The sequence below is a fragment of the Archocentrus centrarchus genome, chromosome 16, assembly GCF_007364275.1.
Source record: "Archocentrus centrarchus isolate MPI-CPG fArcCen1 chromosome 16, fArcCen1, whole genome shotgun sequence".
Classification (NCBI taxonomy): domain Eukaryota; kingdom Metazoa; phylum Chordata; class Actinopteri; order Cichliformes; family Cichlidae; genus Archocentrus; species Archocentrus centrarchus.
Window position 1 is genome coordinate 25,243,304 of NC_044361.1, and position 141,690 is coordinate 25,384,993.

At 40.6% G+C, this 141,690-nt stretch overlaps 9 protein-coding genes across 14 annotated transcripts in view; 6 read left to right on the forward strand and 3 right to left on the reverse strand.

The window, feature by feature from the left end:
• Positions 1–281: 281 nt before the first annotated feature.
• On the reverse strand, positions 282–11,150 carry khdc4 (KH domain containing 4, pre-mRNA splicing factor). Its single transcript, XM_030749290.1, has 12 exons — positions 11,088–11,150; positions 9,345–9,473; positions 9,252–9,255; positions 8,763–8,933; positions 7,228–7,423; positions 4,098–4,158; positions 3,204–3,255; positions 2,734–3,038; positions 2,143–2,289; positions 1,650–1,759; positions 1,469–1,554; positions 282–529 (listed from the first exon to the last, which is right to left on the reverse strand). The coding sequence occupies exons 1-12, from the start codon at positions 11,148–11,150 to the stop codon at positions 282–284; spliced, it is 1,572 nt and encodes a 523-aa protein (XP_030605150.1).
• An 8,589-nt stretch (positions 11,151–19,739) lies between these two features.
• On the reverse strand, positions 19,740–22,619 carry uts2r3 (urotensin-2 receptor 3). The gene is made up of 2 exons (XM_030750605.1): positions 22,400–22,619; positions 19,740–21,076 (listed from the first exon to the last, which is right to left on the reverse strand). Exon 2 carries the CDS (start codon positions 21,039–21,041, stop codon positions 19,902–19,904), a length of 1,140 nt encoding a protein of 379 aa, XP_030606465.1. The 5' UTR covers positions 21,042–21,076; positions 22,400–22,619; the 3' UTR covers positions 19,740–19,901.
• Positions 22,620–29,538: 6,919 nt separating this feature from the next.
• On the forward strand, positions 29,539–50,470 carry kcnj14 (potassium inwardly rectifying channel subfamily J member 14). The gene is made up of 8 exons (XM_030749693.1): positions 29,539–29,672; positions 42,101–42,198; positions 42,368–42,857; positions 43,116–43,228; positions 43,349–43,389; positions 43,795–45,623; positions 46,532–46,849; positions 48,742–50,470. The coding sequence occupies exons 6-8, from the start codon at positions 44,562–44,564 to the stop codon at positions 49,009–49,011; spliced, it is 1,650 nt and encodes a 549-aa protein (XP_030605553.1). The 5' UTR covers positions 29,539–29,672; positions 42,101–42,198; positions 42,368–42,857; positions 43,116–43,228; positions 43,349–43,389; positions 43,795–44,561; the 3' UTR covers positions 49,012–50,470.
• Positions 50,471–52,417: 1,947 nt separating this feature from the next.
• On the forward strand, positions 52,418–85,766 carry myh14 (myosin, heavy chain 14, non-muscle). Of its 5 annotated transcripts, XM_030749835.1 has the most exons (45): positions 52,418–52,783; positions 56,368–56,551; positions 58,562–58,768; positions 59,729–59,885; positions 60,861–60,888; positions 61,560–61,674; positions 62,650–62,697; positions 64,171–64,263; positions 64,372–64,435; positions 64,929–65,027; positions 65,166–65,309; positions 65,403–65,617; positions 65,713–65,865; positions 66,152–66,325; positions 66,591–66,764; positions 66,896–67,010; positions 67,343–67,411; positions 68,563–68,768; positions 68,870–68,991; positions 69,272–69,341; positions 69,421–69,581; positions 70,352–70,460; positions 70,689–70,820; positions 70,936–71,142; positions 71,259–71,396; positions 71,494–71,617; positions 73,074–73,245; positions 73,333–73,545; positions 73,627–73,771; positions 73,857–74,063; positions 74,184–74,288; positions 74,489–74,641; positions 75,915–76,163; positions 76,248–76,361; positions 76,445–76,543; positions 76,648–76,860; positions 76,956–77,117; positions 77,204–77,332; positions 77,440–77,528; positions 77,626–77,749; positions 77,834–78,042; positions 79,654–79,762; positions 80,289–80,461; positions 80,640–80,663; positions 81,048–85,766. In XM_030749835.1, the coding sequence occupies exons 2-45, from the start codon at positions 56,381–56,383 to the stop codon at positions 81,235–81,237; spliced, it is 6,174 nt and encodes a 2,057-aa protein (XP_030605695.1). In that variant the 5' UTR covers positions 52,418–52,783; positions 56,368–56,380; the 3' UTR covers positions 81,238–85,766. The 5 variants fall into 5 exon arrangements, with proteins under 5 accessions (XP_030605695.1, XP_030605696.1, XP_030605697.1 ...); XM_030749836.1 differs by lacking the exon at positions 67,343–67,411; XM_030749837.1 differs by lacking the exons at positions 67,343–67,411; positions 80,640–80,663.
• A 2,344-nt stretch (positions 85,767–88,110) lies between these two features.
• On the reverse strand, positions 88,111–90,059 carry c16h19orf85 (chromosome 16 C19orf85 homolog). The gene is made up of 2 exons (XM_030749291.1): positions 89,872–90,059; positions 88,111–89,436 (listed from the first exon to the last, which is right to left on the reverse strand). Exons 1-2 carry the CDS (start codon positions 90,057–90,059, stop codon positions 88,209–88,211), a joined length of 1,416 nt encoding a protein of 471 aa, XP_030605151.1. The 3' UTR covers positions 88,111–88,208.
• A 3,971-nt stretch (positions 90,060–94,030) lies between these two features.
• On the forward strand, positions 94,031–97,760 carry LOC115794897 (mpv17-like protein). The gene is made up of 6 exons (XM_030750592.1): positions 94,031–94,166; positions 94,346–94,537; positions 94,736–95,143; positions 97,033–97,103; positions 97,197–97,226; positions 97,329–97,760. Exons 3-6 carry the CDS (start codon positions 94,768–94,770, stop codon positions 97,452–97,454), a joined length of 603 nt encoding a protein of 200 aa, XP_030606452.1. The 5' UTR covers positions 94,031–94,166; positions 94,346–94,537; positions 94,736–94,767; the 3' UTR covers positions 97,455–97,760.
• A 5,013-nt stretch (positions 97,761–102,773) lies between these two features.
• rpl18 (ribosomal protein L18) lies at positions 102,774–108,463 on the forward strand. Its single transcript, XM_030749915.1, has 7 exons — positions 102,774–102,903; positions 103,493–103,579; positions 103,707–103,814; positions 104,975–105,073; positions 105,199–105,322; positions 107,140–107,209; positions 108,337–108,463. Exons 1-7 carry the CDS (start codon positions 102,901–102,903, stop codon positions 108,410–108,412), a joined length of 567 nt encoding a protein of 188 aa, XP_030605775.1. The 5' UTR covers positions 102,774–102,900; the 3' UTR covers positions 108,413–108,463.
• A 234-nt stretch (positions 108,464–108,697) lies between these two features.
• sphk2 (sphingosine kinase 2) lies at positions 108,698–121,874 on the forward strand. 2 transcript variants are annotated; one of them, XM_030750065.1, is made up of 8 exons: positions 108,698–108,845; positions 112,470–114,082; positions 115,715–115,864; positions 115,950–116,044; positions 116,155–116,270; positions 117,170–117,373; positions 117,504–119,112; positions 119,554–121,874. In XM_030750065.1, exons 2-8 carry the CDS (start codon positions 113,620–113,622, stop codon positions 119,614–119,616), a joined length of 2,700 nt encoding a protein of 899 aa, XP_030605925.1. In that variant the 5' UTR covers positions 108,698–108,845; positions 112,470–113,619; the 3' UTR covers positions 119,617–121,874. The 2 variants fall into 2 exon arrangements, with proteins under 2 accessions (XP_030605925.1, XP_030605926.1); XM_030750066.1 differs by lacking the exon at positions 108,698–108,845 and having other exon boundaries at positions 112,379–114,082.
• Positions 121,875–125,526: 3,652 nt separating this feature from the next.
• cyth2 (cytohesin 2) overlaps positions 125,527–141,690 on the forward strand; it is an 18,138-nt gene continuing 1,974 nt past the window's right edge. Inside the window, exons 1-12 of the mRNA XM_030749492.1 lie at positions 125,527–125,704; positions 131,128–131,278; positions 133,635–133,701; positions 133,787–133,905; positions 133,990–134,070; positions 134,288–134,400; positions 135,170–135,318; positions 135,406–135,517; positions 136,476–136,552; positions 138,352–138,423; positions 138,513–138,667; positions 138,831–141,690. The exon at positions 138,831–141,690 is cut by the window's right edge and continues 1,974 nt beyond it. Coding sequence (XP_030605352.1) covers positions 125,638–125,704; positions 131,128–131,278; positions 133,635–133,701; positions 133,787–133,905; positions 133,990–134,070; positions 134,288–134,400; positions 135,170–135,318; positions 135,406–135,517; positions 136,476–136,552; positions 138,352–138,423; positions 138,513–138,667; positions 138,831–138,918 — 1,251 coding nt within the window. The 5' untranslated portion in view covers positions 125,527–125,637 and the 3' untranslated portion in view covers positions 138,919–141,690. The remainder of the gene's footprint in view (positions 125,705–131,127; positions 131,279–133,634; positions 133,702–133,786; positions 133,906–133,989; positions 134,071–134,287; positions 134,401–135,169; positions 135,319–135,405; positions 135,518–136,475; positions 136,553–138,351; positions 138,424–138,512; positions 138,668–138,830) is intronic.

A 141,690-nucleotide genomic window follows, 5' to 3' on the forward strand; every position in this document is an offset into this window, starting at 1 on the left:
TGTAGGCAGAATATTGCTCAACTGGCCATCTACACATCCAGACAGAAGTGTTAGTCCTGCAAAAGTCCATCTTTAAACTATAATGTTTGCACAGAAAAACAAACAGGAGTCTTCACAAAACTTTAATTTGTCCATTTGGACCAAAGAACTAAAATAATGCTGAAACCAACACAGAGCTGTTAAAGAATCATCCTTGCGATGAACAGATGGGCTCGGTTTGGGTGAATATCCTGTAAGACTTAGCAGAAAGCACTCAGTGAGTTCAGATTCTTTTTTCTGTATTAGGGTGCCATCCAGAAAGGTATAGACTGCTGTTGTGGCTGTGTTTTAGCTCGAGGGGGTGGTGGAGGAGGGCAGCGATAACCCTGTGCCCAACCTGAGGTGGTGGTGGTTGTGGAGGTGGTAGGGGGAACTGCCCCAGGGTTACCTGGCCCTGATGTGGCTTTTGAGGTGGGATGGTCTTCGTCTTCATCAGAAGAGTCACCGGTGTATGCCACCAAACCTGTTTTCAGTCTTTTTACTGCAGGCTCTGAAAGAGCAAGAGGGCGACAAACAGAGGAAAAAAAACAAAAACAAAAAAACAGAGACAGGCAGCATATGTAGAGAAGAGAAAGAGAGAGAAAACATACACAAAAGCACCCAGTAGCAACACATTTTAGATACAAGTCAAAGGTAATTATTCCAAACACATTTTGGGAGAAACAAATAGTTAATAGATTTGATATAAATCAAAGTTTATGTCAGCCGGTTTGAGGAGGGGGGGCGACCATTTGAAAGCAGCCATTGGTTAGTGAGGAGCGACAGTGTCAGGGCCGTCCAATCGAGCGGCAAGATGGTGTCATGGGACGAGTCGTGCCCCACCCCCAACCGGTATCCACCATCACACCAGATACATGGAAGAGAAGAAAAACACAGAGAAAAAGAGAAAAAACACAAAAACAGGAGAGATTCTCATTAGTGAGGAAGAAAAACGAACTTCGGACAATCCAGACTGATGATGTCGTCACAACGCGACGGTGAGGTGGACTCAACATAATCACACTTCATTATAAAAAGGACTGAAAAATGCACAACAGCTGTCGAGTCATAGCTCCACCTCACTATCTTGAGATGCTCTAGTCACAGCAACAGAATCTTGGGAGTCCATCTGAGGCTTAACGTGGCTGAGTGTGCAAATGCTGCATTTATCTCTGCCACAACAACATGAGCGGCTTTATTATTAAATCTAAAAAACAAAACAAGAACAACCAAACCTGTTTTTGGGGTCAGCTGGGGGTTTATGTAACAGATATATCGCTTCAATGAACTGAAATTTAGACAGTCCAGTGGGCAGGGAGAGGATTTACATTTTCCTCTTTACAGCTCTACATTAAGACTGAATAAAATCAAGGCCAGGCTTATAAGAGGGTCACAGTCCATGATTTGGATTTGGGCAGGGATTTGTCAATCCACAGGATAACACCCTTACCCACGGGGCCTTGCAGTGCCTTTCTCTCTTCCATCTTGGGTCTCACTCCATTCACAGGCAATGGCGGTGGAGGCATTAGCTGCTTACTGGAGAACACAAAGAGAGAGTGTGAATGAACTCTGCTTACTGGCCCGTGCATGTTATTAACATGAATAACATCCTGTATAAAAAATCTGCATACCTGTCCCTCTCACTCGACAGGCTGGAGGAACTCTGTGGTTGGGATCCTGGATTCTCGGGACTGCCCACGGAGAAGCCTGCACCTAAATTAGTCATATGAATGGGTCCATGCTATGAGCAGAAAAACACACAGGCACGATTAGGAGACATCCTCAACTAAGCCCTGCCCTGACACTAAAACATAAAGCAAACTTGTTTACAACACCAAAGTGGAAAAAAAACAACAACAAAAAAAAAAAAAACTAGCTTACCACAAGCCTGTGATTATAATGATATTTTCCCATCCACTATGAAAGATACTTATAAAAGCTGGCCAAGCTATCTCAACCAAGGTACATGAGATATTTGAAGAGAGGAAAGATGAAATGTTAGGAGACAGAAATCAGAAAGGTATAAGGGCTTCCTTCACATGAAAGTGACTGATGGGGGGGGGGGGGGGGGGGGGGGGGGCACCTGAGAATGATGAGAGGCTGTAAATGTGAAACATTTATCACCTGGTATCCAAGCAAGCCACTGTCAGCCTCGTCTGGTACCTCCTCTGTGAAGCGTCTTTTCTGTGGTGGGTTGGCTGGGACAGCAGGAGGTGAAACTTTGGGTGGTGCTGCAGTAGAGGGTGGTAAACGTACAGGCGGAGGAAGTGCCTGCACAAAAGACGAAAACAACAGCAATATCTTGTTACTGATTTGCATCCATGCCAAGGGTTTCAGAATTCATAAAAGTAAAATTAAACAACTGATGATTTTTATACACAATCCAAAGATCAACAAGAAGACCACAGAGTCCTGAAAGACATGGAGTGGAGCCACGACCTCAATCTAAAGGAGTCAGTCTACAATTGCATAAAGAGATAGACAACAGGCTAAATCCACATCATGCGCGCCAAGATGCTGGAAAGAACATGCCTGCCAAGACACGGGTTAAGTGGACATAAGAAAAATGGGTCTGTTTTAAAGGCAAAGGGCTTCACACATTATTCACACTCTTTATTTATGGCATTATTTCTGAATGTATGGTTTAGTTTTAATGCCTAAAACCACTCTTTACATTTTTAAACATATTACAATTAAGAGTTCATTGAATCCTACCTGTGGCAGTGTCTCTGGAGCAGGAGTGGGTACTGGTACAAGTGAGGGTGTAGGAGCTACAGTGGCAACAGGAACAGGAAGAGGGGCAGGAGCAGGGGCTAGGGCCAGGGCTGGGCGGAGAGGGTACTGAGAGGGAACACCTGCAGTGACCACAGGAGGTACAGGAGGTGGGACAGTGTAAGGTGTAGGGACAGTCTGAGGCTGAGGTGGAGGTACAGGCATGGGGTAGCTTGGCTGATAACCAGCAGGGGTGTAGTAAGGAGGCTGAGGAGGCATCCCATTCACTACAGGAGGCTGTCCAAAGCCTGGAAGAGACACAAAAACAAAACAGATCAAGTGAGGCTCTCACAGTGACTTCTATAAACAGATACGTTAGACTGAGAATGTTACAGCTGCTAGTTAAAGAAAATGAGCAATGGCACAACAAGTGAGAAATCGAAACTATAGAAAAACTACCAGCTATTGAGTACCTTGTGGCGTTGGCATCATTTGATTAATAAAGTGAGAATACTCTGCATGGACCTAGAAAAGAGGAACATTTAACCATTAGCAAGATTATGTGCAAAGAACAAAATTTACTTTTAATGTATTCTTATAAAGACTTAAGTTCAACATAACCATTATAAAAGAAAAAAAAATTAAAACCTGCTATAAAAAAACTAGACCTCTTAGTTTTCAGTGCAAATAATGCTTTTGAACATGCACTGGTAACAGTATGAACCCCCTTTGGGCCTCTACCTATAAAAAAACAAACAAAAAAAAAAAAAAAAACAGCTGTGTTTGCAGAAATACTTGTGGTATGGCACACAGATAATCCTTCACTATCTACAGTTATGTAACTGATGTGCGCATCTGCAGAAGCAGAGATCAGTGATCCCTTAAACCACAAGGAAGTTCATGCATCTTTGCTTTGTTTAACACAGCGAATAAATGTCAAGAACAGCAATTTTAAAGAGTTAACACAGTTTTGAATCATCAGTGTCACTGATCTTGATAAATTAAGGCTTATCAGTCACAAGTATGCATCAATAATGTTTTCAGTTGGTAGACTGAAAAAAATAACCAACTGATCTGTCAGGACCACTAAATATTATTTATTAATGCTCAGGGACTGCCTAGTTTACACAGTTGCCTAACAAGCATATGATCTCCAGTTTTATTCCGTGAGGACACACAAATCCCTTTGAGATTGCATCAGGAAAGGTGTCTAATGTAAATATCTACCAAAACAAGCATGCGAGCTGTGGCAACCCCTTGAGCAGCTGAAAGAAGCATTTAATGCTCAAGGACTGTCTGTTGAAGCTGGAATGGGGAAACAGACACTTGGATAAAGCATCACTTCATAGTAACAAAAGACTACTCACTGTCTGAAGCAGGTTCTCACACAAAGTCTTTGCTGCTGCAAGTCCTTCAGGTTTAGAATGACTGGAGAAGAAAACAGATGCATTTAGTTCTAGTGAGCAAAAATACTTGATATTCGCTGAAAACTATTATTTGAAGTTCTCCACTAACCCACTGTTCTCAAATAACTGTACATGTGACCCACTTTACACTGGACTTCACTTTCTTGCTTTTCCAAAGGAATTTCACACAAAACCTTTTGACAGATTAACTAGTTTTTGACCTTTGGCACTTCTCATGTTTGTACAGTAGTCAGGGTTCGTACACCTTTTCCAGGATCAAATTCGAGCACCTTTTAAGCACTTCCAAGGTCAATTTTCAAGATTTTCCAGCACATTAAGGGGTCATTCACAATTATCAACATTTTCCAAAGTTTACTCTTTTTCAGACCCCCTCCCCAAAAGTGTACAAAGAAAATGTTGATATTTTTTCATGACATTTAATTTCTCCTGGTTTGGTGGTATTTTAATGTAATAGGAAGTATTAAAAACACATCCCGGTGTTGAAAAATTCTGGATATCTTGGTATTAAGTATACTCTTGCCTATCCATTAAAACATTGTATTGCACTGCATGTACGCAAAATGTACATGGTTTAGGGGAAGAATCCAAAAAGCTCTCTCAGAGATTTCAGCTGTCAGTTTCCACTGTGAGGAACATAGTGAGGAAATGGAAGACCACAGGCACAGTTCTAGTTTAGGCCCGAAGTGGCAGGCCAAGAAAAATCTCATATAGGCAGAGGCGAAGGATGGTGAGAACAGTCATAGTCAACCCACAGAGCAGCTCCAAAGACCTACAACATCATCTTGCTGCAGATGGTGTCACTGTGCATCGTTCATCTATTCAGCGCACTTTGCACAAGGAGAGGCTGTATGGGACAGTAATGCAGAAGAAGCCTTTTCTGCACACACACCACAAACAGAGTCGCTAAAGCATATTTGGACAAGCCAGCTTCATTTTGGAATAAGGTGCCGTGGACTCATGAAAGTAAACTGAGTTATTTGGACATAACAAGGGGCGGTATGCATGGTGGAAAAAGAACACAGCATTCCAAGACAAACACTTGGTACCCACAGTAAAATTTGGTGGTGGTTCCATCATGCTGTGGGGCCAGTGCAGGTACTGGGAATCTTGTTAAAGTTGAGGGTCGCATGGATTCCAGTCAATATCAGCAGATTCTTGAGAACAATGTTCAAGAATCAGTGACAGAGTTGAAGTTGTGCCGGGGCTGGATACTTCAACAAGACAATGACCCTAAACACTGCTCAAAATCTGAGGCATTCATGCAGAGGAACAAGTCCAACGTTCTGGAACGGCCATCTCAGTCCCAGACCTGAATACTGTTGAAAATCTGTGGTGTGATTTAAAGCGGGCTGTCCGTGCTGAGAAACCATCAAACCTGACTGAACTGGAAATGTTTTGGAGAGAAGAATGGTCCAAAATACCTTCTACCAGAATCCAGACTCTCATTGGAAGCTATAGGAAGCATTTAGAGGCTGTTATTTCTGCAAAAGGAGGATCTACTAAATATTGATGAAATTTTTCTGTTGGGGTGCCCAAAATTATGCACCTCCCTAATTTTGTTTAAATAATTATTGCACACTTTCTGTAAATCCTATAAACTTTATTTCACTTCTCAAATATCACTGTGTTCATCTGCTATATGATAGATTTAACTGAAACTGCTGATCCGAACAACCAATGATTTATAAAGGAAAATCATGACAATTATCAGGGGTGGCCAAACATTTGCATACCACTGTATCATCTGAATAGCAGGTCTTGTGCCAAAAAATTATTTCCAGTATTTTCCAAAAAAATGATTGCTGGTATTTATATAGTTGTAAATTACTTGCTGACGTATGGTCTGTCAAGCATATCTCGAATATTATCTCTCATGAATGATGTCAACTCATTTTGAGTCATAAATAACACTCCTGTCACATGGTAGAAGCTGCAATTTTTGGCAACACCAGCCGATAGTGTTGCCAACTTAGTTACTTTGTCACTTGGACTTTTCATAAAATCCATCATGGTTTTCTGCGGTTTCCTGCGTACAGCTTACATTTTTGATTCAGCTTTTTGGAACACTACTTCCCCTTCCTTGTTGAATTTATCTTCGGCGGTTTTGGCTGCTTTCCACACCTGCTGCGCCACACTCACAGCTTATTCCTGTCCAATATCGTTATTGAGTCTTTCTGTGAATCGATGATGGCCTATTTTAGAAAATTCAATGAAGCCTTTGAATTGATCCGCCAGCTCGGAGGCCATATCGCTGCCGACCACGCAATTACTGGTGTACAAGTGAACGAGAGCGCCTCCGTGGATGCGCTGAGTTCTACGCTGTTGAATTTACTCGCGAGGAATGACATTTGCGGGGATTATGTTTGTTTTTTTCTTGCGCCTAACTTTTGACTTAAAAGTATTCCATATTCCTCTGATCCATAATTGGAATTTGCAGTTTTCCAGTTAACACTCATTAAAACGGCCACTCTCTGTCTTCGGGGGGAGGGGCGTGGTCACAAACAGACTGACAGATCACATGCAGACGGGCAGGCCAGACCCATGCGGAGAAATTTTCATTTTAGACTTTACGACTCATTTTATTTCTCCGTTTCATAAGCGAACTGTTCAAACCAGATAGTTATATTTTTATTTACAAAAAAAAGCGGTTACAATTTCAAGCACTTCAAGCACTATACCAAAAGTCAAGCACTTTTCAAACCTTGAGAGGACAATATAAATTCAGTATTTTCAGGATTTCCAGCACCGTACGAACCCTGAGTAGTAGCTCATCTCACCATCTTATCATTCTAACACTTCTGGTTCTAAGCGTCTAATTTTGATGGTTTAATAGAGGCTGTCACCTGGTTTTTGGGTGCATTACCACCACCTTCTGGCCATTGTAGTGAATTGCATCTTAACCAGGCACTAGCACAAGTAGTAGTCGCATATACGTATACTTTTTTCTTAAGTAAAAACATTTCTGACTCTACTGCAAAAAAAAATTACAGAGTGTGGCAGTACTGTGAGTGTTACCTCACAACACTGCATTAGTAGGTGTCTCCTATAATGGGCAAAGACTGACACCCACCTGATGTAAATGTACATGGGTTCAAAGGCCTCTCGGCCAGAGGCAGGCTCTAAACAGCCAGATCCTTTTCCTCTGAGGAAGACTTTGGCCCCAGTCTCAGCCTGGATGTGCTGCAGGTAGGAACAGCCAGGGCCCTCGACACGCTCTTTGACCACAAACCCCGGGACAGCGTGGTCCAGGCCCACAAAGATCTTATCTTGAACAAAATGCATCTGAGGAATGAAAGGAAATATGAGAGCTTGCATATAACTGACTAAATGTCCATTTTGGAAAGTAGTTACACAGAAACATTTTTCAATTGATGAACGTGTGTCTTCTGTTTTCCAAGCAAAGATTGTGTTAAACTGACTACCACTGAAGTATGGAAATGATTCAAATTCATGAAATTGGCCATCAAATATCTTTTTCATTTAAATGATTGTAGTAGGGATGTTCCTGGCGACTAATTTCTTAGTCGACTAAACAAGGGAAAAAAAATTTGACTAACCGACGAAGAAACACTCAGATATCAAATTAAATTTTATGCCTGTTTAATGGACAATGTCAAAAACTGTCTAAACAAAGGCTCTGAAACCATTAATCGCATTCTTCGAGATGAATCGCACTTTAAATGCTGGCTAACTGTGCGACACCATGCATTATGAATGCTGGCATGTTATAAGCCAAACAACGAAGAATAAAAACAGAAAAAAAATCAACTGACTTCAAATATATGAAAACACATTACTGCAAACGATGTTCGGCATCACTGAATGAGAAAACATCAGATAACTAATAAACACGACTTAACAGTGGGGCGCATTGTGCCGCGCATTATGAACAATGCTGGTTGTTCTACAACTGACACACAAAACAGAACAACACAAACATCCCATTTTCTTCCACTTATCCAGGCTCAGGTTGCGCTGGGCCCAGACTTCCCTCTCCCCTAGCCGCCACCCTCCGCCAGCTTACCCTTGATTCAGATTTCAGCTGCTATGACGTAACCTACTTAAGTGGCTGATGTTGTTGCGGCATTTATCCTGTGCAGGTGCATTGTGTGTGTTAATTACACTTTGGTCGTGTACTGATGTTTTACATACAGTGTCGGCGGACAGAAACAAAATCGGCCCTTTTTTCCCCCTCCTGGGTCCTACTCCGGCTGTGGTCTTTTTTTGTTTGTTTTATATACGACGTAAATGCATTTGTCCCTCTAGTTTTTTCGCTTCTTTGTACAACCTGGAGGAATAGCCGGAAATGCAGGGAAGGTAGGCTGTTTCTCAGGAGGTGCGCTTAGGTTTCATTATGGACGATTAGTCGTCTAGTTAGTTCGTGCACATCCCTAGATTGTAGCTTTGTTAGTGTGCAACAGATTTTGAAGTCGTCCAACTCATAATGTATAAAAAATTTATTTACTATTATTTTGAAGACATCCAGGACTGCTAGTATCTATTATTAAATATGAGTCCCACCCAAACCTTCCTAAAAGCAGTGCTTGAAAATTAGATGAAAACACAGTATGACCTGCATCCATTCGAGAAGTGCCTACCCCTGACGAAAGGCGGCGTTTGGGTGGGTGACAGGTGGCAGTGAGGGGGGAGGCGGGTTGGGTGCTGCTGGTAAACTGTGACTGAAGCCCCAGTAGAGGAGAAAGTTGGAGAGGATGATGAAGCAGTAGGCCTTTACCACACCATTGGTGATGATCTCCTTGATTCTATTAACTGCTCCTGGAGAAGGGAGAAGAGAAACCATCAGCTGAATTAGGAGCTACATAAAGACAAATATTTACGACTGACTAGGTTAAGAGTACTTACTGTCAACGAGCGCTCTTGTCTGTCTTGGACATGTAGATACAGAGGTCGTCTCGCTGATTGGAATGAGAAGAAACAAGACTGAGTTCTTCTAAAAACGTCAAACACCAGGTCTACTAGTTTTTATGATCAGTTAGTGAAAATGAGACAGTCACCCCCGTCAGTGCTTGGCCTCTCCTCTCTCTGGCGTCATGTAACGGCCTCGGTTGACACTGCAGCACACCGCTCACTTACTGATCTGCGGACACACCATATTATCACTTACAAAACACATCAAGGAATAACATACAAGCTCATGGAAATATCCTCGTCCTTCTTGTTGCTGACCTCATCTTGCGTTTGCCCACGCGTCAGTAGATTTCGACAGTTGATTGGGACGTCATTGATCTCAACTTCAGCCACCACCAGGTCATCTTTGGCTTTTGCCGGTGCTGGAGGCTTTCCAACACCGAGGACCTGAGAGGAACAGCAACAAGGAACATGTGTCAGTTCAAGGGAGAGTTCATATTATTTATACTGAGAATTAAAAGTATAAATGGCGACATGACCGACAAAAAATATCCCATATATGCAAGCACCAGTATCTGCCTTTATGTAGGACCAGGTAATGATACATGATTGATTCGGCAGAGTTTTTAGCGCCAGATGTCGTTCCTGTTGCAACCCCAAAGTCACTGAGTCTCCTCCTGGCATTGAACCAGGCAGCTTTCACTTGTTAGGTGACTGTGTAAACCAGCACATTCTGGAGCCACTGTATATCTGAATTAATGACTTAAATAATTCTGATTTGATATTCAGTGCAATTACATGTGCAATGCAAAAACAAAATGCACTGGTTTTACTTTACTCTGTTCAGTTTGATCTCAGATTAGCTTCTCCCTCATTAAGAATAAAGTATATCTTATTTTATATTGGATACTGAAGTCTAAAAAGCAGGACTGGGAGAGAAAGATTGTTGAAATACAGTTAAACTGTAGAGCAAATGACAATAAGAAATAATATTCACCAGAACTGTGGGTTTAATAGAAGTTTGGTTATTATTGTTAGTAATTGAATGTCCTGTTATAAGGTTTTTTTGTTGTTGTCTATGAATTCAGTAATATCTGTATAGAAGATCTTGCATAGGTCTGTGTTGATCACATGCATGCATATGTATGAATGTATGGAGGAGCCCAGAAAGAATAGGTAAGGCTGATGGTAATTACACTGGGCTTCAGTCAAATTCACGAGTGAAAGTATGTGCATGGCAGCCACAAAGCTGCTTGAAATCTCCAAATAATAAAAAGGTGCTTCAGCGCTTTTGTTCATCTCCTTTAGTTCATCGGACAACCCTTTATGAAAGGAGAGAAGATAACACCATCCCACGAGTCCTCACGTTTATGAAAACAAATGATCACATGACTGAAACTGACATGGATCATGTAAATGGTTAAGTAACAGTGCCATCTTTTTTTAAACCATAACCTGCTGACATGTTTTGAACCTTCAGCAGCAGGCTGTTAAACCCACAGGTGAACACAGCACTGCTTGTGATAAAATAGGAAGTTGCTCAAATTGTGTGATGAACAAAAATTTATATATAAAATCTCTCTCTACATATATAATGATTATGAGCTACATGAAAATGAGCAGTGGGGTTTAATGTTTGTTGTTTTGGAGCCTATAGATTATCATTCATTAAGCTGATTCTGGTACAGAAAACCTAATAAAAAAGGCAAAAAGTACACTGATCGCTCTCTGAACATAGGAGCCAACAGGATGGCAACAATGCTAATATGACTAGTGTTTAGTTAAATGCACATTTGTTCTGTTTTATATGACCTGCAGAAAACAACATGGTAAGAACGTGTTGGCAAAGTATTTTGTAGTCCATCTTAAGAAATATTGTAGGTTAAACAATGTCAACAACATCCACCTGCACACGATTAAGCAGCCTTGTATAAGTGCATGTGAGTACCAAGCTTCCTTTTCCTAATTCAATAATTTATAAAATCTCCTCAAAATGATTAGGAAAAGGATTTTTTTTTTTGTTTGTGTGTTTGTTTGGACTGCATCCATGCTGCTCATTACCTTATCAGGCGGTCCAGGGTTGCCTATTTGTGAGGGTTTGAGTTTGCCTTTGGCCACTAGCATAGCATGAATCTTGGCAGCCACGGCAGCTGCAGCATCCACAGAGCCCCGGTGGGCGCAGCTTCAGCCTCCCCCATCCCACAGAGCCAGCCCGGGCCCAGGTGGTCCCATTTGCTGCGGCGGCTGAAGCACAGAGAAACAAAATTTAATCTAGTGAAATAAATCTGTAGACCCCCCACAAAAAATAAAATAAAAAATCCCTGCTTACGAATAAACACCCGACACTGTTTGTTGACGTTTTGGTAACTGAAACTGTGGGCTTGCGGCTTTTTCCTTGTACTAAATTGACCTAATGTGCTCAACAATCACGGGCACGCTGCTACCTGCATAAATTATTTAGAATATTTTGGATTTGCGTAGCTACAGGAAACAATCACAGCCATTGCCAGCAGCAGCCGACAACACGGCCATGATTATATAGGTGGCTAACATTGGCTAGCTAGCCGGCTATCTGAAAGCATGAAAGCGGCGGCTAAATATTACGAAAAAAAATACAAAAACAGTCTGGGTTGAAACGCTTACCCGCTGCTGTGAGTCCCACAGAATGACATCAATGTTCCGTCAAACGAAATTTTCCTCTTTAAAGTGAAACCCTCTGTAGACTTGTGCACCGCTCGCCAGTCAGTTGTTGTTAATGACTAGCCACTTCGTGCTACAAAAAAACAAAACAAAACAAACAACAAAAAAAACAACAAAACAACAAACAACAAAACAACTTCCCCTCCGTCCGTCCTTCCTTTCCCGCCTCCGGTTAATGCCGTTTGCGCGCAATGACGCCACAGAGGGCGTCAGATACCAGCACGTGTTCAAAAAAAGGGGGAAAAAAAAGGTTCAGGTGGGATGCTTCTTCCTCACCTGTCCTGCCACCCTTGGCCAGTGTCTCTTGAGGCGATATCACAGTTTCCAGTGGAGAGAAAAGCCTTGAACCGCCAGGTGAGTTTTAGCAGGTGTACTTGTGCTTAAACTACGTGAAGACCTCACAAATAGAAGGACACAGGTTGGTGCATTGATTTGTGTTGGTATTGCTGTTGTTTTGGACAACAAATTTGAAAAGTCAAACGCATTTAGTCAGATTATGTTTAAATGCACAGTAATTTGGCAGTTAAGATTTGACAGTAAGTCAAATAATAATTTTCTTCAGTAAATGCATGTGTGGCTAGATCAGTGTAAGCAACAAAAGAATTATGAAGAATTATGAGGAATGGTACCTAAACTTTATCAGCATTTTGACTTCAAATACAAACTAAAGACGATCAAATAGTGGATTTTGTGTGGTTTTCTAATTTTCTAATTTGGATTCATGTTGAATTATTTTGTTTAGGTTTGTTTTATTGATGCTCAGGTGTTTGAAGTTTTTCAAGTATCTGCTGAGTTTTTGGCCTTCCAAGTATTTCCATGTCTGTGCCTCCCTCTGTTTCCTCTGTCTTTCTGTGTGTGTGTGTGTGTGTGTGTGTGTGTGTGTGTGTGTGTGTGTGTGTGTGTGTGTGTGTGTGTGTGTGTGTTCTGGCCTCACCTATGTCCTATTGTGGAATTAGCCCCTTGCTTATAAACACTCTCCTGCCACTTCATTAGGTACACATGTTCAAATGCTTGTTAACACAAGTATCAAATTAGCCAATCACATGGCAGCAATTCAATCCCTTTAAGCCTGTAGACTTGATCAACACAACCTGCTGAAGTATTTCAGAATCTACTGATCTACTGGGATTTTCCCACACAACCATCTCTAGAGTTTTCTGATGTCTTGATTTCTGTTTCTGATGGTTGCATCCAGCAGGATCACACATATCACAAAGCTGAAATCATCTCAAACTGGTTTCTAGAACATGACAATGACTTCACTGTACTCAAATGTGCTCCATAGTCACCAGATCTTGATCCAATAGAGCATCTTTGGGGATGTGGTGGGAGGGGAGATTCACATCATAGAAGTGAAGCCGACAAATCTGCAGCATCAGTGTGATATGGACCAAAATATCTGAGGAATCAGTCTGTGCCGTGGAGAATTAGAGCAGTTCTGAAGGCAAAAGTGGGTCCAACCTGGTAATAGCCAGGTGTACCTAACTGAGAAGCTGGTGAGCATCATATCATCAGTTTGTGTTCCTGGATTTGCTGCCTTGCTTTTACATTACTTCCTGTATCCTCGTGTTTTTTCTAGCTCCTTGTGTTTTGGGATTTCTGTTTCTGTTACCATGGAAGCTATTAAAGCTCACCTCTTTTTAAGTTATTCAGCATCCATTGTCCTGCACTTGGGACCTCTCCAGCATATCCTGCTCCAAACAGGAACCAGTTCATCAGTTTAATGAGCTGCTGGCTTTAATTGCCTTTGAACTGTTTAGAAAGCTGAAGCCTCTTTTGTATTAAGACTTCAAATTAAATCTTTCTAAACTGAACCAAGCTGAAGGTTGTAGCTGTAGACCCCCAGTCTGCACTGTGAAGAAAGTCAGACCCGATCCTACATAGACTCCAGCTGGTCCTACAGGCTGAGCCAGGCCATAGCATTATACCTACTGGCTCTTAAGTTGTGCTGATGTACTGGTTTGCTGCCACTCTGGCAGGTACAGGTATTCAGTTACTGACCACCCAGGAGCTCAGAGACAGGGCCAGGAGGTGCAGATTTCTGTGGAAGGTGAGAACACCATGTGGGGGGGCAACATGAAATCACATATTGAACAACCAGTAGCCTTGCTTTGTATTTCTTTTGTTCTATGGTGCAGGTGCTAAAAATGGTCTGCTAAACTCTGCTTTCTTCAGTCTGTGCCGTGTTTTCATATGAGGAAATGACAGATTTTAAAGGCTCAGTATTAGTCTCTTGTTGTAGCTGTGATTTGTTTGCATTTATCTATTGTGACTGAAGTTATTTCATATTTTTAAGAGTAGAGGTAGTGGATCGTGTGGTAGTGGTCATTTTATAGTAATTAGCATGTTTGCAATAGTGCTTTTTAAGGTTTGTAGATTTTTGTTACTATATATTTAACTTGTTTGTATTTAACTGTAGAATATTTTTTTAATGCAAAGTTACGTATATATATGACACACTTCAAATCAAATCACTGCTTGAATTCATCATTAAGCAATCAAGTCAAACCTTAAATCTTGGAAAGCAATCATATTTCTTTACCAGGTGAACAGAGCTTGTTCTGTAGGGTTGGGCCATCAGGACAGGTGGTGTCCTTCCAGCTAGGGACTTGGTTACTGAGGTGGGTCAGTTACTGAGCCACCTGAGCTGGAAGTTCAGTCAGCGCAAAGACAGACGGGTGGAAGAATATATTGTGTAACATGGTGCAGACATCTTTAAGCTATTACTTGTGCATGGCATTGTGTCTGCATCCTGACGTTTGTACAGACATGACGGATGTTTGGTGTACAATGAGCAAATCTATGCTGAGCTTTCTTCAAGTACATGACTGTCCATTGTGATGGTCCATTATTGCCACTGGAGAAAAAAGATAAGTTTTATTAATGAGTTGTGCTTTGATTTTAGGTATACTCTCTTTATTTGTGCCTTTTCGTGTTCAATTTCTGGCACAAAGCTCTTTATATCTGAAAGTAAGTGTCTTCTTTCACTATGATCATCTACTGCCCCACTATACCCAGTATACTGTAAGATAAATAAGGATTATTTGATGAACTGTGATTCATTCAAAGCAATCCAAATCAATATACAGAGTAGGAAATGAGCGTATAGGTCTACTGTAATGCAGTTAAAATCCATGGACCTCTTTCTGAACAATTGATAATTTTCAACCCCTGAAAAAATGGACTGAGGCATCTTCTCCAAAGTGAGGCAACTAGGCCGAGGGTGGCCAGGTGTCCCACTTTATGAGGGATTGAACGCCAGTTTTATTCCTTGTCTCCCTGCCCCACATATTGAGAGAATGTCCCACTTTGGTTGGCTCTTAAGTCAGTGCATGTGAGTCTCACAAGAATCATGCAACTCAAAAAAGAGGATCATCTCATCAGTGAATCATCTGCCTCCATCTCACCCTGTCCTTAGCATCCTCCTCTGTCACACCAACCCTCCCCCTTTCCTCTTACTTTGTCTTCGGCCCACTATAGCACAGTTTCCACCGGCACTCTGTTGGCCAACAGCGCCGGAGGCGGTCATTGTTAACCTGGGACCCTGCTGATCCAGTATGGAAATCTCATTCTTGATGAGCCGAATGTTTGATTCTACGCTGGCTTGGGATCTGACCTAAGCGATAACTTTAATGCCTTCAGTCTAATTTCTTCTTTCACTTCACCTCCAGGTGGCACTCTAATACTAACAATGACAGACCAACCTTAGTTGCTCAGTTTTTCAAGCAGATAGTAATCCTGGTGCTATTTTTTTAACCTGTTGATCCAAATGAATTTACAATCAGTGCTTTAACTTCACAAGCTTGACCTTTAGATTTAATGCTGCTGAAAGCAAGTGACTCTAAAGGTAGTGTTTTGTAAATAAATGTGCAATAATGTGTAATAGCTGCCACTCTCATTATTGATTCATTAATTCTGCATTACTTAATGAATCAGTCTTTTGGTCTTAAAATTAAATTTTTCTTATGCCTTCCTGTTCTTAGTGCTATATCTTCTTGCCTTTTCTGACCAGATCCAAAACCTGAGAATGTGCCATTTCTGGCCACACAAGACTAATAAAAGCACTTTAAGTAGGTATCATTCGACTTAAATAGATTGCAGATGATTTTTCTCTTAAATAACTAATCAAAAATCAACTACTCATTTCATCTGCAAAGCAAACAGGTCATTCCAGTTTTTTTGTGTAATATATGTAGAAATGCAAAAAATCAGTTCCTTTAAGGTTCACACCGTCAGGAGGCCAGAGGTCAGCCGAGTCTTGACGCCTGACTTGACTGTTTACAGGCAGTATGCTGTGAGAGGAGAAGCCAGGCGAGCAAGAGACACAGGGAAAACAGAGGGAGCAGGAGCGAGAAGGGCAGCCATGTCATATTTACTGTCTTTCCTAGTAAGAGGCAAAGTGTGAACTGTAATGTGCATGTTGGTTGATTTAACCTCCGGCCTTCAACGGAAAGCAAGCCTGGGTCTCGCCTGATCCTGGTGGCTGACACCTAGATGCGAAATCAGGGGACGTGATGAGGAGGAGGGGCGCCTCACGGTGGGGTGCAGTGGGTTGAACAAAGAGATACTGTTAGTACCTAGGTTTCAGTTTGCTGTCAAACCAGCAATTACAAGCAATTTTTTTAATCTTGTGGTTGCGTGTATCATAAGTAGGTTATTGTAAACTTGAGTTTGATATCTGCTGGATTTCTTTTAAGTTGATAATGTGTCATAATACCAAAGCTTTTTGTTATAAATTAAAAATAAAGTATAATGATTAACATCATATGAGGTGAGACCATGCAGAGGAATGGAAAGTGTAGGCAAAGGAGAGTGTAAAGGGACGAAAAGCGATTAAGTAAAGGAAAACAGATGGGCAGATTGAATTTTAGAGGAGGTGGAGTGCAAAGGGAATCTTTCTTGTGTATGTCTGGAGAGAACGGGAGCCTCTTATACATCTCACAGCGTGAATTTGGCCCGGGCTGTGGCCTCGTCTCGTCTACACAGCGGGTTGCTTTCCTGAACGGGCTGCCCAGGGGAGGGGCACCTGCAGCAGCCTCAGACACTGGTGAAGAACAGAGCCTGATGGGAGGGGGTGAGGGGTGCTGAAATGGAAAGATGCTTGGTGATTCCAGGAAACTGACATGTGCTGGATTTATTACATCTTCAGGTAGAACAGAGCGATGCCCCCTGATGAAAATATGTCATGTTTCCCCTGTGGCCTTGAGAGGATGAACACCTTCTGCAGTCTCAGGATGAAATCAAAAGCTTCAGTTGCACAAGAGGACAAAAGTTATGACTGGAGCGAGTCAGCCACTGGTTGCAACTACCAACACAAAGTTTAAGGGTTGGCCAGCCTGCCAACTGACACAATATTTTCCATCTGTTTGGTTGGGTTGACCAAACACTGTGTATGTGAAGTTTATCAAACACTCAGTCATCCCTGCAGACCTGCGGGAGGACTTAATCATCTGATATATGGAGTTTTAGAATACACTGACACCCCAAATCTGCCTATCTGACTATGCAGAGTCAGGAAATTGAACGACAAGCCCTGTGTGCTTTAATATCCACACTCCCGAGGACTGTCTTTTTGGATAACTTTCATCTTTACACAAGCTACACCCTCCATCTTCTGTCATTTTGGTATGACCCAGGGGGTCCAAAAAGCACTAAGTCTCATATTAAGGCACCTTATTTCAAATGTATACTGAGCTGGCTCTTTGTCTGCAAGAAATACCATTTCAGTGGACCAATGTGGGTTTCGGGTCTCAGTTGTCTGTGAAGGGTGGATGGATATTGCATTAACTTCACAACAGAAGCACCCCCGTTGTGTGACCGCACAGGGCTCTGAATAATAACTGCAGTGGGAACGTTGTGCTCAGAAGTAGCCGGGCCAGGTAAATAAAAACACATGCTAGGCAGCATGAACTACAGGAGAGCCCTACAGCCTCAGAAATAATGGCATCACAGCGCAGAGAAACACACTCCCTTGACAAATGCTTTTGGTATGTGTCTCTTCAACCTGTTGCTGTTAATGCAGTAATGGGACACATGGCTTCAGAGCTTCTTGTGCAGTCCTGAGGTATTTTTGTGCCTCAGTTAATATTCTTGAACATATCTACTTCATGTGCAGATGAATAAACCCCAAATTTAAGTTTGAGTTTCATTTTAAATTGCATTTTAACATTAAATCTTCTTTCAGCTGCTCCCTTTAGGGGCACCACAGCAAATCATCTGATTATTAAATGGCAAGTAAAAAAAATGTCAGCCATAGTTGGGTGGTCTTAATGGTACTTCTGTGTGTTTCCAATGGACAAAGAAATACCTTTTCTTTTATAACTTGTGGTTTTTAACAAACAGCAGTGAAATTAAAAAAAAAACTTTTGGATCTAACCTCACCTTCTCTTTTTTTATGTGAATTAATTCATTGTGCATTTTCTAGCTTTATAGCTCCTGAAGTATTTTTCTAATATGTTGTCTCAGATTTTTACTGAGCATCAAATTGAAAATTTATTGAATTATTTCTATGAGGAGCTGTGTCCTCTTGAAGGGGGAAGTTAACCACCAACAGCACAGATGCAGGCATACTGTAAACTTTAGAATTAAAAGAGATGTATTAGTTACACTGAGCCAGTTAGGATTTCTGCGAGATCTGATTAATTAGTTTACAAAAGACTGTCCTGATATCTGATCTTGGGGCTTGTGTCTATATTTTGGTTAAATCTTCCTCAAGTCTTCCAGTGTTTTCTGAACCCACTGCTGTGCCTACAGACAGGAGATAAGTGGACAAAGATTGGAGATGGCATGTATCAATAGTCTCCTGCCAGACTTGAATCAGGTACCATATAATCACATAGTAACTTAAAACCCCTTGACATCACAGATAAGGCCTATCCAAAAAGCAGTGTTTCTGACTGGTACCACTCTGCCCCTTTTGTCCTATTATCCCATCCCCATCCTTACTACTCTCTGTCAAACAGTAATATTTGCTCATCTGCGTCAAAGAGCAGCAGGGTCTGCAACACAGTACAGAGCAGCCTTTGAATCAGGCAGACGGAGACAGACCCTTGTAAACGAGGAAGACCTTTGGGAGTCTCAGACATGCTGACACAGACACACAAACAAAAGTATGAACGCAAGTCGAGGACTTCTTGACACTGAGAGCTTTTGGAGTATTGAGCCTTTTCCTTAGCACTCTGCATGTTTTATACCTGAACTTTCCAGCCTCCTGCTGCCTTCACCTTTGTTATTTCTTTATTTTTTCCACATTTATAAAGGTCTTGATTAGCATCGTACTATTTTCTGTAGTGAAAAGATCCAGAGACACAGTGAATTACAGAAAGCGTACTCTTTATTCAAGACTATATATTATGCAATATATAAACATCAGTTACAGTAAACATCAGTTGAGAGCATGCAAAGCATCGTGTGGGTCATAATAAGTACATTTTCGAGCCCAGCATGCAGGTCAAGATCATAAAAAAATCTTTTTTTTCCTTCTTTTTTTTAAAGCTGTGTCAGGGTTCAGGAAAAAAACACAAAAGACAGTTGACCCACTAATACAGAATTCATTATGTCAAAAAACGTCAAAAAGAAAAATGTCCCAATGAGGTCCCGTGCAGACACAACAGGTTATTCAAAAACAAGAATTTCATACCTGATGCATGAGCAGAAGTTCATCAGGTTTTTACTGTGTGTGCATAATGCAGCATGTGGTATAAAGCCTGGTCTGCTAATTATTAATGCATTCTGTTACTAAATAACCCAATGTTTTTGTTGCAGGGTTAAACAACCCCACACGTTATCACTGTAGTATCCACAAGAGACATTGTATAAGTTTGCCAATGTTCCAGAAACATTTTAAAACCAAATCACAACTGCATTATATGATAAGAATATATTATCAAAAGTAACAGTGGAATATTTTGCAGTTATGGCTTGATTAGGTGACAGATCTTAAAGAGATTGTCATTTTGCACAGTAAAACTCAGACACTGTCATTTTACAAAGCATTTTTTTCAAAGTGCTGTCATTTGGTTAATGTTATTCTACTTCCTTAGTTTGCAGGCTAAGAGGAAGCGTATGATCTTTGGTGTCTATTATAGAACTTATGAAGCATTCATATACAGTACCTCTATGTGTGCATGTACTTGCACACACTCGCATTATTGTCTCTTACTTTAGTGGAATAGACTACTGCAGAGGGCTGCTCTTGCGGCAGAGCTGATTTGCTGATGTCAGCGGCTGCCGCTTACGTTTTTGTTTTCCAGTCAATAATGTGTAAAAGAATGGATTCACACAAGAGTTTCCATAGGTCAGACCTGTGAGGATACGATTGACTGTCACCTGTGTCCCCACTGGGACTGTTCGCAGCATGTCAGGCTTGTAGAGAGGCAGCAGCTGCCAGATCCAAAAGGGAAGAAAACAGGCCCAAAAGGCCAGGACAATCCCCAGGATGAGGAGCAGGACTTTTGGTTTGGGAGCACGAGGAGAGCAAGCATTGTTGTTGTCAGTGGCCCAGGCTGGCCGTGTCTGTGACACCCAGTAAAGGCGGCCCAGTGTGGCATAAAGTGCTCCAATGGCCAGCCCGGGACCGAGAATGCTAGTGCAGAAAAGTATACTCAGATAAGCCTTAGAGCTCTCCTCATCCCATGCTGGGACACACAGCTGGCCCTCTTGATCATCCCCATCTTCTAGGTGCAGTGTGATCATCATGGGCAGGCTGAGAGCCACTGCCAACCCCCAGGCTAGGCCTACACGTAACAGGCCAGAGGAGTTGGAGGATGAGGTGTGTAGAGGATCGGCCACAGCCCTGTAGCGGTCCAAACTCATGGCGGTGAGAGTAAAGATGGAGGCATGCATGGTGAGGAGGTCCAGGCTCAGCAGGAGGCGGCATCCCATCTCGCCAAAGGCCCAGCCAGATGCCAGGCTGTCGTACACAATGAATGGTGTGGTGAAAAGATACAGCAGGTCAGCGAGAGCAAGACTCAGCACCTGGAGGTGAAGAGAGGAGGTGGAAGAAGAAGAGATGGAGGGGGAGGAAGGGGAAGTGGAGCTGGCAAGGCATGATGGTACGGGTAGTCTTGTCAGGCAGCAGGCTGGTCCTGCTCCACATCTTCTCCTACTTCTCCTGCGCCTCAGAAGGAGGACCAAAGTGTAAAGGTTTCCCGTGATGCCCAGCAAGGAGAGGAGAGAGAGGAAGGAGCAGAAGAGAACTGTGGATGCCAAGCTGGGTGATGGAGAGATGGAAGGAGAGGAGGAAGGCACAGAGAAATTGGGGATAATAGGGAAGGTGTATGGAGAGGGTGGTGGCAAAGAACCCGAAAAGTCCATGATGTTAGTGAAAATCAGTGAAATGTCAGCAAATGCTGAGTGAAGTTCCAACAGAGGCAGAGGGGGGATAGACGGGGTGGGGAAAAGGTAGACACAGGTGGAGAAGAGAGAAAAACAATATATTAGTTTATATATATATATATATCACTAGTTTCCTCTTATTTGTGTTCTCTGGTTTTAGATTTTATTTGCTCTACACATGGGTTAAGAAAAACAAAGTTTGGGTTTAGATTTCTGATGGTGCCGCAGTGTGATTTATGCATATTTAAATCATGACATGACAAAGTAAATAAAGTCATATAAACATGTATAAATGAAAATGTCAGCTAAACCAGAATGGTTTATTTCTGCAGAAACCCTCTCTGCTTGGCACTGATTTTATAGTTTTATAGGTTCACACTGGGTTGAGTGGGACTGTTGTGGTTTTAGTAAAATAATTGGATTTTCAGAGCAAGAGGGCTCCAAATGAAGACAATAAATCTTGGCTGAAACCTCCCGTTCCTTCTCAAGGTCAGGAGTTGGTCAATAATTTAGAGATGAGTTGGTTCAGTAAACTCAGCTCTAAATTATTGCATTTTTTCCCCCCCATGCATTGCGAATGTGGAATATGTCCTAATTTTATTTTCGAGGATATAATAACATTCCTGACAGTAGTTTTGTCAGACAAACCAAAACAAGTTTATCTGACTGGCGATTATCTGGAGAAATGTAATGCGCACCGACATCAAAGCAGACGCTGGGAGCCTGACAAAAACGGGCTGCGTGAACCTCGGTGACCCGTGCGACACCAGGGTTAAGAGCTACCATTGAACTCTGGTGGAGCGACTAAACCCCTGCGGTGCTGCGTGACTCCACAGGTTACTGGCTCCCTTTAAATAACAGCGATATTAATGACAGGGCCTCCCATGTTGGAAATTTTCCACAATTTTAGATCTTTTAAGATCAATTCCTTTTGGAAGCCGCAACATTTGTAATTGTGCAAAGTTGCGCAAGGTATTTTTTCAGTATGCCAGTAACCCAAAAGCAAAACATTTCAGTGAGAATTTCACATGGATTTGATGTGTTTGAAGATTGCACTGTTACCACTAAACAGCATTTAATGTATGGTGTTTAAAACATTTAACCAAACTTTTAGAAGATGAAATTTGTTGAAGAAACGTCATTTAGCGAGTCTTTTAAAAAAAAAAAAAAATTCTACTGTAAGTCTAAAGGTTTATAGTATTGCATAAAAAGTCTTTAAAATGCTTTTGAAAGCAGTCAAGCTGTGATCAATGTTTAATCCACACAGTATTTATCTCTATTTATGTATTAATCAGGAAATTATTGATGTTTATTTGTTGATTTAGTTCTAAACTTACTTCAGTTTAGATCAGTTTAGTCCCAGACGCTGACAAATAATATTCCTTTACTTGGTGAAAAAACGCAGTTCCCATTTTGAAAACTCCCTCTTCTCATATGTGGTCTTGAAATCCCCGCTGACTTCTTCAGCTATAAATGTACATTTTCTTCAGCATGGATGGATCATTAAATGGAGTTATATGGCGATAATCTTCATCCAAAGCCTGTGATCTGATCTCTGCTGTGTGTCCTCAGCTCCGTCACTGATGTGTCTGAGTCAACCAGAAGAGTGTGTGTGAGTGGAAAAGGGGGTGGGATGGGATGCTAAATGAAGGGGGTTTACCCTATATACTGAATATTAATACTGAATTGTCCTGGTCCAGGGACCCCCCCCATAGATTGAATTAAAACTTATTTTCCTCTCATTAGAAGTATAACAACCACAGAATATAGAGCAGTAATTTTCCCAATCACAGATTTGACTTAATAATTCAATCAGTAGTGAGAGTTCATAGTGAAAGGGAAGCTATTTGAACTCCTTATTTAGCCTGTGGTAGAAATCAATTTGAAAACTTTGATAGCTTCTTTCTAAGACACATTAATTTTAGGTTAATAACAGTTTTCCTCTTTCAAATGCTTTGAATTATGACTGAAAATGTATCCTGTGTAAGCCAACACGCAGCGGTGCTGAGTAAGGATGTAAGAATTTAAAACAAAGATAAAGTTATTATTAGTGCCTGTTTTAGAGTCTTATAGTTTATAGCTGCATTTAGGGGGGGTTTACCATAAGTATGATGACTCTCTAATGGTTTCAGTACCTTTAAACCAAGCATAAATCTCAGAGTGGACTCAGTGAAATGTCTTTCCATCAGAGTTAAGAGACTGACCATAAATGGTATCCTAACATCATATTTTGGCAAATAATCACGTGCTGTATAATTCAAGCTTTGAATGCCTCCATTTTATTGCAAAAGACCCATGAAACATGAATATTTTATATCATAAAGAAACAGGTTACGCTATCTTGAGGAGTAGCATTGTTGATTTACTTTAATAAGGCAGTCTAAATGGTATTCCTATTTTTACTGACCAACATTTTTTCTGTTTTTTTTTTTTTTTTTTAAACTCTCAGTAAAACGTGTGACAGTGGTGTGGTGTCAGTGGTATACAAATCAAAATGGTCTTCAGTGAGGCTCTCTTTGTGAATAGATCTTCTCTTCTCCTTCATACCTGGAAAATGTTTTAATACATAAAAAACAGACCCTTAAAATTGAGTTAAAATTCTCTGTGGGAATTACAGAGAGAGAGACTGACAGACCAGGGGTATTAGTTGTCATTTCATGACACACTGCAATAACTAATGCACTTCAACTTAGACCCAAAGTCAATACCACAGCAGGTCGTGTTCCAGCATGCAGCGTCTCACACCCCCACGGGGGATTTATATGATGATTTGGTGTTTAAATTATAGAGGAAATTAATTACCCAGTATACTCGCCTGTATCAACATTTTTCCATGTCAGAGCAAAGCTGAACTGGTAGAGGCTCTGACAACATTGCTGAATAAACGGGTCTTTCAGAAGTTATCAAAAGCAACTTACAGTTGCCTGTTATCCACGGAGTTGTTTTTGGCTCAGCAGTTGTCGAACCCACAGCTGTGGTTTGCCAGCTTCTAGGGGTTAAGCAACTTGGAAATGATTTAGTTGTGACTAGCCAGTAAAGTGTGTAGGCTGTATGCCTCGTGCTGGTGGCGGGGAGTCCATGTTGGCTGTTTCATACATGTGAGGGCATACATAAGATAGACAGAGACAGGCAGTAAAGACGAAAGGGGGATGGTTGGGGGGGCATACCTATCCCGACGGGGTGTGAGGAATTTGAACAAATACCTGGCACAGGCATGCCAAAATGGGGGGGCATGGAGGCATGTGAACACCAGGCTTCTTCATACAAGGAGATGGACAGGTATAAAGGCGTGCAGGATGGAAATAAGTGCCAAGGTGGCAAGAAAGTTTTATTAAAGGGATATCAGGTGGCCTGCTCATATCAGATGTGCACAGCAATGCCAGATGAATATGAACGATGAAACCAGGCATTTGGGTGCAGATGTTACTCATATTTAACATGGAAAGCAGGGAAAAGCAGACTGAGAGAGTCTCAGTACTGCGCTGTTTATTTGTCTTTGTCAAAATACATCAATCAGTCTGTGCAGACACATTATACACTTTCTAATTAAATTTACCTGAGCTATGGGCTTTTTTCCTATACTTTGACCTAGAGATCCATTATTTAGTCTCCTTTAATATTTGGTATACAGATATGGAAGGTGTGAAGTTAAGAGATGATTTGCTTTTGTATGCTGTTACCGCAAATGAGGCAATCAAGTCATTATAGCTGCAAACAAAGGACAGAGCTATATTTATTATTATACTTATATTTTGTGAATGATAATTACTTTTATTTTCCACATCTAACTCTATAACTATGTTACAGTATTTATTTGCTTTTTTGCCAGTTATTATATATATAAAATTGCTTGTCTAACTGATAGCATTTGGTAAGCTGTAATGGGAATCTTTTGACGAAAACAATAAGACACTGGTAAAAATTGCTGCAAATTATTTATGTACTGATAAATTAATGTATTAAATGATTTAGCTCAATGTGATAACAGCATCTTAATAAATTAAGTAATTTAATAACTGTCTCGTTAATGGAAATAGAAACTTCAGGGCAGACAGACTGACAGTGAATGGATAAAATATGGGAGTCTATCCACTGCGCTAACCTGACATAGTTCATTATACTAATTGTGTGGCTGTCGCATAGAAACATTCACTACCACCTATAATACTCCCGGGTTTCTGCAGGACTGAGATATCATTAGAGCTAACTGTCCCTGGGGTGTTGCTGTCTAGAGGGGTTTCATTGGGGTTTTAAAACAAAAGGAAGCTTGATTTATTTTTTTATTATTCTGTATATCTTTATCTTTACAGGACACCCAAATGAAGGGGCTGTAACACTATCCAATCAGTCCCTAGTCACAAAATGACAAATACCCTACAGCGCCCTAACATTTTCTTGGCTGTCCTTGCTTTCCTCACTCATTTCATTAATTAGGCGGACCATTTCTGAGCAAACTGACTAAGAAATTGCCTGCCGGTGGACAGTCCTCATCTTGTAGCCTTGATTAAATGGGCGGACATTTGCATGTATGACAAATAGTTGTTGGACTGGGCTGATTCACAACTTGTGATGAGTTATTGATCCCCAGTGTGCACCCCCAGCCCCCTGCCTGTTTCTTCTGTTCCCTCAATACGAAACCCAGGGGTGGCTGTGAGCTCGGATAAGCCTGCTTTTTAACACATAATTTCCTACTTGTGAATTTTTAATAAATAAATACATGTACATAGATGTTCTAGTTTATGCAAGGCTTTATAAATTAAAAGAAATACCAGAAATGGACAGAACACACAACCCAGTATGATAAAACAAACATGATAAGCTTTACTTCAACACAACCACTTGGGAAACAACATTATTATTGAGGAACTGCAGACTTTAGCAGACAAATGTGTTTTTGTATCTTTGAAGGAGAACCCTGTGATTGTGCTCAGTGGTCAAAAGAATTATTTGAATGTAGAAAATGTTCTTGAACCTGTGGATCCACTTTGCACTCACACAGAAATGGAAGTCCATCCATCCATCCATCCATTCGCACATCCTGTTAAGGGTCGCGGGGGGGCTGGAGCCTATCCCAGCTGTCATAGGGCGAGAGGCAGGGTACACCCTGAACAGGTCGCCAGCCTGTTGCAGGGCCAACACGGAGTGACAGACAACCTTTCACACTCACGCACTCAGTCACACCTATGGTATGGGCAATTTAGATTAGCCAATTAACCTAACCCCAGTAAGTGCATGTCTTTGGAATGTGGGAGGAAACCGGAGTACCCGGAGGAAACGCAAGCATGGGGAGAACATGCAAACTCCACACAGAGAGAGGGAGAGGCCTGGGCCAAGGTGGAATCAAACCCAGGCCTTCCAGATGTTATTCTAACTGTGAGGCAGCAGTGCTAACCACTGCACCACCGTGCTGCCCACCACTGCACCACCGTGCTGCCCACCCCAGAAATCAGGTCAAGTAATATAATGTTTTGATTATCTCCCAAAGATTTTTTTGTTATTATATAAATATATTGTTTTAAATAAGAAACACAATGTGTGTTTTAAAACAAATGAATTTAAACTAGATACATTTATGTAAACTATATAAACATCAAAAATTTCACTTTTTATGTTCTTACATTTATTTTTAGTCATATTAATTAAGAAGAATTAAACAATTCTTGATTGTTTAAATGATATAGAGCTGAAATTAACTGTTGATGGGCAGAAATGCTTTTGTAAAACTTGAAACCTTTTTATATTAAAAGGGAAAAATTGCAATAAATCACTTTTTCCATGCATTTTTTTTAAAATAGTTTTTATGATGACAAGCTGAATATCTTTTGGTTTTAGAGTGCAGAAGATCTGTCTTCCGTGTCAGCTGCTGAATTAAGTCTGCAGAGGGCAGACACCACACATTGAACAAGTATGTGCCTACTCCTTGAGTCACAGAGCATTAGATTTGGACCTTGTGCGACCATGACAAAATCTGGAACTTGTTACACAACACTGAGCCGGAGTTTGCTGCTCCATCTGCAGAAATCAGATCAGCCTTTCACAGGCCCATGTGGAACGTTATCGTAGCAGCCAGCCGGGAACTGGACTGTTGCTTAGCAAGCAGGATTGTTTAACAATGTCATCACATGAGATGCTGTACATGTTAAAATAAATAAATGAAGTAAACTCTTTTTTTCCAATTGAAAACCCTCCATAACAGTCCACATGTTACAAACAGTAACCCTTTAAAAGCGTTTCTATGAAACTACATGTGTAAATAGGGATAATGTCCCTCTGTCTACCTTCTTTCAAGTCAGAAAACACCTAAGGTGTGAAGTTCTCCTTTAGCATCTGTACAGCTCTTGATTTGTAATCCTTCTCTGTAATTAGACTCCCAGAAACCAGGTGTGCGTTGCAACTGGTCAGTTTGCTGCCCTGCAGTCGGATTAGCTAATCATCAGTTTAGGGTGTAAAACTTTCAAGTACTTTAAACTGCAGGCTTGCTGATGGAAGCAAAAATTGTTTTAATCTGCCCACTGGTGGCTTAGATTCAGTACTGCAGCCCTATGTATTCATCCAATAATAATAACAGTCTAATTATGCAACGATTCAGTGAGGACAAACCAGTGTCTGCCAACACAGTATTTGCCTGAACCTCAGATATGTGGTTGATCTCCTCCTCACACTGCCAGCCTGCTGCAGATATTTCCCTCTAAACTATAAAAACCAAAGTCAAGCAAGCACCACATCACCTTTCCAAATTACTGTTGTACAATAAATATTAGTCTCTGAAGGTAAGCCATATTTAAAGCTAAACAGTGGAAATGTTGGCTCACTGGTTAGCAGTTAGAAATGAGCACTGCTGGTGGTTTTATGCATCATTACTTGCCAAACAAGTAAAAGGGAAAGTTTTGTTCCAGATGTACATATTTCTCACTGTTTGTTTTAAGCCACAGCAGCTGCAACAATTTAGCAGCATCATATCAGTTAAATACACAACACAAAAAGGTCCAGCTACAGAAGACAGTTGGGCATGTTTTTAACTATTTTCAGGTTTTATTTTAATTACTTTTATGTGGAAATAGGAGGGAGTTGAGAGAGGCCACCATAACACCCATAACCAGCAGCGCTTATTTGATTTAGCTTTCAGAGGTATGTGCTTTTTTTAAACATAAAGGCCAAAAAGGCAACCCCAGTAACCATGTTCAAAGGAGACAAATTATAAAGAAACACCTTGAAATTGATTTTGAAACCTGCTGTTCTGTTGCCTTAATGAAAATCTGCTGTTTCTTTGTAAACCTCTTGTGTTTCTGATTGTTCACAAAGCCTGACAATCACCATGCCATCAAACGTCACTCTCTTTTTGCGTGACTCTGCCCCTCCTCCCGGACAGTTTTCCATCAGTCAATTACAGTTACAACAGTGTTTTTACACCAACACTTATCCTATTTTTAAATAGGCACACTGTCTCTTTGTATATCTAATGGGAAACTATATATATAACATTGATTAAACATTTTCACTTGTCAGGACATTTTGATTTTCCATGGTATGTTTGTCTCGTGACAGCTTCAGCATTCTCTGTGTGAAACAGATAAATGCACAGCGTTAGGTTTAAACATCCAAAGGTGTATGGGTTCCCATCGTTGGATGCAGCTGATTGTTGTGACGGCTGCATCGCAATCTGATCCCTGTTTCCATAGAATGACTGAGCTTATGACATGGGTCATTTCTTGGCCTCCTTAACTGAGATTAAATCAGATTAGTAAACACAAACACCCACCCACACGTACGCACGCACGCATGCACGCACACACACACACAAACAAACTAGTCAACTCAATGCTCTGGTTATATAGTTGCTGTCTGATGCGCTCTGTCTGTCCCTAAAATTTACTTTTAGATATTTATTTTGGTTTGTTGTTATGGCTAAAAGTAAAGACAGTAGGCACTTTTAATGTAAACCTTTGCGTAAAAAATTATAATAACATAAATATTAATTAATATGGCCTACAAATTGTTCTTTGTAATAACTGGATAATGGTCACATATTTGACTTAATTTATAGTAAATTTAATTTCAAATAAAAATGTGCTACACAGGAAAGGTGAAAAGAGAGCTCACAAATATTAATTATTATTCATTTTATTTTATTTTATCAGGATCCACGAGCGACACCAGTGGGGCAGCTAATTGAGTTTATTATGTGCAAATTAAAAAAAATAATAATAATCTTCCTTGTTTAATTGGCTATTCTTATAATATTTTTGACTCCTTTAATGAACACTAAAAACGACTTGAATTAATAAAATAATCGGTGTTTCAGTTCAATATACAAGTTTGCAGATTACCCATGTAAACTGTAATTCAGAGGCTGGTGTGACAAGGTCACGCTGGCATCTCGGTGAGGCGCGTACTTGTGTCTTGTTGGGAACAGACAGCATGGCAGCGTGGACGCGCCCATCAGCGACCCGAGGGCTCGCGGACAGATCGTCAGCACGGGTCAGCTCGCGCGGTACTTTTTCATTAAAAAAAATAAATAAATAAAATAAAAGACAAATAAGATGAGTTTAATAAGGAAATCAAAAAAAGTGACGTCGTTGATTTTTAATGGAAGGACGCTATTAGCGGAGGGTAAGTGCTGACTGAATTTCACCGCGCATGAAGTTCTCAAACACTAATTATGTTTACAGGGTAGCCTGTGATTGTAATTATTCATATTGTAATTATTTTGTACTTTATCTTGTACATATAGTAGCTTCATGTCAGTAAGCAGCCTATAAAGCTGTAGTGGAATATAAAACTAGGTGATATTTTACTGTAATACCCGATCTAAAAAGCATCATCAGTTCTGCAGCTTGGGTGTTGTTAACTAGAGTGCAGCTGTCAGGTCATGTGTTACAGGCAAATTTATTCGCCTTAAATGTCTCCTTGCAGACATTTTAAGTGATGTATTTTTACCTTAATGCATAGTTTAGTGTGCAGAACCAGAGGATTACTGGATGAACAAATTAAGAAGTCAGAATAATGTCAGAGAGAGAAGGTAGCCAGAGAGCTTGGTGCACCCAAACTTTAATCCTTTTCTGCCTTTGTGAGTCATGACCTGATAGGAAACACAGCTCTATTTTGAAAAGGGTCTTTAAATGAGGCAATACTTAACAACAAATGAGTAAAAATGTGAACACACATGTAGTCTCTCGTAATTTCTTAGCAGGTTTCTCTGCAGGTAGCACAGGTAGCACTGATAGATACAGCGACTTTAAATCAAATGACATGGCATGGCTCAGGATTTTTCAGGGAGGCACGTGGTCGGACCAGAGGTTGGACCAAAGTACAGGATTATGAGATAACATTTTCTTCACCCAGCTGATTGCATTTTAACATTTGATCTGTTTATATATGGAGTCTAAATCAATTCAACAGGCAGTTTTTAAACAGCATAAATAGCCTTAAAATGACTGTAAAGCAAAATAAGGTAAATTGTCAGTGCGTAAATAGTTAACACTGACCATGAGCAGAAGAAAGTTGACAGTTTGTTCTTATAGCTAAAGATATTAATGGATAGATAGTTCAGCAACATCCATAAAGTTAGGAGACATGGAGTGACATGGGAAAGAAAAAAGGAACACAATCAGAGGTTAACATCCCCAGTATTTGTGCTCATTATGGAGCTAACTCCAAAAATCATGGATCTGTCACCCATAATACACTTTGATGGCATATTTTGGTAAAAACCCCTTGCTGGTAAACTCACACACCTGTTTTTATGTTGCATTTCATGTTTTGATTCTAGATGTAGATTAAAGTATATCATAAAGACACTGATTAGCAAAAATAACTTTTTTTTTTTCATTTTACAGTCAAGTTTGGGGTTTTCAAAAGAGATAGATGAATTAATGTCAGCATTTATTGAAACAGGTTGTGAAATGTATTCATATGCTTGTGATGCACATTTTTAAAATTGATATTATACCCATACCTTCTCCATCTGTTATGCTGTTTGTATCACAATGTTATTTTTGTCACATATTGTTTCATCTAGAGATACCCTGTAATTTTACTCCCCGTAGTTAATTTTTATATCGTCAGTCTTGAAGGGTCTTGAAATTAAACCAGCGCTCACATTTGCCCCTTCCTGGGTTGCATTTTTTGTATTTTTCAGGGGGAGATGAAATAGAGGTGCTAACTGAGACTGTTTTGCAAGTGTTCCACAGTTTCTGAAAGCTGAAGAGGATTATTTTAGTTTATTTGCTAAAAAAAAAAAAAAAGAAAGAACATCTCAATTTTTTTTAAGTTGCAGCTGGGCCTTTCATTCATAATATGTACATAGTAAAGTATCCCCTTTATTGCACATGGCCTCACTGATCTTTGTTGTTTTTGCGTTGAACAGATTGAGTGAAAGCTGTGGGTATTCATTGCATGTAGATGCAGTGGGCTTGTGCAGTGGTATGTCTAGTATATCTCTGGGGACGTGTATTAGGAGTGGCAGGGGACGCCAGACATTTTGGATTTTCCCTTCAGTATGGGTCAGTTATTTGCTTGTTTTTAACAGAATAAATATGAGATAAAATAGGGGTGAGTATAAGTGGAATTAGCAACAGTGTAAACATATTGATTTTGGGCCGAATATTATCTTGTCTTGTCTGCGTGCTTTTCAGAGTTCTGAGTATTTTCTTAATTGGAAAAGTGCTGTGTTGTGTTTTAACTGCCACATTGCTTCATGCGCCGTCTTAATTCCAAGATTAACATTCGGTTGTCATCACACAATGACCTCTGTCACCGCACGCAGCTGAGGGAGGACCAGCAGCGGTAAAGTTTCAATTAGATGGAATAAGGCTGAATGCCAGGATGATGACATACTTGTGCTTATGATCACATGCTGTTATAAGAGTGTGCGTATTGGTTCTCAGAAAATCTGTAACTACTTAACCCTCACCATGCACTTGGAAAACAGTTCAAAATGGGAAAGGTCTTTATCTCTTGGCATATATTTCAAATTCATTAGCAGCTACTAGCAGTAGATTCTCCAGTGTTAGTCTAACTGCATTGTAGGTAAGGTAGGATCCAGGAAAAAGTATGCGTTATGAACCCTTATGACCTCTTTTAAATTTTGTTGTGAGTCAAGCATTGTTCTTACTCAGAAGTTAATATGGGCTGGGGTCCCACAGTGTATATTCACAGCACGTTCACTCTTCCGTATCATCAGGAAATGCTCAACCTCACCACATCCTTCTTCATCATTGTGAATGGTAATCAGCCAGCACCTGTCTAATATTGTGTATGTCCCTGTTGTTCCACTGAAATACATCTGATCCATTAGTGCATGGAGAAAGGACATTTCCTGAGGTGTTTGATAGTGGGATCTTGGTAGCGGGGCCTCTGGGACTGCTCATTTGCTGGGTAGGCTAGGGCTTCTGTGTGCTTTCACCCATACCACTGGGTGTAAAAACTGCCTAATAATTGCAGCTGTAAGGTACTGTACATAAATTATGGCTACTTGCATTTGCAAGCAGCTATAATAAATATCAAAATATTAAATATGATCATATCATTTGTCTAAATTACTTTCTCTAACAAACATCTTTCAGATGAACCCCCATTTTTAGTCAGATAGCACAGATGGCATTAATCAATCGATGGATCTAATATTCTACTTAAATAATAAATGGGTCAGGTTTTAGTATTTTTTTAAAGATACTTGTTAACATATACTAGCTGGCAAGCCTAAGTTCAGATTAAACTGTGGAGCTAGCTAGTGTAATTTCAGCTGAATATCAGAGCAAATTCATGGCTAGTTAATGCAAAGTTATAGCATCATGTATTAAGCCCATGCTAAGTCATATGATTTTGTTTATACGAACAGAAATACTTTTACTACTGATAGTAGCTGTTTGTTTTGCAACAATTGTCACACTTAAAGCAGACAGAGTTGATATACAGTCTGTCAAATCATATTTATCATAAGTCTACCTCCAAGTCTTCCAAGCTCAGGTCCTCTACCAGAGGCCTGAGAGCTTAAGGGCCTGCGCAGTATCTTAGCTGTTCCCAGGACTGTTCTCTTCTAGATAGAGCTCTCGATGTCATACCTGGAATCTGCTGGAGCCATTCTCCCAGTTTGGGGGTCACTGCCAATTGTGTTCTGATTACCACTGGGACCACTGTTACCGTCACCTTCTACATCCTCTCCAGCTCTTCTCTCAACCCTTGGTATTTCTCAAGCTTCTCACGTTCCTTCTTCTTGATGTTGCTACGTCTATCACTACGGCTTTCTTCCACTGTTTGTTCACCGCTATTATGAACGGTTAGTTAGACATCACCAGTTTGTCTGTCTGTATCTGAAAGTCCCACAGGATCTTGGCTCAGCCATTTTCTATCACCCTTGGTGGCGTATCCTATTTTGACCTCAGGACTTCCAAGTCATGTTCCTGTATACTATGCCAGCCACTTGGTAATGGCATTCCATGTATGCCCTGCCTGCTAGCATCTTGCACCCTTCTGTTATGTGCTGGATTGTCTCAGAGGTATCTCTGCATAGCCTGCACCTGGGGTCTTGCCTTGTGTGGTAGACCCCAGCTCTATCGATCTTGTGCTTACAGCTTGTTCCTGTGCTTCAATGTTTAGTGCCTCTGTGCTGTCTGTCAGTCCAGCTTTGTCCAGCCATTGGTAGAATTTTTCAATATCAGCCCCTTCTTCTTTCTGCCGGAAGTACATGCCATGCAGGGGCCTGTCCTTCCATGATGGTTCCTGTTCTTTCTCCTCTTCTTTCTTGGGTTTCTGCTGCCTGAGGTATTCACTAAGTATGTGATCATTTGTGGCCATCTTCCTGATGTATTCATGGACCTTTGTTGTTTTATCTAGATCCGCCTTTCTTCTGCTTAGTGTACAGTCTCAGGATGCTGGATTTAGGGTGAAACCCTCCATGCACAGTAAGGAGCTTTCTTGTCTTGACATCAGTGGCTTTTATCTCCTCCTTTGGCCAGCTTATTATCCCAGCAGGGTATCTGACAACTGGCAGGGCGTAGGTGTTGCTTGCCCGGATTGTGTTCTTCCCATTCAGCTGACAACTTGGCGGTTGCATCTTTCCTAGTGGCCTCTTCATGATTCCCGTTTGCCTGTGGGATTCCAAGGTACTTGTAACTGTCCTCAATGTCTGCAATGTTGCCTTCTGTTAGTCCATTCCCCTCAGTTCTGACTTCCTTCCCTATCTTTGTTACCATCTGGCTACACTTCTTAAGTCCAAATGACGTTCCAATGTCATTGCTGTAGATCCGTATGGTGTGGATCAGTGAATCAATGCCTTGTTCACTCCTGCCATACAGCTTGATGTCATCCATGCAGTGTAGGTGGCTGATGTTTGCTCCATTCCATAGTCGGTATCTGAAGCCAGTCTTGTTGATGATCTGGCTGAGGGGGTTCAGGCCTATGCAGAGCATCTCCTTTGTAAATTCCGCACTTGATGGTGAGTTGTGCATTTGGTTTGAAGTTGACCTCTAATGTTGTTCTCCACATTCCCATTGAGTTCCTGATGAAGGTTCTTAGGGTCCTCTTGTATAGTTCTGTTCATTCCAGGAGCCATGTGTGTGTGGCATTAAGTCATAGGCTTTCTTGTAATCAATCCAGTCAGTGCACAGGTTGGTCAGTCTAGTCTTACAGGCTCAAGTGACTGCTCCATCTACCAGTAGCTGGTGTTTTGCTCCCCTGGTATCTCAGCCAATTTCTTTCTGGGCCCCGCTCATGAGTTTCCATTTCTTTTTTTTTTTTTTAAATTCCAAAGTCGGTCTTTCTCCAGGTTTTTTTCTACAGCAAAGAAATTTTGGCTCCCTCAAAGATGCTTTAGTGATAGGAAAATCACATTTAGATTACCATATATAACAAGGAAGTGCAGAAATATCTCTATAAATGATTTGTGTGCATGTTGAATTTGCCTTTTATTGCTGCTGTTGACCGCTTATAACCACAGAGCGTCCCCTCATTATAAATCCAAGTTTTTAAAAACCCAATTCTTATTCAATTATAATATTATTTAATATTGTGATGTAACTTCTGTTACTGTTTGGTAATGTGATCACCTGCCAACTGCAGCTATCGTAACATAACCTATTGATCAGAGCTGGGAAAAAAGGTCACAGCACTGTTGATGCATTTACTGCTTCTTATATTTTAAGGTTTTAGTTTTAGAGTTTCTGCAAAAGCATCTTTGTGAATATAGAACATGATTTAGATCAGCCTTGTGAAGTAAAGTTGAATAGATTAATTTATAAACCTGAAATAAAAGACATGGAGAGAAATTGGCTTGACATTGAGCCAAGGGACACTGAGAGAGAGAGAGACAAAGACCCAATCTGTGTCCTGGTTTCTGACCTCCATTGATCAATATGACTTATTGATGTCTCTCTATATTACTGTGGCTTCACAATGTAGAGCCTCGCTTAGGTTTTGTGTTGTATATTGCATTCACAGTGCTGCTTAAAATCTAAATAGTTAACAGAGCAAACATAAGATGTGAAAATATCTGGCTCAGATTGTGTTCTTGAACAAAAAAGGAAACAGGACAGCTTGGCCATGTACCAGAAGAGGCAAGAAAAGTGATGAGAGTGCAATGTGAAGTTTATTCAGTGCATCTTTCAATGACAGTGGAATCATATTCTTTGCAAACCTAATCTGGCCACATAACACTTTAATATGCCCAGATAATCTGGATAGAAAAATGACAGGGGAGGTGCAATAGAGAGGCAAAATAAATCATAAGAGACCCAGTGTGAAGGAAAGCACAGGAAAGTAGGTGGTGAGAGTGGATTAGTGTGGTCCTGCATGGGAACGATAAATGCAGTCATTAAAGCACCTGTTTTATCAAGTCATTGGGTTAATGTGGTGCTTAAAGTTATTCCAAGCATTAAGAGATGTGATGCAATTAGATTGGCCTTAACAACCTGTGGTTATGCTCATTGATTATATTAATACAATCTAAAAGGCCCAAATTAAGAAGCACATAAACAGTGATACATTTATACAGCAGTTATTGGGTTACAATTACATACACTGGTATTTCTGTAAGTTTACACTTTATTTAAAAAAGTTCATATCATAGGATGATCATTATTTTTTTCTCAATTATCTTTATTGAATTTTTTGTTACATTATTTGTTACAGCAAATGACCCCACCCAACACAAAACCTGTTCTGTATAAAAAAATAAAAATATGAAAATGTTACGAGAGAAACAAAATAAGTAAATGTAAAGCGAGTAGTACACAGCAAAGGCTTGTAGCAAAGACAACAAAAGATAAAACAATCGAGCAGTGACAGATGCGGCCAGTAGTGACCTTATTGCAAATATGCACCAAAGGTTTTCAGTCGCTGATGAGATTTGAAAGCACCAAAGTAACCAAAGTGTTAGTGAAACAAAGATATGGATTTTCATAAATTCTCATATTTGAGGATTGAAGCAAGCAAGTCAAAAATTCCAGAGAAAGCATTCTATAAGAATTTTGTGTCAGGCTGTAAATAGTGGAAGGTTTGTCATTTTATCCAGGACATAAAAATGTTTTTCTTGCAGCATATGTAAGAATATCATAAAGTCTATTCAAGCTGGTATCAGCAATATTGTCCTGACTTGGATGTCCCAAAAGCAGAGATAAATGGTCCATTTTCAAAGACACTCCCAGTATCCTTTCCATATCCTGCAAAATGTCTAATGGGATTGATTTTTTTGCTATGACCAAACACAGTGTGTATACTGTAGGTTCCTACTGAGGTCTTGCCCTTTAAGCATAGAGGTGAAAACTGATGATCATCTGGTGTTGGTTAATGGGAGAGATTTGCACACAGCACAGAATTTTAAATTGCAGCAGTCTTGTATACCTATGTCTACACTGATATTTACACCAAGTTCATTTTGCCACATCTGTGCTACACTATGAATATTTATTACATTCAACACATCAGTTTGATTCAACACATTGTAAAAATGAGATCTGGCTTTTTTGGCTGGGGCTAGGAGTACTTTTTCCACTGGTAATATCATTCTATTAGTATTGAAAGTATTTTTTTTTTTTGGTTATGAAGTCCTGAACCTGAAGGTATCTGAAAATGTGATGTTTAGGGAGATTAAATTTATTTTGTATTTGTTCAAAGTATAGCCTTAATTGTCCAAACATCATATCCTTCATCTCACAAACCTGGAGGAAAATAAGGGTTTCCTGGATAATTATTTTTTTTATTATGGGCTACAGTGATGAGGATGCTGAAACAGTGTCCTGTGGTGAAGAGAGAACCGAGTGTCAAGGTAAACATATTGTTTACTGGTTGATCATCGCTCCTCCCCTAAACTATGGCCATGAGCTGTGATCGCGGAGCCAAAGGACATGAGCTTTCTCTAAAGCGTGTCTAGGTTTACTCTGAGATGTGGGGTGAGGAGTTCAGTCATTTGGGAAGGGTTTATAGTAGAACTGCTACTCCTCCTTCAAAAGGAGCCAGTTGAGGTGATCAGGCAGAGGAGAGGGGTTTCGGGCATGTCACACTGGGAGGAGACCATGGGACAGACCCAGGATTATGTCTCTCAGCTGACTCCCCTAGAAAAGCTGGAGGAGGTAGCTGGGGCAAGAAGGTCTGCGCATCTCTGCTTAGATTGTTGGCCCCAAACCCTAACCTGGATAAGTGGCAGAAAAATGGCTGGATGACTTTTACCCTTAAGGCATTAACCTCAGCTATCTACTAGCCGTCCTCACCACAGTCTTATAGAGTAATCAAGTATAAACATGTCCTATTTTCATAAAGACTTTTCCTGTTACACTGTTAGTCCATCAATAGACCGTACACACTGAACTTTAATATGTTTTAGTGTTCAGTGAACTCCAAATATAGAATGGTTCAGGGCTGCAATTTGTCAAAATTATCAGTATCTAATAACCACCCAGTTATGGGGCCTCCTGCGATAGTCTCTGCTTCGCGCTACCTGGTGGGACTTGCTCTGTAAGTTTGACCGTGCCGTGCTGCGACTCCCAATGTTTCTTCAAATTTGACGTAGTGTTTTTGAAGCTAGAGTGTACAACTAACCTTGATATTGTCATCTTTAGCTGACACAAACTCAAAATAGTGCCTGTATTTCCAAGTAGAAAATGTGCATCTCTCCTCCCTCCATTGTTTAGGTTTGTGTCCCTGTGTGGTATTATTGTCCTCATGCTGAAAACGGGATTTCTCACATTGGCCAGACGTCACTCTCCGAGTTGGAAGAAGAAAGCAGAAATATATCTTTTTACTAAGGAAAATTACAAAAATAGTCACACAAAGTGACTTGGATAAGTTACGTTAATCTGATTACTGGATTGCAAGTAGTAACGTGTTAGGTTACCAAAAAAAAGTAGTCAGATTAGAGTAACGCATTACTGACATCATTGTTGACTGCTCAAAGATCTCACATCCACATTCAGTTTGCATCCACATGTATGTCTTTAGACTGTGGGAGGATACCCACACAGGTACAGAGAACATGCAGACTCTTAATAGAAAAGCTCCAGGAAGTTTTGAACCCACAAACTTCTTGCTGTGAGGTGGATTAGTGATTATGCGATACTTTATATTGTAGGTCTGTAAATGGAAAACTGTGAAAAATTGTCAACCCAAATATATTTAGTAAAATGTACAACACAGCTACACTATATTGCCAGAAGTATTCACTCACCCATCCAAATCATTGAATTCAGGTGTTCCAGTCACTTCCATGGCCACCGGTGTATAAAATCAAGCACCTAGGCATGCAGACTGCTTCTACATGGGTCGCTCTCAGGAGCTCAGTGAATTTCAGCGTGGTACCGTGATAGCATGCCACCTATGCAACAAGTCCAGTCATGGAATTTCCTCGCTGCTAAATATTCCACAGTCAACTGTTAGTGGTATTATAACAAAGTGGAAGCGATTGGGACCAACAACAACAAGGAAAACATAGAATTCCGCACACCAGAGCGTTTGCAACTGTGCAAAATAACATATAGAACAAATACACAACTGTGAACTGCAAACTTATTCACATGTAAAACAAAACTCCAGGGTCATTTCTTTTAGCTTGCTGGATTCTGCTCAGTTTGAATACCCTTTATGATACCCTTTATGTTTGGCCAAAGGACTGACAAACATGAATAGTCTGATTGTTGCCCAGCTTTCATCATATAAGGCAGAACTGTGGATCAGATGCTTGTCTGGAAGCGACAACTTCACACGTACAGTTTTCCCACATCATTTGAGATATTTGCCACTTCACCATGACAAGGTTAGACAACACAATCGTGCATGCACTCTCATATCAGCCACACACACATGCTTCTCTCGTCACTTCCTCAAGCTAATGTTGTCAGCTGTCAAGTGACAAGTCAGCCCAGAGATAGCTGATGTGAGAGCTTGTTCTTTTGGTAGCTCATTGGCAGGAGCTACAGTAGAAGAACCAAGGTCAGGACTGACTGCTACATTAACAGAGTACTGGGCACCATAATCACGTAAATTATAAATCACACAATCATAAAGTCAGTCCACAGTTTGGTGGAAATTAGGACCTTAAAAGCCTTTATGGATCAGTTTGATTTCAGTCTATTGTTCCAACATTTGCAACAACAATTTGCACAGTGTTGCAGTCACAATATTGATACATTGTAGGATTTTGTATATCAGTTTCTACATGAAGCTGTGCCAGCAGTATAAAACAGCATTTGCATGCAGGTTAATCAAAGCAGTGGACACTCATATTGATCCATACTGTTATATTAGTATATTTTGTGCACCTCTAGTGTTCCTTTATGTTGTCAGCAGAAGTCTGTCTGTGTTTTACCCAATTATTAAGTTTAACATAAACGCTAATATGCGTAATCTGTCATCAGTTTAAGGGCAGAGATATTAATCTGTGCACACTGTGGATTCATCTAAAGCTGATCATAAAATTCCTACAGCCTCTGTGACTCTGAGGACATTCAGGCATCTGGAAGGTTGTCAACAAGTTTCTCTGTGGTCAAATATTTACTCTACACCACTTTTTAAATAAAGCATATCTATATGAGGTTTAGATAAAGAACTGAACAAGAAAAACCACCAGTCGCATTGTGACTGGTTGCACTGATGAAATATTTTTGTCATAGTCGAGGTGAATATTTCTCAGTGAGAATCATTGTGCTGCAGGTGAAATGACTTTAAATTCGGAACGTGGACTCCATGTAGGTTAAAGTGAGTTTTTAAAGGCTGCAGATTGTCTGTTCAGATGGCATTTTATGGTGAAATATCTGTGTACAATATATGTCTAAAAAATTATAGTAAGTTTACTTTGTCTTAACTGATCGATATTTTTACCTTAAGCTGCTGTCACCGGTAGGTTACAGCTAAATTTCTATAATAAAAATAAAAAACAATATTACAGTTCTAGCCAGATTCCAGCTTTTTCATTCATTAAGAAAAATTGTGGTGAATTATGAAAGAGTCGGCATTGCTGAATCTTTATACCTGTTTTTTACTCTTAGAACACTAACGTCCAGTTTTGTCATTAAAATGGAGGCTTTGCTCTTTTTGTTTAAGCATCACAACAGTAAATCATAGCATCAGAGCTCAACTGATGATACTGGCTTTTTGTTTTGTTTTTTTATTATTTATGCATGTGCTTAACCTATAGTCAACATACCAATATACCCTCATCTGCCACTTCATTGGTTACACCTTGCTAGTTGGACCCCTTTTGTCTTCAGAACTTCCTTAATTCTTTGTGGTATTGATTCAATAAGGTGCTGGAAACATTCCTCAGATATTTTATTCATATTGACATGATAGCATCACACAGTTACTGCAGATTTGTCGGTTGCATATCCATGATGTAATTAAGAAAATGGGTACACTATGTTCATAAAGGGATGACATGGTAAGCAACAATACCGAGCTAGGCTATGGCAATTAAATGGTTCTTGATTGGTACTAAATGTCCCAAAGTGTGCTGAGAAAATATGCCCCAAAGCCTTACACCACCAGCAGCAGCCTGAACAACTGATACAAGACAAGATGGGTCCATGTTTTCATGTAGTTTATGCCAAATTCTGACCCTACCACTGCAGCAGAAATTGAGAATCATCAGACCAGGCAAAGTTTTTCCAATCTTTCAGTTGTAAATTGTCCAATTTTGGTGAGTCCGTGTGAACTGTAGCCTCAGTTTCCCGCTCATAGGTGTGACACCCAGTGTGGTCTTCTGCTGCTGTAGTCCATCTGCTTCAGGCTTTGGTGTGCATTCAGAGATGCTCTTCTGAATACTTTGGTTGTAACAAGTGGTTATTTGAGTTACTGTTGTCTTCCTGTCAGCTTGAAGAATTCTCCTCTGACGTCAACGAGGTATTTTCACCCAGAGAACTGGATATTTTCTCTTTTTCAGACCATTCTCTATAAACCCTAGCAATGGGTGTGTGGGGAAAATCCCAGCAGATAAGTGTTTTCTGAAATACTGAAATAGACCAGCCTATCTGGCACAAACAACCATGCCATGTTCAAGTTGCTTGATTGGCTGACTAGATTTGTTAATAATTAGTTCCCATCTCAGTGCTAATCAAATCAGGCTTTAAGGTTAGGCTAAGAGTTTCCAATGGACTGATAATTTGCAAGACCTCTGAGGATTAGCAAAACCTTTGGTAGGATTACCATAATCATAAGTGCCACCCCCCCAACCAAACAAGAGTGTGGTCCTTCATCTGAGCTACAATTCTCTTTCCCCAAGAGACCTCCCACCCCCTCTTTTCCAGTCCATTGGCTTTAATCCACCATTTATCAATGATTACTCATTCTGTACCACTTGGTATCCTGACCTAAAAAGAGGTTGCCCCCATATAGAACTGGAATTCATCAGTGGCTTCTTCATGATAGGATAACCTGTGAGGCCACTCAGTTACCTCCTTAAAGTATTAACAAACAACCTATTTTTAGCCATTAAAGTGTTTTAGAACTATTTAACAGTAGACACATTTGATGGTCTTTATGCAACATAACATACAAATATAAACACACATTTTTTTTTCTCTCTGTTTCTCTTCTCATTTTCTCTGACTTCACAGGTACATCTGGGTAAAGTCATAACAAGGTCTGGTTTTTCATCTTAGGACTGTCCACAAGAAGAAGGCAATTCATGAACTGCATTTGGTAAACAAAAAAGGTGAGTGTCTGATCAACAACCTTTTTAGATATTTGTCATAACCCAGATTTTAGCAGTTTAATTTCTCATTCCCTATTTTCTGTGTTGACATGGCAACATGATAATTACACTAGTGCTGATACTTACTTCACATTTATGTTCCTTTTGTTTGTTTTAATTTCTTTTAAAGTCTGCTGTGGGTTAGGCATGAAGGTCCTAACATAAAGGGATACAGAACAGGCATCGAAACCTCAGTAAAGGGAACGCAGCAACCAGCAGACTTTCATTGCCTTCCTCTGTGGCTCTTCCCTTCTCTCAGATCAACAAAGCTCAGTGCTCTTACTGAATATGTGTCAAAAAAGGAGGTCAACACACAAGCAAAGATGAACCCCTATGTTACTTCTCACTTCAGGAGGGATCTCTTCCCCCATTTTCATTTGTTGTAGCCTTTTTTGTTTACCCTGCTTTTACTGGTTGGATGAAATGACTTACCCTGTATTTGCAAAGTTATAGCAGTAGCTCTTGCTTCTTGCTTTGCTGTTCTCTCTGTACCTTCAGCGGTGCATGGTTATGGTTGAGAAACTAATTCTGTCCACTGGCTCCCAAATGATTATGAGTTGCATGATTTTTACACTTTGTCAGGATTCATTTGTAAGCTCTTCTGGGAATGGTTCGGAAAGGTAAATGCTAACATTACAAGCACATCCTTTTCATTACCAGATGTATTTGCATGTTTTCCTTTAAACATTTAATAGTCATTTATATATATATTGATGGATAATTTATTGTCATGCATGTTCATTAGATGGTCGTTTATGGTTCGCTTTAAAGATTCTCTGGCATGTTTTTTTTTGTGTTTTTTTTTATATCTGCAAATAACTGACTTCTTGTTTGAGGAATCTCTGTGATGCTCAAATAGCCTTTTGTGGTTCAAACAGGAATGCCGAATAAGAGTCAACAAGCCACAAAACCTGTTACAATCTTCCTCTGTGACATACACCTGACCTGTCAACTCTGGAGCTTGACCTCTGTAGAAAATCGATCAAATCAGGTGATTGTGTACTCACCCTTTTCCTCCAATTAAATCTTCCACTTAAAGCTTAGTCACCTTAGAGGTAGTCCAAATAATCCTTCTCTGTTGTTCTCTTCCTTTCTTCTAATCTATTGTCAGGCATAGGTGATTTCTCAGCCGTAATGCTGAGCTGTATTGAGGTATGTCTTCTTTGAGGCTGTAAATTTACAGTTATTGCTGTTATTGCTAATAGCAGCATATTTCAACTTAATATTGTCCAGGAGTCAGTGCACAAAATACTTCTTCAAGAATCTGACAATGGCCATTAAACAGTTTTGCAGACACTTAAAAAGAAAATGTGAAATTGTTAAAGCTGTGACATGATTGGAAAACAAATGGCAAACAAAACACTTTTTTTTCTCAGTTGGGTCCTTAGTGTTGGAAAAAAATGGCATTTACTTGATCTGTGACAACAACACCAAGTGATGAGACTATTTTAAGCCAGCTGAATTAAGATATCTTGTTACTGAATTATGAATGATATATATAATAACAGTAGACATTTGATGGTATTGTATTCTCTGTTTCCTCATGCCCATCCCAAGTGATTGTAAAACTTGGAGACACGTTTGATCGTAAGAATTGGCATGTTTCTTTCTTTTTCACCTGCATGTCGGAAATTATTGTACCATTTGACCTGAATGTAGTTTTGTTTTCTGTGCTTACTTTGCATCTCTTCACAGTATTAGGCTAATATGGTACTATCCCATTGTCCTGCTCCATTGCATTATCAGTTTATAGTTTTTTTAGTGTTAATCAAATGATCCTTGCTCAAGCACAAAATCTCAAGACTTTCCTTTTACTGTTTTGAACTGAATAGAACCAATCCTGCATGCTTTTCTGGTGTATGCCGAGGTCAGCCAGCTCTACCACTCCCTGTCAAATGAAATTTTGCAGACTGGGGGGATCACGGAGGTGGATTCTTCTGGCTACTACTATAATCATTCTTTTCAGCTCACCTTCTTTCACTAAAGTGACTGTGATTTAAGTTTTTTTTGTGAATGCACTTGAACCTAAAAGAAAGCCCACTTGCTTGCTGGAGGATCTATTACTGAAAGGACAACCTGTACAGAGAAACTGAATTAAAGGGTGTGGAAAGGATATTGAAGTAAGTGACTGATCAGTGGCCTTGGAGGGTATTATCTGCTGGTTACCACTGGGCACTATGGACCTACAATTATCTCTTTATTAAAAGAGATTGAAAGACCAACTGCATTGTTAGCACCACACATAATTTCACTGACAGTATCAGGGTGCTTATTCGCCATATATTAATCAAGCCACACTGAGAAATACAGAAAACTAATAGCAGATGATGGGAGCGGCACGTGTGAAACGACGCTTCAGTGCTGTGGTGGATGGGCCAGTGGAGGAGGAGGAGGTCATGAGGTTAGCACAGAGTGCTGCAGATACATCTGGCGGAGGGGGGAGCCCAGCAGGGTCAGGGACCCCAACCAGCCCTTCTCCAAACCATGCCCTCAATGGCAAAGCTCTACCTCTTCAGAGCAACACCAACAATGCACGGAGGCAGGGTGCCTTTGGAGAGTCAGCTGGAGGAGATGCAGGAGGAGAAAGTGGGTTGAGAGCAGGAAGAATGTGTTCAGGGCCAAAGAGTGGAAGAGGCGGTAGTGTAGGAGGGAGAGGGGAAGACCGTTCTTCATCAGACCAGGATTCACTCTCTTCCCCCTCCACTACCAGCCGCCGGCGCAACAGGCGCTCAAGCCGCCGGCCCCGACAACGCTTTGTGGGCAAGGACGGACGCTGCAACGTCACCTTTGTCAACATGAGCGAGAGGGGCCAGCGGTACCTCAGCGACCTTTTTACCACTTGTGTGGACATCCGCTGGCGATGGATGCTGGTCATCTTCACTCTCTCCTTCGTTCTCTCCTGGCTGCTCTTTGGATTTGCCTTCTGGCTCATTGCCTCCGCACATGGGGACCTCTCCATTCGGCTTATCCCCAGCTCAGGTTCATCTCCGGGATCAGGAGATGCCGGCTCTGGAGGAGAGTCTGATAGGGAGGCAGTGGTTGAGGAGCCATGCTTCTTCCAGGTGAACAGCTTCATGGCAGCCTTTCTGTTCTCCTTGGAGACGCAGACATCCATCGGTTATGGCTTCAGAAGTGTGACCGAAGAATGTCCCCTGGCGGTGGTGGCGGTCGTTTTGCAGTGCATTGTGGGCTGCATAATTGACGCCTTCATCATCGGGGCAGTCATGGCAAAGATTGCCAAGCCCAAGAAGCGCAACGAAACACTGGTATTCTCCAACACAGCTGTGGTAGCGCTGAGAGATGGAAAACTCTGCATGATGTGGAGGGTTGGAAACCTACGCAAGAGCCACCTGGTAGAAGCACATGTCAGAGCACAACTACTGAAGGTAAGTGGAAGAAATATAAAATCATACTCATGAAAAAGGAGGGCAGAAAGCAAGCATAACATGAAAAAGTTCAAAGAAGTTATTTGGTGATCGTAACAGAGACAGGGAAAAGTCAGAAAATGCACCAAATAATAGAAGTTGCTACTGTGATAGAGCAGTAAAGGAAAAAAAGGTTAGGGTAGAGAGAAAGAGAGAGCGCTGAGACCATCTGGCCCATATTCTGTGGACCGTAGTTAATGAGAGCTTGTTTTATTTTCCCTCAGGGGTTAGGAAGATTTACCATGGATTAACTTGCCCACAATTCTTTAACTGAGGACCATTGTCCTTCGTCATCTCATTTCCTCTTGTATACTGTATCTCTGTGGGTTAGGTGATTGTTCTCTATGACAACTGAAATTTACCATAATGTTTGTCCTTATCTTGGTAGTTTGCATGCATGTTCCATCTAGATTTTCTGTAGGATCAAAATCTGTGGTGCATTTAGGCTACAGCACAGAGAATTTGATCTCTCTTAATAGCATGACCATATCAAAGTTTAGACAGGACAGATGGGATTAAATTTGTGAGGATAAAAGCAATACAATTCTCAGTGCTAAAACTGGATATTGTTCCATAGTAAGGGTTGGGTGAGTGATAAGCCTATGGACTGGCAAGGTGACTAAAGAATTGCATAGTCAAATTCAGCTGAATATAATAACCAAATGCTAGAAAATTCGGTCAGGATAAGATTATTAATTTACAATTCTTCTGTCAGATTACCTTTTGAAATTGTCCAATATAGCCTTCAAGGTGATATCATGGTGTAACTGATTAACCTACTGTTGGTTTTTGTTTGTTGCTGTAATAAAATATTTTTTATGGACCAAATAATGACTTCACTTTACTTTCTGTTTCCAACCTGCTCTCAGTCAAGGGTGACATCAGAGGGAGAGTACCTCCCACTGGACAACGTGGACATCAACGTGGGGTTTGACACTGGTACTGACCGCATCTTTTTGGTCTCGCCTGTAACAATTGTCCATGAAATCAATGAAGAGTCACCTTTCTTTGAGATGGACCAAAAAACACTGGAGAACGACCCTGACATGGAGGTGGTGGTCATACTCGAAGGCATGGTGGAAGCCACAGCCATGACTACGCAGTGCCGTAGCTCCTATCTGGCTACTGAAATCCTCTGGGGACACCGCTTTGAACCAGTGCTCTTTGAGAGGAAAGATGGCTACCAGGTGAGAACAGGAGTACAGATAGAGAGCCTCGTATCAGATGGAACCACACTTGGTAAACTCTTTCCATCTTTATCTGGGTTTTAAGAGGGAAGCTAAGCAAGCTAAAGATAGTTCAGTATGTTTCTCCATTTACCATTCAGTAGCCAAGCCTCAGTGGTGCCAAGAACAAGAGAGAGATAGATGTTTAAAAGTCTGACAGTACTTGACAAATTTACTTAATCCCGTTCAAGGTGCTGAACTTGTTAACGGTACTCGTTAGTCCTCCTGCAACATTCTGTGTTACCAGTCAAATCAATATAGGGGATAAATTCAAAGGGCTCCACAAAGACCATATCCTTCAGAAGATGGATATGAATTATATCTTCCCTTGAGTCTACTGTCATACACTTAGATCGCATGCATTCATACTTACACTTGGTGTTTTCAGTGTGTTCACATTAACAAGTATGCAGTGCACTACCAGCACCCTGATAATGTACTCACAACAACCATGAAGTTAGGTTTTCATATAATAGTTGCCATGTGTCAGGGTGTTATTTAGTGTTTATGTGTGTTAATTGCTATCTTCAAAGTAGAAGCTTGATATGTGCCTAGAGGCTTGACAAGATATGCAAAGCAGCATGCGAAAATTGTGCCAAAAATGCTGACAGAGAATCCCGGCTGTGCATGACAAAAACCAAGCAATGATGCAATCACGAACAACTATAATTTTCAATATTTACAGTATTTGTTAATCTTAATTTCACTATTTGCAAATATCTATCAAAATTATGTGTGTAAATGTAGCTTATTAAACAGTTTCTGATACATAGGCTGTAAAGAAACAGCACCCCAAATCCTCGACTATGAGAAGAAAACCCCCCGCTCAGAGCAGCTACACAGGCGGGGTGGGGGGTGGGGGTGGGGTGCAACCTGGCCAATTAGCCAGAGAAATTTCTCCTCTAGGATGCTGGTGACCTTTCCATCTTTGACCTGTGTTGATAACTCTGTGTATATTGAGACTGACGGTTTCTTGTCAACCTAGTGGCTTTTTTAAAAAATCAGAACTTAATTTATTATTATTTATCTGTTTGTATTGTTACAAAACCACACTAATTTAAAGAACACAGTTTGACATCTTAAAGTTAAAAATTCATAGAAAATTAACAAAGATAGATAAATGAAATTGTTTTTGCATGTTAATCTAGAAGTTTTTAAATTTAAAGAAACATTAAAAGATAAAAAAATTCACATGCTGTGCTAAAAATTATGTGTAAGTGTACTACATGGAATTACATTAATGTAACTATCCAGATGTATGTTGACTAGTCCAACATTTTGCTAAAAGAAGCTCTAATTTGAATCTTGAATTTGGTGATCTCCTGATTTCTAATAGTGTCTTTAGGAGGTCCATAGTTTTAGATAAGCCCCTGTGTATAATTCAGGATGTCTGCATCCAGTGTATGAATTGCCACAGCCATGATTCCCAGACAACGGGCCAAATGGACAATGGTCCCAAACATCCGAAATTTAACATATCCAGTACACTGATTTTAAAACTAAGCATCAGTAAAAATAACATTCTGTCAACCATAATTGTACATTACATAACACAATGTAGCGGTTTAGACATTTGCCTAACAAGCGAAAGATCCCCAGTTTGATCCTGGAAGGAGACACAAATCCCTTTAGATTTGCGTCAAAAAGGGCATCCGCCATTTAAAAAAAAAATCTGCCAAATAAAACATACAAACCTGCCTGCTGTGGCAACCAGTCTTCAATAAGGAAGCAGCCAAAATAAACCTGTTCTACATGGCAGCAAGCATTCTTCAATTAAACAGCAGCAGGATAGCAACATCATTTTGAGCATGTTAGCATTTAATTAAAAGTCACTGTTCTACGCTTTTTTCCAGGTGGACTACTCATTTTTCCATCGGACCTACGAAATCCCAAACACACCTATCTGCAGTGCTAAAGAGCTGGCTGAACAGAAGTACATTCAGAGTTCACGGTCATCTTTTTGTTATGAGAATGAGGTGGCTCTGCAGCTCGCCTCCCCTGATGGTGAGCCAGGTCAAGACATTGAGTTTGCCTCCCCACTGAACCCGAGGCAGTCCCTGGCAGAAAATCTCCACTACAACGGAACCAGTGGGATAGGGAAAGGGATGGAAAACTGTCTTTAGAGGAAGAACAAATATGGTGATGGGAGGCCGACTGGCAGAGAGAGCCTTGAATAAAGCAGTGTATAATGAAGGATAGGAAAGGACGCTATTTACAGTGATTAGAAGAGAAAGAAAGATTTAGTAGGAACAGTAGCAAGTTTGGGATTAAGTCTTTTAGGGAGCTGACCTAGTTGTCTAACTGGTCCTGGCAATCTTTCAAAATCATTGAAAACTGCTAAGTCTCACATCTGGCCCATCACTACCACAGCACACTCATCTGACTCCAATTCCTGACTGGCAAGGGCATGCAACAGCACCCTATAGTGGCTGCAACATGCAACTACCCCTCCATGTTTATGACTGGGAAAGTTTTTGACTTCTGTTGGGGGTAGTGTATTAGCTTCTGAGGAATGTATTCCACTAAGATGTTGACTTATCACTTTATTATTTTATTTTCTTATGGTAAGTATTGATACAGCACTTTTTGTGATACTCCAACACTGGAAGACTGAGAATGTAGTTGAGATTAGCCAAAGAAAAGCAACAATAACATGGAGAAACAGCTAAAAACTAGCAGCGGTTTTGAGAAGTTTCTGCCATGTAAATGTACTTACTCTGTTGTTTTTTATTTGGCTTTTTTCCATGTATGATGCAAAGAAAAAAAATGTTCACTCATTGTAAACCTTGCTTGATTTAATGTAACATTTTGTTTTGAGTGAAATAGCATAGTGATGATACATCAGGGCAGATTTTGGCTGTATCCAGATGTGATAATCACCATGGATTCTTTTATGGCACTACTATCAAAGTATCCTGTCAGTTTTTAAGTCACTAAAAGCAGCCTCGCTATTGTTTTGCTGTGATACTTTTGCATTCATGTACACAGTTACTGAGCTATGATACTGTAATCTTTTAAGTGTCCTGACATTTGGATGGATGTTGATAGTACAGACTGAATATAAGTTAATAGCAATGGAGACTTACACTCAGATGCAGCATCTTTCCATTTCTGCAACTCTGCAAGAAGGGGACGAGGATCTGACTGGAAACTACATCACATTCACAGAAAATTAAATCAGTATTTCTCTACTCAAAAAATTCATGTAACTCCCTTATAATTGTAATGTATTACAGTTGGTTTCTCTCAACATGAGAACAGGGTAGTAGGTGGTGCCTTCATAGCAGAGCAGAGATTTTGCAAAAGGCCCTTCATCTGCAGCTGCATGATGTGTAAAATGAGCTTGAATTGTATTTTTTTATCGTGCATTTGCAACACAACCACTTTTATTGTGCGGTATGTTCTGAGACAGAAAAGAACTGAGTAATCCCCATAAAAATGTGCATTGATGAATGAATCTTTTAGCTGTAATATACTGTAGGCTACGTGATAGTTGCATTTTCTAGTTATATTACAAAGCACCTGAAATATTTCTGTTTATTTTAACCATAATATTTTACAGTAAATGATGCCACTTCAGTATTTAAGTGTTTGATTACAGAATGTGTTGGCAACGTGTGAGGGGGGCAATGTGATATTGAGTGTTGACCAATAATCAGCCTGTCCGACGCACAACCTAGAAACTTGTTTGTACTTTGCACTAAATGTGGAGACTAATATCACTGATGAAACACTACAAAAGCACAGTAGTGTTGCAGGAACAGCACAGGTTAACCTCAATGCATCAGGTGCAGTCTTTTGATTGATAACATATTTGTTACAAATAGTGCTAATGCTGTTCCATGTCTGTGTCTTCCCTTTCACTTCTCTATTATGGCTACCATTTTCTATTTATAGTCTGCACAGGAGGTCATGTCATTTTCACCCTGCATCCACTTCCATGAAATGTAACTTGAACTTAACAGCACCATCACTTTACTATGATAGGGCTTTTTTAAACACACCAGAAAGAAACAGACTGATTGTTTGGTTTGGATTGACTGTTGACATTATTTTACATTTTATATGTAGTATAAAACACATAGTAGAATACTGTAATACCTCTTTTAAAAAGAAATAGTGAGATGAAAGCAACAAAAGCTGCCATTCTGGATTTTTGTTGTTTTTAGTTTTGTTTTTGTGAAGAGAAAGAGAAAAAGGTTTCTGCTCCAGCAGACTGCAGATACATCATTTCAAGGCTGCCTCAGGCACAGAGCACGTCCAGAAGATAGAGAACTGTGATATAGAAGAAATAAAACATGGGGATTCAGTTGTAATCATTGGTTGTGTCATTATTTTTTCTCCTTGCACTTTTTGCAGTTCACCTTGCAAGCCTATAGACTAAAGAAGATCTTTATCTTTAGCAGTTTACACGAGAAATTTTATTATATTTTCAGTGATTATTACAGCTGATGACAGAAACTGTGACCAAACAATGAGGTATTTATAGAGAAAAAAACACTTTATGTTAAGTAAAGTAAAACAATAAGTAAAACTGTAAGTATCTTTAACTTGCTTATCATGTTTACTCATCAAAATTCAGATATGGTATGAAAATGCTATCACTGCTAAATAACTGTGGTCTTATAACAGTGTTTCTCACACGGTGGTGCAGCCCCATTATAGGGGCACAGAGCTACTTCAAGTGGGGCGTGGATGATAAAGATATGGACTAAATCGGCTATTTGGGAATATGAACAAGAGATTGATGCAAACCGTTAATGAACTCCTGTTCAACTAGATTTGTTTTTTACTGTTAATGATAAAAGTATAACATAAAAACTGCCTAGTGGAGCAAAAGAATAAATAAACAAAAAACTGTTATACTGCTTATGGTATAGGAGAAAACACAAAAACTAAACTAACACAAATGGTTATTACTCCTAGATGTTTTCAGGGAATTTTATGTTTTACCTTTCCAAGTTTTTGATATGTAGGAAGTCTGTATTATTGTTACAGCCACAAATATACAGAATAGACACTTCTATGTATTTTCGATAATAAATAAATCACCTGTTAGAATCAACTTATTTTATTTTTGCTGGACTTTACACTTAATATTTTATTTTTAGTTTGCTAACAAACATATTTTAGAGCAAAAGTTGAAATTTCGTAGGGTTTTGGCCATTGCTCTGATATGATTGGTGTAAATATTTACACTAACCCTGCTACACTCGGAGGTTTGGGGTGATCTGAATCAGGCACCTTGAATCAGATCTTTCCAAGAAAACCTTCGTTATGCTTGAAGGTGAAGTCAAACAAATCCGACCCCAGATCAGTGTCTACCAAAACTCGCCGCCACTCGGTGGTAAACAAAGAGCGTGCAAATCCCCATACTGTAGCGCGAGAGCCCCGCACGGCACCTGCTGCAATGCTCTGATTTGCTGTTTGCCACGTCATTCAAACCTAGCCCCGCCTTACAGCCGTTAGCATTGGTTAAAAGCGGAGAAGTCTGCTCTGCCGTTCACTTGATTCGTTACCGCAAGCTTTTCATGCCCATTTTGGGGCGGAATGCTTCCGTCGTATTCAAGAGGCGGGTCTGCGGCGCGGTTCTAGATTTTGACTGGACTCCTTTCTCTTTAGACGTGACTAAAACCCGTCTGCTCGTACCTGATTGGCCCCTTACCAAGAAGTCGTTCTCTGCGCCTGAAGCCGCCGCCTTGCCCTCAGTGCTCTCTGTCTATTTTATTCTCACCGAGGAGTGTGTGCGGCTCAACTGAGAGAGCAATGCAATGATAAAAGCCGCATATGCGGTACGCTACACACCTATCTGGCAGGAAAATAACCCAAGAAACAGCCTCATCGCGGTTCTCCTCACACCGCAGCCTTATTCGCAACTCAAAGCGGAACCTGAAGGTGAGACATTTAATTGCCTTTACTCTAATCCAACTCGTAAATAGCCAGTGTAATATCCTGAACGTATAATTTTTTTTTTTTAGTGGAGCTGGCTAACCTCGCATGGTTAGTCTAAATGCGGTGGCTTAACGCCTAAATTTGAAACATTAATGGGGCCGGGGGAATTTATATAGGGTTGGTCTTTGTACTAAAAGAGGCTTTCATCGAAATGACCTGAAGTCTGACCAAGAAAAATATAAGCGATTTCGACCTATATAACCATGATCTATAGGCCTTATAGATTTTTCCTGTAATAGTAATGATGATAATGATGGTGGTGATGATAATACTAATAATGATATGAAAAGGCTGTTTTTTTGTGGCTGCCACATGCATGCCGTTCACAGTCAATTAAAGGCTGGGGCCCATGTGGTTTTTCATGTCTTATGTTCAAGGTGTGGTTGTCTTCGTCAGTTTTTTTTTTTTTTTGCTCTGTAGCTACAGTTTTAAAAAATGCAGGTTAAACCGTACAGCTTCACACTCCGCAGCTGGACTGCTCATGCAGGCGCCGCACTGCAATTATTACAGCCAGTGGTTTATTATTAATGTCACCTTTTCCTCACTGTGTCCGCTTTAAATGCGCAGATGCCACAGTAACATCCCCCGATGCTCTGCCACTTGGCATCAAAGCTGAAGAAAAGGCGTTTCCAGCTCCCCCACCCGTTTAACACACGCACAATCACGCGCAGGCACCCACACAGTAATTACATACATGCGCGCGCACACACACACACATATACAGAGAGCACAGGACCCCCGCAGTGAATGACCTCAGTTCAGACTCAGAAGGTATTGTCTACGGGCTGCTCCTTAGTGTTCAGGGTGTTGCTATGGAGGAGAGCAGTCGGGGTTTGGCAATTCCAGCTGCTGCAGGACGAGTTTACTGCTTAGTCCACGATGTACTGCGACAGCCTGGGATATTTCTTCCTGTGTGAGGAGTTTGCTTTAAGTTAATCGGTGGCATCGATAGAGCTCAGAAACATCATACACTGCAGTTACAGAGCTGATAATATATTCTCCGTTATCAGGTTTTACCCCACACCTGATAGAGCTTATTTCTTTGTGGCATTTAGCGGTATTAAATGCACATTAGTCAGCCACATGATTCACTGACTGGCATGTTTCTAGATTACCACATCAGTGCTGGTTGGGGTAAACCCACATACCTTCACTTCTCCTGGAAATAGTTTGTAAATAGTCCCAGACAAACAAAGTATTTGTTGCTTTTGGAGATGTATTTATTCAAATCTACATTAACCAGCAATCTGAGAAAGTCTTAACAAAAACGGGCTGAGCAGCACACGTGGGAAGTTTGAAATTGATCAACAACATCAGCCATTAATAAGCTGCGGAGCTGTTTTGTGCCACCCTGGGATCACATATTTTTCATGCTCACTGTCTGGGTGGCGGCAACTCTTTTGTTAACATGTTTTCTCCACACCCAGAGTTACAGGTATGGTAATCGCAGGGCTGGGGACAGATAGGCCAAAAAAAAAAGTGAGATGAATAGCAAGAATCAGGCTCGATGACATACCTGTCTAGGCATGGAGGATAGGCCTAATAGTAACACACTCACCTTTTAGGATAGCATAAAAGCCTGTATGATCAGAGTTGATGTGTTCAAAGGTAATCCCTTGTGCTTGTTTCAGAAGACCCTGTGTTAGCTCATTCCTTAATAAATGTGAATTTTGATAATCTGAATGATTTTACACAAAAAAATTAATCCACAAACTCATCATCCAGGCCATCAGATGCCACTGATTTATATTAACCTGAATGTGAGAACTGTCTTCTCAGTCTCCTCAATCTGGGATGCTAGAAAGCGAATAAGCATTTTTCAGCAATTAATGTATATAAATGAAAAAAAGCCCTCTATTGTTCAACAGTAAAATTTAGGGACTGCAATTACCTGTTGATCTGTTAATCAATAGATAATGAAACCATCTTCCTGCCAGTGAAACAGTGGGTAGCACTGTTACCTTACTGCGAGATCCTCCTGGGTTCAGACCCCAGCCCATCTGTGTACATTTTGCTTTTTGTTGTCCCTCTGCATGCAAGGATTTTCTGTTGGAGATGCAGTTTCTCCCATCACTGAAAAACCTGCTTGGTTAATGCTGCCTGTTAATCTCAAGAGTTTCACTTCCTGGTTAAAAAAAAGATATGGAAAGTCTTCCTACATGCAAGTCTTGAAACGCCTCTAGGCACATATTTGGGTAGGGTTTTTTTAATTATTTTTTTTAATTAGTTTTCACCAGGACAAAAGCAAACAAGAGATGAAACGAAAAAGAAATGTGTGTATAGAATCACCTGAAAAATCTGTCAAAAAAAAAAAAAATATATATATATATATATATACATTTGCCCCAAAATAAAGTTTAAAAGGCTTTTTTGTATGTGGTTTCCATATTTGGTGTATAAACAAAACCAGGAGGAGACACAAACCCAGTCTCGAGGGTCACAAGCTGGTGTAGTCCTAGTGCTGCTCCTAAGCTTTGATAAATAGGAGGGTTGCATCAGGAAGGATATCCAGGGTAAAAATCTGTGTCAAATAAAAAAAAAAACACCTGCTGTGGTGACCCCCTGGAAATCAGGGAGCCGCCAGAAGCACCTATTCCTTATTCCTCTATGATCAGCTCAACTCAAAACAAATTCACTTTAGTTTCATAAATACCTAAAATCCCATCCGATATTCATGTTTTCAAATTTATAGCCACTGATATTTTTTCTGATTGCTTCTGACTGAGTGATTAATAAAGCTGCCTCACCTGAAGGAGTGTGTTTCTAATTGGCTTTAGTGTAAAGCCCTCCTCTCACAGAATCACTGTCGTTTATTTCTTAGCTCTCTGAGTAACTCTCGAAGCATTATGTTGTAGTACTGCAGTGAGCCTGTCTGTAGTTTGTGTTGATGTCATAGAGTAGCAGCCACTTTTAGACTGTCACCTCGTCTTTCACAGGCCACCAGCCCCTAAGGCAAATCAGCATTTTGGCACCACTGCGTCCACTAAGTCCTCAGTGAGGGCCTCTCTACAGTTTTATCTCTGCTGAGTCCAGTGGACTCTAGTGGGAGGGTGCTTCATCTTTTTCAAGTTAACAATAGATCCAGTCCATTTTGATCTTCTCTTCTTACTGCTTTCCCACCCTATTTCCTTCACCATCTCTCCCCCTCCTCACTGTCATGTCAGTTTACTGAGTGGATTGATGTAGCTCGCTGTTCCCCCACCTCTCCGCTCAGCCATCTCTCTGTCTTTATTTCATTCCTGTCTTCTCCTTGATTTGCTTTGTCTTTCAATTAGGCCATCTCCGGCCAGAACTTGGCTGGATATGGCTCGCGTGCTACTACTGCCCTTCCTATATATGTGGGTGCGTGGTTGGGTGCACATCAAGTGTGTGATGTCTTGGCACAGAGTCGCATCAGTATCACAGTCCGACAGTCCTTCATATCCTCTACAGAACTCCAGTTTGTTGGCCTGTGGCAAGAAATGGCTTAGCAGGGGCTCACTTTTTTATTGCCCCCTTTTTTCATCTCTCATTCTTTCCTTACCCAGTGCCAGAAGTACCATGTCCAGGCCAACGGGGGGCGGTGCCAACGATGTCACCCGCTTCCTGTCATCGGGCACGGGGCCAGGGTCTCCCAACTCCAACACCTCCTCTGTGTTCTCTGCTGCCAGCCAGGCCGACTGGGCAGCTAAAAGGCTGGTGTGGGTGCCGTCAGAGAAACACGGCTTTGAGGTAAGCTGTCAGCAGATGTAGCACACAAAGATTTCACTTGAAACATGCAGGATGTTAGCACAATAGACAAGTTTCACTTGTTCTCTTATGCCTTCTTTCCACTGTCTAAGGGTTAATCCTCTTGGGAATTATTAGCCCTGAGTGTGTGCCCTTAGTCAAAGGTGTGTCCAACAGGTCAGGCAAAGCTACATATGAGGGTCTCTGTGTGTGTGTGTGTGTGTGTGTGTGTGTGTGTGTGTGTGTGTGTGTGTGTGTGTGTGTGTGTGTGTGTGTGTGTGTGTGTGTGTGTGTGTGTATGTCATGTTTTTGTCACTATAACAGACAAACCTTGGGCCTGATTTATTATTATTTTGTCCTCTGATTTCAAAGACTCATGAGAACAATGAAAAAGTACATGTGATAGTGTGTCGTCACAGACTTAGACCTCGCAGGGTTAGGTATAATTACGATGCCAAGCAGAGTTGTTATATCTTTATATTTTTTAATACTTTATTTTTTAATTTCATTTACATTTTTTATTTTCAAATTAGTTCCACTTAATTTACAGAGCAGATTTCCTCATTTCAGTTTGGATTTTATTCTTTAAAAGTATTTAGTTTCACTTTCTTTATAATTAGAATGTGGGTGTATTCTTCAGGGACAAGTTTTCACAAGTTCAGAAAAGGTATTACAGTTAAAAAATGATTAACGTCAGGTAGACATTCTAGTAAAAACAAGCAAACAAAAAAAAAACCAGTCAAACAAAAGCTTCCTGATGCTTGTTGTGTTGACACATTTTACTACATTGACCCATAAAAAAACTAAGCACATTTTTAATACATACACATTTTTTTCCCAAGGGCAGTATTGTTTCAGTTCTGAATTTATTTCTAGTTCACTTAAGTAAAATGTTTTTTCACACCTGGTTTAGTTAACTGTAATAACCTTGGTCACAAGGTCCTTCTCATAGTATTATTTGTCCCACTTCACCTTGGTACTTGAATAATGCTTGTAACACGTTTGCAGTGTGCGTGTCGGAGGAAGTGACATAAGAATTTGAAGCCCTGTCTCAGAGCCTCTCTCTGTCTCTGCTGGACTCGTTTCATAAAAAGCTCTATGAATAGAACAATACGCTCCTTCAGCCTCCTAATGTTAAAGAGGCCTTTGCAGAGACACTGACTTCATTTTACAGTCATGATCAAACACACACAGAGACACACACACACACACACAGAAAGACATCCACACCATCATCTATATTCATATTCTTAGCTTGTAGTTCAGTGTGACTAACATTCACCCACATGAATGCAAACACACAGAAACACACACATTTGGTGTGTTGTGCATGTCAAGTAGCAGAGAGGATAAAATGTAGCAGAGTGGGATCCTGTAACAAGGTCGGAGTTTGAGATCACGACTTCCTGTCCAACAAGCACGAGACCAGCAGCGTGACAAAGGAGGTCCTCTCCGCTCTCATCTGTCACCGTTAATTCTCGTCTGCTGTCAAATGTAATGACACTCATACTCAAAGCTCACTTGGTCTGATTCTGACATTTTTTTCAAATATAGTTACAATGTTTGCTTTATTGGAAATGTAAATAGGAGTTTCTTCTGTGGTATAGTAAATGTGTATATTCATTTTCACAGTTTTCTTAAGCGAACTTCAAGCTATTTGAATGAAGTGCTACCTCATGTGCAGGCATAGCTTTCTGTTCTTTTCTGAGCCGAATGGAAAGCTGAGCAGCTTAACTTGCTTGATACATGCAACAGTTTGACAGTTTAGTCTTTTTTTTTAGTCAAAGATACTTTCATCAGAAGTGGCATCTGTTTGGAAAGCTGTTCTGAGTGGTTTTGAGTCTGCCAAGTTTTTTTTTAATGAAAATGGTGAATTTTGTTCATCATTCTGATCCAATAAACAGTTTGCTTGAACATATTTTTCTTAAGCAAGTATGTTCATTTTAATCTCAGCTACAGGGTGAAAACTCCTCTCTGTCCATATTTTCATCATTTTTTTTAAATTCAATCCAGTCTGCCAGCATCCGGGAGGAGCGCGGCGATGAGGTGGAGGTGGAGCTGACAGACAGCCAGCGGCGGGTGACCTTGTCCAGGGAGGAGGTGCAGCGTATGAACCCTCCGCGGTTCAGCAAAGTGGAGGACATGGCCGACCTCACCTGCCTCAACGAAGCGTCGGTGCTGCACAACCTGAGAGAGAGATACTACTCTGGCCTGATCTATGTGAGCGCACGAAACGATGCATGCATAAAACGAGAGAAATGTGCCCAACAAAGCTCACGTGTATACATACACGCATGAACAAGAAGAAGCATTTGCTGCACACATGAAGTCTGAGATGTTGCGTACATGCGGATTGCGGTGGCATCTCTTGTGTAAACTGATACGCAGCATTAAGAGCGGTGTGGAGTCAGTTAACAGAGTTGTGGCTGTGGGGCAGCTATAGCGGCATATCCAGTTTCTGCTGGAAAAAAACGGTGCACAAAAGTCCAGAGATGTGAATGACACAGCATGTGCAATTAATGTGAAATAACATAAAGAAAGTTAACTTAATTACACACAGAACTTCCTATTAATGGAATGAATAATGGAAGATGCTTCTAAGAGGACTGAATAAGAGTTGGACAGTCAGGAGCAGAGAGACATTGTTGGAATAGCTTAGAAGGGTGTATCATAATATTAGATAAGATAGGTACGTGTGGCCTAAATAACTTTCACTTATGTAGGAGTCATTATGGGAGCTTTACTGATGTTGACGCACTGTGTCATTAGCCCTAAAGCCATCTCTACATGGATGAGATATCCTGTGTTATACTATGTAATCAAGGATGCGCCGTACAATCTTGACACCATTGTTGCTTCCCTTCTGTACTTTCTGCTAAAGCAACAGTTTAATAAGATCCTAATACTGCAGTTTTTACACAGGCCACCCATAGCACATATAATTTTTGACAGTCTACTGCAGTCTGGCATGAATCACTTGAATCAAATGAGTAAGAGGTTAGAAAGGTTTCAGATTTTCAAAAACAGTTATCACGCTAATTTTTTTTAATATAAATTTGTATTTTTGAATTATAGATTATAAAATGTAGGACTAGAAGAGGGTGAGACTGTTATATTCTGCTGGGACTGACAGCTTCCATGTATATTTAGGTCAGTGTGAATCTGTCTGTCTTTTTCCAGACATATTCAGGGCTTTTCTGTGTGGTGGTGAACCCTTACAAGAACCTGCCAATCTACACAGAGTCCATTGTGGAAATGTACCGGGGCAAAAAACGCCACGAGATGCCCCCGCACATCTACGCCATATCAGAGGCTGCCTATCGCAGCATGCTGCAAGGTACTTAAACACTATCTGTGACCTCTAACCCTTAGTTAACTCTGACCATGGTGCTCTGTGACCTTTGACTGATATACCACATTTTGAATGTTGTTTAAAGGTGTGGTATATGCTTGGCTGTTATCAAAAGCCTGAAACAAATAGACGATATGGTATTTTTACAACTATTTCCAAGAGTGGCACTCCTTTTAAAGAATTGTCGATCCAGTAATATATCTCTGTATTCATTGTGGTTAACTGCATATCTTACATTTAATAGCAATGCCTGACAGATAGTTTTCATGCCCTGCCTGTCATGTTGAGTAGATTAAATGAGACATAGAGGGTCGGTTGAGCAATGTTTCTGCCTTTGGGTGACTACCTAAGATAGCAGGACAGAGCAGATGAGACTCTTCTAACTAGAAGTTATTACCTCACACCTCCTCCAGGGTAGGTGTGTTACCACAGTGAGTCAACCTGAACAACCAGTATGAATTCTTCCAGGCTGAACGTGTGGGAATCTTAAAAGCAAACACAGGCAATGTTGCAACCAGTGTCCACCCAATGACTACTAGTGTTGTGTGGTTGGCAGCCTGGAGAGACCAGTTCAGCTGGTGACCAGTTTCACTCCACAGCTCTTATTAAAAGAAGTGACTGACATGCCGAGAGAAAAGGCTCAGTCAGAGATTCAAACACATGCAATATTTATCTCTCATCAAAACACGAGGCGTGAGTCCCTACATGGGTTTCCAGAGCACTTCATGCCCAGTTAGTGGGGGTGGAGGTTTAGTATAACATGAGCCAGCTAATGCCTTAAACAGCCTCTTCACTCCCATGGAGCACCCTACAGTGTTTTATTTCAAGGAATCATATGTCATTTATGTAATTCATTTTGATTCATTTTACCCAAACCTTTTGCTCGGTCTGTGTTGTATTTGTTCTGTACAGGCTATCATGTCACCTCCATAACCTTGTGATGTGCTTTCTCTCCTACAGACAGAGAAGATCAGTCAATCCTCTGCACGTGAGTAGCCCACAGCAGGACATCAGTGTGTCTCTGTGTAAATGCTTTGTCATTTGCCACGAGGAGCATTTCTCTAGGGGTCACAGAGACAGTGTTTGTTGGAGTCTTTCTGCATGTATATATTTAGTGTGTGTTTGCTTTAATTTGTGTGTATTGAGGCCTGCATGCACAGAGAGTGAACTAAGCATTAAGCCCCATAGCGTGACTATAGCCTCCTGTTTGTGTGTAGCCATCATCTGTCTACCTGCTTGCTTGACTCCGATCCTACCATGCTGCTCTTCTTCCTGCCACTTTTCCTGTCATTGTCAAGGTTCCCAAATCAGACTCGTCTTGAGTCAGTCACAAAGTGTATGTGGAGCGAGGCGTCTGTTTCTTTCAGATGTTATTTTTGCTCCTTTCTCCTTCATTATTCTCCAAAAGCAGCAACAATAACACAGCCTATATCCTTCACACCTGCTTTCTGTTTAGACCCGTGGCTTTGAATGCACCGCATGGGCTCTAATGTTTATTGTTGTGACGAGCGTGCGCTTGGCCACTTGTTCTGGTGGATTCTCTCTGTGTAAAAAATTATATATACCATTCATAATTGAGACCATATGTTGAAGACAGAACATTTAGCCCAACAGTGCCATTTACGGTGTTCCTTACATAGTTTCGTGTTTGTATTCCAGAGGCGAGTCCGGAGCTGGGAAAACGGAGAACACTAAGAAAGTCATCCAGTATTTGGCTCATGTCGCATCCTCCCATAAAGGCGGCACTCCGGGTAGGAAAAAGGAAGCTGTGCAGGTATGTTACAGCAGAGGTGCAACAGCAGTATGAACAGAAGAAGAAGAGCTAGGAGAAAACATACAGCCTTTATAGGAACTTAAGTATAAAACAGGAGGGGAATAACAGGAAGGAGAGGGTGAAGAAGTAACCAAGGATTGCTGTGGGAAACCAATAAAAGATGAGTCAAATCAGTAAGACTGCATGCTGAATACTGTAGTTGCATGCCAGAGCTCTTTTTACAGTTTAAATGAACCCAGTTACAACTGTTTCAGGTTGTCATTGTTGTTCCACTAATGTGGTTTTATGTGTTCACACATTAAGCCCGTTCTTGACCACTAAATCACCAATCCAGGCAGAATATTGCATGTTTTATGTGTGAAATGCTGCCAACTGGTGTTTATGTAAAGGAACGGTTCACTGGCAGTCTGAAGACTGATGCCACTGTTGATTTCAGGTCTAAAATCAGGGGCTGCTAGTCTAGAAAGACTAAAAGCAAAGTGGGAACAGCTAGCCTGTCTCTGCCCAAAGCTGAAAAAAACAACTTCTTACTATGACTCTCCTGCACTGCAGTGTTTTCAGTGGTGATAGGTATGCTGTGGAGTTTAGTTGTGAACTAACCAAAATTATGTTTACATTGAGTTACTCACCAAAATGCATTGTGTGTATACTTGAAGTCTAGCAATCATGTTGACTCCTTATAAACCCATATGTTAAATCCTGCATTGTTAACATCCAAGTTCATGAGCTAGCACTCTTCTTCTTCTCCTTCTTCTTCTCCTTCTTCTTTCCTATTGATTGATAATATAAGACATCGTAGGTTTTCTATGAAACTGTAGGTGCAGTTAAGGTTATTTTATCTTAGCTTGGAGTGGGCTTCTGCTCTCAGTCGTCCCTCTGCATTTTCTGAGCATTATTTCTTACCTTCTTTCCTGCACTTGTTTCCCTTCATTCTCTTCCTTCTGCACTGTCCTTCTCTCTTGCCTGCATGTTCAGATGGATGGTTCTTGGTCCTTAACAAGAGGCAGTACTATGGTGAACAGGGTGAGTTAACTCTGTCCTGCTGTCCTGTCCTTCCCTTTGCTTTTCTCCTGCCCTGTTTCTGCTTAATGAACTCCGCAGTGATTCTGACTCAAATAGAGTAACCTTAAACCTCTGAACTGTCACTGCTGATATTGCTCCTCATTAACAGTGAAGCCCTAAACTGTATATTTGATTTTTCCAGTTCCTGTTCTTTTGTTGTTATGATTGTTGTCTTATTTGTCTTTTTATTGTTTGTTTGTTTATCCAATCCATATGTTTACCCATCCACCCAATCTCCTCCCCCTCTAAAACGTCATTTTCCCCACACAATTCTCCAGAGTATGCAGTATGTGAGTATGAAAATTTAGAAAACATGGGTTTTTATTCATGGGGAGTCACTCTTTAAAAGTGAAACCTTTCCTGTAGAATATTTACAGGCCCTGATATGATTTTCTTGTTGCATAGTGAGAATCATATCTTCTTTCTTTCTTTCATCTGAATAACCCCTGGTCTCGTCGGTCTTTAGTTTTGGCGGTTATTTTAGTTCCTGCTGTTATACTCAGTGGGCTGGTGGTTGGTTTTCCATTCCATGCGACTTTTAAAAACCCTATGTATTTGTAGAACTGCAAAGTATTTCTGCTGTAGTTGTGGTTTTAATAACACAAACCGAACATGATGCAGTTGAATGAGTGCAGATTTTGATGTGTGAGCAGGTGTGGGTGTGCTGTTGTGGGTGTGGGTGTGTGTAGCGTTTGAAGTGTACATGCTAAACTATATGGCTTGGTTAATGTGTGCAGTGCACACATTGTTTGCTCTGTGTTTTGTCACCATCAAAGGGCTGGCCTCCTGCTCTCTCTGTGTGCATCTGCCTTTTGTGTTGACTGACTGGCATTCTCTGATAGTTTTTACCTTATAACCATCTCCTGTAACTACCTCCTTTGATGCTTATCACTGGCTGCTGCTGCTGCATCGTCAGCTGCCGCATTGGCAGTGCGACAACTGCAATAATGCTTTGCAGCTAGCTCGAATCAGCCAATATTTGGTAGCCAAGCTGCAGCTTCACATGTTGCTGTATAACAGTGCTTCTCAACCAAGTCGACAGTTGCCTTTCATTGATTTAAAAAATCAAATTGTGATTAATAAAAGAAGTTGTAAAATGTGTAATAAACAAATGTGCAACACAATTGATGGCCTTATGACACATTGTTAATGAGACAAAATTATTTTAATTATGTTGAGAATCATTTGTTCTTGTGACTGGGAATGGGGAGTGTGTTGTGGATTCTATATTGGGCCCTAAAATGCATCAGTATGTGTCACTGCTCTTCAAGACTGAGTCATGCATTTTTTTGTATTTTATGTAACAAATCCGTACTTCCTCTAAGCAGAGCAGTGTTAAAGTGTGCATTTTAGTCCCAAGGCCCCATGGAGCTCTTTCTTTGAAGCTCTCATAGCTGGAGGTTTGTCTGATCAGATGTCTCCTCTGTTTCACAGGGTGAGCTGGAGCGGCAGCTGCTGCAGGCCAACCCCATACTGGAGGCCTTTGGCAATGCAAAGACTGTCAAGAATGATAACTCCTCTAGATTTGTAAGAGTGGACTAGATTAATTAATCAAATAGATAAAGTTCTGTCATCAGTATCACCAGTTTGAGAAGAGATGGACTGAAACATAAACCACCTCTTCTGCTTTTTCAGGGTAAATTCATTCGCATTAATTTTGACGTGGCGGGATACATCGTTGGTGCCAACATTGAAACCTGTATCCTTTTGCAAAATGTTAAATGTTTATAGAGAGCCATTCACACATTTTGCCAAAGTGGACTTCCTCATGCCTTTACGGCAAAGTGGTGTGAGAAGACTTAAACTGTCTTTTTGAATTTTACTCAAATACTTGCTCGTTGGTGTCCATGTAACTGTGTATACAGTGGCTTGCAAAAGTATTCATACCCCTTGAATTTTTCCATATTTTGTCATATTACAACCACAAACATAAATATATTTCACTGGAATTTAAAGTGAAAGACCAACACAAAGTGGTATACAATTGTGAAGTGGAAAGAAAATTATACATGATTCAAAAGATTTTTGAATCATGTATAATATATTTATGTTTGTGTTTGTAATGTGACAAAATATGGAAAAGTTCAAGAGGTATGAATACTTTTGCAAGCCACTGTATAAAGGCTTACATGTATACAGTACTAGAAACTGCTTTAAAAAGGTTGTATATGTCCATAACTATATTAATTCAGACCTCCTTGAAAAGTCCCGGGCCACCCGTCAGGCCAAGGACGAGAGAACGTTCCACATCTTTTACCAGTTGTTATGTGGAGCGTCAGAGGAAACTAGAGGTGAATAAAAGGGCAAAAGCCAACCAAGTGTCATTTTAAAAACATGTTATATTTGTAAAACTAGCTAGTAAACTGTGTATAAATCCTGCTGTAATTTATGTCTTTTCAACTTTAATTTGTCTGTTTTACCTTCTCTAGCGGACTTGCTCTTAGGAACTGCTGATCAGTATCGCTTTCTCAGTGGAGGCTCCATACCTGTTCCTGGTCAGAGTGATTCAGAGAATTTCACCCAGACTATGGACTCCATGGCTATTATGGGCTTCACCCCCGAGGAATCAGTGTGTAAGAAGATAGAGAGAAAAAAGTAGTTTGTGTCTTCCATATTCAATCCTTGCTATAAATCACCTTCTCCCTCCCTGTCTTACCTCTCTTCAGCCATGCTGAAGGTGATCTCTGCTGTGCTCCAGTTTGGGAACATATCCTTCATGAAAGAGAAGAACCAGGACCAGGCGTCCATGCCTGATAACACAGCCGCTCAAAAACTCTGCCATCTGCTGGGCATCAATGTGCTGGAGTTCACTCGGGCCATCCTCACTCCGAGGATCAAAGTAGGCCGAGAGTATGTGCAGAAAGCCCAGACTAAAGAACAAGTAAGATCTTATATGCAAAAATAAGCATATGTGCCGATACATAAACAAACATTTGTCCCTCTGGAGTGTGACTGGAATGCGATCTTTTCTCCTAGGCTGACTTTGCTGTGGAGGCCCTGGCAAAGGCAACATACGAGCGTCTGTTCAGATGGCTGGTCCACAGGATCAACAGAGCTCTGGACCGCAGACAGAGACAGGGAGCCTCCTTCATAGGCATCCTTGATATTGCTGGATTTGAGATCTTCCAGGTATGTTCATGTGATTGTGCAGTATAGTAAGTAGTTTGACCAAGTCTAGAATAAGGGAGGGCTTCGTTCTGAAAATGTCTGTGATAAAGTGAAACATGTAATAATAAGGGATATTTTTAGCGTTATCTTTGATATTTTTTTTTATAGACCAGCATTATATGTGTTTAGTAGTGTGACTTGTATAATGTCATGTCTTTAAAAATCCAACCATGTGCATGTTCTTTCTCAGTTTATATTGCATGAATTATTGAATCTTTGTGTTCTTTTCTAAATCCCTCATCTGCAGCTCAACTCCTTTGAGCAGCTGTGCATCAACTACACCAACGAGAAGCTGCAGCAGCTCTTCAACCACACCATGTTCATCCTGGAGCAGGAGGAGTACCAGCGAGAGGGCATCGAGTGGAACTTTATTGACTTTGGCCTGGACTTACAGCCTTGCATTGACCTCATCGAGAGACCAGTACATACACACTAAAACACATTGTTACCTGTGATGAGATGAGACTAGATGCTGATAAATGATAAGTGCTTGCCATACAAATAGTGAGCTTTGTATGAGGATTATAAGACAACAGTTTAATTATAGTTAAATAAAGTGCAGGTTGTGGACAGATCCACTGATGAACTAATACAGGGAAAGAGTATCACACAGTTCTTTAATATGTTGTCATTTTGAATGGGGAAAATCCACATTTTCCAAAAGATTTCCTTCCCATCCATGTCAGGCCAACCCACCTGGTGTTCTGGCCCTGCTGGATGAAGAGTGCTGGTTCCCTCGGGCCACAGATCGCTCATTTGTGGAGAAGCTGTCTGGTGAGCAAGGCAGCCATCCAAAATTCTTCAAATCAAAGCAGCCACGTGGGGAAGCTGACTTCTCTATTATTCACTATGCTGGAAAGGTATCCCTGTTTTTTTTTGTTTTGTTTTTTTATCCATCCTTTCCCATTCAAACATACTGCCTTTCCCTTTTTCAGTGATGATGCATCTCAGCTTTTACAGTATCTCTACCATGTGACCTCTCCATCTACAGGTGGACTACAAGGCAAATGATTGGTTAGTAAAGAACATGGATCCTCTGAATGACAACGTGGCCTCTCTTCTCCACCAGTCATCCGATCATTTTGTCTCAGAGCTTTGGAAAGAGGGTGAGACTGCCTGATTCACACACTTTGTAAATAAAGCCTTTAATGCGTGGATTTTGTGCAGAAGTTACAAAACAAAAACGTTTTCCTCTAAAGTATTTTTTTTCCCGCATCTGCCAGTCATAAATAATTAAGCTTTTCTGGTGCAAAAATGTATTAACTTTACTGCATTTCTCTCTTGTCCTCTGTCATGCTGTTTCTTCCTCCCTTTCTTCTGAACCTGCCTCCTTCTTGTCTTCTCTTTTGCCTGCTCTTTTCCCTTTTGGTGCTCGTTTTGGGCTCCTTTCCTTCCCTGTGATCTTAATCCCTGTGCTCTCCTGCTGCTTCCTGAACAGACATTCAAACTCTCCCTCGTGTGTACTTCTTTGACTCCTATGCCACACTACAGACTAATGGCTCGGACAGTAGGTTTTCGTACCTCCTCACGGTCCTCACTCCTGCCGCTGTTGTTTTCTGGCTTCCCAGTTTTCATTGTCTTGTGCATTTTCTGCTATTTCCCCCCCCCCCTTAGTGTACATTTGTGTGGTAGTGTTGTAGTTGTATCATGTTGTCACTGTGCTGTTGTGTTGCTCTCTAATTTCTCTTTCACCAAGTTTTGGCTTTTAGTACAAGTGCTGTGATTGTGTGACGATGCTTTTTTTCACTCATAGTAATTCTTGTAGTAATCCTTGTTTTTAATCCTTGTTTGTAGAAATGTCACCTCATTAGTCACAAAAACCTCATTCAGGATCACCTTTAGAGTAGTGTATGCAATTAAATGATTTAAAATTAGTCAACTGGCTCACACTGAAACATTTACGGCCATATTTATTACCGTGCACAGTCTCTGAACAAAGAAATAAAAGCATACTTGCATGCAGAAATGTGATCCTGAATCAGCTGTAGAGATCCAGTGTATTGCATTAGAGTTAAATAGCATAGGATAGTTACATCAGTGCAGATGTTCAATTAGAAATTTCTCATCATTATCAAAGAGTAAACATGTTTTTTTTTAGTTGAGATAACATCTGATAAATTGGAGCACATGTGCTGCGTTGAAAGGCAGATCTTTCTGCTCTTTACTCCTGTGTATGATATTATCTGTTAGAATTACCAGCTTCATACACACAACAAAATAAATCATCAGTCTTTTTCAGGCAGAGTTGCAGCTGTGCATGTGTAGACATGTCCAAAGTTAACAGGCTGAACTTGAAAAACGTTACCTGTAAAACACGCACATTGTACTACACCTGTGTGTGTGTGTGTGTGTGTGTGTGTGTGTGTGTGTGTGTGTGTGTGTGTGTGTGTGTGTGTGTGTGTGTGTGTGTGTGTGTCTTATACTGCCTGTGCAAATAGATGTTATGGTTTTAAAACTAATGGAGGCCAAAATCCATCTAATATCAGTCTTTGTCCAGAGCCTTGATAGCAGATGTGAAGCCAGGTGTGAAGTCATTATGTCATGACATTAACCTGTTCACCCAGACATGAAATGCCAAATCATCTTTTTTTTTTTTTAAACTTTAGCTCATTGATAATTGCTGCCAAAAGTGAGACCCTTATCTCTGTTTCCATCCAGTGGACAGGATTGTGGGTCTGGACCAGGTGTCGTCAGGAGAGAGCAGCGGGCCGGTCACATTCGGAGCAGCAGGACTGAAGACAAAGAAAGGAATGTTTAGGACTGTTGGTCAGCTCTATAAGGAGTCTCTTACAAAGCTGATGGCCACGCTGAGGAACACCAACCCCAACTTCCTGCGCTGCATTATCCCCAACCACGAGAAGAGGGTGAGCCAGGGGGTCAGGATGAGGGGGAGAAGAGATGTGAGCCTTTTTTTCTGCTGATTCTTTTTACTCAGTTGCTTCCTTCCTTTCTGTCTTTTCTTCAGGCCGGTAAGCTGTCGCCCCACCTGGTTTTAGATCAACTGAGATGTAATGGTGTTTTGGAGGGGATCCGGATCTGCAGACAAGGATTCCCGAACCGCATCCCATTCCAGGAGTTTAGACAGCGGTATGTGCTTGTGATTGATTTTTGTTTTTACTGAAGAGGTTGTCTCTCTCTCTCTCTCTCTCTCTCTCTCTCGCTCTCTCTCTCTCTCTCGCTCTCGCTCTCGCTCTCTCTCTCTCACACACACACACACACACACACACACACACACACACACACACACACACACACACACACACACACACACACTATATGCTGCTTTAAGCACCATCTGCGGTGCCTGCCACTGACGTTCTGCCCATCCTCAATCAAACACTTACAAAAAGATCAATTTGTCTTTCAGATATGAGATCCTAACTCCTAATGCCATCCCTCGCACCTTCATGGACGGCAAACAGGCATCAGAACTCATGGTAAGTAACTTTTAAGCAGCTAAAACCTCGTGTTCATGTTGTTCAGATATTAGCTTGACCAACTCGCCTCCTTGTTTAGATCAATGCTTTAGAGCTGGATAAAAACCTGTTTAGGGTGGGTCAGAGTAAAGTCTTCTTCAGAGCTGGAGTCCTGGCTCACCTGGAAGAAGAGAGAGACCTGAAGATAACAGATACCATCATACGCTTCCAGAGCGCTGCCAGAGGCTTTCTCGCACGGAAGTAAGACTAATCACTAATAGATAATCTCTACAGGCACGTCATGACTTTTTGATGTCTTTAATTTATAAATTCAATATAAGATATAAATGGAAAAATAAACAGAAATTGGTTTGATGTTGCTGGTTAGTTACTGGTCAGTTTAACAGGCACTTTTTTGCTGCTGGGGGTAAAAGGGATGGAGGAAGATAAACATGTAATACAGGTGAGGTTTCTCTGCAACGCTCACTGCTGTGACGTTGGAAGTTTTGTATTTCACTCTTAGAGGAGCATTAATATTTAACAATTTGTCAGTGCCTATCAGTGACTCGGGAATTGCAGCAGTTTTGAAAGGTATTTGGCAAAGCCTGAAGAACATGATCAATTATGGTTACATGTTTACACTGGAGAATAAATGGGGAAAATAAATCTATTCACTTTTATGTATCATTTGATTAATCTGGCCTCAGGTACATTTGAATAGTGGATTTAAGTAAATATTAGGAAGGTGTGGTGGAGAACAGGTGAAAAAGTAGTCCTGTGCTCCAGAACTCAGCACCAATAATAGAGAGCCGTTGATTAACGCTGTCAAATGCCTGCTGATGTTATTTTCTGCTGCAGCAAACACATTTTACTTGATGTTAAAAGTTTTCAGTACCTTCTCAGGTGACTACGCTACATGTTAATACCTTAGTCTGAGTCTAGAGGTACACTGTTCAACTTTGAATCCTTTTCAGTCATTATAGAAATGTGGTTTTCATTGATGCATTGTGTTTGTTTTTTTTAAATCTCAGAGCCTTTCTGAAGAAGCAGCAGCAGCTTAGTGCTCTGAGGGTGATGCAGAGGAACTGTGCTGCTTACCTCAAACTCAGGAACTGGCAGTGGTGGCGACTGTTTACTAAGGTGCTATGCAAACATCTCAACATAGACATGAAACATGCCATGTAGGCATCTTTGATAAATAGGTGCAGCTCACACTGAACATAATATATAACTAAAGTCAAGGCAGTATAGTAGTTGAAAAGCAAGTGGAAAATAAAATCAAGGCAATTCATGAAATTTTAATGCTCCTGCTTGTAAGGTAGGATATTCTTCACATTGACCCCTGGCCCCTTTTTTTTGTACCAACAGGTGAAGCCCTTGCTGCAGGTGACCCGGCAGGATGAGGAGATCCAGGCCCGGGAAACAGCGCTCCTAAAGGCCAAAGAAAAACTCAGCAGAGCAGAGCAGGACTACACAGAGCTGGACAAGAAGCACGCTCAGGTAAACAAACCTAATCCTCATTGTGCTGCCTGTCCACCACAGTTCGGTCTTTGCCTCTCTTCCTGTGAATCAGAGCCACACTCATCACCCCTCCTCCATTTCTGTCACATTGTAGCTGGTGGAGGAAAAGGCAGTGCTGGCTGACCAGCTGCAGGCAGAGGCAGAGTTGTTTGCGGAGGCAGAGGAGATGAGGGCCAGGTTAGCCAGTCGCAAACAGGAGCTGGAGGAGGTGCTGGGCGAGCTGGAGACTCGATTGGAGGAAGAGGAGGAGAGGAATGTGCAGCTGACCAATGAGAAGAAGAGAATGCAGCAGAATATACAGGTTATAAAGTTGTTGTTGTTGTTTGTTTGTTTTTTCTGTCAGACCTATGGAAGAATGTTTGTGAATTAACATTTAAAACAAATTTGACTTGACATTGCTTTCTCTGTTTTTGTCAGGACCTCGAGGAGCAGTTAGAGGAGGAGGAAAGTGCCAGACAGCGCCTCCTGCTGGAGAAGGTTACCCTGGAGACCAAAGTAAAGAGTCTGGAGACAGACCTGGCAACTGCGGTGGAGCAAAGAGACCGGCTCAGCAAGGTGGGCATCGCATTAAATTCCATCAAGCTAAGAAAATAGCACGGTTAATAATATTAAAAAAAAAATGTTTTACTCATTATTGTTTCTCTCTGAGCAGGAAAAGAAACAGCTGGAGGACCGTCTAAATGAGGTCACTGACCAGCTCACTGAGGAAGAGGAGAAGACAAAAAGTCTGAACAAACTCAAGAATAAACAAGAAGCTGTCATTGCTGACTTAGAAGGTAACTGTGCTAAACACATTTTGACAAGTAATCACAGTAAGGTGAGATTTTATTCATTCATTGAGGCTGCTTGAAATCCAGGACATGTTCAAAATTTTAATCTCATACGCGCATCTCCCCTGCACTGACATAGTCCACGACAAAGTAGAGTGTGTTTGGTGTCTGGAAAAAGAAGTGGAGTCCCACCAGGAATGGATGCTGTAGTCCCTTGAGCAATACTCTCCTCTCATCCATCACGTGCCTCTGCTATAGAGACACAACACATACAGTAAGACATAGATAGACAGGCAGATGGAGAGACACACAGATGAACTTTAACTATAATTCAGCTGATTAAATAAATAATAAATAAATGTAAATTGAACTAAATCTGGACTTTTAAAGTCAATGTGAAAATATTCCTTTCCTCTGCATTTTCTCCTTTATATGATGTGATGGCATCAAAATCAACAGCTCCATTTGTATTTAGATTGAAGACAACATGCTGAAGACTTGTTTTTAAGTATATATGTCCATTTAAAATATCTTTAATAGTTGCATTTCCTCCTAAAATACCCAGAACTTTTGCACATGGAAACATTTTTCAGGCGACTAAAAGATTCCTTCAATCTGCTGTTTGTTCAGAAAGATTAGATGAATTAGTTCACTGATCTATTGACAGCTGTGTTTACGCGCATCAGGTCTGCTGAAGATGCAGCCTGCTCCTCAGTTACATTCACACCACATCTGGCAATGCAACACCTTCCCAGAGGGTTGCGCGGAGGTGTTGTTGTGTTTATTTGTGCTCTACAGTGTAACCGCTGAGAAAATAATTTATTTCTGTCACTCACTGCTATGTTTTGTCGTACTTCCCTCTGTTCAGTCACCTTATAGCTGCACTGGCTTTCTCTCTCTTAAGCCCAATCAGCTACTTAACCAATCAGAGTCAATCAATATGAATTTGAACTGTCTAATCCCAAATTCCAAAAACACCTGAAAATTTAACAGAATAGTCACAACTTGTGCCCTCTTAATGAGTGGAGTTGTCCGGGGTTTGATTTTTTTTTTTTTATTGCAGTGTCAGGGTTTGTGTAATGAGAGCACTGAATGGGCAGGCAGGAAAGCTTTAAGTTAGTTTACTGCAACATAAGATGTTTACTAGAGTTGGTAGTACCTGTATATATACAGGTACTAATTAAAAAACTATAAACAGGTGAGGAAGTGTGGCATATGAGGAGTCCAGCGACATCTGGTGGATGGATGAGGAAATGCAGGACTTAGAGTGAATAACAGCTTCAGAAATTTTCATCAAAATCCACTCATAATTTTCCGAGTTATCAACATAACCTCTCCACATATCGTTGGGCAAGGTAATAACTCCTCAGTAGGCGACTCACTATGTTTTCCTGATTTACAACTTTAATAATTTTACTGTTTACAATCTATGATTTGTAATTTTCCTCATCACCGTGTGCAGAGCGTCTGAAGCGTGAAGAGCAGGGTCGCTTAGAACAGGAGAAGTGGAAGAGGAGGATGGAGAGCGATGCTCTGGAGGCTCAGGAGCAGCTGTCAGACCTGGGAATGCTGTCCTCTGAGCTGAGAGGCAGTCTGGGCCAAAAGGAGAAAGAAATCACCACCCTGCAGGGCCGGTGAGACACAGGGGAAAATATAAGAGAAAGAGTACCTGAAATAAAAGCCTTCAATTAATTTTTGAGTTTTTGTTGTCATTCTGTCAGGTTGGAGGAAGAAGGTGCACGCCGTGCTGAAGCTCAAAGGGCGCTGAGAGAGGCCTTGTCCCAGGTGTCAGAGCTGAAGGAGGAAGTAGAGAATGAACGAGGGATGAGGGAAAGAGCAGAGAAACAGAGGCGAGACCTGAGTGAGGAGCTGGAAGCTTTGAGAACTGAGCTAGAGGACACTCTGGACAGCACAGCTGCACAACAGGAGCTAAGGTACATGATGAGGATAGAAAAAAGTTTACATTTTGTGTTTTTGTTGTCCGACCAGGACTCACCCTCCTCATGTCTACACAGGTCTCGTCGGGAAGCAGAGTTAAGTGACCTTCAGCGATGTGTTGAAGATGAGACTCGCCGGCATGAGGTCCAGCTTTCAGAACTCAGAGTTAAACACAGCGCTGCCTTAGACAATCTCCAAGAGCAGCTGGACAACAGCAAGAGAGTATGTAAAAGACAGAAAAATACAAAAGCGCATGCACAGAAACATGCGCAGTCTCTCATCGCGTGTCACTCATGCTCTGCTGTAGGCACGACAGTCCCTTGAGAAGGCCAAGGTGACGCTGGAGGAGGAGAGGCAGAATTTGACTTCTGAGCTCAAAAGCCTCCAAGCAAGCCGCACAGAGAGCGAGAGGGGTCGTAAGAGGGCCGAGAACCAGCTGCAGGAACTGAGCGCCCGCCTGGGTCAGGCTGACAGAGAGAGGGAGGACAGGGAGGAGCGAATGCACAAGCTGCAGGTGTAAATGAATACAAGCTCACTGATATTAAAGCTTAAGCTTAAGGTTTTTAGGTGCTTCAGTAAAGAAATGTTCAGTTTTTGTTCTGTTGATGAATTTAACCTAATGTGTCTCTTTTAGTGTGAGATTGAGTCCCTCTCTGGCAATTTGTCCTCCGCTGACTCCAAATCTCTTCGGCTCACTAAAGAAATCAGTAGCCTGGAGAGCCAGCTGCATGATGCAAGGGTAACAAATGCACACAGACACCAGGGTGGGGTCTGATTTGGCATTAACCTTTGACTTTTGAGCTACAGACTTCTCCTATTTTGAAAGAAAAGTGACAGTTCAAAAGAAAATCTTCTCCTTGCATTGTAGGAAATTAAAAGAATTTGATCCAGTGCTGACTCAAAAACAACCTTATATACACCATCTTTCTTCCCTTTTAGGAGCTGCTGCAGGATGAAACCCGCCAGAAGATGGCTCTGGCCTCAAGAGTGCGGGCACTGGAGGAGGAGAAGAATGGACTGATGGAAAGACTCGAGGAGGAGGAGGAAAGAGCCAAAGAGCTGAGCCGACAGATCCAAACTCACAGCCAGCAGGTAAATCAGAGGACTTTGTTCAGCTCTTCAACTGCTGCTTTATCTCCTTTAGAAAGATAACAGTTAATATTTTCCATAAAATGGCAGAAGTGCTTTCCAATTAATTGAACATTTCAAGCTAGACTTAAGACAGATGACTTCCAGAGGTGGCAAAAGTACAGACATTCTGTACTTTCTAAATTATAATTGTCATGAATGTCCTCAGCTTTAACGCTGTTATGTAGAACATGAGCAGACAAAAAGAAAGAGAATTTCTGTTGCCTATATTGTTGCGGGTGACTCTGCTTTAACATCTAAACACAAAAATGAGTTCAGTCAGGGGTTAAAGTGAGAGGTGGGGTAACCCTTAGATCGGCTGTAGTGCCTCAGCATTGGGAACAGAACCACAGCTCACAATAATTTCTAATGTGAGCTCCAGTAGATTTTCTTTGTGTACAGGCTGTGATCAGCTGACCTGTGCTGCTCTTTGTGGATTTACACAAGTGAAGATGTAACCCACTATTTCACACACTATGTTGGCTGGTTTCCATCCCCTACACTGACAGTATATACTGTTCATATTGTTTAGATTGTCTTTATAGTGCACAGTATAAAGTTGGTATAAAGGTTGAATTCAGTGAATGAATCTAAGCATCATCAAGTGCTGCACTTGATGTAACCCAACTCTGACCATGAACACCACAGCCACTGTGTACCAGAGCTTTACCACAAACGACAAGCTAAGCTGTTTGTCACGCACTAAACTGCAGTATTTTCATGCAACCTTTGAATAACATTTTGCAGAATACTTCATGAAAATACATAATTTCACATCATTTACAGATCCAGTGTCTGATTTAAAAAATTAGGACATTCGATTTAAGCTTTAAATTTCCAGTTTATCAAATGTTTCTGAGCAGTCCTTACCTTTACCTGTCTTACATCTATCTCCATGTCTGAGTGAAGTTACCGCTCATTCTTTTCTGTCCTTGGGAAATACATCAGCTGGACCTTTAGCTAGCAGACATGCTGTGTGAAAAACTGCACAGTTTGTGTGTTTATTGATATTTGTCCAGCTGCTAGAAATGTTGCGTTTGAAATTACCTGCTATGACACGTTATTCCCTTTACGGTCTTTTTTTTTTTTTTTTTACCAAAAACACTGTTGACAGAAAAATGTAATGTACAGATACCTGAAAAATTCTACTTAAGTACAGTAACAAAATATTTGTACTTTATTACTTCCCACCTCTGATGACTTAAGTATAAACCCCACGTCTGCTTTAATTTTACAGCTGGGAGAGCTTCGTAAGCAGTCAGAGGAGGTGAACACTGCCGTGGAAGCTGGAGATGAGATGCGCAGGAAGCTCCAGAGAGAGCTGGACAACGCTGTTCAAAGAGAGCGACAGAAGGAGGAGGAGAAAGAAAGAGTGGAGAGGCAGCGGGAGCGACTGAGGGAGGAAATAGAGGACATGACAATTGCCCTGCAGAGAGAGAGGCAGAACTGCACGGCCCTTGAAAAAAGGCAGAAGAAATTTGACCAGGTTGGAAACTCACCACTTTTCATGTACACATAGAGGTTACAGACATCTTTATGTGAAGTAACATTGTGTCCTTGACCCCATCAGTGCCTGGCAGAGGAGAAGTCAGTGAGTGCTCGGCTAGCAGAAGAGAGGGACAGAGCAGAAGCAGACAGCAGAGAAAAGGAAACAAGATATCTAGCCCTGACCCGAGCCCTGCAGGTAAATAATCTGATAGACAGCGCATAATGTTTTTTCATGGATCTGCATTTGTGACAGTAAATTGTCTGTCTTTCTGTGTGTAGGAGGCTCAGGACCAAAAAGAAGAGCTAGAGAGGGCCAACAAGCAGCTCCGTCTGGAAATGGAGCAGCTGGTAAACCAGCAGGACGATGTGGGCAAAAATGTAAGAATCTAAACCTTGGAACTCTTTTTTTAAATTTATTTATTTACTTTTTATTATTATTCTGTCTCAGTCCTTGATGAGTCACCCTGTCTTATGTGCGTCAGGTCCATGAGCTGGAGCGGACACGGAGGACCTTAGAAACTGAAGCCCAGAACCTGCGCGTTCAGACACAGGAGCTGGAGGAGGAGCTGGCGGAGGCAGAGAATTCAAGACTGAGGCTGGAGGTCACCCTGCAGGCACTTAAGGCTCAGTTTGAGAGGGAAATCAGCACCAGCGAAGAGAAGGGAGAGGAGAAGAGGAGGGCCCTCAGCAAACAGGTAGGAATGACAGAGAAAAACACTGGTGCCCCTGGTGTGACTTCTACTTTTTGTCCAAGTTAATTAGATTGTTTATGTTCTTCTTTCTATCCCAGGTGAGAGAGTTAGAGATCCAGTTGGAGGAGGAGAGGAGTCAGCGGTCTCAGTCTGTGTCATCCAAGAAGCAGCTGGAAGCAGAACTGCAGGAAGCTGAGGCCCAGGTGGAGACAGCCAACCGTGGCAAAGAGGAGGCTATGAAGCAGCTTCGAAGGCTGCAGGTAAAACAGACGTCTACCCACACACCCTTGTAACCATCTGTTTTCTGGAAACTTCAGTGTACTTAATTTAAAAATATCATTATCAGGGTCAAATGAAGGAGGTTCTGCGTGAGCTAGATGAGACAAAGTTGACTCGAGATGACGTGATCTCCCAATCAAAAGACAGCGAGAAGAAAATACAGACACTGGAAGCAGAGGTCCTGCATCTTACAGAGGTATGTGTGTTTATGTCTGTGCATAAGTTATCCCATAGAAATATTAAAATATCTTGCAGTCTTTTTGTTTTCCTGACTTTTCTGTCTGCATGTACTTCTTAATGCAGGAGCTTGCTGTATCAGAGAGGCAGAAGCGACAGGCTCAGCAGGAGAGAGACGAAATTTCAGACGAGATGGTCAGCAGCAGTACTGGAAAGTTAGTATGACTTTACTTCTGATGCATTTTGTTGATCTAAATGGTGTTGGTTAGTATGTGCACCTGTGGTGTTGTTGCTGAGATTGTGTTTGTCTAGGAATGCGCTGAGTGAAGAGAAGCGGAGGCTGGAGGCGCGAGTCACTCAGCTGGAAGAGGAGCTGGAAGAAGAGCAGACTAACTCTGAACTGCTGACAGAGAGACTAAGGAAGACAGCTTTGCAGGTATGTTCTCTCCACAAATGTATTAGTCACACACTTTAAATATGTCAGCACACACACTCATCAACTGCGCTGCTTGTGCTGCAGGTGGAGACTCTGACTGTTCAGCTGCAGGGAGAGAGGACTTTGGCCCAGAAAGCAGACGCGACTCGAGAGCAGATGGAGAAGCAGAACAAGGAACTGAAGGCCCGCCTGGGGGAGATGGAGGGGGCAGTAAGGGGAAAACATAGGATGAGTGTCGCCGCCCTGGAGGCAAAAATTGAGTCGATGGAGGAACAGCTGGAACAAGAGAGACAGTATGAGAAACACACATGCATTAGTACAAATATCTTCCACTTCACAAAGCTCTGACCTGCTAAAAAAGAATTCACACAGTAAATTGCTTTAGAACACAAACTGTACATAAAAGATGGAAAAAGCCACTCTGGCTTGTCTAGAATTTAGCATTTTGTCCTTTTTTTTTTTTTTTTTTTTTTTTATTTTCCAGCCAGGCATGTTTGGACTACAGGGTAGAGCTGGGGAGTTGTTAACTAATGCTAGTCTTGATTAGCTAGCATCCATAATTTATATTAAGCTGTTTGTTAACCAGACTGTAATTATGTTTATTTCAGCTGTAAAGTTTTGTCCTAGGGACTTGCTTTTGGAGCCAGCCCCAAGTGGCCATTTGATGAACTGCAGTTTTTGGCTCTTTATTGTTGGTTTAATTTTTTTAATGCTGTTTCTTATTTCATACATAACACCAAGGATTTTAAAGTAAATTTGATTGTTGTATCTAATACTGGGTCCTTTCTAAATTCATTAATTCATTAAAACAGAGCTTAATATGCATAAAACTGTATACACAATCACTGGACGCCTTGCTAGTATCAGCTTTCATTCCCTATTTCCTTCAGAACTGCCTTAATTCTTTGTATCAACAAGGTGCTGGAAACATTTCTCTGAGATGCTGGTCCAGTTTGACATGATAGCATCACATGCTGCAGATTTGTCCGCTGCACATCCATGACGTGAATCTCCAGTTCCACCATTTGGCCTTTTGAGTACAGTGAACTCACTGTCCAGGAAACTGGTTTGAGATGATTTCAGCTTTGTGAGCCATGAAAATATCTCTCACACCATTATACCACCAACAACCTGACCTGTTAATACAAGGCAGGATGCTTTCCATGCTTTTGTGTTTTTACACCAAATTCTGACCGTAACATCTGAATGTCGTAGGAGAAATCATTTATCCGATTTTGGTGAGTCTGTGTGAATTGAAACCTCAGTTTCCTGTTCTTAGCTGATAGGAGTGACACCTGGTGTGGTCTTCTGCTGCTAAAAACCCATCTGCCTCAAGGTGTGTTGTGCGATGACCTCTGGCATCAATAAGACATTTTCACCCAGAGAACTGCCGCTCACTGGACATTTTCTATTTTTCAGACCATTCTCTGTAAACCCTAAAAATGGTTATGTGGGGAAATCCCAGCAGATCAGCAGTTTCTGAAATACTCAGACCAGCTGTCTGACACCAACAACCATGCCACATTCAAAGTCACTTAAATCACCTTTCTTCCCCATTCTGATGCTCAGTTTGAACTTCAGCAGGTCATCTCGACCATGTCTACATGCCTAAATGCATTGAGCTTCTGTCATGTGATTGGCTGAATAGATAGTTGCATTAAGGAGCAGTTGAACAGGTGTACCTAATAAAGTGGTATGTGAACATAGGTAACATTTTAATAATGAGATGGCATATGAAAACCTTGCCATGATCATAAACAAAAAGGTTAAGGCTGGTCTTAGAACATGAGGTGTATAGGAGTTTTAAATATAGATTAAGCGATTACTGCCAAGCAGATTTTGAATCATCAAATGTGTCAGGAAAGAAGTCATCATTGATTGTAATGACCCCTTCTGTCCCACAGGGAGCGAGCAATTGCCAACAAACTGGTGCGGAAGACAGAAAAGAAGCTGAAGGAGGTGATGATGCAGGCAGAAGATGAGAGGAGACATGCAGATCAGTACAGAGAGCAGGTGAGATAATTAACATTACCCTGACCGCACCATGCAGGTCAACCACATTTGTCTAAGTACACTCAGAATAGCATGGTCAGCAACAGGGCATTAAATAATCATTTAATGGGTATCAGGTCAGCTAAGCTTGCTGTTTTAATTGTGTCCGAGGGCACAGAGTGTGTTGAAAAATCATCCTAAAATGAGTGATTTATCCAGCTCAGTCCAGACTAATCCTAATCCTGCATTGGCATCTGTGTGTTCATTGGGAAGTTAGAACATGTTCCACCCCAAAATATAAATCCCTCAACCACAGCAGAGACACCGACTCTCCTCCTAAAACATCATCGGCAATAATCTGCCAGGTTTAATCTGACTCCTGATCCCCATCAGTCCTCCTGTTCTCAGACTAATCTCTCCTTTTCAATATCTGTCCCTTCTCCTTCTTCTTGTTCCCCTCTTTCCTGCAATCTTGTGTCTCAATTCGACCTCTGTACTGCACTCTGTCCTATCCCTCCTCTTCCTCCTCCCTCCTCTTCACCTGCAGCTGGATAAGTCAATGGGCAGGCTGAAGCAGCTGAAGAGACAGCTGGAGGAGGTGGAGGAGGAGAACTCTCGGTCCAGTGCCCAGAAGAGGAAGCTGCAGAGGGAGCTCGAGGAGCTCACCGACAGCAGTCAGACCATGACACGAGAAATCGCCTCCCTCCGCAACCAGCTCAGGTAAGTGGGAATGTCTGTGTGCCTGTGCACGTATTTTCTGTGGCTTCATTTATTGTTGTTTTTGTCATTTTTTTAACACCACATTAACTTGTTATGATTTGTTTTACTTTGCTCTTTTGTTGCATCCATTTTTGTCCATGTAACACTGACACATTACCCATCTGTCTGCGAAACTCAGCATCCCTGAATGGAGACCAGATACGTAGGTCATTGTTTTTTTTAATTATTATTTCTTGTTCTTGTTTGTTTGTCTGTTGTTTTGTGTGTGTGTGTGTGTGTGTGTGTGTGTGTGTGTATGTATGTGTTTATGTTTTTGTCTGTGGATGGAAAGCTGGAGGCTTTACGCACATGAGCAGTACATACGCTGCACGTGTGATGGATAGTTTGCTCATATTTTTTGCCCATCTGTAGCATATTTAAACATTTATGTGTTTGGGGGTAAAATAGGATGCTCTTTACAGTGGCATTAAGTAACCTGAAGATGTCACTCTAAGCTCTTTTTTTCTGGCATTTGATAAACCAAACAGTTAAGCAACTGAAGAATGATGAAATCATGTACTTTAACTCCTGCTTTCTTTTTGTTTAGGCGTGCTGCGCTGCCTCTGTCGATGCGTGGACGCAGAGCGTTGGTTGATGACCTTTCATTAGAGAACTCCGATTCAGAAGAGCCCCCTGCCTCGCCGACTCCCTCCTCTGGACTCCCAGGAACCCCGACTCCATCCTCAGAACACAGCCTGGACCCTCCACCACCATACAGTGTCAACAACACAGAGTGACACACACGCATCCAGTTGGTTACATACATAACACACACGCACACACAAGCATCAGCCTCTCAAAGCCTCAGCTGCTCGGGGGGTGATGGAGTGGGCACTCACACAACACACTAGTTTTAAATTAAATGCCATATAGGATAAATATCAGGCAGGTATATAAAGCAGCTTCCCTGATATAGTGACGCTCTGTAAGCTTTTGCCTCGTTTTTTTTCTCAACAAGTACAGAAAATGTGTACAAAATGAAATTTTACAAAGAGTCAACTGGAATTGATTTAATTTTATAAAACAACAAAGACTTGAAGTTTCTACATTACCACCTCTGTAACGCACTTCTCATAAATAAACTAAAGCTGCTTATTAAGCAGTAAAAAATAAGTTTTACATTAGGAGTTACTTCAAAATATTTGATGTGGATTGAATACATGGATCAGGGCTGCTGGAAGATGAGCAGTGTTATGACAATCTATATTGACACGAAATAACCGACAAGCGCAGTCAAGCACACACATGGAGCAGAGGATTCACCTTCAGCATGCGTGTGAGTTAACTTTTTAAACTTGGAATAATTTGGCAAAAAAAGAAAATTATAGTTACAATCTAAACACAGTGGTGCGCTTTTTCTAAGTTAGCCTAACAGAAATCTTAATTTGTAACTGATATTAGGTAATGATAGGAAACTGGGATGCATTACATCATTTTCATATCACTCGTCACAATTACAGTGACGCAAAGCGCTGAAAGCAGTCAAATGCAGACACGCTGCATTGAACGATCGGCTCTTTTCTATAGGTTAGAAACAGTATGTTGTTAGGCCATACGGTAGATAGTATTAGATAGTTTCTTTAACTTAAAGTCTTAACATATTGTATCAGAAATTTTGAATTTGTATAATTTATATCAAATATGAACTTAAGTTATTGATCACTGCTTGTTTTCTGTCTTGTGGGGGGTGGGGGTGGGGGGCATGTTAGTCTGAATATTCCTGCTCATGCTGGCTCTGATGTCAGGCTGAACCGGGTTACTTAAAGGACAGCTAAGACTTGTTTCTGTCAGCGTCCCAGCATCGGGTCTCAGAGGTGAATTTGCATGGAAGACCTCTCTGGTTAACGTTATTGTTGGTGTAAAAAAAAAAAAGAAGAAGAAGAAGAAAAAGAGATACACATTTATGGATTGTCTATGATGGCAACATAACTTGAAACAACCTGTGGAGGACTGTATTCATTCATCTTTTTATCCAAAGCAGAACAAATGGTCTTATTTTCTTGTTTTAGACTGATAAAGGCATTACATTTTATTTTGACATGCATCTTGTACACTGTAAGGTTGATTTTACTGGATAACTGTGTAAATTATTAATCAAACAAAGCTTTTCTGTTTAACCAAATGGTGGGCGTATGGATGAGAAAAGGGACATAAATTTGTAGTAAACGTAGAGTAGCTGTAGAATAACGTAGATGACGGGAGTAGAGGCTGCTTGGGTTTTCTACCATATCTTGAGTAGAATAAAGTCAACCTCTGCTCGCAGTTCCTGTGTAGAAGATTGTAGAATAACTGAGCGTCAGGCTCAAAGCATTTTCATTGACTAGTAGTGTTAGATTTAAAAAAAAATACAATGGAAGCAAAGAGGAATGAACTTTTATGGAGCAAATGGGAAATAGAAAAAAAGTTGCTTTTCTTTTTTACCCTCGCTGTAAGCTCAAAATGACATTATCTCACACATGTTCTGTGGTGACCCTGCTGTGAAGCCCGCTTTTAACCATTTTTCGTCAGACTGTCTCCATTTTCATATCTTCTCTTTTTAAAAGACAGTCTTTTTTTAAAGTTTTTATATAGTTTTGTTTATGACCTCCAGCTGCACTGGTATGCCTGTCACAACTTTTAGTCTGTCCATTGAGGTTAATGCAAAGGGTGGTGTCTTAACTCACTGGCAGGTGCTGCCTAAAGAAACAGTTCAACCTTTTGGGAAAATTTCTTTCTTGCTGTGGTTAATATCAGTCTCTTTGTATAAATTATAATGCTACAGCCCGTTAGCTTAACAAATAGGAAATGGGAATCATTTAGCCTGGCTATATCTAACGGTAGCAAAGTAAACCTACCAGCCTCTCTATGATGTGGTGCAACATGGTAACTTACACTGAATCTAGTCAGGAGCAGGTTGTGTTGAGAGTTTAAAATCAGATGGAAGGTGCCACGTTTTCACTGCTTCTTTTATTTACCATGTGCTTTAAGTGCAATATAGATTCTCTACTATATGCATCCTGTTAAGCCCTACCTTACTAAAACTACTGAATGAAGCCCAGCTGTAACATTACAGCAGCACTTGGTGATGCAGAGAATATAAATGTTTTATATTTGGTTGCTGAGTCTGTTTTTCACTGCTAGAATTTCAGCTGCTACAGCACAAATGAGAAGGTCGATCGTTTACATTTCTATAATATTTGCCTCCAAGAGTAGCTGTCAGTCAATGAAATTGATTTCACTTTAACCTGGCAAGAAGCTGAAGTAATTTCCACATCTGCTTTATTGCACAGTGGGAGTGTCAAGCTGAAGTTTCAGAGATCTACTGAGCATCCGTCATGTTAGAAATAAACAGCAGCACTGATTGGTGCAAGAAATACATGAAATTGAGTTAATGTATTAATTTTTTCGCTTGTTCTTTTGATGACCAAATCACAAGATTAGTGAATTTCTGCAGCATTACTCTCATCTTATTTTCAGTGTTTCATTTTACTGTCATATTGCTTATATTCTTATGCCCTGATTGGGGTAGGCACGCTCAGATTGATCAATTTTGTGCCGAAGGAGAGTCAAATGATACGTAAAACACCCCCTTTTATCTTTGATGTAGGTTTTAAGTTTTGTCATGTCAGCTGAGGCCTCAGTCACACAGGCCTAACAGATGGGTTACAGGCCCTGGCAACCGCCTGTTGCTAGGGAAAAATGTGTATTCTCCCAATTGGTCGGCAGTTGGTTACTGGAAGTTGGTGGCTGTCATCAAGTGAAATCGGTTGCACAGTGGGTGCTGCACCAAAAACCTTGAGATTGCTTTGGTGGCTGGAAGGTTGCACTTCCATGCAAACTACTGCCATGGTCAGTTTGTATGGAAGACAGCAACTTGTCTTTACTGCTGCTTGGCAAGTAGGTGGCGAGTGTTTGCAGACAAGTCAGCATCTTCCACGTACAGTAAACTGCTCGTGACCTCTCTTTGACAGCTAGCAACCTCCAGCAACCGCTCGCTAACCTGGCGAGGAATGCATTTTTTCCCCTAGCGACCCGTGGTTGCCAGGCAGTTGATGGGTGGTCTCTGGGCCTCTGTGTATGTAAAGAAAGCCTGGCTATGTTGAACTTGCTTCTAGTGCTGGAAGTTTTTTTTTTTCAGTAATGTAGTCACATAACTTTTAATTTTGCACTAAACAAACTGGATATAAATTTATAAGCTTTATGTGCTGGTAGGTGAGTTTTGTTACCTTCAGGTTTTCAGCCTTAATGCTAAGCTAACTAGCTGTGGGCTGTAGTTTTGAATTAAATGAACAGACTTGGGGAAGGCACGGCTCTTCTAATGAAAGCAAATTTCCCCAAAGGCAAATTTTCTTTTAAAGCAGAACGAATGTCACTGATGCTTTAACTTCGAAAAATCTGAACTAAAGGAAGCTCCGTATCGTATAGCTGAAATCATAAATGTTGCTCTGAATGTGTTTATTATTCTGAATAGGCCTATATTATCTATACTATATGGAAAAGGATCAACAATCCTGTTGGAGTTTATCATTGGTTACACACATGACCACTACAGTAGTTTTCGGTGATCAGGGTTGTCATCACTGTTAAGTTAACATGTCTCTGATGCACTGACAAAAATAAAACAATAAGCATTACTCTGCAGTCACCCCACATATTTCTGCATTTTTTGCCATGCCATGATTCACAGTTAGTGACAGAAAGAAATTAAAATATGAGTCAAGAAAGACTACTGACGACATATATTTAACGCCCAATTAAAGAGTTTTAATTTTTTATTTTCTGTATGTGTTACTCTTATTTTAGTAATATGCAAAGGGTTTTGATTAAAGTTGTGTTTTTTTTAAGATATTGTGTAAATGCTGCACTTCACACACTACCTGCTTTACAGAGATAAAATCAGTACCGACACTGTCAGTACACTATATCTGCTTTGTCATAGTGTGGTTTATCTCAAAAAGGCCAACATATGAGCTGACGCAACATCACGATGCTGTCTCGCTGAACTATTCACTCAACTATTATTAAAAAATGCGCATCAAATAGACCAAAATCTGACGACAAACGGATTGAACTGCTGGAATGAGGGCAGATGAGCTCTGTTTACCTGTAGCAAGAGACGAGGCCGGTGCTTCTCTAAGGTGTTATTTTATTTTTCTCTGTGTTTGTTTATGGCTACTGTGGAACCATTTTGAAAATGTGTTTTATCGTTTTAGCCTCTTTTTTTAATGATGCTGTAATTATAAAACATCTGACCGGGGTTAACTTTAATATATGTCGTTGGTTTTGAGCTTTTGTGTCTCTGTGGTTTGTTATGCACGTTGGGCATGCAGACACACACAAACACGCACACACTGATGCAACATTAAAGACTCATGCAGACTAAACAAAATGCACACGCCTCACAGAAAACAGGAATTTTGTGTTTCTATTTTTTTTTATTTATATAAGGGATATGTGACATCACAGTCGTGTTAATGTTTCATATTCATCACTGTAAACAATGCACAGATTGACACTGTCACATGTTAAACATGGGCCACACACATATTTAAAGTTTGGTATAAAAAGGAGAAAACTAGACTAATTATGTACAGCATGTATCTAATTACTGCTAAACATTTCTTGAACAAATGAATTTGGACTAAGCTCTCAGGTAAGTACTGTATAATTACAAAATATGGTTACCTTTGTGGCTTGGGGTTCTGGGAGTCCAGTTCCACTGGAATAACTAGTTCAAACCTTTGTTGCAGGCCAATAACTGTTTAGAAAAAGGTAATATGAGTAGATCTTGATCTGAAACCTGCAACAAACAAATGTTTTGTAATTCATAGGCTGGTGCTTTCATAATTTAGAAGCATCTTGCTAAGGACACCATCTGAAATATGTTTTCAGTAGGAAAAAAAAACAGATTTCTTTACAGAGAAAATGCCAGAAGAATTCAAGTATATGGTAATCATCCTCTATGTCACTTTCAATATGTCACAAATACTTCACTATTTCTTTATTACTTGTATGCCCCCATTTTTAAGGTTAAAGTTTCATTGTAATTTAAATAAATTCATAGATTTAAACGTTTATCAGACCAGCCGTGTGTGGAGCTACTGCAAATGTTCTTATGCAATCCATCAGAATAGGTTTGTGTGAAAAAACAGAGGAAAAGTAAAGCTACCGCACTCAAAAAATATTTAATAGCAAGTAAAATAAGTTGTTTTAATTAGTTTTTAAAGTGAAAGCTGATGTGGGGAAATCTAAAATTCATCCTTGGAATAGCAAAATGTTTGTTTTTTTAACTGGTGTTCATATTGTTTTATTTTACCTGTAAACTAAGCCATTAAAACAATCACAGATCCTTAAACAAATGCGATCTGCACTGATCAGCCACTTCATTAGGTGCACAGGTTTGACTTCTTAACACAAATCTTGAAGCAGATTTGTAAGTATTTACAGAGAACGGTCCGAAAATGAGGAAATATCCAGTGAGCGGCAGCTGTCTGGGTGAAAATGGCTTGTTGATGTCAGAAGCCAGAGGAGAGTTTTGCCTTGAAGCAGACAGCTTCCAGTCGAATAACCAGTCGTTACAGCCAAGGTAGCATCTCTCTGAACGTACAACACATCAAACCTTGAAGCAGAAGACCACACCAGGTGCCACTCCCGTCAGCTAAAAACAGGAAACTGAGGCTACTGTTCACACAGGCTCACCAAAATTACACAGAAGATTGTTGCCTGGTCTGATGTGTCAAGCTTTCTCCTGCAACATTCACATGGTAGGGTCAGAATTTGGCGTAAACAACAGGAAAATAATGGATCCATCCAATGCCTTGTATTAAAAGGTCAGGCTGTTGGTGGTGTAATGTGTGAGAGATAATTTCTTGGCACACTTTGGCCCATTAGTAACAACCGAGCATCACTGAAACATCACAGCCTGTCTGAGTATTGTTGCTGACCAGGATAGCACATTATGTCACAAAGCTCAAATCATCTCAAACTGGTTACTTGAACATGACAGTGAGTTCACTGCACTCAAATGGCCTCCACAGTCACAAGATCTCAATCCAACAGAGCACCTTTGGGATGTGGTGGAACAGAAGATTTACCAGTGGATGTGCTGGACACAAATCTGCAGCAACTGCATTTTATTGTCATATCACTATGGACCAGAATGCCTGAGGAAGGTTTCCAGCACTTTGTTGAATCTATGCCATGAAGAACGAAGGCAGTTCTGAGGCATAAAGGGTCCAAAATGGTACTAGCAAGGCGTGCCTAATAAAGTGACCGCTGAGTGTACATTAATTTCAAAAACTTTGCTGAGTAATAATTTGTGGATTTGCAGACAAAAAAAAAAATACATTCATAAGTTAATTTTACCTGCAGTCAAACGTGTTTGAATGCATTCTTTTAGTTTTACTCTCAAATATTGTTAATTACAAACCTGTTCTGTTTGATTGCATGATTACTGAACTTCTGTATTTTTAGCAAGCTGGCAATTATCTGGTAAAGGCAAAAAAAAATATATATATATATATATATATATATATATATATATATATATATATATATATATATATATATATATAAACATGTTGATTATAACTACATTTTAAGATGTGTTACAAAAATTTAGAATGGCCTTTAAAGTTTGAACAAAGCAAAGATGCATTCATTCAGAATTTTTCATGTATCACTTTGGAGTCTGATTCATGACCTCTTTAAGAACATGAGGCATATGTTCCTAGTAGCTAGGAGACTTCCTGTCCTTTAGGATGTCGGTGAACAGCCAGTCATCCTCCTGAGGTGGTGTTGGTATGGGACGGTGCTCGGGGCTATTAAGTGGGGCAGAGAATGATTGAGCAACTCCCTCAAATGGTGTAAACTGTAGGTTATTTTCACAGTTAACCTGCATACAGGTGCTCACTTCCTGAGAACACTGGTATACCTGAAGCTGTGCAACATTGTAGTAGTAGCTGACGAAGGAGGGGACCTGGTTCTGGGGGATGTCTGTATTTTGACAGAGTTTAAAGTTGTTAAATTGTTCCTCTTCTGTGTATGCACTTTGTCTCAGCATCGGTGAGCTCCTCTGGTTACCTTGGAAGTGGCTTGAGGTCAATCCCTGGTCTGCATATGCGTATTCATACCTATACTCACCTTCACAGTGGAGATCATCCACCGTGGTGAAGTTATCTGACTGGTCTCCAAATATAACATCATCATCACCCTGGCATGCACAAATACTTTCAAAATATGCTTCTATGTCAGTGCAGTCACCTGCATCCTTATTGTCAACAGTAAAGAGCTCCATTATGTCAGTCAGCTGACCCTCAGGGAAGTCAGAGATGCTCTTCTGAGCCTGCGTACAGGCCGAAAGGTCTGTGAACATTTGAACGGAGAAATCACAAGAGTCAAGAGACAGTGGAGATAGCTCTGGGGAGAAGGAGGGGGAGATATCCATATTTTGAATGAAGTCATTTGTAGGAATCTCAATGTCTTCTTGGAGGTTGTTGGCTGGCTTAGATTGACTCTCATTATAAATTTCATCATTGTAATAGTCAGAATAAAATGGCTCTGCCCCATGGTTCAAGTCCAAACCTTTTGGGGAGATTAAAGATTTCATTTCCACCAGTTTATAACTTCTCTCCTTTTCTTGCTTCCTCTTGCTCTGGTTGTTCGCTGTGGAGGTGGAGGACTGTGATTTGGGATGATGTTTCCAAAGATGTCCCGAGTCACTCTGCTTCCTTTTTTCAATTAACTGAGTTTCATGTACGTCAGTCGAGGAAACACTGCTAGACTTTGAGGTGCCATCTGTATCTGCATTCTGTGGACAGTCACTTTGAGATGGATTACCCGGCTGGTCAGGCGAGTCTGGTTTGTGTGATGACAGAGAGGACACGCCATTGTCCTCTTCCTTAAAATAAAGAGCAGATGCTAGTCGGTGGTTTGCTGCTTCTATATCTGCAAACTTTCTGTTGATAAGAAAGAAAAGGTGAATTGAGACAACAGTGGAAATCTGTTTTTTTTTTTTTTTTAACTTAGGTTACCCCAAACAAATAGTTTTTGATTCGTTTTTTTAAATGCTCTACTTGCTTACCTCTGGTATGAACTCCTCAAGTTCACACCCAGCTCTTCAGCAGCAAGTTTTTATTTTGTTCCCAAATTATTCCTTTTTAACAGTAGGTGATTATCTTTTGAAAATTAGATTAATGTCCTAACATTATTAAAATTTTAAAATTCAAAGTGATCCAATGTATTATTTAAATTCAGGTTTACCATGCTCACATTCCTACCAAGAGCCAATTTAGAGTCCCCAGTTAACCTAACCTGCATGTCTTTGAACTGTGTGAGGAGACTGAAGTACCCACAGAGTACTATTAGTCAGCATAAGTGATGGGCCAACACACCTCTGAATCATGTTGTGCAGGAAGCGACGGTGGTTGACCTGACGCTTGGATGGTCGGTTCTTCTTGGGTTTCTGCAGGGTCCTCATCATGTGACCTGCTGCTGAAGTTACAAAGGTGTAGAGGTCACGACCCCAGGGGATCCCTCGCTCCAACCCAGGCTCAAGACTCACAGAGATGGATGGGCGCATGCCTAAGAAATGTGCATTTATTACTGTACAGGATGCCATGCCAAGGTTGAGAGAGTCAGTCCAGGGAGATAACATAGGCGCTCAAGTAGAGTAAAAACTGCGTGAATAAAGAAAGTTAAAGTAATGCTGTCCACTTAGTTTAGTCAGAAGAAAAGTCCCCTTTTAGTTTAAAGCTTAGAGAACAGTCAGCAGATCCTGATCAGAGGACCTCAGACAGATGCTGGTGATAAAGGTGCTGTATATCTGTAATGTAGGCGGAGCTGTAACAGTAATTAGAGTAATTTTGAACTGAATCCTGAAACTGATGATGTCATGATCTGTGGGCTTGTTATTTTGTGTCATTTTCCTAGCCTTCCCCCATGTGTCTTCATGTGACAAGTCTGGGTGTGATTTCCTGTTTTATTTTGATAACTAGTTGTCTTCTTTGTCTTACATCTAGTTTGACTCCCCCTGTCATCTTGTCTGGATTGTTTTCAGCTGTGTCTTGCTACTGAGGTGTTTCTCATGTGTGTGTGTGTGTGTGTGTGTGTGTGTGTGTGTGTGTGTGTGTGTGTGTGTATGTGTGTGTGTGTGTGTGTGTGTGTGTGTGTGTGTGTGTGTGTGTGTGTGTAAATAGTGGTGTCTTCCCTTAGTCCTTGCATCTGTTTGTCCTCCCAGTGTGTTTCTTATTGTTACTCCTCCCTCTAGAATTTACTTTATTAATGGGCATCCAAAGGTGCATTTTGTGTTTACTGAGTCTTCCTTCATGTGTCTGCAGAAGTAAATATATTTTTACTTAAGTAAAATATCAACATGTATCATTACTCCAGATAATGCTTAAGTTACTAAAGCATTATCTGCTGCTTCTTCTTCTTCTTTCAGCTGCTCCCTTTCAGGTTCTCCATATTAGAACATCTGCCTCCATCTCACCCTATCCATGGTATGCTCCTCTGTCACACCCACCCTTGGCATCTCGTCCTTCAGTACATCCACGAACCTCCTCTGAGGTCTTCATTTTTTCCTCCTGCCTGGCAGCTCCATATTCAAAATCCTTTGTCCAATACATCCACCATCCCTCCTCTGCATATGTCCAAATCATCTCAGCCTTGCCTCTCTAACTTCAAACTGCTCAACATGAGCTGTTACTCTGATATACTCATTTCTAATCCTGGTAACTCCCTTCTGTCACAGATCCCCCCGACACTCATCACTGTTGCTTTGGATGGTTGACCAAAGGTATTTAAACTCATCCACCTTCACTACCTGGAGGAGCCAGGGATCGTGCCACTGAACTTATGATTGGGAGACAACCCGCTCTACCACCCCTTAGGAAATTTTCTTTCTCATCTCCTAATGTTTAAACAAACAAACAACAAATAAATAAACAAGCCTTCAGATAAACTGCAGTGTATCTATAAAACAATAGTAGGGTAGTTAAATGTGCAACACTTCCCTGTGAAATTATGTCTATTACAAGTAAAATATCTGAGTAAGCGTATGTAGTCACTTTCCACCACCTAAGAAAACCGTTAGAAAGAAATGAGAAATAGATGATCAGGATATGAGAAAAAGACTGTGCTTAAAATTCTACTGTTTGTGTTGGAAACATTTAGGAAAAGATACGGGTGTATGAGGATTCTAAATATAACATTATAGTTTGCATCAAAATATCATGTCACATTTTACCACTGATCTCACGTTTACATTTCACATCTATTGCCCCCAAAATGTGTTACATCGTTAAAGAAAGTATTGTCAAGAGTTAGTTATAAAATATACTGTAGTATAATAAACTCACGTTATTCATGTCCAGTTAATTACAAATTAGTATATAATCCATTACCTAGTAATCAAAGTAAACATCAGTCATGTTGCCATTATATGATTTTTACTGCACTACAAACTCTTTAAAGTAAGTTTAAAACAAACAAACAAAAAAAACAACAACAACAAAATGAATATATACAAAATAGAACACTGTTCCCTTAAACGTAAATACTGCCCAGAGAGTGAGCTGCCTCGGAGGAGGTTTGCGCTCTTATATGATAAAATGATAAAATGCTTAGAAAAGACAAACTGCAGGTAAACCCCACTGTCATTACACTGGTTGAGCAATAGCTGCTTAAAAAACTGTTTGAAAAGGTAAGAACTCACATCTATTGTAATATAACAACAAAATATCACACGAGAAACCAAGCCTAGCAGCACGAGCAATACAAATACTGTTACAGCTGATGTTTGGTAGTTTGGAAACAGCTGGTCTGTACAGCTTCTATTTTACTAATATAAAAATAACTGCAGGATGTGTCTTACCTTTATGTCTCCAGGTTGCTGTGTATCACTACAAACTGCTCTGAAGACTGAGGAGGCGTGCTGGTTCAGAGTGAGCTTCAGCTGTTAATGCATGTGTGCGCACGTATTGTGGATGGATCTTTGTCCACAAATTAAGTCAAGCGACATCAGTGCTCAATGCAAATGCACACATTCCTTTTTTTTTTTCTTTTCTTTTTGCTCTGGCAGTCTGAATGGAATCCGCTTTGACAAATTGATAGTGGGAGAGGAAGTGAGACACGATGAGAGGCTCTGAAAAGAAAGGGGCAATTATCAGAGAAGTCAACCACTTGTGGAAGTGTGGGCACACGCCTCCATTGTGTGGCTCCCTAAAAGCAGCTTGTTAAATACTGCGAGACACTAACGTGTGAGTTCAGAGTTAACGAGCCCTTAATTGATCAGCTTAAACTCTGGCCCTAATTATCACATTCTCAGAGGGAAGAGCTAAGATGGTTGCTAGCTGCTTTCAATTGACCTTTACAATTCAATAGTACACCTTCCAGGTTCAAAATTTTAATATCTATGGCAGCAGGTGCGAATAGGCTTTTTACACAGATGAGAGAAATAAAATTAAATCTAACTAGTTTTCGTAGTAATTTTCAGGTTTAAATGATTTTTTTTTTCTCTTCTTTGTGGTCACCATTATTTTTGTTGGGTTTTCATATGAGAGCAATGTCTGACAGTGGCACAAATATGACACACAACAAAAAGATGGACAAATAAGATTCTTTCCAATTTACCATATGTACTTTTTGGTATGTATTTATGTGTAAATTGTGTGCTTTTTTCACTTTCTGCCAAAAGAACTGTCACATTAATTCTCAGAAACTAATTTCCTAAACAGCTGATCAGCTGCACATTAACACAAATATTGATGCTCTTATTTCTGGGTGTTGACTTTTACGTTTGTCTTTTGTTGTTTTTATTCTTCCATGTTCAGCACTTTGGTCAGTGCTTACTGTTTTAAAGTGCTCTATAAATAAATTGGCTTGGCTTGGCAAATATCTAATCATCACTTGGCAGCAACTCAGTGCATTTTAGGCATGTAGACAAGATGGCCTACTGAAGTTCAAAATGAGCATCAGAATGGGGAAAAAAGTTGATTTAAGTGACTTTGAATGTGGCATGGTTGTTTGTGCCAGGCAGGTTGATCTGAGTGTTTCAGAAACTGCTGGTCTGCTGGGATTTTTCCACAAAACTGTCACTAGGGTTTACAGAGAATGGTCCAAAAAAATGAGGAAATATCTGTGAATCTATGCCACGAAGGCAGCTCTGAAGGCAAAAAGGGGGTCCAACCCAGTAGTATCAAAATGTACTTAAAGTAGCCAGTGAATATATTGTTCCATTGTAGTCAGTGCATTTATCCACCCAGCTTCTTAATGCTCTGAAGTGAAGCGTTTGCAGATCTTATCTTTTCATCAGTCAAGTCAAGAGAATTTATTAATAAGCACATTAAACAATATGCATTTAATGCAAAGACATTGTCTCCTTTATGCTTTCATTGGGTGTAGGGACAAATAGGAGCATTTGCTCAGGAGATGTCTGTTGAAATGTTCAAATTAAACAGATCATCGAGGGAAGAGGTGTAAACTCATTCACTGACTTAAAAACAAACCATAAAATCTTAAAATCTCTTTTATCCAATTTAGGTGCCTTTTCAAAGCCAAGCACTTCACTCAGAGGAGGGAACCACTGATGCAGGAGTGGCATCTATTTATAGTGAAACCACATGTGCTTCTGGCCAGAGGGCTGCAAAGCGCTGGTCTGGTTACAACTTCAGCTCTTGAGAATAACGTGGTAAGTCATAGTTTCTGAGAGATTTTTTTTACTAAGAATTGTTAACATAGCAAGGCCATAAAACATGTGCAATGAGTATATTTAGCCATTGTTATCAAGTCTGTATGTACATAGATTTAGTCTTTTAGCTTCATTTGTTGCTCAGTCATTCTCATTCTTCACATGTGGTATTTTCTCAGATTCCTCTCCAGTGGGCTGATAAGGTTTTATCACACATGCCCTGTAACAGCAGCAAAACTTTGACCCTGTGAGAAGATCGTGTCACTTGTAGATTTGCCTCTACTGCTGATTTTCTTTGTCCAGAGAAATGCAGTTTGTGTCTTTTTCGCTTTGGGAACTTAAGAAGAGTGTGAGAAGAGCCACATTGAAAGGTAAGTTTGTCTATTTTTAGGGGGGGGGGGGGGTTGGAAACAGTAATAATTTAGGGTGATCCAAGCAAACCGACAGCTATTTCCAGTATGTGATTTAGTAAGTGACATGTTATGATGAATCATAGCCTACCGCTAATGTTGCTGAATTTCCTCACCCCCAGTTTTTTTTTTGTTTTTGTTTTTTTTTTTCACTTTTAGGGAAAGGCTTTCTCTGCTTAGGAAAATATTGAATGACTTCAGCTTTGATCCTTTCTCTTATCGGATTTTTCACCATGAATCGGGCCTGGGCTGTGTTCAAGGCTCACCCGTACATTGGTAACATCCTGGGGTACACAACCTTGTTTGCCTCTGCTGACCTCATCCAACAGAGCATGCTGGGTGGGAAACCTGCAGCAAGATCCACATCAGAGGATTCAGCAGATGTTGACTGGCATCAGACGGCTCGAGTGGCCACAGTCGGTTTCTGTTTCCATGCTAACTTCAACTATCATTGGCTCAGAGGTCTGGAGAAGATGCTGCCAGGAGGTGGAGTAAAGGCAGTGACTGGGAAGGTGGTGGTGGATCAGCTGATTGCAGGTCCTCTCACCATCAGTGCCTTTTACATTGGTAAGTGTGTTTCAAAGCTTATTTTAATTGCAGTGGTTGATCTTCATGCTTTTGTGTGGCTTTTTGGGCTTTATATTCTAAATCTGAAGCGCTGGTGTTATTAGTGAGAGCCATATATGGACTTATAGAAGGAGGAGTAGTTTGGGAGTTTCAGGGCCCATTTTATGATTCTGGTTTTGACTTTTAGAGCCCTGCATGGACATTAGTGAACTTTTAGATTCATAGATCCCCAGTGGGACCCTGGCTGTGCATCATTCAAAGCTGAGAACTAAAGGTGACAGAGCTTTGGAAACAGTGGAAACATTCCTCAGAGAATTTGGTCCATATTGACATGATAGCATCACACAGTTGCTGCAGAATCTCCTGTTCCAGCTTTACTGGATTGATATCTGCTCACCATGGAAGCCATTTGAGGATGGACATGGTCAGCAACAATACTCAGGAAGGCTATGGTGTTTAAATGATGCACAGTTGGTACTAAGGGGCCCAAAGTTTGCCAAGAAAATATACTTTTACTATTGCACTACCACCATCTTGAACTATTGATATAAGGCAAGATGGATCCATGTTCTGATGCTACTATCTGAATGTAACAGCAGAAATTGAGACTCATCAGACCAGACAATGTTTTTCCAATATTCTTTTGTCCAGTTTTGGTGAGCCTGTGTGAATTGTAGCCCCCGTTTTCTGTTCTTTGCTGAAAAGAGTGGCATCCAGTGTGGTCTTCTGCTGCTTTAAAGATGCTCTTCTGCATACCCTTCATTGTAAGAAGTGGTTATTTCAGTTACTGTTGCCTTCCTATTAGCTTAAAGCAGTCTGGCCATTCTCCTGTGACCTCTGGCATCAACAAGGCATTTTCACCTGGAGAACTGCCACTCACTGGATATTTCCACTTTTTCAGACCATTCTCCATAAACCCTAGAGTGGGTGTGTGAAAGAAATCCCAGTAGATCAGCAGTTTCTGATATACTCAGACCAGCCTGTCTCACACCAACAACCATGAAAACTTTCACGGCCACTTAAATCACTTTTCTTCCCCATTCTGATGCTCAGTCTTGACCGCATCTACATGCCTAAATGCACTGAGTTGCTACCATGTGATTGGCTGATGAGATGCATGGATGTGCGTTAATGTAGAGTTGAATGGTGAGTGTATATTATCAGGAAACTGTTCTGTAACAATACAGAGAAATGTCTTGTGTTGCACAGCTGGGGAACTGTGGCTCTTAATGTGCCACAGCTTTCATTTCTCATTGTTTTCCTCTTTTTTGTTATTTAAGGCCCATAGTCAGTAGGCGTTACTATTACCATGTTAATGGGGCTCTTTGGTGGAATTTGGCTTTTAGAAAAATACTGAGTCCCAGTTATAGTATTTACCCATGAAAAGTGGAAGACCAACTAGTCACTATTTTTTTCCCTAAAACTGTCAGTGAATCTGAATAATACTTATTAAACCACTTTGTATATAAACTTACCTTCATGTAAAAACCCCACCTAAGACTATAACACAAACAGTACTGATGGCAGCACTGATTTATTACTAAACATGAAAACAGTACATCTATTCTTAAGAAAATTGCTCATTATTGTCTTATCATTGTAAGCCTCAGTCTTGCATTACATGTAGACAAATTTTAAAAGTTTGCACACTCAGCTGATCTGCTGTGCACATAAAACCTCAGATTACATTAATATCAATACATCTGAATAACTCAAACAATTTTTCTTATAGTTATTATCAAGTAACACCAGAGAAAAATAATTATGGGCATGCAAAATGAAACCAACATCATTACCTTGATTGAAAATATTAAACACTGGGATCAAAATTACAATTTTAATTTGAGTTTGTCTAAATGACCAACCCAAATAATCTATCTACATTCTAGGTTTAAGTTTACTTGAAAACAAAAATGATCCTCTTGAAGATTGGAGACAGAAATTTTGGACCTCTTACAAGGTACATATAGAGTCAGTTTATCTTTATTAAAGTACATGATGGCTTTGTGTTTCCAAATCTCCTGTAATAATTTCTCACTCTCTCTCTCTTTAGACTGGGGTAGTATTTTGGTCAACAATGCAGGTTTGGTCAACTCTTCCCTGCACGCACAGACAGAGAGAAATACATAGATGACAAACATTCACAATCATAATACCCCCCCCCCTCCCTTTTCTATCATCTCAGGCAGTGAACTTTGCATTTGTCCCTCCCGTGGCTCGGACAGTGTTTCTGGGAGGTGTCGCCCTGGTCTTCACAGTCTTCCTGTGCCACTTCAGAGAGCAGCCACACCACAACCAGGAAAGAACCTGAGACTTTCCATGCCATGTTGAAGCATTCAAAAATATGGGTTTAGGAGATTTTCACATTATTGCATTCTGTTTTTATTTACATTGTAGAGAACATCCCAGCTTTCTGGGAATTGGTTTTGTAGATTAGAGAAGGATATTTCAAGTAAGATCAAGGCAAGAATCCTACAGATTCCCTCTGTGACTCAAATGATCAGGCAGCCTCATGTAATTCAAACTCTCTAAGATACTGAATGCAAATGTGAACAAAAAAATATTAAATCCTTATTTTACTGCCACTGTTTCAGAGTTTCATATGCTGGAAAGGTTTGGGGGTATTTTTAAGCAAATAAAAGTTGTTGTTTTTTTACATTCTTTCTTTTTTTTTTTTTTACATTCTTTCTTTTTTTGTCATTGAAGTATTTCAATAAAACTTAAATGGCTTTATTGAGTTGATAACTCATTTGGTCAAAAACATCCTGAAATAAATTTTGCATTATTTAGTATGTTTCCATTATCAGCTGTCCACTCAGAAGTGTGTCATTAAGATTGAATTTTACATCCATTTCCAAAGTAACATAACACTACACGTGCCTAAAAGATCTGAGCTATTTTCTGCTGCAGCAAACACAGATCTAAGAATCTGAACTTTCTCGGTCCTCTGCACTGAATCAGCTGCACAAACCTGAGTGACCTTTTAGTTTTCCTCAGATCTGCTCTGACAAAGGTAGGTGGAGTTAAGGAGGTGGAGGAAAGTTGGGAGGGAGGATCCAAAGGTCAACAGTACAGAGAAGGATGAAAGAGGTTGCAGGTGAGGGTTTTAATGGAGGAAGATGGAGAAAGGTTACCATTCTCCAGCATGTGATAAACAATTCAACCAGCTCCTGTGACCATTTTCTTTAGTTCTTTTTTCTCTCCCACTTTTTCTTGACTAGTTTTTCTCGGCTTCTTTGTCGGTTGTGCCAGAATTCCTCTTGAAAAGCTTGAAGCATTTTTTCTTTTTCTTCTGCTCCAAGGTTTCCTTTTCTCACAGGTTTGTCATTCTCTGCTTGAATTTTGTTGTACTTTTCCTGGAGATCGTTAAACTTCATCTCCAGTTCTATGTTTTTTCTTTCAATTTATTCGTGTTTCTGCACATGCTTTGTATTTTCCTTGTGCAGCTCACTGGTCTTCTGCTCAAAGTTCTTTGTTTCATTATGAGTAAGGAAGCTATCATCAATGGCACTCCGAAACAAGGATTCAACACGGCAGTGGGTAAATAAAGAGCAGAGCCTCCATTTTAATCCAGTGGATCAAGGATCGTCCACGTCAGTGTGGAGAATGATGTTATCTTCAAAAAAAAAAAAAACAGGAGGGAAGGAAAGAGTAATTTTAATCAACTTGGTCCACTCTGTCATCATCACAGATAGAATAAAAGTTTGATAAAGAAAAAAAAAAGACAGCAGCAGGCCCCAGGGGCAGATCTGTCCTCAGGTCAGTTTTTTATAAAAAATTTAAAAATGTTTTTGCTGCACTTCATGACAATTCCTTTGTTTGAATAATATTTCAGTAGAAATTTATCCTACTGATGGAATCACAAGCTCCTTTAAAAAAGAATTTTAAGGAGAATTTCATTATTTCTGTCATTACTGGATAAAAATGAGTAATGAGATTTAGAGAAAAACTGCTTTAATGTTCTAAGTTTAACCATTTCTAATCTGATCTAATGTCAGCCTCACTGATAGATGACAGCTCTCTGACAGCCACAGCAGAGATGTTTCACTGAGTTACTGTTAAAGGTCAGAGGTCAGTCAGTGAAAGAGACTCAAAAATTAGGACACGAGAATATTGAAAGAGAGAAATGAGGGAATTAAAGAAAGTAGACAAAATTAAGTATAGCAGGGCACAGATAAGAAATGAGATGAACCAAGAAGACCAAAAGAAAACTCGGTTGGTGGTTCGATCCCTGGCAGCTCCAGCCTTCTTGCCAACATGTACTGCACCCATTTATTGGAGTGTGAATGTTAGATAGAAAGCACTTAGGCATAGAAAAACAAGTGCTAATGTGAATGGGTGAATGAGTAATGTTGTATATAGCCCTTTGAGTGCTCAAGTAAAGTAGAAAAGTGCTACATATGAACTAGTCCATTTACCAGTGTCAGTGTGACAGCTGAAATGTGTTTGTCTTGCCCAGCACATGAGCTTTTACTCACATAACCACCACTTCACATTATCCCCAGAGAGAGAAATCTGTGTAGACTGCCAAATCACTGATGGAAAAGGCCAGAGCCAATCAGAGGGAACCCTACCTGAGTCTCCTGTAGACAGCTTTTCAGCTGTTCGTGAGTCATCATCTGCACTCAGTGGTACCAAACACTCACCAGCAACTTGAGCCAAAAGTGGCCAGAGATGTTCATGCTAGGTGAGGTTACCAGCAAAGTCAAGAGCATTCATCTCCAAGAGCATGACCACTGGAAACAAGCAATAGTCACCAAACAAGTTGAAACAGATTGATTTTACCAAATATGCACAGCTGAAGATGGACAAGAGTACAGGAAAAACAAACATCACCCTCCCTTTATTTTCATGTAAATCAGTGTAAATCACTTTGGTTTCAAATGTGCTATATAAATAAAATGGATGGATTAGCCCTTTGACAGTACCCCGCCTCTCGCCCTATGGCAGCTGGGATAGGCTCCAGCTGTCAAGCCTAGAACTGTCCTGAACCTATAAGACCAGGGAAGTCTATACATTCCTGCCTGTAAGCAAGCTAAACGAGTGCTTTTAAAAAAAATACAACTATGTAAATAGTTCATCATTACTGTATTTATTTACTGTTATTTACTGATATTGGTAATTTACAAAGATGTAGACTGGAGTTCTACACCCTGGTTATTTTAAGACTGGAAAAGACTATCAACTATTATCATGTTGCTCCACTGCATGTTGCTCGTGCCAGTTGCTCACTGGCGCGAGCACTGGCACCTGGGCGGTGGAGGTGCCGGTGCACGTGCCAGTGAACTGGCACCTCAGCGGTCATGCCAGCCACTTCACACTTGGCTGCGAACTGTTCCTGGAGGCCACCACCTGATGAAGCTAACAAAACCGCATCATGCGCAAAAAGCAGAGATGAGATTCTGAGGCCACCAAGGCGAAAGCCCTCCGCCACTTGGCTACGCCTAGAAATTCTGTAATAAACAGTGCATTGTAAATGTAAAAAGGCAGACATCTGAGATGAATAAAAAAAATAAAATAAAAAAAAGAGCAGGGACATATTGAAATTAAAATCCGATCTTGTTTTGTGCATTTTGGTGACTCGCTGTGGGCTCATCCTTATTACAGGCTGCATGGTGGAGCAAGGAGGTGAGACCGATGCAAAGTGGCATAAAACAAAAACCCTTTTACTGTTAATATGCATGGTTAAAATAAATATCCTTCTAACATTTTTCATTAATGTCCTAATTTTCTTTTTCCTTGTGAGAAATCCGTATTGTTACATCCACATTTGCACTAGATCAGGGGTAGGGAACTCCAGGCCTCGAGAGCCGGTGTCCTGCTGGTTTTAGATGTGTCCCTGAACAGCACACCTGAATCACATATAGAAGTCATTAGCAGGACTCTGGAGAACTTGACTGCAGACTGAGGAGGTAATTCAGTCATTTGATTTAGGTGTGCTGGATCAGGGAGACATCTAAAACCTGCAGAACACCGGCTCTCGAGGCCTGGACTTCCCTACCCCCAGAGGTGGCAAAAGTACTGACATTCTGTACTTAAGTAGAAGTACAAGTACTTATGTTAAAAAATACTTTAGTAAAAGTCAAAGTACTGGTTCAACTTCTCTACTTAAGTAAAAGTAAAAAAGTACAGGCTCTGAAATGTACTCAAAGTAAGAAAGTAAAAGTAGTTCTTTGGAGGATGTTTCTACCTGCTATTTTTGTGTAAAACAAACCGAACCTCATTATATATTATTGTAATAATATAAAATAGTACATGAGAATACAAATGTTATTCCAATCTAAATTTTAATCCTAATGAATGCACTCAGCTTGAATCTGTTATGTAGGACACAAACTGTGAAAGGGAATTTAAGCACAGCTCTGTTCTCTGTGTCCTCCATAGTAGAGGGTGACTGTGCCTCCACCTAAACACCAACATGAGGATACTCAGGGGTTACAGTGGGATTCAGAAGGTGGAGGAACCCTAAGATCAGCTGTAGTGGCTCTGCATGGGGAGAAGAATCACAACTTTCTATTGTGAGCTGCAGTAAATGATGTTGGTGTGCAGGCTGTGATCAGCTGACCTGCTGCTGCTGCTCTGAGGTTTACTGCTCTGTGTGGATGAAGTGAACTCACAAAGATGTAACCCAGTATTTCACAGCTCTCTGAGCTGATCTCCATCCCCTACACTGACAGCATACAGGCTGTAGAAATGTTGGATTCAGTGAATGAATCTCAGCATCAGCAGCTTCAAACTCATCTCTGCTGCACTGATGTAACCTGTAACTCTGACCATGAACAGAAACACTGTGCTCCAGTCCAACACAGAGCTTTACTGTAAATACAGTACAACAAACTAACCTAAACTGCAGTATTTTCATACAATCTTTGAATTACACAAAGTCAGCATACTTCAGTTTGTTTTCCACTCCTTACCTTTAATTCTAACCTCTCTCCTTCCTCTCCTGTCCTCTTTCTCCATCTCTGAGTGAACTTCTCTCTCTTTGCTCTCCCTGAAATACAGCAGCTCTTCTTTTAGCTAGCTGTGTAACAAACTGCACATACTTTGTGTGTTTGCTGATATTTGTTGAGCATTTAGAAACGTTGCATTTACCTGCCACACGTTACTCCCTTCATGCTCGCTCCTCTTCAGTAGCGCTAGCTAAGCTGTTTATGTGCCGCAGCGCAACTTACGGACTCGGTCCGGCCCGATTATAGCGCTATAAATGATACATTAATTATATGGGTTTGCGTATTTAATCCCTTTGTACGAGATAAGCCCCGGTGATGGAGGATACGCAGTACGATTGTCTCTTATATGTTATTATTCCTCCATTTAGGCTCAAATCGTTTTATGTTTGAAGGCGCACTGACCGGAAATGCAAACTTCTCTCTGACGTGTTAAAAAGTAACGAGTCTGTTTGAAAATGTAAGAAGTAGAAAGTACAGATACTTGTGTAAAAATGTAGGGAGTAAAAGTAAAAAGTAGTCAGAAAAATAAATACTTAAGTAAAGTACAGATACCTGAAAAATCTACTTAAGTACAGTAACGAAGTATTTGTACTTCGTTACTTCCCACCTCTGCCTACCCCTGTACTAGATAAACCCCAGAAAATCTCCCTTGCTCCTTCTACCACTGGAGGTGCCATTCTAAACCGTCAGAGCTGCTGGGGCAGGAAACGGATTAGCTCTAACCAATCAGGGTCCCGAGATTTCAGTGCACAGTTTATCGCGCGACCTCGGGTCTTCCTTTCCCCTTTTCGCTCTGAGTCCAAGATGGTAGGTTCTGCTAGCAGAATTTGTAAAAGGCGATAGTCAGACTATCCGAGGTCATCCTCTGAATTAAACCACCTGATGTTTTAGATGAAAACATTTGCAAGTTTTAAACATACTTTATGTCGCAGCCGTGCCATGATTTCGTGTGGTTTGACCATATAATTAGCAGTAGCCTACATTCTTAGGAGCCGACATCGGCAGCCGGTTTACGCTTTGGAGTTGATCATAAGTCAACTTTAAAATGGATTAAAGATGTCAGCTATTATCTCAGGTCACAGTTTATTCTACCCCCAATTTTAGCGTGTGTTTCTAAATATCAAAAGTTCCTGTATTTGGCACCATTGGCTTGATTGATGTGGCGTTCAGAGTTAGCAGTTAGCTGCGAAGTGTCAACGTGTGTACCGGCCGCTGCTGTGACCATGAGTATGAGCTGTGTAGTGTGTTTTAGTGGTGAATGTTACTCTGTTTGTGGTGTGGCATTGATGAACTTGAAAATAAGTAATTGAGGTTAGATGTATGAGGTGTTTAAGTAAAGCTTATATGTGCTGCCTAACTGTTTAATACATGGATGTGTTTCTGATCTTCTCTCCAGGGAGTCGACATCAGGCACAACAAGGACCGTAAGGTGCACAGGAAGGAGCCAAAGAGCCAGGATATCTATCTGAGGCTCTTGGTCAAGGTAAGTTATACTGATTTCTATTACCTTGGCTTGTGAAGTTCTGAGCTGGGAGCTTGTACATTTGAACTACTAAACAGTCTAAAGCATTACTCATCCTGACCACCCTGGTGCGTTTTTCCTTTAACAGTTGTACAGGTTCTTGGCCCGCCGCTCCAATGCTCCCTTCAACAGGGTCGTCCTGAGGAGGTTGTTCATGAGCAGGACCAACAGGCCCCCCATTGCCATCTCCCGCCTGGTCAGTCTCTCTTCCCCTCACCTTGATTTTCACACCCACCCTCCCGTTTGGTCTTACTGTAGTAACTTTGTGTTATGGAAGATAGCTGGTTTAATGCATTAGTTACAGTATGCTGTAGACTTTTAGTCTTTACCATCCCTAGCCTGATGTAGTGAACTCTGCAGTGAACTTAAAATAAATATAAGAGGGCTATCTGGGGGTTACTAAGGTTGTGCATTTTACAGTGTACTTGGGCTTAATTTAGTGTGTCTTCCTACTTATGAGAGATGCACCGATTGCCATTTCCTTGTCTGATCCTGATTTTATTTTTCTTCATGTGTGATCTGGCAGTTTTCTTTCTAAGAACTATAATTGACACCATATACAAATAAAAATAAATTAAGGCAAAAATTACTTTAATAATAAAAAAAGTATTAAACTTTACAGTTTACCCGAAACTGCAGTAATTTACAACTGAAAATTAGGCGCACTGGTACTGCAAAGAGGCACAAATGACTAACTGAAAATGAGTTGCTGTACACCCACCTTTACCTGGCAGCTTTTACCTTGCCAAACAAAACAAGGTGCAGCAGATTTATGTAACAAGATAAATGTCGGGTACTTGCATTATTTTCCAGTATGTATATGTTCACCAGATAGCACGATATCGACCTTTTTCTATTAACTTATCTCCATAATTTTACTGTTTACAGCTTTGATCCTTTGCTCATACTGAGCTTGCTTGCCATATGACTAGCTGCTTTTCCTTTATTAGCTTCTTTAAAACCTCCGTGTTTAAGTTCTGATTACATTTGTTAGAAATGTTTTTGCCGCCGTTTTCACTCACAGTGAGGACATCCCATGCTAGCAACATGTCAGCGTATGGCTGTGAATGTGCGTGTGACTTCTATTTTTCCCCTCTGTGGTACTGTGAATGTATTGTGCATTCGTGAAACAGACTGGCTCGCACTCAGTCATATGGGAGGCTAACCGGCCAGTCACTGCTAGAAAATCAGACGATTCTGGTCCCTCATCGCTACTACTTGTCTCACTTTAGCTTTTAATGTTTCTCAACACAGATTCTGTAAAACAAAGCATTGGATTATTGATTTTGATAAAGATCTTTAATCACACTTTGAAATAACCCCAATTTATTTTTTTTAACTTTTTTTACCCCCTAGATCCGTAAGATGAAGCTCGCTGGCCGTGAGAACAAAATCGCTGTCGTCGTGGGAACAGTCACTGATGATGTCAGGATTCAGGATATCCCCAAGCTCAAGGTAGGCCTTATATTTTAGAAATAAACATTGAAGTTCACCCACAGAAAATACATTTACTAACTGGTTCTTCAACATTGTAAAGCTGTCTCCAGTTTAGACCTCAACTCCTGTTTGTTGTCCCACAGATCTGCGCTCTGAGGGTTACTGATGGTGCCCGCCGCAGGATCCTGAAGGCAGGAGGTCAGGTGATGACCTTTGACCAGCTGGCTTTGGCCTCTCCCAAAGGAAAAGGCACAGTGCTGCTGTCAGGTAATGTTGAGTTGGATCTTATAGTAAATGCATTCCACCTATCCTATTTTGTGAAAAGAGACATGTTATTACTTGATACCCTAAAAGGTGGCCCACAAAGAAGATTGACCAAATAATCACTGAAGTGTTTAGTTTGCTGAAACTGTAGTGCTTCAGTAGTTATTTGGAGAATAAATAATCACCATAGATGATGGTGCATCAGACAACTATTCTTCTACTCTTAAATGGAAATCAATATTTTATTTCTGCGCATGAGAACACTGGCTGAGTTATGCATGCAGATGGTTATCTCAGGATCTGTTCTCATAAACCACATAAGACTTGTATACATCTCCTTTATTTTTATTTATTTATTTATTTTTTTGAGTAATTTTTGTTGTGATAGAGACCCAAGGACTAACTTTCACTTATTTATTTGGGTACCAAAAAAACCCCCAAAAAACAGAAAATTGGCAAATAACACCAATAACCACTTGTAATAAGAGCTGATGAGTGGGCATCATACTGTGCAAGTTTTTATTGTAAATATTCATGTCTTGTACTGATCGTTACAGGAGGAGGAGGAAGTTGGCCAAGATTTAGGATAATCAGTATAGAATTACAATAAAAACATAACTTTTTAAAAGCAGCTGACTCACAGCCCAGTAAACATACAAAGTCTCAATAAACATGTCCAAAGCCTCATCAGGCAAAGTGTGATAGCAAATTTAACCAAATATTAAAACTAAGTAAATTTCCTCTTTTTTTATGTTAAAGTTTACAAAATCATTTTGGTTTGTCTATTTTTTTCCCAAAAGTGTAGTATTTGTATTTATTTTAGTTGATTAAAATGTTTTTTCACATCTAGTTTTAATTTTTTGTGTAGTTTTAGTTAACTATGATAACCTGAATGTGTTGCTGTTGCAGCATTGCATTGAACATTCATGTTGTCAGCTGTCAAAACAGATTGTTCTTTTCAAAACAGCCCCAGAAAATTACATGAAATGAGTGTAAACATTAGTTTTGGGTCTGTTATAAGTTGTCTGTTGTACAGTTTGCGTATTCTTATTTCTTCAGATCTTCAGTATATCTGGTAGGCAGATATACTTCATCAGTCTGCATCCTGACCCAAAAGCTGGACCTGATATCGTTGGATCGATTCACTTCTGTGTTTACGTTGCCATTCCTCAGCAGCAGTTCACTGGTTGCTAGCGGGAGCGATAGCATAGCATGTAGAAGCTGACAGCAAAGGGTCAGCAGTTTGGACGTGCTTCACAGCTGCTTTGCAGACAGATTTTGTTTGCAAATGTTTCTTTACAGAACTGCAAACTGTTAACAATTGAGTTAACACAGCTGAAAAAGCTCACACAACTATGCTGCTTTACCCCTCAGCTTCTCTCTGTTATGTAATTTTGTTATCAAAAAATATTAGTTGAGTACATTTGTTTCACATTTTATTTTCCAAAATTAGGAAAGTGGTGTCAGAGTAAGTCCTGATGCAGGGATGCAGCTTATTGATGTAACGGTGGTATTGGATTGATACTTGGTATCAGTAGATACCTGAAGCCAGGGTATTGTAATTTGGAAAAGGTTGGATGCATGGATCCCAAATATCTACAAATCTGATCTGTAACAATGTGATTCTTGTACTTAATCTGCCACATGAAGGTAGAAACAGGCAAACTGTATTTTTAAAAAGTGAATTAAATTTCCAGTTTGACTGGAAGTGCTCCTGGGTTTCCATCAGTTATGACTTGTAGCTTTCTACTAGTAATGACGTTAGCTGGTATATAGCATTTATATCTACTTTTAACTCTTAATATCTGTTTGTCTTCCAGGACCCCGTAAAGCAAGAGAGGTGTACAGGCACTTTGGAAAAGCCCCTGGAACCCCTCACAGCCACACCAAGTAAGTGTACACCCAGTATTGTTGTTGGTGTTGTAAACAATTAAACCTTTAACTAAAGCTGGTTACACACATGGATTTTGGACTGTGTTGAACGAATCAGTGAGACCATTGTCCACGCTTGCCCCAACTAGCCCTTTCTCATCTGTAGCTCACAAAAGGAGATTATCAACATCAGCGTTCTCACTGCTATAAACACTGTTTGGTTTTACCAGGGCTACAGTGCATGTGTGAGAAACCTCTCAAGGGATTCTCAGTAGTTGCACTGTTGGTTCATGCTTTAACCACTCTAATGCCTGAGAGTTCACCAAGGCCAGAATTAAGATTCCCTTATTCTGACATGCTTTTTTTTAAACTGGGGTTACATTTAGATTAGACATAATCAATACACATCCAACACTCTCCATCTATAGCTGTTTCTCTGACTCCTCTCCTTAGAGAAGATTTGATTAGCAATTGAAATACCACCCTTTCAAAAGTGAGAATTGGCAAGCACCCTATGTCAATTTATCAGCTGATTTATTTTTTTTAAAGTGGTGTCTCTGGTACATGTATCTTGATTTAATCAGGGTTTGATATTTGAACCCAAACAGAAGTTGGTGGTGTTGTGCTGTTGTCAATGTAGAACAATGATTTTCACACATTAATAACACTATTATAAATTAGTCTTGCAATATTTAATTTAACCAGAAGACGCTGTGCAGAGAAACTTTAAAACTGTTTTGTACAAGAAAATGCACAGTAACTCATAACATAAACCATACGTGTGCAAGACTGCAGGCTTTGTAGTAGTGACAGTACATCAGAATGTAGTTACTGGTAATGAAGCCTGTCTTTAACACGTTAAAAACCTGTTGGGCTGGTGTAACGTATAAATGTGTGCCACGATAAATGTGCTAGACAAAATAACCCCCAGCACTTTGTTCCAAACAAATAAAGCTCTTAGGCTGAGCCATCAACATATTTGGATTGTGAATCACAGGATGATGTAAATGCTTAGCTATGAAAGGCTTCTTTCAAATACCTGCTGCACAGTCTCGCAGAGAAGAGGTGTGTTAGGTGTGTGTTGCCACTATGCTATTTTTTAACCCCCCCCTTTTTTTTTGTTTTGTTTTTTTGTCTTTGTCCAGGCCCTATGTCCTCTCCAAGGGCAGGAAGTTCGAGAGAGCCCGTGGTCGCAGAGCCAGCTGCGGCTACAAGAACTAGTGTGTGCTTTTGTTTTCACTCTGCTACCAATAAAAGGCTGGCTGTACAAAATGTCTTCTGGGTTTTATTTGACTGCTCACTCACCCTTGCAAAATGCACCCTTCATTGTTCACATGAAGCTCGTTTTAAAGCAGCAGCCAGGCATGAGCTGATTGGTGTGTAGCTGCTTAATAGACTGAGGCCTCACCATAAATGTTGCAGGACATATCTTTTAATTTGCATTTATCAGCCGGCCTGATAACAAGTGACTTGGCCAGGAAGTGCTGGTCTGTCAATGATTGGAGAATGTCGGTGGGTGGGCGTTCAGTTTTCCTTATCGTCATTGGATTTCCTCTCCGCCGGTCAGAGCTGCTGCTCCTGCGTCTCCACACACTTCCTGCACCGAGCCACGGCTTTCAGAGGCTATCTGTCGAGAGAGGGGAGCCAAGATGAGGTAATCTGGGGCTTTATTTTTTTTTAAACATCATTTAGTGATATTAAACGTGGGTCTTGGAAATATTCTCCTGGCAATATGTAAAGCTCGAAAACAAATTTTCCTGTTGATCGTCTTAATAGAGTCTTGATAACTGCTAGCTAATAACATGTATCTGCGCTAACCCGAGTATGTCATTAAAGCCAGCAAGAAATAAGTGAAAATGACCTGCCAGTACGTCCACGGTGTTGCCCACCAATTCTTAATGGAATTTAATCTGAATATACAAGTCGTCTTGAACTGGGACTGCATATCAGCTAGCAGACCGTTAGCTCCCGCAGTGTGTCAGCCGTTTGCAGTAGCTAACGTTAGTGACGCTCTATTCATAACTATTGCTTAGCAGCTTTATTTAGCGTAAACAAAGACCTGCTCCCTACAGTTTATATTTCACCATCTCGTTTCAAAGACTGCAACCCATAAGGATCGGCTCTTTAACTCTGCTGTAACCGTTAAAATACAGCTAAAGTTGAGCAGGTTAGCTGGCTAACAGCCTGTCAAATCCATGCTGTAGCGTTAAAGTTTAATGATGAGACATGGCTTTTACTACCAGACAAGCGGCTAATAAATGTTTAATAAAGCCGTTACTCTACGTATGTCCTCGAGTTCAAAAGCGTAACCCCGTCGAAACCTGGCCAAAAATACTCTGAAGTCACTCAACAAGCAGCCTCATTGTGTTGGAGACCAGAATTAGCCGGAACATAGGATTATTATTATTATTATTTCTGGGTGTTCCCGCCCTGCTTTTCAAGGACGTAAGGTGCAACAATGGGCATCGCTAGGGTCCCTTTTTTCTGTGTGTGCTTTATCAGGACGGGACATCAGCCAAGTATTGATTTTGTCTGCAGCACAGCTTGCATAATGTTTCCTGACTGCTATAAATGTTGAAAGATGTAACCAGTTTATTAATTTAGGGTATATTGAAGTCCCACGTGAGATTGCAGGAATTGTACTTCACGGGCTTAAAGTCTAATGATCTGGCTCCTGCTGACTTGGCGATTTAAAATTTGGTGTAATCGCTCATGTAAAATAATTTGAAAAATAATACGTTAGGAATTTTGCAACTGACTAACTATATAAGGAGTTTTTATGTTATAACTCGGTGCATTTTGGCTTCATATGCAGTGATTTTTCCTGGCTCTGCATTGAGTCTGGTACCTTACTTAACAGAACTCTGTATTTTCCTGTTATTTTTGCCCATTTTATAAACAAAATTTTTTTATTTAAGCTTAAGTAAATTAAACCCCACTTTCAAAAACGTGCTAAAAAAATCACAGTTTTGTTGGCTTTCCTTTGGTAGAAGGCTGAAACATCTTTGGAGGGCACTGAAAGGTTTTACAAGCAGGAAAAATCCTGATACAGCTCTCTAATAACACCAGACTTATTGTGAACCTCCTTGGGTGGGGCAAACATGAGCATGCGAAAAGCTAATACTCCTTGCAAAATCTGTAAGATCCAGTACCAACTAGGTCATTTAAATTGTGAAAGAGACACTGTCCCTAAATCCTGTTATGCAGAAGTTACCCTGAATTGGAAAATATAGATGAATTGTCATGCAACCTTTCCTCCACAAAAAATGGTGTCTCAGCAAACCAGTTGAGGATGTGACTCTTGAGTCATTACGTGTTTTAGCACAGATGCACCTCAGTTCAAGGGGCATAATGGATCTTATATTGCTACACCCACTAACCATAATCTCCTTTTCTTATCATCATAGTCCTTCTCTGTGCTTAATCTGCTGTAGTTGTGAAAATGTGGTACAGAAGTATTATCTTTTTCCTGAGCTAAAATTTGATTCATTTAATTTAGTGTGTTGCTTTTTAAATTTTGATTTCTTAAATATTTGCTAAATCACTTTATGATTATCACCATATATTTTAGTGCTGAAGCCTGTACTAGGAAGCAAGATTTGGGGCTTAGTGAAGTGACGTGAAGTGTAACACTGGGTTTTCAGTGTTACTAAGGTGGTTGGCTTTTTATCGGGTACCTCACCATGGTAACTTTGATTTAACCTGTCCCAGAGGAGGTTGTATTCAAGAGATCATGGCCTATGCAATTACTGACTACTGACCAATCTGCTATATAGAAAATAATGATTCTATTTCTGGAAAAGCTTGTGGATCTCATGGTGCTGTTAGTATTAGGGTCTGAAGTTTTTGTCTTTCTCTGATGAGCATCAAGGAGAAATATTGGATTTTTAATGCCATCTATCCATCCACCCATCCATTCATCCATGCATTTTCTACCGCTTATCCCAGATCCTGGTTGCAGGGGCAGCAGTCGTAGCAAAGACAAACCAAATCTCCCTCTCCCCCCTGCCACATCTTTTAGCACTTCCAAGGGATTCACGAGACAACCAAGAGATATAATTTCTCCAGCACGTCTTGGGTCTGCCCCAGAACGTCCTTAGGGTAGGACATGTCTGAAACACATCACCTAGGAGGGGCTCAGGAGGTATCTGAATAGGATGCCTGAACCACTTCAGCTGGCTCCTTTTGATGTGTATCAATATTGGACCTCATTTCTGAGGAAGCTCATTTTCACTGCTTGTGTCCGTGATGCCATTATTTTAGTTCACTACCCTGAGCTTGTGGCTGTAGGTGAGGATAGGAATGTAGATCAACCAGTAAACCGACAGCATTGCTTTCACGCTCAACTCTCTCTTCACCGAAGCAAACCAGCATATCACCCACATCACTGCCAACACGGCGCCAGTCCATCTATTAATCTCCCACTCCACTCCTCCCTCACTCATGAATAGGTCTCAAAGATAGTTAAACTGCTGCACTTGAGGCAGCAGTCCCCCCTCCTCCAATCTAGGGTGGGCACTCCACCCTTTTCCAACTGATAACCATGGCCTCAGGTTTGGAGGTGCTAATTCCCATCCCAGCCACTTCACACTTGGCTGCCAACCTCCCCAGTACTGTAAGTCATTGCCTGATGACCTAAAAGAGCCACGTCATCCGCAAAAAGCAGAGAGGTGATCCTCAGGCCACCAAACCAGAACCCTCCACAGCTTGACTGCACTTAGAAATTTTTGTCCGTTAAAGTTCCAAATAGAACTGGTGACAAAGGGCATCCCTGATAGAGTCTGACTTTGACCAGGAACAGGTCTGACTTCCTGCTGGCAATGAAAACCAACCAACCAACCTAGCTGTGTAAGGGCAGGCTTTTTTCCCCTGTTTGCTGCAAGCAACACACACACACACACACACACACACACACACACACACTGCTGCTTTGTCTGCAGCAGCTGTGATGCTTTTAGCGAGTATTTGGGTGTTTCACCTCTTTGGATTTTTCTATTATGGTTTGAGCTTCTTTGTGAAATATGTTACTCTCCTGCCAGTGGACCTGTCCATATTTGAGTTTGGCTGTGTGCCCTTTATGTGAACACACTCACAGGTAGATTGGGAAATACTGGGATGACTTATTGAGTTGATAAGTGGCTGTTAGAGTAAGTGAAGCCAGATAAGGAAAAAATATTTGGGGTATGTTGAACTTGCTTCTTAGTCAGGCCCCTGCTTTTGTTTTTTTCCCATTGTTGTTTTTTTCCACTAACTGCTGTTCTCCTTTGTCCTCAAACAGGAACAGAGATATTTGGGAGGGAACGTGAGGCATGACTCAAGGACTTTAAGATGACATAAACCAAGGACCCAACTGGAACCGTTTCCTTGTTTGTCTTTTGTTTTGTTTCTGTTTTTGTTTTTGATTTTCGTTGTCATTTTGTTGATTCACCTGTCTTACCTTGTGTTGCTCCTCGTCTTGTGGAGTAGTACTTGATTGAGTGAAACTTATCACACTACTGTCTGGGGGGGACTGGCTTAGTCACTCCTCTTGTCTGCCTCCTTTATGTCACTTAGATCAAGATAGCAATAGAGGTATCAAAGGTCTTGAAAAGTCTGCACTAATCATATCGTTGTGGCATTAATTACAGGCAACACTTAAAATGCAACCTACTTTACAGAAATCTTGTGCGTTAATTTAATTATTGTAATCTCCTTGTCTAAACAAGGTGTGTTTGCGTTTTGTTTTGTTCATACTTAATGATCATTTTTTTAATGCAACTAAGAGTTTCATTTTTGTCCATTTGTGTAATTATTTAAAGGCATATTGCCAATGTTAAGTAGCTGCTCAGCTGCCTTATATTGCTATAACAATAGGTGGCTTTTACGTTGTAATGTAAACTTATTTTTATACTTATGCAATCTTTGTGAAGAACACTTTTATTTTTGTTTAAATGACCCGTTTTACATTTTTTAAATTCTTTTGGTTTTGAATATGTTGATGTATTTCCTGTCCACTTTCCAGCTGGCAGCAAACTGTATAAGCTGACAGCCCTACAGATCAAACTGTGATGGGAGGTTTCTAACTGTGACACAAAGACTGGTTTTTAGCAGTTCCCATCTTCACTGGATAAGTAAAAAATACTCTAAACTGAAGAAGCGTTGAACTGGAAGAAGTTCTTTTTTTCTTTTTAAATGAAGATGTATATCTGAACTGGACAGACAGGAAGATCTTTTTTTTTTTTTTGTGACTTTGCCCCTTATATTGAAGCACTGACAAGGAAGGATGATTTTGAAGAGATTTTCAGGATAAAGTTCTCGACAGATAATCGGATACTTTTTGATTTTCACTGCAAATCTCGGAAGAGTTGGCAGATTGCCCTTTTTGAGCCTCTAACTTTAGAAAATTGTACCCTGAAATTCTGTAGACTGATAAGCTTTGAGCAAAGAAGATGCGATCCCCAGAACCTTCCTCACCTTCTCCAGCAGAAGCTCTTCTTCACAGCCAGTTTGCCAGCTGGGGATCAGGCAGCAACAGCAACAATAACACCTGTCCCAACAGCCCTGGTGGCACTGGAGGGCTATCCCCAGCTGTCTCCCCAACTCCAGCTCTGGCATCTAACTACGCCCTGACCCTCACCCACACCCACATACACATACAGCGCCTGTCGCCCCGCCCGGGAAAGGAAGCTCGTCTCCTGCTGCCCTTATCAGAGTTGGTGGGGTGCAGCTGTCCCCGGTCGCCTGCACCACCTCTGCTAGTGCTCTACTGGTACCCACCAGGAAAAAGAAGGAAAGGGGTGTCCCGGCGCAGGCAGGTGAGGGCCTACTTGGCAGAAAGCAGAGCCGAAGCTGAGAGGTGGTCAGCTGCTGTGCAGTGTCTACTTAGAGGTGTGACTGTCACCGCTAACACAGGTGAGTGTGTGTGTGTTTCACCTGAGGTTTGTTGGATGTTGTTTTTTAAAGAACATGCTAAAGACTGTAGTAGCAGTACAGATTTTGTGTATTTTACCTTTACTGTACTTTTCTGTGTTTTAATAATAAAATTGTGTGTAAGTTATGTGATAAATGAGGTGCAGCTATTGAACATTTTCAGGAAATAATTATGCCAGTTTTTATTATATTTAATCACTATTTGGTTTAAAAAAAAATAAAACTTTAGTGAACAATAACCATCACAATCACCTGAGGCTAGAGTCTGTTTTCAGATGTCTTGCTTGGTCTGATTATCATTGATACTATGTACTGAGCTGACAGCTTAATTAAAAGGTTAACGCTGATAGCTTACCACAGTGTTTATGGGGCTTTAGCCTTTGTGTTTGATCTCCATGATTAAGTCTTGAATTTCTGATGTTTACTACAGAAAATCACACAATCTTGCTTCAGTCCAATTTCCTCCATGTCCCCTTTGTAAACTGTTACTAAGTATAGCTTACTGTCACAGAGAACCAAGACTTTTATGTATTAAATCACTAAGGGCACAACTGGTACCAAGAGTAGTTCAGCATTTTGGGGCATTATGTAAAAGACAAATGAGGATTAACACTAATGCACCCTAAGAGGCTGTGAGATTTAGTATTGAGAGTAGTTTGGCTTTTCTGCGGTTCACATGACTGCATCTTTTTGTTGAATTTATTTATCTAAAGCTGTGTGTCCGTCCTCTTATCTTTCCTGCGCATGTGGTCCCTATCATTCGGTGTCTAATGCAGAGACAGAGGGTGGGGATTCACCAGCCTTAGTTATCTCGCTGCTCAGTGTGAACTTTGTGTTTGTGTTTACTTTTTTTGTCACCATTGTCTCTGTGGCACAGAGTTAACCAGCATCTACCATCTTTTGTTTTTCCTTTGCTCCTCTTTAGGTTTGGTTCCTTAATCCTTAAGTCTCGTAAATCTCCCAGTCTTTTGAGTTCTTTAGTCCGTCCCCTTCATCAGCAGCGATGCAGCTGTCATTTGTTTTTCATTTTTCTGCTCGTGGTACATTCATAATGATATTTCTGAATCATTTACTGTCTCAATTCTGAGAATGCTTATGCTGATGGGCATTATAGGTGTGGTTAGTTGGGTTTTCTGCAGAATGGCATAAGTGTAGTTTGTTGCATAATCAAGGATTATGTGACAGGACAGTCATGTGATCTCCCTGCGTGCACCATTGGATTTCATCTATAGCATACTATAGCTTAGATTGATTTAGAGACTTACTTTCCTGTCAGGAGTATAGAACAGGAGTAGAGTACAGTTTCACTGCCTTTGTATACTGCTGTTTAGTTTTTACCAACTTTAATTCTTATATTCTAAAGTCTGAATGCGTCCTTTATCATATATCTGAGCTTTAATGAATGACAGACTCACTCGCTCTTGAAGGACAGTGTTATGTACATCCTGTCGGGAGAACTTCAAATGGGTGAATGCACTCAAAGTCCAGGGTTGAGCAACACTGTAATAACAGCTTAGCTTGCTTGTTTTGAAAATGCACTGAACTGCTTTCTTTGTCCAGGACCAAAGCTCTGCAGGTTTTAACCAGTTAATTCTGTTCTTCTTTTTTTTTTAGAATTTTCAAGAAGTCTGCTACCTCGTCCCAGGCGACTACTGTTATTGGTCAATCCCTGCAGTGGAAGAGGCCAGGCAATGCAGTGGTGTCAGACCCACATCCTGCCAATGATTAGAGAGGCCAACATCAGTTACAACCTTATACAGACAGGTAACGCCCCAAGGTCAAAAACACCCACATGAGTCAGGTTGCATGCATTTATATTACAGGTGTTAACTTAACTGCCCTGTCGCAGAACGCCAGAACCATGCCAGAGAGCTCATCAGAGAAATATCACTCCCGGAGTGGGATGGCATCATCATTGTTTCTGGGGATGGTCTGCTGCATGAGGTAAGGTGTTTTTGTCCTGTAGGCACAAACAGGGTGAAATTCTGGCGCATACATGCACATCTGTGTCAAACACCGTGATTATTTAAATCTTCTGACTTGTGTTACTGCAGGTTATTAATGGGCTGATGGAGCGCCCAGACTGGGAACAAGCAATAAAAACACCTGTCGGCATTCTACCCTGCGGCTCTGGGAATGCACTGGCTGGCTCCATCAACCACCACGCAGGGTGAGCACATCCTGTGCAGCATCAAGTCTTCATATCTCCCTTGGTGCTTTCACAGTGCATATTTTAAAGTAATACTGACAGCCTAGATTCTGTTTGCTGATAACGGGTACAGTCAAGTTAATGTTTAAACTTTATGAGCTGTGAATTAGCCAATCATATATCATTATTTCACATGCAGTCTAGGGCCATGTATAGGACTCTTTCACGACAAAACTCCACTGCTTTAATGTCAATGACAGAGAGTAACAGAAACAAGCTCTGGGACCCTGAATGATTTATCTGTTTTCTGATAATTCACCAGAAAAACTTCAAAAAGTGCATTTTGTGTAAACTTTGTGTAAATTGGTCAAAACAAGTTTTAGACAATGAAGGATTTCCTTCATAACTACATTTTGATGCCAGGCTCATCTTCTAGCCATGATTGCTGACGTCGGATCTACATCACAGAGGGTCTCAGGATCACTGGGTGCTCTCTTTGCTTGTGTTGAATGTTCTTTTAGCATAAGATGGAATGTCTCTTTTTTTTTTCCATTACTGAACTTTAGAGAGAAATATCCAGTTGCTCTGACACTTGTGTTCAGTGCAGTGTCCTTATCTGCTGACTCATACACAGATGTTCAGTTGATCCTGAGGACCTCTGAGGGGGTCAGATGGGATTGGTTTTTTTCAGATTTGGTTGATTTTATAAGAAATTACCTTACCAAAAATGCTTATAGATATGCAGATTTATTCAGTTAAAATAAACTGCATTCAGACACAACAGCTGAGTATTGTGTTTTTGTTGCATAGAACTAGATGTCTTTGAATAGCTGTTGTACAGATCTCTTTTCTTCTTTACTGACGGGAGGATCTTGCTGTCTTTTTTTTTTTTTTTTTTTTTTTTTTTTTATCTTCCTCAGGTATGACATGTGCCTTCGAGAGCCCCTCCTTTTGAACTGCTGCTTTTTGCTCTGTCGAGGTGAAGTCCGACCCATGGACCTCGTCTCTGTGACAACAAGCCCCACTCCATCCAACAACAATCGTGCTGCAGCACCCAGCAGACTGTTTTCCTTTCTTTCTGTTGCCTGGGGCTTTGTGTCCGATGTGGACATTGAGAGTGAGAGGTAGGTGTTAAGTGTTCATCGTCTTAATCCAGTGTTGTTTTCTTCATCAAAGCCTAATTTTTAATTTCTTTGGCATTATGTGGGATCACTTTAAAAATAAAGCTCTCCTTGCAATCTTGTCTTCTTACAGGTATCGTGGCCTGGGCTCAGCTCGCTTCACCCTGGGCACTTTAGTGCGCATAGCTTCTCTTCGGTCCTACAAGGGCCGTCTCTCCTACCTACCACCCTCTATTGTCACCACTTCACCAGATGCCACGCCTCCTCCACCAAGGAGACCCCTCTCTCGCAGTATCACAGAAGGCCTGGAGGGCTTCTGCCGCACGCCTATCCATCGCACCTGCTCTGACATGGGCATCAGTGAACAGAGGAGCCTCCGCAGGGGTGAGGGAGAGAGAGAAAAAGAGGAGCGGCAGAAAGAAAGGGAGAGAAGAAGGGAGAGGGCCAGGGGAGGAGGCACAGGTGTGGTGAGGGCAAGCAGTCTGGCAGAAGATAGAGAGAGGGAGGGAGAGATGGAGATGGAAGCAGAGGAGGAGAAGTCAGGGACATGTTCAGAGAGGTCAGGGATTTCAGAATCAAATGAAAGGGATGAATGCATAATGGGAAGGGAAGAAAGGTTGGAAAAGATCAAGGATGAAAGGGAAGATGATGGACCAGCAGCGCAATACTCCGAGGAGATGGAGGAAGAAGATAGAGGAAAGGATGAGGAAGGCAGTGGTGTTTCTGTAGAAGGAGAGGGAGTGTTGCAAGCGAGAGAGCTGGGAGACAGCTATGGGGTTGTCATGGGGCGAGAGGCAGATGAAGACCCAGAGGTCACCCACCAAGATGGCCTTCAGGAAGCGAGACAGACATTAAGAAAGAATTCAGCCCCTTCAAGCCAGATAGCCGAAGCTCTCTACAATCAGCCTCTCAGTCAGGAGGTTGATGCAGATTCTGGTGCTTCAAATGGCGTGGAGGACATGGATCTGAATGGAACCTACTACCAGAAAGAATCGTACTCACTGGATGTTGCTCGTGAGCGAGCTTTGACCATCTCCTCTCCTTTTCGGCATTCTCCCTTCTCTTACAAGGCCAAAACCCTGGACAAAAACCAAAACGCCTCCCGGCCAAGGCCCCTCTCGCTCCTTCAACACTCCCAGACAAATTCCCTCCCCCCTAAACTCAGTTCTCTCTCTCTGTCTCTTTCCCCTACACCCCCCTCATCTCCATCATGTGCCTCCCCACACTCATCATCCTACCTTGCCCCCCGTCCTAATACCCCAAATTCCACGTCACCCTCTCCCTCTTTACGCACACCGTCCTCATCTTTTAACTTTGACATTGCCGAACCAGCAGGACCCTTCAAGAACCGTCCCTCCTTCTCGCTGCCTTTAAATCTACCAAGGGATGACTTGTTACCCCCCCTCGACCAACCCCTTCCCACTCGAGACTGGATCACCATTGAAGGGGATTTTGTCCTGGTCCTGGCCCTTTATCAGACCCACCTAGGGGCTGACCTTCATGCTGCACCCCAGGCCAGGTTTGATGATGGGCTGATCCACCTGACTTTCGTGCGGGCAGGGATCTCCAGAGCAACTCTACTGAGACTGTTCTTTGCCATGGAAAGAGGAACCCACCACTCTGTAAGCTCACCATATGTGAGCCACGTTACCTGCAAAGCATTCAGGCTGCAGCCTTTGTCTACACGAGGAACACTCACTGTGGATGGAGAGCTTGTGCCCTATGGGCCTCTTCAAGCACAGGTCAGGAAGAAGATGACTAAGAACAAATTATACTTTTTATTAAGTTGTTGCTTTGTAACAGTATTTTTCTTGCAGTAAATCAAAATCAGATGCTTTTATATTGTTGAGTAAAACCACAATGACTGATAAATTCCCAGGTCGTCCTGTCTGTTGTAATTTATGTAGTTTCTGATCTAGTTTTTGTTGACCAGGAAAGAGTGTTTATGCCTTAAATGTTTGGAATTTAGTTTGTAATGACTATCAAGTATCAAGGCAGGTCGTCTGTATTTTAGAAGCTTTTAATGAATAATCAGTGATTATTAATTCACATTGCTAACAGCAGCATGATTTTCTTTTGCATTGTATGTTTCCACAGTCAGTGTTAATGTGCTGTGTTGTCTTGGTGATGCTAACACTTGTTATTAGTAATTTTTTGTTTCCTGATCTCTCAATATTTTATAGATCCATCCTTCCATGGCCCGTCTCATTGTCGGAGACTCTGGAGAGAAGATCACCAGATTCTAATCAGGGATTGGTTGATTTGATTGACATATCAGCACTCTACTGAATTAAATAATCTCTGTTGCCATCTATAGTCTGAGTGGCCTGGCGTAGCTGAAAGACTTCAAATAGCCTGAATTGCAGAAAATGCTTTTCTAAGGATTAATGAAAGGGATAACCCACCGAGCCACGCATCATTGGAGCATGTCTGCAGGGATTAATTGTGTATTTGAAAATGGATTAAAAAAAAAAAAATGCCTCATTGCACAGCTGTTGGATTACACACAGTGTACCCTGAGAAACATGAAAACGCCACAGCCTGGGGTAATGCGTGGGAAGAACAATCGAATGTTTATGGGTTTTTGTGCAGATAGTGCATGCGTTGGATGTATACATCGTAGTATGCATGCAAAGAAGCGCTACCTGTTTTTTGTTTTGTTTTGTTTTTTTGCCTTATGTTGAGATGAAGAAAAATCAGATTAAATTTAAAGAATATTGTTCGTGAACTTGAAAAGCTATAAAATTGCATTGAGATTAATTTGGACTAAAAGCCCAATTAAATTATTCTCACCTTTCATCCACGTCCAGATGTTTGAGTATAAAAACTTTAGTCCCTGAAAGGAATGCCTTATCTGACACTGTACACTACAGTTGTACCTTTACTCTTTTCCTTCTTATGTAAGAAACTCTAATCTAATCTAATCTCCGTCCACCTATCAGAGACCGTTGACTACATTAAAAAAATCAAATCTGAGACCATGACTCGAACGCTGTTAAGCATCAGTGGAGAAAAAAAGCGACTAGAAGTGATCATTTTGCTCATGCAGTTAAATCCACGTAGAGCAGCAAGATCCAGCGTTTCAGGTTATCACATTAGTAGGAGCAGTGGATCCGTGGAACAGTGTCCATTACTGATCGTTTGCATAATCTACCTGTTTTTCTTAGCCAGTGGATGCACAGTGATGATGATGTCAGTGATAGCAGACTGCAATATATTGAACATAAACTCTCTGAACAAAGGGAGCTTCTTTGTCAGTGCTTTCAGCCTACGCGTTTTCAGAAAGTCTTTCTGACTCACAGCCTTAGTCTTCAGTACTGGTTTTTTTTTTTTTTTTTTGTCTAAATATATCACTATCTCCAAGTGATCTTTAACAGACGTTACACGCCTCAGTTAAGAAGTGTCGTATTTATTTCTGCCCCAAAAAAACTGCCGATCACAACACTAGAACAATTCAAACTAAAGAGTAACACTCTTCTGTCTGATGCGGTGTTTTGTTTCAGAAAATACATCCACTAGCATTAGCATCGCCTGAAATGAATTAACTGTTGCACTTTGAAGACTCATAGGATTTGAGGGTAGGACTGACTGTTAATAAAGTCATTTAGAAACTCTAAAATCCTGCTGTAGAGCCAGCACTAATGCCCGCCGTTGTGAGACCAGGTAGTAAACCAGATAGAAGAACAGTTTGCACTTTGAGAAACTGGCTGGCAGCAGAGGCGTTCTGTTGAAGTAAACAACAAGACTGATGTTTAAAACTGAAAAATGTTTTGAGACTACAAGTACTTCCAAATGATGATAAGTGGAATCAAACTACAGAGGTTAAAACCTTTATAGGATTTTTTTTTTAACACCTGCTGATATACTTGGATGAAGTATAAATCATTAGCATGTGTAGTTTATCAATCAGGAAGGTCGTGTGCCAACTGCTCGGGTTGTCATCAACTTACTGTATGTCTCGGTCATGCCTGGACAAATCAATGCCTTTGTATAATAAGCCTGTAAATTCTGGCTGTTGATCATGAGCTGTTTAAACCTGAATGCAGAAAATGGAGTAAAACTCTTTGCTTACCAGGATGTTATTTTTGCTTTTATTTTATTTTTTCTTCCTTTGAGCGCACAATGCAGCTAGTCTACCACAATTACACTGTGCTTACACAGCTACAGAATGTGAGTACAACATTTTGAGTCTAGGCTTGTAATATTACCAAATAGAAGAGTCTATATACACTTTGAATGGAGTTTTTGCCAAAATGTTTACTCTGGATGTTTAAGAGACAAGTTATGACCATTTACCTTCCTAAACACTTTGTTGTGTATGGCCATAACTGGGACCATGGTGTTACAGACCAATTCCATGATGGGGTTTGACCCCCCTCAGTTGATAATGCCATAAAGATGTCTGTAGTGGACTGCCTGTAATTACTACTAAAACAATGAAAATATATACATACGCAATGTAAATTTAATAGTTATATATGGTTTTGAATAAATGTAACTTCTTAAGTTTGTCTGGAGCAAATTAATGTTTTTTTGTCTTTGGTCACACTAATATGTCACCACATTTTATAGTAGATTTAAACTGTTTGATAAGAAAAGCAGGGAATGTCACGGTTAGGCTGTGTGGTGGGAAGGGGTGGACCCAAATGCAGGACATGAGACAAAAACTAAACTCAAAACAGCTTTATTTGCTGAAGGTTTGAAAAGTTACAAAATACAAAAACTCAACCAAGCCTGAGAGAAAAAAAAAAATCATTAAACTGGAACACACAGGTAGGGAGGGAAACACTGATGATGCGCAACAAAGAACAGAGAAAAACTGAGGGCTTAAATACACAAAGAAATCAGGGAGAGTGGAAACAACAGGGGAAGCAAAACTGAACACAAAGCACAGGGAACACAAGACTGTCAAAATAAAACAGGAAGTGAGTCACCACGATACACACGCAGACTTAACAGAACACGTGGACTAGGATACACAGAGGGAACCTAAACACCACACAAGGAACCACCCGAAGGGAGACTAAACACGAAAAGGGTCAGGACAGAGGGACAAAACACACAGGAACACAGGGAAGACCAGAAAAATATACAAATAACTAGTAACAGAACACCTGACAATAACAAACAGAATCTAAACTGTGAGAAAAGCCAAGAAACACAACCCAAACAATACAACAAAACAGAACTTCACAAAAGAACTCAAAACACTGGGCCACCAACGCAGGACCATGACAGGGAACTCTTAACAGACTTGTTGTATCCTATATCCATCCTTTCCAGCTTTCTTCTCAGTCACATATTACTAATAAAATGGAGCTGTAACGGTTCCCTCTTTTCCTCTAAAAACATTTGTAATATACACATTAACCAGCCACTTTATTAGGTACATGTTGCTTGTGTTGAGTTGGACCTCCTTTTTCTAAAGAATTGCTTGAATTAGTTGTGGTATAGATTCAACAAGGTGCTGGAAACATTCCTCTGGGATTGTGGGCCATACTGACATGGTAGCATCGCAAAGGTGCTCTACTAGATTGAGATCTGGTGACTGTGATAAATGACAGTGTGGTCTTCAGCTGCTGTAGCCCATCTGCTTTAAGTCCAATATTTTTTGCATTCAGAGGTGCTCATCTGCATACCTCTGTTATAGTTAATAGTTATTTGAGTTACTTTTGCCTTCCTATCAATTCAAAGCAGTCTGGCCGATACTGAGTGGCACCAACAACCGTGCCCCGTTCAAAGTCACTTAATTCACCTTTCTTCCATATTCTGATGCCCAGTTTGAACTTCAGCAGGTCGTCTTTACCATGTCTACCTTGCTAAACACACTGAGTTTCTGCCATGTGATTGGCTGATTAGATATTTGTGTTGAACAGATGCACTTGAACAGATGTACCTAACAAAGTGGCCGGTGAGTGTATGCAACTTGATCAAAGCTATTAACCAAATCCTGTTTGTGAATTCATAATTTAGGTTCTCTGGTTCAGTTCAATTCAGTTTTATTTATATAGCACCAACCCACACCAGCAGTCCCCTCAAGGTATTTGATATTGTAGAGTAAAGTCCCTACAATATTATAAAGAAAGCCCCAACAGACATTGACCTATGCCCAAGCACTTGGCAACAGTCAGAAGGAAAATTTCCCTTTTAACAGGAAGATACGTCCTGCAGAACCAGGCTCAGGGAGGGGCAGCCAGCTGCTGCAACTTTGGGAGTGACGGGAGGGAGAAGAGACCAGACAGAGACAGGACGAAATACACTATGGGAGAGAGGCAGAGTTTAATAATTACTTATGATTAAATGTGTCTAAACACACAGAGTGATAAGAGATTAGTGAAGAAGAAAGGCTTAGTACATCACAAAAAGCTCCCCCCAGCAGCTTTAGCCTGTTGCAGTATAACTGGGGGATGGTTCAGGGTCACTGGATCCAGCCCTACCTATAACTTTTATCAAAAAGGAAATGTTTTAATCCTAGTCTTAAAATTAGAGAGAGTATCTCTCTCCCAAACAGAAACTAGGAGCTGGTTCTTCAGAAATGACCACATCCCTGATCATAACTGAAAGAAATCCAACAAGCCCTGATGATGTGATATGTGGAAACTGCATGTGCAATAGAAATCTACTCTCATCACCATTTGGGGGCTTTACTAGTAATATACATCCAAGTAACAGCAATTATGTAGAGTTGTCAATAATTTAAAATTAAATGGACATGGTAGTGATAATGACTTGTTTAATGAACCAACTACAACTCATTTAAAAGACCGCAGGCTCAAAGTCTAACTGAATATGAATTAATAACAGGTCCAACCCCAGGAAACTTTTTTTTTTTCCACAGGAGAACATTTTTACTGTTTTGCTCAAACTGATGATGATGATGTAACAAATATTATTTGTTAGTTAAAAGTATTAATCAATTTTTATCATATAGTGATTTATGTTGAATATTCCTGTTATTATAGATTTGCAGATGACATTGTGATTTGTAGTGAGCACCGGGAGCAGGTGGACGAGAGCCTGGAAAGGTGTGATGAACCAGAGAGAAGTGGAACAAAAATCAGTAGAAGCAAGACAGAATACATGTGTTTGAATGAAAAGGAGACAGATGTAACAGTGAAGCTGCAAGGAGGAAAGATAAGTACCTGGGTTCAACCGCCCAAAGCAACAGACAGTGCACAAGAGAGGTGAAGAAGAGAGTACTGGTAGGGTGGAGTGTGTGGAGATGAGTGTCAAGGGTGATTTGTGTCAGAAGGAAAGCAACAAGAGTGAAAGGAAAGGTTCTCAAGGTGGTAGTGAGACCTGCTATGATCTATGTTTTGGAGGTGGCAGAGTTGAAGATGTTAAGATTTTTGTTCGGAGTAACTAGAACAGACAGGGTTAAAAATAAGTACATTAGAAGGACAGCTCAGGTGGAGCAGATGGAGACCAAGTTAGAAAGATAAGGCTGAGATGGTGGAGGGATAGTGGATATTTTCAATTCAATTCAATTCAGTTTTATTTATATAGCGCCAAATCACAACAAACAGTCACCTCAAGGCGCTTTGTATTGTGGGTAAAGACTCTACAGTAATACAGAGAAAACCCAACAGTCAAAACGACCCCCTATGAGCAAGCACTTGGCGACAGTGGGAAGGAAAAACCCCCTTTTAACAGGAAGAAACCTGCAGCAGAACCAGGCTCAGGGAGGGGCAGTCATCTGCCGGCGACCGGTTGGGCTGACGGGAGAGAAAAAAAGACATGCTGTGGAAGAGAGCCAGAGCTTAATAACAATTAATGATTAAATGCAGAGTGGAGTATACCGGACAAAGGATGCTGAATAGGGAACTGCCAGGCAGGATGAAAAGAGGAAGACCTCAGAGAAGATTCACTGAAGTAGTGAAGGAGGACATGCAGAGGGTTGGTGTAACAGAGGAGGATGCAGGAGACAGGGTGAGATGGAGGCAGATGATTTGCTGTGGCGACCCCTAAAGAGAGCAGCTGAAAGAAGAAGATTCCTGTTATTCTAGATATAGAAATAAGTAGGTGAAATTATTTATAAATCAGCTTCCAAACCAATAGGGCTTGTGCTTTTCAAAATATCCCTAAGCTTGAGATATCTTATTTTGAAAAACAACTGACCGGAAGTATACCGCTTTAAAAGTCAGACAACACTTCCGGTGTCGCCACCTTCTTTGTCTCCGGCCCAAAATTTCGACACCAGTGGTTGTCTTTTTCCCCGTTTAGTTTTGAGGATATATTTATATATATCCCAATTTTTTTGACATTGAATGACAGTCGACTCTGAACTATTTATGCCTAAAAGTAAAGCGCCAAAAATGGATGACCTGGACTACAGTAAGTAGCTATTCGCTCAGCCTATCTATCGCTAGCCAACTGTGGCTAACAGTCTAGCTTAGTTTTAGCACAGGTGTGACACGATTATCATCCCGTTTAACATTTAAATGAAAATGATAGACCATGAATACTTAGTGGGTTTTTTCTAGCAGTATGGATGTGCATGTTTACAATATAAACTAGCCACGAAAATGCGTTATCGTAGCATGAGGCCATTTAAACATTGATTGTTTCAGTGTGTGCTCGGGGCTAACTTTCTCGCTAGCCATGGTGGGTTTGTAGCACACTAACCAGCTTTCTGGCTACACAAGGTCTCGAAATAATAACGTGTAATAATGTGTTGGAATCACCCACTTCTATAGGTAGTTGGTGTGGTGGATGCAGTTGTGTGGATCACGGCTTTGATCCAGGCTGTGGGCGTGGTAGTGATGGTGCACAGCAGCTGGTTGTTTTGCAGAGTAAACACTGCTGATCACAAGCTGCTGCTTTGACCTCCAGGTCAACATTTTTTTTTTTTTGCTTTAAATTGTGTTTGGATTAATACTGTTATCTTATTGTGTTTTATTCAGTTGGAGGCTGTAACTTGTGGTGCGGTTGATATGCTTACGTTACATTAGCAGGTGTTGCCGTTAATTAATGAGTGGATGGATGACACGTTTCCCCGAGTAATAGAACACAGTTAAGAAAATCTCGCACATCATCCCTCAAAAAGATCATGAAGTTGAGTCACTGTATTTCTAAAACTGTTTCAACATAAACTAAGCATATATGTCTCAATAAATGTAATTATTTTGCTTCTAATAAGCCGGACTTTCTTGTAAATTGTTCTTGAGCAGCAGTTCTCCAGACTTTCTGAAGGTCCTTCAAATCTTTTTTCTTTGGACATTGGCAGCCTTTTCACTCATTTACAGTCCAGTGCTTGTACCTGATCATTTTCAGGGGAATGACTTTTTTTAGTCACTTAACACTGACTTAATGCTCATTCAAGCATTAAAAAAAGCACCTGACTCAAAGGATGAATCGGTGTTGTCTAAATGTAACAATCAACTTAGCATAGAACTAATTTTAGATTTTATCTTTAGGCACTTATTTATTAGCACCCTGTCGCAAAAACAAATCATCAATATGTATGGAATAGGTCAGGAGAAAGGTATAAGAATGAGTGTGTCTACAGCCATCTGTAAAACACGGCGGAGACTCTGTCATGGTTTGGGACTGCATTTCAGCCAGTGGTATTGGAGATCTTGTCTAAATTGATGGAATTATGAACACAGAAAAGTACAAAAGTGTCTCAGAGTGTCTGATTGGCAACAGCTTCATTTTTCAGCCAGGCAGTGAGCTCAAACACACTGCCAATGCAGTAAAAGCATACCTGGATAGAAAAACACACCATGGAACACCATCAGTTGTGGATTGGCTTCCCCAGAATCTGGACCTAGAAATTACTGAAGCAGCTTTGAATAGCTTTGAATGTCCTTCAACAAGTGTGGGGAACTATTCCTGAAGACTGCTTAAAGAAATGACAAGAAAGCTGCCTCAGAGAGTTCAGGCTGTGTTGAAGAATAAAGGTGGTCATACCAAATATTGACTTTCAACCTTGTTAGAATTGTACAAACTCTGTTTTTACCTTATATACTGCATTTCCATGTATGTTTGCAAATGTTTCATTTCCCTGGAAAAATATAAAGAAATGAGGCATTGCTCCAGACTTTTGTGCAGTGTTGTCTGAACCTTTTATAACCATCTTGTTTTAACTTTATTTTGATTTTGCAGCCTGTACATTGCTGTGCTGTTGAGGTGTAATCGTTTTGAGGATTATAAAACATTTAACTCTCCCCATGAAAACAGCTTCAGCAAACACTGAACATTATAACCTTCATAACATTTTAATATATTGCAGGGATGTTGTGTTTAGTTTGCCCTTAACTAACCTGATGTGTTGGTGTATAGACAGGCTTAGGGCTGGGCAATATGGACCGAAAGTAATACCTCGATATTTTTTAGCTGAATGGCTATATACGATATATATCTCGATATTTTTTCTTCCCAAAAAGGTAAAAACAAAAAGGCACTTCTGAGTAGAAGCTACGTGTCCCAAACGTCACACAGGCATTTTTATTAACATTCAGCTCTAGATGTACATGAAAAATAAACTGTTGGCATATTTAAATAATAATGCTCCTGAAATACATGCTTTTTTTAAATGCATTTTTCCTCTATTAAAAAAAAGCAAAAGGCTGACATTCTTTAAAAAGAGAGTCTGGTGAAATGTACTTCACTGGAAAGTGCTTCCTCCTGTGTGTACTTCTGTATATCTAGTACACTGTGCAAATAACAAAACGTGTAAACAGACCGAATGAACAAAATTCCATCCTTCAGTCAGACAGTAAATCCACAGACATATACGCTGATGTATCAACAGGCCCACCCGCTCAATGCGGTGCAAAAAGCACAGGAAAAAGACGCACTTCCGCTATTAAGGTCACATGACTTACAGTACAAACCACCTTCTGCTATCTAGTTGTGGTATGGCCAGGGACTCTTGGGGGTCCAGGCGATGCCAAAGCTTACGAACGGACGCAGTACGAAGACTGTATGTATACAAAACATGGCGACAGTGGAGGATTTCAGGTTTTCAAAAGCTCCAAAAGTCGCTACATTTGTAGCAAGTTGCTTTTTGGAGGGGGGAAAAAAAAAAGTCGCTAGCGGGGTCTGAAAAGCTAAATCTAGCGACAAAGTTGCTAAGTTGGCAACACTGCCATACTGTTGCTTCCTGCATGATTTACAAGTGAAGCAGTGAGGGAGAGAGGCGGGGCAGTGTGAAGCTGTGCAGAGACAAACAAGTATGATATTAACGCGACTATATCGATATAAACGATATTGTCTCATATCGCGTATGAAAATATATTGATATTTCTTAAAAACTCAATATATCGCCCAGCCATAGACAGGCTTATTCTTTAACATAACTGTGGCATTTGGAAAATATAGACCAGCATTATTAGCAAGTAACTTGATACTTTTTATCCAGCCAGGAAAAATTCTGGTTTGGAAAATATGGTTTATACCTTGAAGAAAACAAATTGTCCTTCATATTATAAAATGAGGGTTTTGGCTTTCTGCAAAGGAAAATCACCAAGACTGTGATTGGAAAAAAAAATGTGTGTGTGTGTGTGTTTTGGTGTTTTATTTCCTGAAGCATGTACATTTGTTGTTTACTAAATGTCAGAAATAACAGGACAGGAAAATGCACAGACTTCTGTTAAGTAAAGCAACACAGACTTATTGCCCCAAGTATACTGCTAAAAAAAAAAAATTAACAGGTGCACTAAAGGGGCAACAATGAAGACAACCCCCAAAATAGGAATGATTTTACGGGTGGAGGCCACTGACATTTATTCCCTCCTCATGTTTTCTGACTGTTTTTTCACTAGTTTTGCATTTGGCTAGGGTCAGTGTCACTACTGGCAGCATGAGACGATACGTGGACCCTACAGAGGTTGCACCGCTAGTCCAAGTTCTCCAGGATGGCACATCAATATGTGCCATTGCCCAAAGGTTTTCTGTGTCTCTCAGCACAGTCTCAAGTGCATGGAGGAGATTCCAGGAGGCAGTCCAGGAGCTCAGTGATGCACTGGTCCAGATCTGCGAGAAGATCCTTGGGACTCCGTTAGTTGTCTCGTTAGAAGCATGCCATGCCATCTACCAACCTACTATTTTGAGTTGCTGCAATGAAATTTCAGAAACAGAATTTTTTCCTTTTGATTATCGGGATGTCTTGGAGTTGAGCCCTCTGTAGGTTGATGATTTTCATTTCCATCAAACAATGCGGCAGCTTTTCATTCCTAACACATTACCCAGTCCAAATCAGTACAGATATCCAGCATGATTTTTTTTCCATTGAGGTCTGTAGTGTTTTCAAAGTATTTTTTTAATTTTTTGAGCTGTGTATATGCAGGCCAATCATGCTTATGTATATAGCCACCCACCAATGGCCTATTTTGAGCAGTAAAATCCCTGGGCTGTCTGGTTTAAGTCAATGTCATGTTAATATTTAACACATTTTATATGCACTGGAAATTATACTTCATCGTTATGCAGAAGCCAGTCAATGCATGATTCCCTATATAGCACTGGTCTAGCTTTAGGAGTCTGATTCTGCCCAGTCAATGATTTTCCAAAGTAGTCGTACAGCATGATGGGCATTCAGTTTGGTGTTGCACACTGAAGTATTTTCTTGGCTCATGGCTGGTGGACTTATACAATTTTTTTTTCCTGCTACATATAAAAAACTGTGCACCTCTCAAAAAGGGACACTGCATAAACTTCTGAGTTACTGAATGTTACGTTCCCCCTAAAAAGTCTAGGTGGTTCGGGGGAAGTAACAAAAAGTGACCGGGTTGACAAAAGGAGACATGAGCAAAATTGGTAAAAGAAAAGGTCTTTATTAAGATTATAACAAAAAGAGACAGACACGCCGCTATCACCTTCAAACAAAGGAAAAGAAAACACAGGAGTTATTTAACAAATGTAAAACAACCACCTAAGGCAAGAAGCCTCATGCACAAAAACCAAAACACCACCCTCCTCTCCACTGAGCAGGAGTAAGACACCCTCCTCTCTACTGAGCAGGAGTAAGCAGCTGCAGCAACACACCGTTCACAAGTTGTGCCACAAAGGCAGGCTCTGGCAATCACTGGCCTGGATCTCTCCTCTCTCTGGCCTTAAGTACCCCAGCTTGATTGCTGAGTTGGGTCAGCTGTTCCAGAAGGGGTGGCACCCAAGGCTGGAGAGCACAAGCCACACCCAGTGAGCCAGGAAGCCACAGCAGGCCCGGCTAGGGCCGTAACACTGAACTAAATCTGGACCAGTAGTGCTTATGTTTGTAGTAACTCCTTAAAGTCCTCCCTAAAGGTTGCTTTTGCACTGTGGAAAACTCTGTTTATATATCACAGTACCTCATTGTGGGCAGAGTGTGGATAGAAAGGAGTACTGCTGGAAACCACACACAGTGAGCACCACAAATGAAAATTTATTCACTTTTTAGTGGTAGCTAAAATCTTGGAGGAGTCAGCGCATCACCCAGAAAAACTATGTAATTGCATAGTCTGGTATCTCAATTAATATCCAAGACTTTTTTTTTTTTTGTGATTTTCGATTAACCAAGCTTTTAACAAAGTGCTTTACCACTGACAGGCTTGGAGCAGTTTCCAAGTCATAGTATAAGAAACATTTAGAGAGATTTAATTCTGATTTAATCTGCTTTAGTGGTGGAGTCAGGCAAAATGGCAGTGTTAATGCTGCTCTACATCATATTTATTGCCACCACTAGAGACAGCTTTTGACTGTGAATGTTCCGGCACAGTTACCATTTATTATATATGGAACAGTGGCTGACTCATTTTTCTTCTCTTCCCTTACAGTCCCAGTAGACCTGAGCCCAGAGGAGCGCTCTGAGCTTGAGGACATCCGTAGGAGGAAGGGCGTCCTGCTGCAGGAGATCCAGAGGCTCAGAGAGGAGTTACGAGAGGCGATTTTGGAGGTAGAGGGACTGGAGACCAGCACAGAGGGCAGGTAATAAGAAAACCCACATTGGCTCATAATGACATGGCATGTTACTTTATGGAGTTAATAAAATAACCGTCTGGCTTTGATCACCACAGTCAACTGATTCATTCAACTTACCTTGACATGTTGATTTTATTTGCATCACTATATTTGTTGTGGTACAGCAGCTTTCACAAACATTAAATATTTTATTACTAGCATAGTGCCCAGCCTGCAGACATTTGTCAGTTGATGCTGTTAGTAATGAATGATAATTATTGGGCAGAAGCATAAATATATCAATGTAAGCATAAATGATCAACTGGTGGCCCATGTGTAGACCTGAACTGGGCCACCACAAAAATGAAAGTTTTATTATCTCATGACTGGCAGCTACCTTTTCAGAGGTTTGTTACATGAACAGCCCTGAACAAATGCAAAATGGCCCTGCATGCACAGCTACTCAGGCACCTAAGCGCACACTGCGAACACCATGCTCACTCACCATGCACATGGTGTACATCATGGATCCACGCCATTACATACACATAAGTACATGTGACATTGTAGGTAGATTGCCATCAGCATGTCCTACCATTGTGTGTGTGACCCAAAAAAACAAGTTTTAGAAAAAGTTTACGAGCATATTTACACACCGTTTGAACTACTTTTTGACTATACCTGCTGTACTGTGGTTCCTCGATCTATACAACAGCATTCCTTCTGCTGGCAATGTTTTTTTTTTTTTTCTTTTTCTTCATGGTTCAAACTCACCAAAACACTTACTGCCCCCTGCGCAACTAATACATGCCATAAAAATGAATTCCATGCATGGTGTGGTCACATCTATTGTGGTTGGTATTCATCAGTCACCCCACAGAGAGCAAAGTTTTATGTCAGCATACTTTGTGCTAACATTCATCGCAAAAGATAGGAAGTGCGTGAACAGAGTGTTTTAGCTGTATTATTAGCGGACATCTCAAAGTGAAGACAGAACTCATGGAAGGAAATGCATAATACCTCATTTAGATCATATTAGGCGACCTGGTGGCAAATCCCATACTTGCCACCAGGTGGCGGTGCCCTTCCCCATTCCAGACAAGTGCTAACACATGAACAAGATCAATGTTAACCTTTTCTCTCTTCAAAAAAACCCTTTATTACAATTTGCACAGTATATTTTGTGAAAAGAGCATTCTACTTGTAACCATGCATGCTTCCATACTGAATATAACTTCTTTGTGTGCAAATTCTCGAACACCACAGACAACGACTTACCTGTTTCCCTTTTATTGTATAGATTTTGCAGTAACTTCTGTTGTAAATGTGCTTAAATAAGACCTGTTATGCGTTTCACTGTTTTTCTGTCATGCATATTGTTAGAACTGCTGATGCTCATATTAAAAACAGCCTAAATTTCTGTGAGCACAGAAGTCCCACTTGCCTGCTTGTTGAAACCTTGTGTCAATCAGAAAAAAGTTGACTCAAATGGAGGAAGAAAGAGCTAAAACAGTTTACCTCAGATGGTGGATGAACTAAGGGGCTGCACCAAGGCGCACTACAACCCCTAACCCTAACTTTATTCTATTGGACTGTGGGATTTTTGGCCTATTGAAAGCTGTTCTGCCAAGTCTTGACAATCAGGGAACAAAAAACAGGCATTTTTACTGATGCATCAAAAAAGATATACTTTTTCATCCAGGAAAGTTAGTCTTTGGGTTACTTTTTTTTTTGGCCACAGCAGCTTTTTGTGACAGTGGAGAGAGACAGGAAATGGGGGAAAGATACAGGGGAAGACACGCGGGCAAATCGGCACCGGGGCCGGGACGCGAACCCGCGCCGCCTGCACCGCAACGCGGCGTGTGTATGTGGTCGCCGGCTTCACCACTAAGCCACCCAGGCGCCCCGTCTTTGGGTTACTTATGTTACAATATTTACCTTAACCTCACAGGGTTATGATAAATAAGGATTGTTTTGAACTGTAAATCATGCAAGTCTACTCAAGTAGACTCCAAGAATAAAAACAGGGAGCTGGAAATGAGCATAAAAGGTCCACTTTAGCTAATAATATTCTTTAATAATTATTCTCCCTTTGTGGATGATTGGGTTGATTGGTGCCCTTTAAATAATCATTTAAATCATCTCAGAATTAATTTTCTATCTAGATTCTTTAAAGTCAATGTAAACATTTTGCATTGGTGTAAAATTGCTGTTCTTTGTGTAACGAAGAACGCTGTTAGTGTCAAGTAAAACAATCTTGGAACTTGATAAGTAAGCTTTATGTGGTCTGAGGAGATGTGTCGTCATTATTTTTGATAAGGAGCTTTGATTAGATCACAGCACAAGTTAATTATTTCCAAAACATATATCATTTTCTCAACAGTAAAACTCTACAGAAAAGTAGGCACGTGGCAATGGGAAGGAAGAAATTCAACATGGATCCTAAAAAGGTAATATCTCAAATATTTAAACAGGTACTTTATGTGTCCCTTCTTGATTCCCTGCGTTGTGTCTGACTCGTTCTTCTCTCTGCAGGGCATTGCTTTTCTGGTGGAGAATGAGCTGTTGAGACACACTGCAGAGGACATTGCTCAGTTCTTGTACAAAGGAGAAGGCCTCAACAAGACGGCTATCGGAGATTATCTTGGAGAAAGGTGCGAGATGTTGAAGTTTCTCCTGTCCCTTTTCTCTTTTCTTTTAAATCACTCATTTTTAACAGTGACCTCTCTGTACTGCAGGGATGACTTCAACATCAAAGTCCTACAGGCTTTCGTTGACCTCCATGAGTTCACTGATCTCAACCTTGTCCAGGCCCTCAGGTAACCCGCGTCTACTTTGGAGTGTTCTTGTCTGTATCGAGGAAAAAAATAGTGTAATTTGTATCAGGTATCCTCTGATGAATAGTCTTGGTCAACAATGGAAAATCCCACTCTCACCTGAGGATGCACATGGAAAAGATTATGCAACAGAGCGGTAGCGACTGTTTAGCTGTTTTTGTTCTCTGATTTGACCTAAACCTTGACCCGTTTTCTACAGGCAGTTCCTGTGGAGTTTCCGTTTGCCTGGTGAAGCTCAGAAGATCGACAGAATGATGGAAGCCTTTGCTCAGAGATACTGCCACTGTAACCCTGGTGTCTTCCAGAGCACTGGTAAAAATAAACAAATGCACACAAGCCAGTCACACTGCATTTCAGGTAGAGTAGGTGATACTAAAAAAATGTCTTAAATCAATTGGTGTCCTACAGTGTGACTTGTTTTTGAGTTCTTTGAATTCCTGCCAGCACAATCTAAAGTGAAAGTAAAGTGAGGAAGTGGCCTTCCAGAAGATGTGCACTCATGCAAAAAGTTTTCCTCTTACCAGAAATGACCTGATGTGAGGGCCCACAGCCATCACCACTCATTCAAACTATTTCACACAACACTAACTGTGAAGGCTTAGCAAAACATTAAAACCCAAACCCAAGCAAGCAATATTTATTTTAGAAGTCACAAAGTGCTTTACAGAAAATAATTCAAGATGATTCAAAATGCAGAAAGAATGTGAATTAAAAAAAAGTCAAAACCACATAATATTTGAAGCTTGTTTAAAAAAAGACAAATCATACCCTGGACAAAAGCAGAACTGGCACAAAGTATTTTACTGAAATGTAAACAGATATGTCTTTAGCTGACTTTAAAAAGAGAATCAGCAAACCTCAGGAAGAGTATCGCACAGATCGACTGCCAAGGCCTCAAAAGCTTAATCACAGTACATCCTTAGATGAATGTCTAAAACAAACTACAATTTAAAACCCTTTGTGCTGAGCGAGTGAGATGAACATCAGCCATATGCAAAGGCACCTGAACATGCAATGCTCTGTAGGTTAATCAATTTTTCTAAACTAAGTGCGTCTCAGCATTTGTCTCTCCTGTTCACAGACACATGTTACGTGCTGTCTTTTGCCATAATCATGCTGAACACGAGCCTCCACAATCCCAATGTGAGGGACAAACCTGGAGTAGACCGTTTCATCTCAATGAACCGAGGGATCAATGAGGGGGGAGACCTACCAGAGGAGCTGCTCAGAGTATGATCAATTCAGCACTGCTTTTCTTTGGAGATGCAGACAGAGTTTTATTTTATGTGCTCATGTTTCTGTTATTTGTTTCTCCAGAATCTCTATGAAAGCATTAAGAATGAGCCCTTTAAGATCCCAGAGGATGATGGCAATGACCTGACACACACCTTCTTCAACCCTGACAGAGAGGGCTGGCTTCTTAAGCTTGGTGAGGCGTGTGTGCATGCGCGCGTGTGCATGCTGTTTCTTCTTTTTTTTAAATTTTTTCCCAAATGTTAGGAAGCAAGATTATTATAGTTAACTAAAACTAGATGTGAAAAAAAACATTTTAGTTACTAAAATTAAAATAAAACATAAGTTTTGGGGAAAAAGTATTAAAACAATTTTGTAAACGGGATTGTGAGTCAACTGCTTTCAAAACATTTGTTTCTAATGTAATATCTATACCTGTCCTAAATTGTCATTCAATAATACTTTAAAAAAGACTAAAACTAACACTGAAACTAAACAAAACTAAACATTTTCAAACAAAACTAAACTGAAATGAGCGAACCCTCTCTGGAAACTAACAGAGTTAAAAACAAAAACTTTAAATAAAATGAAAATGAAAACTAGTTACAAAATTAAAAACTATAATAACTCTGGTCGGGAGTGTATATTTTCACTGAGTTAAGAAAACGATTTATTCTGTATGCTACTGTACTCTCTTCTGAGGCTTTGTGCTGTAATAAACCTATCTCTTTGCCTCCACTCGAATGATCAGTTCAGTGTTGTGGCATTAAAAAAAATTGCCATAGCATGATGGTGAAAAAGAAGACTCACTTTGTGTTATGGCAGTCTTAAAATCTGATTGTTTTCTTTTGCATGGCGGGGCCTGTGATCTGTGTCACTAATATGATCTCCTTCTCTTCCTCCTCTGTGTCTCTGTTTTGTCCTCTGTCTCCCTCCAAATCCTCCCATTAATTTTTTCCTCTGCTTCTTCACTGCGATTTCCACCCTCTACTGCCGCTGCTTGTTTTCTCAGGAGGTATGTACTGACAGAGTTATTCAGAAAGTTGTAGACATCAATTAGCCACGTAGTTTTTTGTAGAGATTGTAGAAGTAATATACACTGAGCTATTTTTGCTCTTCTGCCGCTCACTGTCATCAATGTTTTTGTGTTTCAGGGGGAAGGGTGAAAACCTGGAAACGTCGATGGTTCATTCTCACAGATAACTGCCTTTATTACTTTGAATATACCACAGTAAGTCTTTGTGTCCTCATGCAGTGTCTCAGTGGATGTAATCTCTATAAACAGATTCTGGGTATTAATATGTACACTTAGCTCATACAGTGAGCTTTCTGCATTTCCATTTATAGTTTGTTATGTCAACACGACTCAGACTATAATCATGCTGGAGGTATAAAAGATGGATGTAGCCTCCATGATGTCACTCATTGGTTTGTGAGGTCCCATTCAGCCTCCAGCTGGATGTTTTTGCCTTTGCAATCTTAGTATTTTGGATCTAACTTTTAAATCACACACTCACTGACTCATGAGCGATTACCCAGCATATTTTTGTGTGAACCTGTGATGGTTGGTCCATCATTGGTGCAGTTTATTTGTGCAGATGTGAACATGGTAATTGTAGTCGAACCAAAACAACTGCATTGAGACCCTTTAGAGGAGGTGGTCTCAATCCGGTTCCAAACTCCAGAGCAGTTTGTTTATGGTGAGAATGTGAGCCAGCCTCAGTCTGACCCAACTATCACAGGTATGCTGCAAGTTTGAGCTAAGTTTCTTCCTGTAGCCAGGTATGCTTTGCATTCTGGGTTGTGACAGAGCACCACAGAGATGCAAAGCACATAAATTGTAGCAGCTAGCTGTAAAATTACTGTAAATTTTCCATGCTATCCACTAGGGCAGAAGACAAGACCTTCTTTCTGTCTTTATTTTTGTTGCTTCCGCCCCAGATACGTCTGGGTAGTGACTAAAACAGCCACATGAAGATTTTTGCCAACCAGTTGGGGAATACACATTTTATACTAGCAACAGATGGTTGCCAGGGGGTGACTGACTGATTCAATTCAATTCAATTCAATTCAATTTTATTTATATAGCGCCAAATCACAACAAACTGTCGCCTCAAGGCGCTTTGTATTGTGGGTAAAGACCCTACAATAATACAGAGAAAACCCAACAGTCAAAACGACCTGTAGGCTTGTGTGACCGGAGCTTTAGCAGTCATTTTCCCGCAACTGCCATCAACCTCCAGCAATGGGTCTGGAAATACTCCTTTTTTTTTTGTTTTTTCTTCTCTCACAGCCGGTGATTGCCAGATGGTCGTGGGCCTTTTTCTTGGCCTGTGTGTCTGAGGCTTTGTTCACTTGAATTTACATTGTAACACATCTGAAGTGGAAAACAAGTTAACATCACGTTGTTAGTGGGAACATGTTTATGAAACCTCAATATAATGGGAAGCCTTTCTGCAACAAGAAGCGGTGTCCCCTTCTGGCCATTAGAAAGAATACAGGTTAAGGCACTCCTAGTTGGCTTCAGTTTTCAAACCTGGAAACGGCATCCACCGTTGTACTGTCTGTGGTTGTAGCAGACTCTGACTGCATAAAGGTAAACAGTCTCTGTGAAATTACTGGCCCTGATGCTGAGATAAGTTATTAGATTTATTAAAATTTATTTGCATTTGTTAAAAAACAAACAAAAAAAAAAAAACAGACTGGTGGGTATAATTAGTAGCATTGACTGTGGGCAACCAGAGTTAATGTGACACTTTGTTTTTTTTTTAATTGTTGACGCCAGAAACTGAAAGAGGAATTTTGTGATAAGTTGAGACAATTTTTGAAAACTGCAAAAAATGAAAATTTAGTTGTGAATAGAGGAAGAGCATTTTTCTTTTGTTTGAATGTTGCTGAGCCACAAAGTTAAGAAGTAAAGCAGAACTTTATTGTCATATTCATTCAGAAACTGGACAAATTCCCATAGCAAATCATCATAAACACAAAGTAGAAGTGCCAATGTTCACTAACTCATGTTTTCATTTATAGGATAAAGAGCCACGAGGTATCATTCCCTTGGAAAACCTTAGCATTCGGGAGGTAGAAGACCCAAGGAAACCTGTAAGTGGGCATTTTTTGCAGAACAGTGTTATGAGAAGCTTTTGTTTTGCTTGAAAATCTCAAAATATTGTTCAACTTTCTTCTAACAGAACTGCTTCGAGCTGTACATCCCCAACAACCGAGGTCAGCTGATTAAGGCATGTAAGACGGAGGCTGATGGGAGAGTAGTGGAAGGAAACCACATGGTGTACCGCATCTCCGCTCCCACACCTGAGGAGAAGGATGAGTGGATCCACAGCATCAAGTATGTAAATTAAAAATGTCAATGAAAATAGGGTTAGAGGTAGACCAGCAGGAAATTTTGACCATGCACAATGTAGCATCTATGTAGATTATACAGTTTAAAGATTGTATGTGTCTTTTCTCAGTATACCCCACTCCACGGTGTGTGTTTTTCATCTCTTCAGATCTGCCGTTAGTGTGGATCCCTTCTACGAAATGCTTGCTGCCAGGAAGAAACGTATATCACTTAAGAAGAAAGAGGAGCAGCCGTAGATCACGTCCTTCATTCTCTCCCTGTCTTCCTCCTCCATCCCTGCTCCTTACAACCTGTTCATAAGTTTTGATAACCCTCCTTCCTTATCCTAAAAGCGGTCTCTTCCTTTTACGAGGACTCTTCCTGGCTATCCTGTCTGCCAGACTTTTGAAAAGCCACATTCAGGGTGAGAAGCTCACCCTCTGTGGCTGCAACTTATCTTGGTTCTTACACTACTGCTGTTACACACTACACACAAGCGTGTGTTTAGACCATATTCACACCAGTGCTGATCATCTCCAAAACACCTTTTTTTGGCCTTTAATCCACACTAACCATATTTGGTAATGAAGGACTTGAAAATGCTATGATTAGCTACGTTTGTACCTCACAGGAACCTTTTTTAAGGAATTGAAAAGTTTCTTTATGCTGCTGGTGGTCTGGAGCTCCTCTGCAATTTAAATAACTTCAAAGATTTGTCAAATTAGTCTGCTGACGTAGCAGCACATGTTTTTACATGTGGAACTTTATACCATTCACACAAAATCTGGCAGTGTGTATTTGTGCTTTAGAGTAGAAATTCTGTAAATAACAAATAATGACTTGCTGCTCTGTGACTGGCTAAAAGGTTACAAGAAGGCTACTTGGCCAATCAAAAGTGCTGACTGCTGAAGTGATCCTGAACTTTGAGAGTAATACCCCTTGAGCCGAGACCTTTTTGGGGACTAAAATAATTCCCTCAGGACTTGATTTAAGCCTTGATTATACTTTCCCTGTCGGCTAGTCTGCTAGTGTTCGCTTCGCTCTGAGTGACATAAGTTTCGTTATTATATAAAGAGTGTGACGGTCTGTGCGGACGTCCACGTACCTGCCAATATTTTGTGACCACATGAACCCATCCGAGAAGACTTTACAATACAGTGCACCAACTGCACATGCGCCCCAGGTGGCTGACTTTAAAGAAGTGTAACAGGAGTGATTCCTCAGCCGTCATAGCTCCAACTATATGTGTCCATGTCTGAAGCAGAGTATAATCATGGCTTTATGTCCCTGCTGTGTAAATGTAGTTCCTCCAAAGGTTCCTAAAAATAGCAGAGTTGTTCAGTAGAAATGTCTTTGGCTGGCTTAAGCCCCTGATGCATGCCTGATAGAAATTAACTCTCATCTTATGTGCTTTTTTTTTGGCATGTGTAGTGGAATTTTGGAAGGTTATTCGAAGAAGCAGGTGTAGATCCAAAACGTATGAACCAAACATCCATTAGAGATTTATCTGCACTAGTGTGAATGTGGTCTTTTTCAGGTTAGAAGTCCTCTGTCACATTTATTGATGCCACCTAAATGAGAATTTGCCTTTCTTGATTGTGCATACCCCTAGACAAAATGTGAATTCACTATACAAACACTAATAAGACTAATGTTCATTTAGTGTTCATCAGAGAGGAGTGAGGATGCAAATGAGTGATTTCAGATGACTAACTTGTTCTCATTGTTTGCCATAATAATCATAACAGTTTTACATTACTACCGTCCACATTTGGGTACTGTAGGCACGTCATTACTGTACATTACCACAAGATTTATATCGCCAAATTACTGTTGATCATCAAGTATGGTCAAGTGGAGACGAACATTAGCAGAGAGCTGCGTGTTTGTGCTCACTTAGACAGTATATATGTTCTTTAGCATGTTTCTCTAACATGTTTGAGCAATAGCCACGTAGAAAATCGTAGTTCCAGTCTGGAGGCTTGTTAACAAATCCTTCATACCACTAATACTGAGCAGTTAACATCATGTCCTCTCAGATGTAACATTATAGCATGCCACACATCATTTTCAGCACTACAAGATGAACATGTCTCTCACCAGTCTGACATTTAACTGTTAGAGCTGGGTCTGTCCACTATAGTGAGTTTTAAGGAATCACAAAGGCAGCTCATTACAATGTACACTTTTTTGTAAATAGATGTTAGCATATTTGTTTACAATACACATAGAAATGATTTAATTTATTCTTTTGGTTTTTTTTGTACGAGCTACTGTTTTACTGCATGTCGATAAACGGCGGCGTCAGTCGTAGGCCTGATGCATCACTGATCATGCTAGTGCACTGATTTGAGAAGTGTTAGTGTTCCCTGTTGACTTGGAGAAGATTTAAAATGGAAGATTGTTAATGCAAAAGTTTATGACCCCATTCAGTTGTACGTTCTTTTTGGAGAACAACATTTAATTTTTTTTTTTTTTTTTTTTTAAATGAGTAAATCCGACCCAGTAAAGCACAAGCAGAGATTCAGTCTCAAGCTCTGGTCGTTACATGATTAAGGCCAGATGAAGTGTGAGGGAGCTGTTTACAAACCGAAGCTACAATTTTCTGTCAGATTATAGTGATTAAAAATGAAGAGACAAGATGAGAAACACTTCTAAATATCATAGAAAAACATTTAGATGTAATGAATCAGTAACTCTTTTAGATTTGTTTCCTGTGGTTGAGCTTAATCTAGTAGTTTAATGAATTGGTGGTTTAGATGTTGGAGAATATAATTGTTTACTGCACTTTATCAATGTTAGTATTTTGGAGAACAATACAATAAACAGTAAAGGAGCCTCCACGCAGGAAGTGATTCAGAGATTATAGAAAGTGGGTGACATTCGGCAAGGGCAAAAAAAAAGAAAGGAAAAAGCACTGGTGAAGAAAAGCAGGCGCATCCCGAGAAAAATCTTTCTCAACTTCCAGCCGAGCAAGTGAAGCAGCTACCAGTAAGAGTGCATTATACTGGTGATTGGTGTGTGACCTG

Bases quoted from the DNA above. Each gene is read 5' to 3' on its own strand.
- uts2r3 (XM_030750605.1), bottom strand. From the start codon at position 21,041: ATGGACTTTTCGGGTTCTTTGCCACCACCCTCTCCATACACCTTCCCT.
- LOC115794897 (XM_030750592.1), top strand. From the start codon at position 94,768: ATGACTTCAGCTTTGATCCTTTCTCTTATCGGATTTTTCACCATGAAT. The intron at 95,144-97,032 runs GTAAGTGTGTTT...TCTACATTCTAG, and splicing joins CATCAGTGCCTTTTACATTG to GTTTAAGTTTACTTGAAAAC. The intron at 97,104-97,196 runs GTACATATAGAG...CTCTCTCTTTAG, and splicing joins AATTTTGGACCTCTTACAAG to ACTGGGGTAGTATTTTGGTC.
- khdc4 (XM_030749290.1), bottom strand. From the start codon at position 11,150: ATGCTAGTGGCCAAAGGCAAACTCAAACCCTCACAAATAGGCAACCCT. The intron at 1,760-2,142 runs GTGATAAATGTT...TTCTGCTCATAG, and splicing joins GTGGCTTGCTTGGATACCAG to CATGGACCCATTCATATGAC. The intron at 1,555-1,649 runs GTATGCAGATTT...TGTGTTCTCCAG, and splicing joins CTGTCGAGTGAGAGGGACAG to TAAGCAGCTAATGCCTCCAC.
- sphk2 (XM_030750065.1), top strand. From the start codon at position 113,620: ATGCGATCCCCAGAACCTTCCTCACCTTCTCCAGCAGAAGCTCTTCTT. The intron at 116,045-116,154 runs GTAAGGTGTTTT...GTGTTACTGCAG, and splicing joins GGGATGGTCTGCTGCATGAG to GTTATTAATGGGCTGATGGA. The intron at 119,113-119,553 runs GTCAGGAAGAAG...AATATTTTATAG, and splicing joins ATGGGCCTCTTCAAGCACAG to ATCCATCCTTCCATGGCCCG.
- kcnj14 (XM_030749693.1), top strand. From the start codon at position 44,562: ATGATGGGAGCGGCACGTGTGAAACGACGCTTCAGTGCTGTGGTGGAT. The intron at 45,624-46,531 runs GTAAGTGGAAGA...ACCTGCTCTCAG, and splicing joins TCAGAGCACAACTACTGAAG to TCAAGGGTGACATCAGAGGG. The intron at 46,850-48,741 runs GTGAGAACAGGA...GCTTTTTTCCAG, and splicing joins AGAGGAAAGATGGCTACCAG to GTGGACTACTCATTTTTCCA.
- myh14 (XM_030749835.1), top strand. From the start codon at position 56,381: ATGTCCAGGCCAACGGGGGGCGGTGCCAACGATGTCACCCGCTTCCTG. The intron at 67,412-68,562 runs GTAGGTTTTCGT...GTTTCCATCCAG, and splicing joins ACAGACTAATGGCTCGGACA to TGGACAGGATTGTGGGTCTG. The intron at 74,642-75,914 runs GTAAATCAGAGG...TTAATTTTACAG, and splicing joins TCCAAACTCACAGCCAGCAG to CTGGGAGAGCTTCGTAAGCA.
- rpl18 (XM_030749915.1), top strand. The intron at 105,074-105,198 runs GTAGGCCTTATA...GTTGTCCCACAG, and splicing joins AGGATATCCCCAAGCTCAAG to ATCTGCGCTCTGAGGGTTAC. The intron at 105,323-107,139 runs GTAATGTTGAGT...TTTGTCTTCCAG, and splicing joins AGGCACAGTGCTGCTGTCAG to GACCCCGTAAAGCAAGAGAG.
- c16h19orf85 (XM_030749291.1), bottom strand. From the start codon at position 90,059: ATGCGCCCATCCATCTCTGTGAGTCTTGAGCCTGGGTTGGAGCGAGGG. The intron at 89,437-89,871 runs GTGTGTTGGCCC...TCTTATCAACAG, and splicing joins CTGCACAACATGATTCAGAG to AAAGTTTGCAGATATAGAAG.